Genomic DNA, 144179 nt, shown 5'->3' with positions numbered 1-144179 from the left:
AATCGAAGCGCATTAGTTTGCCACCTACGCGTGTTATAAGAAGGCAAGAAATCGACCCTTGATTGATCCAATTGGCTAAAAAAATCCCAACTAAAAATCTGGTTAAATTTGGCTTCATGACAAAAATATCTTTCACACAGTTTAATAAATTTCCGTAAAAATGCTGTCGAAAAGTCAAAAATTGGCAAAAAAAACGTTGCAACACAACAAGAATGCTCGTATATCAGGGCAACGCAACGTTTGTAATATTCTGACTGCACTCTAATATATATATATATATATTTAAAGTTTGAGTTTAGGAAAACAATTTTTATCAAATGGTGCACAAACTTACATTTACAGACATACAGAAACACACATACACACCCAAAAACACTCTTTCTCATCACACACCCACACAGTTGAAAGAACACAAACAAACACACACACACACACAACCACACACACACGCATGCACACACACCTTCGTATCGGAGTCCGTCTGTGCGTTCGCTGATGCCACAACCAGTCCTCTTGTCTCTCTGCCACTCCCCCATGTAGATCTCAGTGCAGTCGTGGGGCACATCCTCGTACATCATATCCAGGGTCCCATTAGTCGTCACCTGTTCAAGTCCAAACTATCAAACCATATTCAGAGAGATCAAGCAAAAAATTGATTAAAATGAGCACACTAAATAAGTGTTCACCATGCTCAAGGTATCCGGCGCAACTGTAGTGCCTCCGCCACTGCTCATGGTCGTCGAGTCACTTCGCAATGAGTTTGTGCTTCCGTCTCGTTTCCGTCGCACTCGGATCCGAAGACCCTCGAGAAGCGTACTTCGGGAGAGACTGATCTTCTTAAACGTCGAACTCATCGCTGATATGTTGTCGTCAGTCGGCACGTAATTCTCGTTCAGCACGAAACCCCCTCGCACTCCGAAGTTCTCCGGGATGCCGGTGGAGGATCCAGACGAAGGTAGTTTGTTGCCGCCCTCTGTTTCGGCGGCGCTCATTTGGTCCTCTGTCAGGGAAGCTAGGGAGGCGCGACGGTGTTGCGGGGCTCCGACTATAGAAGCCATTCCGTACGGTACACTCGTCCGAACTCCTAACCCATTGCGCATTCCCGCCACCCACTGTCCAGTGTACTTGCCTAAGAAAGCATAAACAAAATAATTAAATTCTTTTTTCCTGAAAAGTATTCTGCGCCAATTAACAAAATCAAATTCTCCCTCAAAAACTAATAAAATTTTAAGGCTGGATTTTCTATGTTTTCAGATCTATGCATGCTCATTTTTACGCCACCAAAAATATCCAAGCACCGCAAAATTTTGGTTGGTGTGAAAAAACACCCGAATACAATTTTTCTTCCTTTTTTGCTGGTCTGGATCATTTAATAGCTTTTTTATGAATTGCCTGCGACGCCATCACGCATCGTATACTTTTTTAAACTAAAGAAAAAGTTGTTTATTTTTACTTTAAAAAAGTCATAAATGTGTGCGAATGTTTTAGCATGATTTATATATAAATAATCAAGCCGAGTCGGAAAAGATCCATTTTTGAGATAAATTCAAGGCTTCCAGCCTCGCGACCCAAATGCACCATTCTAGATCCGAAAACTTGTAACCAATTCCTATTCGCAATAACTTTGGTCTAATATATTTCTCTTGTCGACAAAATTCATTACAGATTGCAGGTTTTATCCGTTTTTGCTGGAGAAATTATATCAAGACTTGTAATTAATCCAAAAATTGTGGGCGTTGGAAAACCCGGGAATACGAATTGAACAATTTTGAAACTTTGCTTGATCTACCATTCAGAAAATAAACATCCCCGCATGTAAGTTTAGGCGTAAATAATCGATTATAATGGATTATTATGATGATTTTTTGACAATAAGAATTGATTATAATTACCAAAATTAGGTATTTAAAGGATTTACAATTGATTATAATCCTGATATTTTCCAAGAGATTACAATATCTTATAATCAATTATAATTGATTATAGTTCTTACAAAAAACCCTCAGAATCAATTATAATCGATTATATATTCTTATTTTGCCAAAATTTTCTCAATTCAAAACTATATTCGAATTATATCTTATGGGTTATTATTTTTGTGTCAAAAAGAAAATCTCTAAAAAGGGATCTCTTGAACACTTTGGTTCATCTGAACACAAAATTTTACTACGAAACAAAAGTTTCATAGAGATCATTTCATATTATTGGAAACATTCCCGCACTAGATGAAAAATAAATCTTCCGAATCAATCATGAAACTTAATCAATTTGCTAATGTTTTGGTGGTTAAAAAGCTTAAAATATGCATCACAAAAAAAATTTAATGGGAAGAAATGAAAAAAAAAAAACTTGAAATGATTGGACAACTTTGAAAACATTTTTCTCATTCTTAATAGGGAACCAACGTCTACAAAAAGCATAAAATATAAGCAATTTGGATGCAAATTCGAAGACAAAATGGACAACAAACTGAATTATAATCAATTATAATCGATTACAATGGATTTTTGTGCAAAACTAATGAATTAAAAATTTGAATAAAATTAATGGATTATAATCAATTTTAATGTATCAAAAAGTGGACGAATAAAAAATCATTTATAATCAATTATATTTGATTATAGTTCTTACAAAAACCCCTCAAAATCATGTATGATCGATTATTATCTCTTATTTTGCCAAAATTTTCTCAATTCAAAACTATATTCGAATTATATCTTATGGGTTATTATTTTTGTGTCAATAAGAAAATCTCTAAAAAGGGATCTCTTGAACACTTTGGTTCATCTGAACACAAAATTTTACTACGAAACAAAAGTTTCATAGAAATCATTTCATATTATTGGAAACATTCCCGCACTAGATGAAAAATAAATCTTCCGAATCAATCATGAAAGTTAATCAATTTGCTAATGTTTTGGTGGTTAAAAAGCTTAAAATATGCATCACAAAAAAACTTTAATGGGAAGAAATGAAAAAAAAAACTTGAAATGATTGGACAACTTTGCAAACCTTTTTCTCATTCTTAATAGGGAACCAACGTCTACAAAAAGCATAAAATATAAGCAATTTGGATGCAAATTCGAAGACAAAATGGACAAACAAACTGAATTATAATCAATTATAATCGATTACAATGGATTTTTGTGCAAAACTAATGAATTAGAAATTTGAATAAAATTAATGGATTATAATCAATTTTAATGTATCAAAAAGTGGACGAATAAAAAATCATTTATAATCAATTATATTTGATTATATTTAATTACAGTTTGATTTTTTAAAAAAAAGAGATTTTAATCGATTATTAATTGAATAAAATCGATTGTTTCTCAATTTTAGTAAGACTGGTACTAAAATCGTAATATAATTGATTATTAATGCTTGAAACTGGATGCTGGTTTGTAATAGAGCATACCATAGTGTTAAGACAATCAATTTAAGATCAACAGATTGTGTATTCGATTCCCTGCCATGGTTGGTATAGTGTATGAGGACAAGCTTTCACTTAACCTCTGGCTTTTTGAGATCAATGTCTGCTGTAAAAGTGGTTCCACGTGAAATGTCTACACAAAAAACGGCCTGGAGTCACAAGAAAGAGCCTCGCTCAAAAAGTAACTCAACTTTTCGTATGGGGAAATAATAGAAACGGATTATACTTTGGCAGGATGGACCTTGTAGAAAACAAAATCAATGTTATGTTATAGAATTGAGCACAGTTTTACTTTTAGGTCGTAGCGTGCGCGGATGTTTTTTGAGGTGGTGGAGGGTGTTTTTTAAAAAAAAACGAGTAAGTGAAATTTTTTCGAGTCGACCATATTGCGTTTCCAAGTACTATTTTGAGATAACCATTTTTGGTGACGACAGACTAAAAGATTTCTAAGGGGAGCGCGCGCCGAAAAAGTGCGTTTTTTTGGTCAAAATTTTTCAAAAAATGCTTTTTTGGCGTTTTCAAAAATTTGTCTGTGGTGCAAAAAAAGTTGATCAAAACAGGGTCTGTTTAATGCTTTGGAAGAGCTCGGAAAATCATTTTGGTCGACCTAAAAAAAAATGTCGACAAGATTTTCAAAACTTTTTTGAAAATCCGCCCCCCCTCAAAAAAATCCTAAATCCGCCACTGCTATGAATACACTATTTAAAAAAAATGTTCATGATTTTTTCACAGTTGTAGATTCTAGCAATCAGTAATTGAAGCAATCTTTAATTTGTCAATTTAACTTTCGTTCGACTGATAAAAAAAGACGGAAATAAAAGGTCACTCTTGTTTGATTAACTGTGATGCGTTCAGTGAACCAAAGCATCAGTTGTTCAACATATCAGTAAAACAAGTTACGCTATGTATGCTTCAATTGCCTATTCAAAAACTATTCATTATAGGTTTTGATCAAAACTTTTATTTGTTAAACAAATCTGATTCTTCAATTCCTGCGTTTCTGCAACTCAATGACACAAGAATTATTCAACTTTAGTATAAAGATCTAGTTCCCCACTTTCGGTTTTTTGATACATCGTTTTACTGATTTAGCACCAATTAACTGATAGTCTCGCAGCTATTTTAAAAAATAACATTTTACAAGTTAAAGGAAAATCAGTAAATGTTTTTCTTTGTAAAAGATCACTGATGCAGTAGTGTTAAGGTAACTACACTAAAAAGAGCAATTTGAGAGAAAAGCAAAGTTAAGATGGTTGTTTGATAGTTGAAAAACAAATTAGAAAAAAAACAAGATTTGAACGCGGGTGATTTTTTAACGGATGATTATGCAATAACCTTGCAATTCATTGACTATAAACGTTAATTCCACTATTAAGACTTTAACGTTTCTATATATATATATATATATTTTTTTTTTAAGATCATTTATCCACGAGGGATAGGACCAACATACGAGCTGTACAGCTCATCACGGCGAACCGCTGTTGTGCCCCCGCTATATATCACCTAAAATTGAAACAAACTCCTCATTTTTTTATAAAAAGAAACATTCTTGGTCATAAAAAAGTGAAAAAAAAACTATAACATGGAGGTATACTTTTTCCATTAAAACATGACCTGAAACAGGTCGTTGACATTTTCCTGAAAAATAGATAAAAATTAGCACTCAATCAGTATTTCGGCCAAACTTTAAAAATAAGAAATGTGACTGATTTTCTTAGCACAAATGTCAGATTTTCATTCCCAATTGAATTTCTGCTATCAAAGATTCTTATCAAAATTCCCGAGAGTTTACTAAACACCTCTATTTCTGTCAGTCAGAGTAGTTTTTGAAAGCGCGTTTTTTAAATGATCTGAACTTATAGAGCCGAACCTGTTTGCGGATAAATTTAATTCCCTTTGAAATGTAACTTATTTAATTTTTTTGAAAAACTTTTGTTGTTCTTCAAAAATAATGAAACCAAAAAATTTGAAGACTTGGGTAATGCGGAACACGAGACAAAATTTTCTTTAAACATAAGATCACACTGAACCACATGCAACAATTGTTTCGCAAAGATACTTCAGGGACCAATTAAAAAAAGTTATAAATATCTATTCCCCAGAAAAAAGTGACTTAATCTTGAGGTAATAAACCAAAATTTATGGTCTGGTGCAATTTTACTGTTTGCGATCTGAACTCAACAGCGACGTGGCGGGATATACCAGTTGCATTGAATTTGCAGCAAAGCTGAAGTTAAAATGGTACGTTAATCAACTTGAACGGCACGAGTGAACAAGTTCTATGGTAATTTGATCACAATGTCCAGAAATTCGATCTCAAAATGTCAAATGTCTACCATAAATTAAGCAAAAGTTCACTATCTATAAGCAGAAAAATGCTATTTTAAACAATGTCTTCGATACATTTCGAAATGAGGAACATGTAATTGGGGTGGTTTAGGGTTTTGTCTGACATTTAAGATAACTGATCACATTTTCAAAGCACTTTTCAATAGCTTCAAAAGTATTAATTTTTGTTGCCTCTCAATCATTTTTCAAAGGAGTATAATCGGAATGTAAGCAACTTATTTCACTGCCCGGTCATACAAAATGGCACAAAAAGAACCTGCGAATATCCTAGTTGAGCTCTTTCAACTTTCAAGTTTTTTTATTTACCAAGATGAAGAAATGTTGTTTGAAACGCATTACATCATACACTTAGCTTGAGTTTGATTCTTATTGTTCCAATTTTCGAAACAAGCGACGGGATAATTGTGCTTGGAGTGCTTCGAGAGTCTGAAAGATATAAGTGCTTTGAGCAAAAAATCAAACAATACCTGAGTCTGCGTAGGTTTCTATGCCATATCCGTCCTGTAGGTTCTGGGCCCAGGTGCCCTCATACTTAGCACAGCTGCAATTGCTCTCCCTTAGTCCGTATCTAGAACAGATAGCAGTACGAAAAGATGTAACCTTACAAGATATAAAAATCGGCCAATTGAGTGTGACACATTTATCACTTAATCACGTATTTCTAGGACTCATGTTCAAGATGTCACTTCTTTTGTCCGAGGATGGACCGTGTGCTCTTATCTCTAATAATGTTACAACACAAGTCTTGCATTAAACTTGCAAGACGAATGGATATTTTGCAGAAAACTTTGCTAAAAAATTAGCGAGGTTCATGTAAGTATTTTGAATGCGAAGACCACTTTGGAAGTAAAAATTCAGGATAGGGGTTTATTCAACAAATCCAAGAACCGTTTATCTTAAATAACAAGAATTGTTTCTGAAAAATATTCTAGAAACCAAAGTTTCTGTTTGAGTTTTCAAGGGAGTGTTTGTCTATGCCGTACTTTGTTTTTTACATTGATAGTTATTTTTGAAGGAAGTTTTAAAAACGAAAATTCCTGTTCAAAAATGTCAACTCCAGTACAGATATTTTCCATAAAATCAGATCTAATCACCATAAAGTTTTAGATTCATAATCAACCTTGGAGGTGTCTGTTTGTGTCTTACCTGCCCTTGAGTCCCTTGTTCCACTCCCCCCTGTAGACCCAACTGCCCTTCCTCTCCACCCCCAGTCCATGTCTCAGTCCATTCTGCCACTGGCCACTGTACTTGCTGCCAGTTGGCCATCTGAATCACATATTACAAACTTAATCTACCCGAGAAAAAATAATTTCATTTTTTCAATTTTTTTTGCAAATTTGTCGAAACTATTTATTGATGTTCTATATTCAATTAAGCTCAAGTTCCGTAAATGTTTGTTTCAGATATTAAGAACTTCACTGACAAACTTGATATTGAAACTGATTTGAATTGATTTTTCTACAGTTAATAATCTGTATATAATTCCAGTTAGATATTTACAATGGATTAAATAAATTTTAACAGAAAAAAAATCGATTTTTTCCCTAAAAAAAACGATTTAAATTAATTTACAAAATTCTTGCTATGCAGTGAAATCCATCAAAATCCCAACGAAAGATTTGATGTAACTAATCCTTTCGTTTCGAAACTTGACCAAATTTTTCTACTAAAGAAAAATCTCATCGGAGCTAGAGTAAGCAGAAATTTTACAGACTAGTTATACTCAGAGTTTCTTATCAGGCCAAACATCCATACAAAATTCAAATGAAGAGCATACCTGAAAATTTTGTTTTTTATTTACTGTTCTTTGCTTTCGGAGAAAACCTGAATATAATCTGTATGAAAATTGGTATAAAATGAGTATACAAAACACTGGACAAAATTAACTTATATCAATTTAAATTAATTAAAATCGAATTTATTGTTACTCAAAATTGGTATGAAAATGAAATAAAAAAGACGACACAAATGGATTCAAAATGATTTAGAATTGAATGTAATTGATTTTTAAGCTAATTTTCGTATCAAACTAAATCGATTTTCCACCGATGCAAACCGATTTTTTAGGTCTTTGCTACCTTAATTGAATAAAATTGATTTCAACTCATTTTTGTCTGTGAGGAAATAACTTGGGTTTTTAATTTGCTTTTTGTCTATTTACTCTAAATCATCCAAATTGATGATTTTCTGCATTGTTTGTGAATAAAAAATTTAAAAAAGTTTAAAAACAGCGATGTCCTCAATGAAAGCAAACAAATGACTTTAAATTGTTTCACATCAAATTTTGTTTGACGAAACAGACCTTGAAGTTTCATTTTTTTCAAACTTAACACCATAAACCGAGAACTGGTTAAGTAGAGATTTCTCTTTCTGCTGGGATATTTATAACTTAAAATCAATCATGGAAACTCAAATAGTTGTAGTTTGTGCACAGAGGGAACTTTTTCTTTCTGTCAGCACAGATTTTGACAAAAATGACGACAAGCATAAATCAAAACGTCGCAAGTGAAACAAGAAAAGTTCAGACAGACATCTATCAGCATTTAAAAAAAATGAGCAACAATTTCGGTCAAATTCGGGTTGTTTTCTCTGAATGTAAATTTCTCTGACATTTTTTGTGTCAAATTGCAATGATTTTTTGAAGATTGAAGCACCTTGTCTAACTTTTCAGTTCAAAACAAAAAAAAACTGATATTTTTCAGTAAATTAAGACAAAATTGTCAATTATTGTGTTACAAACAAGCCAAAATTGATTTTAAAAATGGTACTTTCTTCACAAGTCGATATAACAAGATCGAATGTACACCAGAAACATGAAAATTCTAGAAATGAGATATTGATTTGAATTTGATCCAATTGTTTGGATCTTGGAATAGAAAAAAAATCAACCGTTTTTTTTTCATTGTTTTTGATTCAAAACGGTAGAATACAAACTTAACGTATAGTTTGGAAACATTAAAGTCCTCAATGAAAGCAAAAAAGTAACTGAAAAACTTGCTCTGGAAGTTTACGGCCCCTGGAAAACTAAATATTTGACGTTTGCTCACAGCAAAAAAACTTTCTCTCTGATAGCGCGGATTTTGACAAAATTGACGAGAAAGAACTCTCAAGACGTCACGAGTAGTCCATCAGGAAGTTCAGACGGACACCTATCAATTTTAAAAACAAAAAAGAGCAAAAATTTCAATCATGGCAGTGTCGTTTTCTCTGCATCTAAAATTCTCTGTTTTTTGTTTCATATTAAAGCTTTGTTGAATATTGAAGCATTTTGGAAAACAATTATTTTTATCTAATTTTGCGATCAAAATAAAAAGAAACAAGAGTAGCTGTTTGTGTGCAAGTAGCATAGGAAACTCCGGCCGAAGTCATAAGAATAAGCTATCAGTGAACTCAATTTTTTTTGCCTGATGCAATGAAAAGATACAAGAAGGAAAGGCACAAATCATTTTGGTTGTCTTAGAAAAATGAAAAACAAAACAAAATTATTCATTCTTCACGAAATTTCATAGTTGTTCATTCACTAGACAGCGCCAAGTATTTTTTTTGTAAAAATTTCACAGTAAAAAATTTTTGCGGCTTGAAAAGATTTTTTTCCCTATTATGATGCCAATTGGCTCGCTTTACTCTCTCAAACTAGACTATACAAAATTCCAGCCAATTTTTCACAACGTTGAGAAATTATTTGTTTTCTAAGCCGTCGAATCTTGAATTAAAAGCTTAGCTTTACTTTGATATGTCACTCGACCCAAAAAAATTAAGCCTAATTTGAACGAAAACAAAATTTTTCCCAGTTTTCAGTGGTCGGGACAATTAACTAAGATTTTAGAAACACAATAAAGAAATTTTTAAAAAGACGCGGAGTCGTCCTAATTGTTATTTCTTAGAGGCTTGTCGTTGAAAAACTAGATTGACTCTGGTAGAAAACTTGAATTTTCAAAAGTGAAAGCAGATATACCTAAACATCTTAGTTGACAAAGAGTTTTTTTTAAAAAATTTTGCAGGAAATTTCTCGATCTTTCGATTTTCCTTAAAAAAAATTCTGTGGGGTTTCTTAAAAACCACACAGAACTTAAAAAGTTCAAAAAACTGCCGAAAACTTTTCAATACGTTCTTATACCGCAACGAATAAAGATCAATTTTGTAATGTTCAAAATGATGCTTGTAAAAATTATTAGATTGTGATTATTAAAATGCACTTGGGACATAAAATGAAGAAAAAAAAAACGATAAATGAAAAACAACAATTTTGTAAAATTTTCTACAAAAAGTTCTTTTCTCTCAATTTTCTTGTAAGAACAGTTTTTTAAGCGAAAAAATCCCTATCTTGTATTATTCTTAGAGCCTAGTTTTGAAGGGAGTAGTAAGAGTTCGAAAAAAAAACTAAATTAGTGACCTTTGTTGAACACGTGTAAAAAAAAACACCTCCACAATGAGTGTTTCGATTAATAACCAAAAAAACTACTTTATATTGAAGACTTATAACAAAAAATTAACAAAAGATGAAAGGTATGAGAAAGAAATTTATGCATAGTAAATTATTCAAAAAATAGCGCATAGATATTTCTCAAGAGCATCTATATTTGAATAGATTTTTGGGCATAGTCTTAGCTGAGAGGGCAAAACGAAGATTAAAATGAAATCAGCGCGAATCCTTTTTCTTATTGATTTACTACCAGACTTTTACTAAAAGATTTTTGTGTTGTTTCGATTTCAGGTAATGGTAGGTCGGTTGTGGGATGTATAAGTACCTATAAAAATGTGAGCATATCAATTAGTGTTCTTGTAGTTTAAAAAAGTGACTTATTTCAGTAGTGTATTTAGGCAGACATCTTACCAAAAGTGCCATGCAATGTTACATTTTGTCCAGACATTTTTGGCACTCGGAAAACAAATTTGGTCTGTCTTAAACAATTCTCAACCCTTCCTTTAAGCAAAATATTTCTGAAATTGTTTTACTTTCAGTCACTGATTTTCGACTGTAGGGGAAGTTCTCATGCTGAATTTTGCATTCTCAATTTTCTAATAACAATCAAACCATTGGTTGCTTTGAATGGGTTTGCACAGTTGCTGGGTGAATAGGCTGCAGAATTTAATGTTTATATTAGTTTCATTGCTTTTGCAGAATCTAAATGTCAGTCTTTTTTGCAAAGTTAGCTTCATACTGAGCTTCAGATTGCAATATGGTTGAAATGAATTGATGGACTTGAAAACAGTCTGTTCTAATTTGAGTCCTGCTTGAGAACTGTACAACCATGAAAAATATATATTTTCGAATTTTAAGCTTATTTAAGTTCTCCGCTCAGCGCAAAGCTCGAAAATTTTTTAAAAGACCGAAGGAAAATTTCATTGAAAAAAAAAGTTTCTTTCATTATGGTTTTTTATCTGCCTTTTTTGATTTTTCTTTTTTGACGAAATTGTTTTAGAGTATCGAAAATTTTTGACATCCTGCTGATGCATTAAGACATTAAATGCGCACTAAAAACTCAGTTTCACTGTAATTTCATGCCTTAGCCAGTGTTTTAATCCGGACCAGAAATTATTTCAAATGTATCTTACGACAAGCTGATCCTCCCCCCAAAAATAAAACTTTTAAGCTTGCTTTTGAGTTGTTTTTAAATGTTAGAAGAGTTGTTTTATATTCGTGATTTATGACTAATTATTATGATCAATTAAGTGAACAAGATTTTTGATCCTAGTTAGCTTGTTTCTTACGCGCTGCGCGAACTAAATTCCAAAAAAAAACAGGGATAGCCGATTACTGTGCAAGTAGCACAAAACTTTCCGACATTGTTGTCTTAACAAATAAAAAATATATTTTTTTTTCAAATCAACCTAATTTATTTCTGCAATGTGTGGAAAAAGATCTGAACAAAAATGAAAACATAAGCAAATTTGACAATCATAGTAAAACAGACAAACTGGAAAACAGTTTTTTTTTGCAGAAATTTGATCATAAAAACAGAAAACTCATTGAAAAAATGAAAAAAAAAATAAAAAAATCAAATTAATTGAAAATTTTGATATGAAAATAATGTTGAAAAACTCCAAAAACTAGCTCGACTAAAAAAACTTAAATAGGCAATAGTAATCTAGAATTGCTAGAATTCCTAAATTTTCCTGCTCGCTTGCTTTGTTTGCTCGAATTTAGACCAAAAATCACGGTTTGTTCTCGACAAATTCAATTTTTTAGGTCGTTCGAATCACAATGAAGAAACCTCAGAGTAATGTAATACTCGACCCATCCCAAAAACGAAGAGTTGGGAATAAAACTATAAACTCGTAACTTCTCTCAAGTTTTCATTTATTAATACACCCCACACACCTTAAGTTATAAAAAAGGAAAAGTAAATGAACTTTTCTGAAAAAGAAGCATAAACTTTTGTCCCAGACTTTGTTGTTTTTGACAAAAATTGTTCCAAAACATTAAAAAGAACTAGATATTTATCTCTCAAAAATTGCATCGATTGTTCAAAATAGTTTCTTTGATTTCATCATGTTGTTTTTAGATATCAAATGAAAGTAGATATCATATGATATCAAGTTTGATATTTTAGACATCAACTGAAACGAAAATTTCAAAAACAATTAATTGAAGTTTAGCGCGCGTTTTATTCAGCGTTATAAAGTCAAAAAGTCTGAAAATCTTGTCGCACGCAAGAAAAAATATTTAAATGTAAAAAGCGTTTAAAAATTGAAAATGAAAACTTTAAAATTTGTAAAAAAAAAACTCAAAGGCAACGACGAAGTGGGTTAAAATGATTGAATCAAAAATAAAAAGGAATGGAGTTGTTTTATTACATCGATGATTTTGCGTTTTCGCGACGTTCTCAACTCAACTCTGAAATTTCCTCAAAAATTTTCATTTTCGGAGAAAAAATTAGTTTGAGACTGCTGCTGCGTCATTTTAAGAATTTGGTTTGTTGAAAACTTTTTTTACCGTTGGCCTAACGGTTTTTTATGAAAAAAATTTTAAAGGGTAAATTTTTTGACAGTTACAGTTTTTTTGAACCAAGTTTACCTAATTTTTCTTATAATGTAGTTTTTTGTTGAGCTTCGGAAATGATGGTCGTTCCCGAGTGTAATGAATTTGCTATTCCAATCCTCAACTGCGATTTTTGACCACTTTAGTTATCTGACATGGTAGTAATACGTTGATAGCAGTTTCGGGCGTCGATGTCAAGTCTGGGTTTTTCACGTGCTCTACTTGCCTCCGATATTATATAACTGTGATTGTCTTCAAAGTAACTACATATTTGATGAGCTATCTTTCTAGAGATCTTAAAAAGTAGTGAAAACTGCTTTAACTGGCAAGAAAGCGTAATTTACAAGCGTTTTGACATTCGCATGTTACTTTACGTTTTTAAATTGGGTTGTGTTCACAGTTAATAATTTGATTGAAAAGCAATTCTGATCGCTCTTTTAAAACCAATGGTCAATTTTTTGGGAAAATATACAACGAAAGAGATGAAAAACACAATATACACGGCTCATTCTTCGGGCATTAGACAATAAGGACTAAACTTGCTTCAAATGATGAGTTCATAGTTTTTAATTGGAAAAAAAACTGGAACATTACTAAAATGCTAACAAAGAACCCATCATAAGCACTACAAAAAAATCCAGTCCTGGAATCTATTAACTTCGCATCATCAGCCCCGGAGTGCAAATGGAGAAATATGAATGTCCTCTCTAGTCTTAAACACGTTCTGAATCATCTCCGTTAACTATGCGCTCGATCGGAAAATTGACTATTAAACAGTAGCCTTGTCTGGGAAAAAGCTCACTTGGCTATTACAATTAGATCAAACTCATCCTCATGTAATTGATTGACTGTCAAAATTTGCAGATAAAGTTTTCTTATGCATCATGAACTAACATTTCATTGTTTTTGTTTGTCATAATGATTTTCCTTGTCTGTAAGAACTGGAGAGCAATCATATTGACGCTTGTATCACTGATGTTTAAATTTGGCTTAAGCGTCAATCAAATAAAAATTGAGCGCGTAAATATCGAGTCCTGTTATATTTTTTCCTCAATTATACAATTCCGAGAAGTATGTGGGTTTTTTTTCGAGCAGTTGCATAGCCTTAGCAAGGTAATCCCTCAAAGAAAAATAAATTTTAAATCAACGGGGCAATTAATCGGACGACTTCTGGACAATTTTAGGTTAATTTTTTTCTGAGGCAAACCTCTTGGAACTTTTGGCATTATGGACAGTGTTTTCCGGGACATAAAGTTCTGGGACATAAGTTTTCAGACACGGAGTAAGTCCGTGGGGTTGCCCAAAAAGTCGCTCAAAACTGTCCATATTTGCAATTTACGTCAGTTTGACCAAATGATTCTGCATTCACACTGCGCATTGGCCTGTTTAGCAGTTTTTTGACTTTTTGTCATCCTTTTTACGATGAGTAACAAAAAAAAACTGTTTTTCTTCTTCACTTGTCAAAACTTCACCTGTAAAACATAATCATTACGAGGTCATAATGCAGATAGGGTGTTAAAATGACTTCCAGATTCTCAAACAAATACCGCACAACTTGGCGAAAAAAAATAAAGAAACAGTTCTGAGTTATAAGTAAACCAAAGAACAATTTTTAGATTTTTCTTACGTTTAAACAAAGTGGAATTACCTTACTACAAACTATTTGCGAAGAAAATTCTGATGCATGAATAAGTCTTGAAAACTCCAGATGGCGACAAAAAACTTCTCAAATAATTGATTTAAAAAATATATTTTCCAGATGGAACAGAAATTCGATAACAAGAAACGCATAAAAACCTTGATTTGGCAAAAAAAGCTCATTTCTGCCACAATTTAATCTTTTTTGCTGCAGAATATAGCATAGCATTCTCTGCAGAAAACATTCCTTATTTATCAAAAATCGATTTGTTTGAGAATAGTGCCCTGCGAATTTTGACATTCATGATAAAATCAGAAAGACCCATTTGGCTCAAATTTAGACCGTAATTACAATTTTTGACCTTTTTTGCGAAAATTTTTCGACTAAAATGATTCTCTTCAGATTTTGTGTGGCACCGATTTTCAATTCTTGTCATTATTTAAGGATTCTGAATTTTTCTGTCGTCAACTGACCTTTACTGGACTTTGAAATTCTGAACTTAAAAAAAAAGATCTCGACTGCCGGAAGTTTGTTTTCAGATTTGTTTTTAAAACTGACCAGGGTTCTTTTAGATGTATCAAATACAATCAATATTTCCCGGAAACACTTTCCTTTATTCAACTGCGTCAATTAACCGGTTAAGATTTAAGAAATTTAGAGAAATATTAAATCCGCTCGCTGTTTTTTTGGTCTGTTATTCAAATTTTCAAGGGTTGTTTTTTATAAAAGTTGCTTTGGCCATTTTTTGGCGGCAAGGGGAGCTGTTTTTCGAATACATAGAGTGCATTTTCTGAGGTCAGTTAAAACGAGCACTGCTTTGACATCTTAGCGACACACTGCACATATTTGAGCGCTGCAAAAATGCAAAAATTTCAAGCATGTAGATTTTTTATGGATACGGTGGCAATTTGTATTTTTTTGTAACGCTCAGAATCAGAGTTTTCGTTGTTTTTTTGTGTGGAATTCCTCCTAAAAACATCAACTTATGGCATCTTGGAACCTTCAACGTCTTTCGGCTGAAAAAAAAATAAAAAATTGACAAAACAATCGAAAATTTCCACTGAAATTTTTTCAACATAAAAGTGCACTGTATTTTATCCAAATTGTTCTTTAAATTCTCGATCTCTAAATGAATAACAATTAGTCTACCACTCAACAAAAAAAGCCTCCCAATTATCGACCTAGGACTAAGCTCCAAAACAATCAAAAACTATTAAATAAACTCAGTCATCTTTCGGCAAGTCACATTTCGGCAAAATTGTGAACATATGTTAAGAACATAGGTTTAGATAATTGTGCTCACCTGTATACGCCACTGACTTCGAACCCCTTGTCAAATGAACCCGCATATTCGCCCTGTCCTTTGGGCCCCGTGCAAATTCCGAACCCATGTGCTTTTCCGTCCTCCCAGCACCCGATGTAATGACCTCCATCTTCGAACTCATAAAAGCCCCCCGTAGGCGGGGAGTTGTAGTTAGGTCTCTTGCTGTAGAGCTGTGAGGCACTAGGGGGTGGGGGTTGTATAGATGGGGGGTTGGGGATGCCGCCGCCGGCAGTGCTCTGCGGAACACCGACTGAGTTCGGGAAATATTGACTCATTCATAGAATAAAATTACCCCCCTTGATACTGTCGTAAATTTCGAGTCGTGAATCTAACCGAAGTCGATAAAGCCCGTCTCGTGTTCGTTAATAATTTAATTATAATTTAAACTGAGATGAAATAAGCTGAAAAGGGGTAAAATCGTTAAGATGTTTCTTTTAATAAAAAATGAAACTCATATGAAGACCAAACATAAAAGTTAGCGAAGGGTAATAAACTAAAAATAAACCAACTCAGACTTGAGTTGAACAATTAAAACGAATTGATCATCGATTTAAAATATAAAGGTAGTTTTGAAGCAAAATCATATTTGAAAAAGTTGCAAACTCGATCGATAAGGGATTGGCGTCTCGCTTCAAACTCGGGTTGTTAATAATTAGTCCCGTAAGTCTCAGATCAGCACCGAAACACGTTTGTAAGCACTCAAGATTGTGAACACTTTCAACACGGGTAAGGGGAATTTCTGCAAAAACTCCCTAAAATACATAATACAACATAATGGTCCAACCGCAGTGCTGAACACTTTAAACGTGTTTGACGATCATAAGCAATATTTGGAAAATTATGGCGCTACCATTAGCAAAGCATGCGTTATGTTTCTAGGCAGTGTGGCGGTTTTCGAATTGATAATGGATTTTGTTGAGATTTGTAGATTCTATTTTAAGCACAGGGTTTTAAACAGATCTATATACCTTTGACGTGGGGGTTTGAGCTGTACAGTTTCATGGGCGCGTGAAACCTTCTAAAGCCAAGTAACTGCAACGGTCTGTTTAAAAGAATCAGCCAGATTAAAGGTTTGAGCTAACTAGGAAAACTGTTCACATGTTGGAATTTTGGTGGCTCTTGGATTATTCACGGGAATTTAAGTTCCTTCGACTAGCGCGCGTTCGTGGTTCAAAATCGGTGTTTCTTCGGATAGTTAGAAGTTAGTTATGTTAACTTCACAATACCGGGAAGACATTTGTCTGAAAAGCGAAAGAAGGGTTAAAATAAGAAGCCCGAGGTATTTTCAGCTCTAGTAGCTTTGATTAAGGAGAAAACAGTTTTGAGTTTTCCTGAAGTTTTCGAGAATAAAAAGCCTGGCGTATAAATTTGAAGCTGGGCGTTAAATCCGAAGATCTGAACCAACATTTTTCTCTGTTGGTTCCAAAGTTTCGTAGGTAATTTTGTGGAAATAAAGAACGTTTTCACCCAACATGTCAAGAAAGAGAGTTATAGTTTCAAGTAATATATCGTTGAGTGTCAATGTTTAAACAGAACTTCAGTGAAATGCCAATTGAGCTCTTTTGAGTTGTGTTTGGACAAATTTGGATCTGGGAGAAAAGAAAACAAGATTCAGATTTGTCGCAGAATTCAACTATGTTATGGTTGTTGTAAGTAATTGGAGTTTCCAGGTAGAAAATGTTGTCTAAGGGGGCCCTTCAACAAACAGACCAACTTGTGAACATATATTTTTGAAATTGACGCTGACAAAGACGTTAGTTTAATTTGAATTAAAAAGCAGAAATTGAGAAATTTAAAATTATCATGCGTTTTTGTCTTCATGATAAAATTAACATTCTATTTTTGATTTTAAATTAATACAGGTGCAAAACTTTTCACTAATATAAAAAAAAGTTTAATTTCAAATTTTCTAAATTTGACTTTAGGTTAATTATAATTTTAAACATTGTTTTTTTTGACAAACACACTTGTCGATATTCGTTGTTTTTCGAGTTTTTTTTCGAATTGTTCGATTTTTTCCTAGATACACTTTCCATTAAGGATACATTTTGCTGTCTGCTTTTTAAGTTGTTCTGGTTTTTACGCTGCACCCCCTGGTCCTTGACATAATTCATTCTGGGCTGAACAAACGTTGGCGCTTCTGGTTATAGATCGAGAAGGTAAAGTGTTAACCACTAGTTCTGTAAAGAGCCTGTTTATTTCTCCATACACACTCTCTCTTTCTCTCCCTTAAACTGTAATTGGAACCCCGCCTAAGCTTAAATGCAACTGAATCGGGGCTCAAATTTTGAATGGCGGGTTAAAGCAGCACTGGTCTATAGTTGCAATTCTTTTTCTGATGCAGATTTGAACGGGTTGATAAATTAGATTAAAATATCAGACTGGCACAAATTACGGAAAAAGTCCTCCTTTTCCTTCGGTCAGCTATCGTGTATCTAAAACGGAAGTAAAATTAACCCAAAAAACAGTTACTCAAAAGAGGTTATAGATCTTTCACTGCAAAAATAATTTTCTATCAATTCGCGGATCATTTTGATCATCCTTTGTTCTCAATTGGTATTTTTTTCACAACAATTCATGCCGAAATAAATTGAAAATTCCAGTAAAACATCCTGGGTTGACCTCCATAGATCAAAAATAGTAATCACAGAATTCCATAAACAAAACTAGGAAAATTTTTAGTCACATAGATAATAATTTTGCTAAAATGGTGAAATCAAATTTTCAAAAGAACTTTTCTCTTGTTTTGGCATAAAAGTAGGAGTATCGTCATAAAAACTTATGTGTACAGAAAATGTCAATCATACAGCTTCCATATATGGAATTTTTAAGTTCAGCATTTTTATGACGACAATTAAAAAATTTTAAAGTAGTTTTAAAAATGCCCCAAAATTGCTTTTTTTCAACAGCAAACAATTTCCAAATTTCTAAACGAACAAACAATTTCCAAAAAAATTTTTGAATAAAATTTTTTGTGCATACCGTATTCCTGGATGAACAAAAATTGGATTTATTTTCCGTATCGCTGGATAAGTTTGTTCAAAAACTTTCAAGACGTTCACCTCTTTTGAATGGCATGTTTATGTCTGCTTTGATCAAGTACTACTTATTAAATTTTCAAAATAAAAAAAATCATATAAATTGTTTGCCAAAAATTAAAATTTTGATAATTTTCATCATATGTTTGATTCATGGAAAAGATCTAGTCATACAAATTCCATATATGAAAAATCACAGATCATAAACTTTGGCAATTTTCTATACTTTTGATATTGCATGAAAATTTTAAGACTACCATATTTCATTCTATGAAAATTGTATGATCAGTCTTTTTGGCCAAGACGTGGGTACAAAAAATTTGCTAAATAGCTAGAATTAGCTACAAAAACTAATACGTTTTGTTTAAACATGGTGAAACCATAAAGTTTTGGATCCCTCCTCCATGAGTAAACTTTCAAACTACTTCTCTGTTTGACAACAAATATTAAGAAAAAAAACAGTCTTTTTGTAAAAAAGCAGCCTTTTTGTAATGTGAAGAAGGTGGTTAACGTGGGGTTTGAAATAGCTAAAATTAACTATACAAACTAATACATTTTGTTTAATCATGGTGAAATCATAAAGTTTTTGATCCTTCCTCCGATCCACATCCCCGTAGTTTCAACTACAAGTAAAAGTGTAAGCCACTACTCTGTTTGACATCAAAATTTTAAAAAAAGAGAACGTTTCGCCAGCAGCCTTTTTTTGTTAAGTGAAGAAGGGTTTGAAAGTTGGCATTTTGGCCAACTTGAAAGAATTAACTCGCCTTATATTTAACTCTACGTAAGTTTAACCTGCGAATTAGAAAAATTTCCTTGTGGCAATCTGTTGGTTTGATGATTTGTTATTAAGCGTATAAAGTAATTTTTTGCTAAAACTTTACAACAGTTGAATTCAAATCGTAAATTTTGGTTTTTCCCGAAAAAGGTTAGTGTTTCAAGCATTTTTAGTGCCTTTTTTGGAATCAAAAACTCGAAAATTCAAAAAAATGATTTTGTCGAAAAAGAGTTTTTTTTTAATCTAAAAACTTCTAAACAGTCTTTTGTTTGAGCCAGGTCAGTGATTGTTTGTGTTATTTTTTGAGGTTGAGAAAACTTTCAATGCTAGGAACAAATCAGTGTTACTGATTGGGTTAATTGAATCTGTACACTTATTATAATAACGTTAACTGGTTTAGATATTCTGTAAAAAGAAACTCTGAACTGTTTTGACTCATTTTATCGATTTTTACAGGCAATTTTTTTTACTAAATTTTTTATGCAGTCAAAAATTTGGCAGAAGGGCACTTTTTCTTTGCCAATATGCTCGTCACCATTTTAACGTTTCATATTGCAGGAAGCATAGAGGGTGTATCAGAAGCTGTCCATTTTATCCACATTTTGCATTTGCTCTAAAAAGTTTGGTTTGATTGCGAAAAGTGCAGCCAAAAACAGTCAGTCTGCAGCAGATCTCAACCACAAGCTTGAGTATGAGCCCGAATTAGCGCATAATGATTGCCATTTTAGGGAATCGACTATAGAATTTAAAATTTTCACAGCGAATACCCTATCTGAACTTTAAATGCTCTGGTGTTACTTCATGCAACAAAAAAGCTTTTCCTACAACTTCCTACCTGAAGTCTATAAAAAAGCTTTATTATTCACTTTAGACAAAAAAATGTCTTAGGTTCCTTCAGTCGCAAAACCTTTTCTATCCTCAACCAAAAAACTTCCGAAAAGATGTTTTGCCTTGAGCAAATTAGTTTTTTTTTTCATTTTGCTTATAACGTAGTCCAGAAATTTTAGAAAAAATATTGAAATGGCTTGCCAAAAGTTAATAGTTTGATACTTTTTTATCAACTGTTTGGTTTACGAAAAAGATCTAGTCATACAATTTCCTTATATGAAAAATCACTTTTCGAAAATTTTAGCAATTTTCTATACTTTTGATAACGCATGAAAAATTTAAGACCGCAACTTTTCCCTAATGAAAATTGTATGGTTAGCTTTTTTTGTCAACACATGGGTAGAAAAGGTTTGCTGAATAGCTAAAACTAAAAAAAATATTTTTTGTTTAAACTTGGTGAAATCGTTAAGATTTTTCATCCCTCCTCTGATCCACATACCCCTAGATTCAACCAAGAAAATTTGTTATTAAGCGTAAAAAGTAATTTGTTACAATGTGGTTAACGTGCAACTAGCGTGTGTAATGATAAATTGAATTATAAAAAGAAAACAGTGTTCGATTGATGCCGGTAAGTGAGACTTTTTTCACTCTTGCTTTTTTTCCACGTAATTTTTTTCATCATTTAAGTCCAATTAAACTTCACATTGCGCATGGAAAGACGGTTTAAAAAAAAATTAAAAGAAAAACATTGTTTCTTTTGGAATTGTGCATCAGTTTTTCAATTCAATTCGAAAATTTGCTGAATAATTTTTCAAAAATTTGCACAAATACATCGGCAAAACCAGCTTTTTTTTTAAACGCAAGATTTTAATTAGCAAAACAAACAAATTAAATAAAAAACGACATTTTTCGTTATCTTTTTTCAAATGTTTGATGGACGCTTTTTTATCCAGAGTGCAAATTGAACAAGAATAATTAATTAGCAGTTCAACTCGGCTCAATAACTACCTCAAACTAATTAATCAATTACCTGCCTAATTTGCCTACGAATCACAACAATTGTATGAGTTTCATTTCGTGGTTAAATAAAGCATCAACCTAAGTTCCTCTCATTCTAGGTTCAACTCGAAAAATTCGTAAATGTATCTGACTAAATGACTGTTGTCCCTCCCGAAATTTTTATCAAAATTAAGGTTTCGTGTAGTCTTTGTAATTTTAGAATATTATTACGCAAAAAAATTACGCAACAAAATGAGCGTGTAAATTTTAACATTGTTATACTTTTGCTTTTTTTCCGGCTAAAATCCTTAGCCTTAAGCTACTTAGCGTACCATAAAGAAAAATTGCGTTATCTACGTTGTTCTAACCATTTGAAAAATAGTAAGAAATTTAAAATTCTGGTTTTTTCTTTGTTTTTCCACATAAATTCAGCTACCAAAAATTTTACAGGAGAAAATTGAGTGGAATATCATAGTTAAGCCTTTACAGTCGTGATTCAAACAAAATTTAAAAAAAATTTTTTTCCGAGTGTCGAAGAACCCGGCTTGAAATTTTTGGTTTTCCGTCTTAAATTGAAAAAATAAACCCATCAAGCGGGCTTACAAAAGCATATTTTAATCGTTTAAAAGTTTTCATTTATAGCTGAATTTAAATCTTAACGTTTTTTTTCTTGAGAAAAGTTAGTGTTTTTAAGTTTTTTATTGTCTTTTTGGAATCAAAAATTCAAAAAATTTCAAAAAAAAAGTTTTCGAAGAAAAAAGTTCATTTTTTTCGTTTTAGTCCAAAAAAACTTCTAAGCAGTTTATTGTTTGACCCAGATCAGTGTTATTTTGTGTTATCTTTTGTGGTTTAGAAAATTTTCAGTGCTAAGAACAAATCAAAAAATGTGTTATTGGTTGATTTTTTTTTGAATCTGTACCCTTATTATAATAACGTTAACTGTCTCAGATATTGGGTAAAAAAATTCAGAACTGTTTTGACTAATTTTATCTTTTTCTACAGGCTTTTTATGGTACTAAATTGTTTAGGAAATCAAAATTTTGGCAGCAGAATTTTTTCCTTCGCCAATATACTCGTCAACATTTTCACGTTTCATATTGCACGAAGCGCAGAGGGTGTATCAAAATCTGTCCATTTTATCCACAGATTGTCCGTCCCCCTAATTCAGGCTCTTAGTTTGCAGAGCGACTGAGATCCGTTTTTTTTGCATCTGAAAAATTTGGTTTGGTTACCAAAACTGCAGCCAGAAACAGTCATTCTGGAGCAGATCTAAAGCACAAGCTTAAGTATGAGCCCGACTTCACACATTATGATTGCCATATAAGGGAATCGACTATACATTTTTACAATTTCACAGAGATTGCCCTACCGGAACTTTGAATGCTCTGGTGTTACTTCATACAACAAAAAAGTTTTCGTACAATTTCATACCTGAAGTCTACAAAAAAAACGTTTTATAATTCACTTTCGATTGAAAAAAGTGCGGCAAAAAATTTCTTAGCTTCTTTCAGTCGCAAAACTAGTTCTATGCTCAACCAAAAAATATCCCAAAAAACTGTTTTGCCTTTTGCAAAAAAGTTTTTTTTTTTACTAATTTTTGCCTTTAACGCAGTCCAAAATGAAATTTTCAACTCAAATAAAACTAAAATATAATGAGTGTTTTGCTTGCAGTCAGAATTCTTAGTTTTTTAGATTTTATATGCCAAAATAAATTTTTTTAAAACAAAAAATAGGCCAGGGTTTCATTACGAGGCCAAACTGCGCATTTTGTGATTTGTATTGGGATTCCGCAACGAGGACGCTCACTTCGTTCTTTTTTGTTCTTTCAAATTTTTTTTTATTTCCGACATAACTTAACATGTTTAAAGACTTTTCTCTGGAATCCAGGAACATAGAGACTGAAAAATAAGCGCCTATCCTGTGCACAGTTTGGCGTCGTAATGTTTTGTCCAATAGTTTTTTTAAAGTAAAAGGTTTCTAGCCGTATACAAAAAAATATGTTTATTCTAATACTGTGTAAATTCAGAATTTAGAGCAAGACCGTGCATGGCGATTGCAATTTGTCTGTGCGACTTCTGAGACTTACTCAATGGGTTTCGTTTTTATCGGAAAACCCCTAGTTTTTGTGTTATTGAATACAATACAAAAAAAATAAAGCAAAACTGGCAGCCATAAAACTTTCATTAATGGAGTTTTGCTTGTCAAAAATGTTCAGACAAAGAAAAATGCTTATCATAGGTTAATTTTACGTTTTTCTGCACGTTTGCAGTTTATTGAAGCTATACAATAAGCATTATTTGATTTGATAAGTACAAGATAAATTTGTTCGATCAACACGGGTGCCTACAAAAGCTCTGCTAAGCGGTCTGTCCAAGCAGGGTTGTTTACGCGGTCTGACCGAATTAGGCGTAAGTAACCGATTATAACGGATTATTATGATGATTTTTTGAATATTATAATTGATTATAATTTTCAAAATTAGGCTTTTAAAGGATTTATAATTGATTATAATCGCGATATTTTCCAAGAGATTACAATATCTTACAATCGATTATAATTGATTATAGTTCTTACAAAAACCTCTTAAAATCATTTATAATCGATTATTATCTCTTACTTAGCTAAAACTTTGTCAATTCAAAACTATATTCGAATTATATTTTATGGGTTATTATTTTTGTGTCAATAAGAAAATCTCTAAAAGAGAGATCTCTTGAACACTTTGGTTCATGTTTTACCACGAAACAAAAGTTTTACCACGAAAGTGAAGTTTCATAGAGATCCTTTCATTAGTCGAAAAATTCCCGCGGTAGATGAAAAATAAATTTTCCGAATCAATCATGAAATTAAATCAATTTGCTGATGTTTTGGTGGTTAAAAAAGCTTAAAATATTTATCACAAAACAACCCTAATGGAGAAGAAATGAAAAAAAAACCTTATAAATTGGAATTTATTGGAAAAATTCAAAAACGTTTTTCTCATTTTTCATAGGAATCAACATCTTCAAAAAGCATAAAATATACGCAAATAAGATGCAACTTTGAAGACAAAATAGACAAACATAAGGGACTATAATCAATTATAATCTATTATAATGGATTTTTGTGCAAAACTAATGAATTAGAAATTTGAATAAAAATAATGGATTATAATCAATTATAATTGATAATAACTGTGTCAAAAAAAGAAGAATAAATAATCGATTTAATCAATCAAAATGGATTAAAATTAATCATAGTTTGGTTTTAAAAAGAGAGATAATAATCGATTATTAATTAACTTAAATCGATTTTTTTCTCAATTTCAGTAAAACTGATACTTAAACCGTAATATAATTGATTATTATTGCTTGAAACTGGATGCGGGAACCTAAACGTAAAATTTTTTTGAAATGAAATAATTGAAACGAAATCTTTGAAATCTAATAAGACTTTTATATCTTGTAAGAATGAATTCGAAACTCTACGAAATTCTTTCTTGATGCATGCACCAATTCAGAAACTTATTAGAATCATGCTGATGAAAAAAAACTCTCAGGTAGTTTGAAAAATTCTAAAATCTTATGGAACTGCTGCGTCGGGTAGAAAAGCAATAGTAAGATAGGATTGGTTAAATTGTTAAGGAACAAACTTTTCCAGTCATAAATAGAGCCTTGAAAAAATTCACTGAGCTGCGGAGTAATTCTGTCTGAAATTGAAAGAGTTTTCTAAGCGATATTTTATTGGAACAAAACAGATCGAAAACACAATAAAACCTACAAGTTAAAAGAAAAAATTGCAAACTCACCCTGTTGCTAAACCGATGTATTGAAAAATTCTCATTAGAATTTGCAGTTTTTGTGTATAATGAATGCATATAATCAATACCCAAAGGGTCAATTCTTTATAAAATCAGATACACACCAAAATGTTTAGAAGGTCATAATGATATGAACTAGATGGAATTTCAAGAATATAGTTTGATGAACTCAGAGGGTTCTGCGGGCAAAGGAAAAGTTACTTTCAAATAAACTGCCCGCTCGTCGATTTGTCAGTTAAGATGGACTTATAGGGCTAAAATTGAAACGCTGACTAAGTTTCAATGTTTATGTCGATTGCAAACGGAATTTTGCGTATAGCTGCGTCGATTATGGAGGAAAAGAAACCAACGAAAAGAGGAAACGAGAAAACGTAGAGAAGTACTCAACTAAAATGCGATGAAAGGGCATTGATGGTATGAAGGAACCTGCGCAGACCTACCAACTGTCCGAAATATCAAATAACATACAAAACAGTAAGTTAAGGCGAAAACAAACCAATGAAATACACACAAGTGTTAATATACAAACAAAAAAATCGCGCTTTTTCTTTTAAAAAAATGGTGTTTAGAAAAACATGATCAAACCATTTTCACTCTTTTGATGATGATTAGTTTTATAATTACAATTATGTTCAGCACAAATTTCATTGCCGCTTCAAATATAAGACTAAATTGCTCAATGCAAAATAGTTTCAGGGGTTTGACATTTAAACAAAAATAACGCTAAAGCGAATAGAAACTTTTTTGTACTGCCAATGTATTATAGTTGTACAAATTTTATCAGCAGAATTTGACCAAGTACCTGTCAGTCAGTTATTTAGGACACGTTTCTGATTATATGTTTGTCATCAAAGTCCATTTACTAGTTTTAATCTTTAAATGAAAACAAATACCAACTTTTTCCACCCATTTTTCATTTTTTTTCAGAAAAAAAAACAACTGAGTCAGATGAAATAGGGGCTTCTTTTCAGATATTTTTGAGGTATTTTCGGTTAATTGGGATTTATGTCAAAAGGAACACCGGTAATCGGTTAATGGACCATGGTAGGGAATGAAAATAAGGAAGGAAAACTGAGGAATTAAGACGGTATAAATGAGGAAAATTTACATTATACCGACCAAACTAAACGACGTCTAGTATACCATCGCATAGTTTAACGCAGACTGCTACTTACTATCAAAATGAAACAACAAAAATGTAGCGAAACTATGAAATGGCAGGAAACGTGAACAAAAAGAGCAGCAACAGCTCTGTGGCGAAAATTGAACTTCATATGCGGAACTTCATGCTTCAGCGACTTTTCTCAAGATATAGCAAGCACTGATATTTTGGCAACCGTTTTTTGGGAAGTCTTGGCAAAAGTTAAACTAAAATAGTTTTCATCATATTTACTTTTTGGTAGCTCCGTATCATTGGCGTGCGAGGGGATTCATTAGTCGGAACAAAAGTAAAGTAAATGGCAGTCGGGCTGTGTTTTCGTCTTGAAAAAATTTTCAGTCATAAAAATTTACGCATAAAAATTTATCAAATCACTATCCGAAAGGCTATTTTTTCAAATTGAATTTCACTTAGAATCAGTTATGGTAAAAATTGAAATTTGAAAAAAGACAGTTTGCCTTCCATGGTCCAATTATAATACCTTTTGCACAAATAATTCTAATTAACGGTGCCTAAGTTGCTACATAATCAAAATTCCCAGTATTTTATTCACAAATAATTGCTAAAACGTTGAAATAGTTTTTTTACTGGAAATCCTAAAATTTCAGGTCTTGAATAAAAGTTTCGCGGTTTATCCTTCTCTAATAAGTCTGCTCGCTGTTTTCACTTGCTTGCAACTGAACGAAAAATTCTATCTTTGTAAGCCAGTTTTTCTCTACACCTGGACGACTGAAAGGGCAGTGATTTGCTATATTACTCGACCCATTCCGATTATTACTTGTGTTTCTTGATTTTCCGTAGAAAAATCTAAAACACACCACAACACAAATTTCTTTCCCATCTTCACTGGTCAAAACAATAAACCTGAAAAACACACGAATAAAAAGTTATTTTCCATTTTCAATAGTCGGAACAACAAGAAGCTATAAATGCGCCCAAAATTGGGCTATTTAACGCAGACGTAACAACCGAATACTTGTCACTCAAAAATTACAAAATTTTAGAATCGAACTTCAAAACTTGAGAAAAAAATGTGAATGAAATTAAAAAATTGTTTTCCACTGATCTGTACCCCCGAAGCCAATTTGTTAATTTGATTTTTAAAAAAATGAAGTAATAATTGCGATTAAGATGTTTTTTCTACGACCAAATTTTGGCCTGTTAACTAGTCTCTTTCAAACAGAATTTAGAATAAAAACTGAAAATTTTTAAAAACTTTTAATAAGTCTAGTTTGGAACTAGTATCTGGCTTACAACACGTAAGCGGTGAGCTAAAAATCTGCAAGTTCAGTTGAGGAAGCAGTTTTTTTTTATTATTTGGCTACGAGACGAAAATTAATCAAATTGAATTTGTGGGCGACAAAATTTTATAGAAAATATGTTGATAAACGTTTATAAGTTTTTCATCAGTTTTTGTAACCATAATTAATATAATTTTGCTGTTAACAACACAATTTTATGACAAACCCATTTTCAAGGCTTACCAACGCAAAACTAAGGTATTTTTGGTGCCTTACGATTTTTGCAAAAAGTTTTGAATTCAAGAAGTGTCTGTCAACGAAAAACTAGAAATAGAAAAAATAGCAATATAATAATAATAGTCATAATGCAATTTACTGTTATTAAATTAGTTAGTTCGGCATGAGTGCAAAGATTTGCTGAAAATAGCCCTACCGATGTTTTTTTTTTCAAAATTTCCTTGTTGTTTTGAAAATTCACTGATTGACTGAGAACGATATATAGCTCAAAAAGTAGTTTAATGCAGATAGTTTTTGCACTTCTTTGTCTCATCGATGGCCAAATTCCACTCACGCTAAAAACTACCCATAGCCAATCTTGTTCGTCAAAATACAATTTGATTGTACCAGTCCTGACAAAAAAAATTAAAATTTTGAGTTTGATAGTCGTCAAAGTTTTAAAATAGTTATACTTTGCTGCAAAGATGTGTTCGACTACAAAGTTTTGACTCTGAACTGAACTTATTTTTACCATTATGGGTTCGATGTTACAATTTTTATTTTTATTCGAGTTTTAAGCTAAGCATTTTTGATTTTGACTTGAGATTTCCAAATACAAAATTTTGTCATTTTTCCAGTCAGGTTGCAAGCATTTCTAGGCGGACAAAGGTTTTCGGCCGAGTATTGAAGTCGCGTTTGACCTTGATTTATCGATTTGTTGTTGTTCCGATCCACGCCCTAACAGCGGGGAAGCACTGTCGCCGATGGCGGAATTCCTTCTCTCAAAGCATTTACAACCTTTTTTGGCAGGTGATCCGAAACTTAATTTACTACTTGCGTCATGAAAGTATAGGAGTCTTTTTGATTCCACCCTATCTCATTTTTTCAGATCATTTGTTTTTAAATAATTCTACGTATCAATATGGCTAAATGCGCGACTTCACAATTTAGAGTACTGAGAATAAATCAGTTCACAATAGTTAATTTGTTCACTATGTGAAATTTCATTGCATGATGGCAAGGTGAAAATAGTTTTCAATATCGAATCTGAAAGATGACTTGGAGGGTGGGGGTGGTTGAAAAAAGCTTTCTGATGGTATGTTACATTCTGGTAGGATGAAGTGAGTAGCATCTCTGCTGGAGTGATTTTAATTTGACTTCTACCATCGAGACCGAATTGAGTAGAATCGGGTGGATCGAATAGAGCAGACGGGCACAGCAGAATTAAAACTAAATTGCTTCCCAATACTCTTTGGGCCCCCAGGGTGTGTTATTTATCTGCCTTGAATTGAAAAAGAAACAAGCGTTTTTTACTACAAGGGTTTTCTAAGGTAGAATGTATCTCGAAAATGCCTACAACTAAAAAAAAACAGATCCAAAAGTATTGAATAGCTGAGATTGCCATCAATAACGCAATCGCGTCCTATCGCCAAAGAAGCTATAAATCATAAATTATTTGATTGGAATGCAAAATGGGTGAATTTTTGAGTTGAAAAAATTTAAACAATAGTTTAATCGCTTTGGATTAAAAAGTGGCGCTTAATTTCGGCTAGCGAGTAAGTGTTGTAATAGATAATGCTCTCAATTAAGCCGTGAAATTTTAGTTGTTCTCCAGCCAAATTAATTTTTGAAGCTCCAGTTAGCGATTTCTTGGTAGTGAAAAGTTTCAAAAATTTGAATAAGTTCTACAAAGAAAAACGTAAGAAATTTTGTTGCAAATTTTTTCGATTTTGTTTTGTTTCGTTTTTCATTTTTTGAAGGCAACTATAGTAATATATATATTTTTTCTAATAATGTTTTTAGCTCTCAATGTCGCTTTAGTCGCACTCTAGGCCAAAAATATGGCACAAAAGGCGTCAGGGCGCGTACAAAATACAGCAAAAATACGTCACTCGATCAAGTTCTCGTTTTTCTTCTCATTTCACTACGCAAAAAATACGGAAAAATACTTATCTGAAAGTGAGATTGCTCGAATATCAGAACAAAATCTTGAATGTTCCGGCTGCACTTAAAGGCCAACTTAAAAAATTTTTGGTTGAAATTTTAAAGAAAAGATCAAAAAAAAGAAAATTACCCACCCACACGCTTAAACTTTTTTCATTTATTCTCTCGCTAATTTAAGCTACAAATGAATGTATTTAGCTTCTTGTATTCGAATAATACGACCCATTTTTGCCTCAATTTAATTTGGAACGCATTGTATCGAACGTTAATTATCCCCAAGTGGCCAAACTAGCAATTTTTAAATCAAATTAATTTTACCAAAAATGATAACAGGGGAAGTATAAGTTTTAAAATTTGAGCTCAAAACAACAATATTTATCAGATGATTTTAAAAAAAAAACAGAAAATACTTGGCTAAAATTTGAAAAAATGACTGAATAATAAAAAACTACCCTATGCATTTATAATTCACATTTTCTAAGAAAGTCGGAACAAAATCTATGAAATTGTTAATTTTTTTTTTCAAAATTCAGAACCCATACTGTGCCTAAAGATGAATTACTCCAGCTGTTTTACAAAGTGTTTGTGTAAAAGTATAGCATTTGATTGATAGCTAAAAAAGTCACGTTTACTTGAAAAAACTCAAAATCTTGATTGGCTTCAGAAAAAATCTTAAACGTTTTGCGCAAGTTTTGAAAGCATCACCCAAGTAAAACTTTGTTGGGCTGTGTAAGAGACTTCTTTTGTACTGAAATTAGCAAAAAAAACTTAATCAATAACGCAAAAATATCTCAGACAGGATTCAAGTGATGTTTTTTACTGAAACTATTTCAATTACTATTTTCAAAACCTTTTCAATGTGCCAGGAAAACCAAATACGAGAAGCTGCGGCTGCTTTTTGTTAATATTCATTCAAAAACCTTTAGTAATTGTTCCGATTAAATATCCCTTTGCTAATTTTTTTTCTAATATCATTCAATATTATTCAAAAGGTAAGGTTGTCCTGAACTTATATCACAACTTATAACACGTTTGATTTTTTTCGTAAGATTTCGAGACAATTTGAGAAAATTAACGCTCGATAAACTCCGCGCTATTAACGATGTATTCCCCGATATATTAAAGTAAGATTTAAGACAATTAACGCGCGATGTATTCCGCGCTATTAACGCGTCAGTGGAGATTTATTCCGTCTTCGAAATCGTTCAAAATTGGTTGAAGGATGCTAAATTGCCATAATTGATTTGTTACTAGAATCAAATTATTTCACTTTGAACTTAATATGGTGTGGGGGTGATGATTTTCACTAAAAATCTCATTTTAAAAAAATAGCTTTATTTAATTACTACTTCATAGAACAGTTCGAAAATTCAGGGCTTTGCCCTGATACGGGCAGCCTTGTTTGTATTAAAAATTGCCAGTGACTACAAAATTGAAATCAGAATTGGTTGATCTATGTTTTCGCTTTTCTTATAATTATTTTTTTGACTAACTTTAGACTATTTTTCTACCTATGTTTTGATTATCGTTGTTCTATGGGTCAAATTTTTCGACTACCAAACTGAAGCATCTATGATTTTTAGGAAAAAACGAATGTTATCATTTCTCTCAAGTTGAGTTGTTGTGCTGAAATCTGAATTGAAAAAAGTTTCAAATATATATGCTAATTAATATGGTATCTAGAAGATTTTTTTACTTAGCAAATTCATATCTGAAATTTATAACAGAAGAAACTTCACTTTAACTCAAGTTTTTTTTTACCGCAGGTAGCCTAAGGTCACATAATTTTTAGATAAGCACTTCTCCGTACGGCAATAAATATTTTGTTGCAATACGGATGTTTTTTGAGCTGAATTTTTTGATCGATTTAAGTTATTCAAAAAATTTCGACGGGTAAAACAACATCAGGGGTGATTGATTGGTTTCCATTGTGCTCGTCCTATATTTAGTTTGTGCCAAGCATATATTTCAATTTTAGTGGCCAAAATAGCTTTTAGATAGATTTCGACGTATGTTTCAATTTTCCTGGCCAGGATTGCCCACGTTTTGACTTTATGCTTGACACAAACTTGCGTCTCAACTGCTTTTCTTGCAAAAAACTGAGCTCTTTTGAATTTGAAAGAGAGAAACAAAGGTTAGGAACATCGACCCGGGTGCATAAAACGCATAATACCCAGTAACTCAGGCTTGCTTCAGCTGGAAAATATGTTTTCGAGAGACAGAGTAATTTACCTCCAGTATGTTTATGTTTTAAAATGAAGCTTTCAATGCTCAGTGAAAGTTGACGCTCTAGCCATCCTGGACGACGTTCTCGACTCATATTTTGACCACACGTACCTAGTAAATGTTATAATTTAGATCTGAAATAATCTTTTTCAGATCTAAAATTCAGATCTGAAAAGGGTTGTGAAGTGTTAAAATAAAACTTAGATACTTAAGAATGGGTTATTTTCGATCTGAAATTTTGTTTTCCTGATTACCTAAGATCTGAAAAAATCTATTTCCGATCTGAAATTTAGTTTTTCTTGGTTATTTCAGATCTGAAAAATCAAGGTTTCTGATACAACTTTTGCTATTTTTGAAATTTTGTATTTGATAGCTTCTGCTAGTTACTAGCAGGCACTCAGCAAAATCTCAAGTTGGAGACTGCCAAAATATGTTTTCCCAAGCATGAGGTAAACATTGGAAACGCATGAGTAGAGCATGAACATCAAAAATTTGACCGATCTTTAACACAGTCTTAACACAGTTTTTTTACCGCTAGTTTGTTTTTATTTCAATCTAAACATAATTGTGTATTGCAGAAATATCAAAAAACAAAAATTAAGTTTTTGCTTGAAATGCATAAATTATAATTCAACAAAGGATTTCTCAGATCTGATATCAGCTCTGAAATTTTGTTTTTCAAGGATATTTAAGATTTTAAATTTTCTAAATCAGATCTGAAAATACAAACTTTTATCAAAATCGGAAATAAAGAATTTCAGATCTGACAACCAACATGTGTAAAAAATAAAGAGTTTCAGATAATGCAAATTCTCTGGGTACGGGCAGAACGGTCGAATGATGTCCGGTTTTTTACCCAAAATAGGATGTTCGAAAGAAAGCTTTGGTCGAACAAAGTCGAATCTCGGGTCAAGCAGGGTTTAACCATGAGTAAAACAGGGTTGATGTAGTCAAACAAGGTCGAACTATGGCTCCAACAATCTTGTACCCAGTAAGTTTTCTAAAACAGATCTGAAATAATCTTTTCAGATCTAAATTTCAGATCTGAAATAGGTTGTGAAATGTTTAAATAACCTTTGGATACTTTAAGGATTGGTTATTTCAGATCTAATTTCAGGTCTGGAATTTGCTTTTTCTTGGTTATTTCAGACCTGAAACAATCTATTTCAGATCTAATTTCAGATCTGAATTTAAGTTTTTCTTGGTTATTTCAGATCTGAACAATCAATGATTCGGACTCATTTTTTGCTATTTTTGATTTTTTAAGCTTCTGCTAGCTACTAGCAGATACTCAGCAAAGTCTCAGTTGGAGACTGCCGAAGTATGATTCACCAAGCATCAGATAAACATTGGAAACGCATAAATAGCGCATGAAAATCAAAAATGTTACAGGTCCTCTAACAGTTTTTGAAAACTTTTAAAACAGTTGATCAAGAAATTTAGTTCAAAAAAAAAATAAAAACTCCATGTTTTGCTCGAAATTCATAAATTATATTTTAACAAAGGTTTTCTCAGATCTGATTTCAGATCTGAAATTTTGTTTTTTTTCAAGGTTATTTCACATCTGAAATTTTCAGTTTCAGATCCAAATTTCAGATCTGAAATTTGTAAATTCTTATCAAGATATGAAATAAAGAATTTCAGATCTGAGAATCGACTTATGTAAGAAATAAAGATTTTCAGATCTTGCGCAGAAAATCCCCTGGGTACGGGATGTCAATTACATGCGTTAGCGTTAGTTTGAGTTGCGAGCGTTTAAATTTTGCTTTAAAACTCATTTTGCAGTAATTTAAAACAAAAGCAAAAAATTCAAAAAATTACGACTTGCTTCGGATTTCTTAATTATCCCTTATATAGTTCCGTATTACCTCTAGTAAGAAATTTTAACCTCTTTAAAGGAATAACTCAACGGTTAGGCATACAGTTTTTGACCAACTGCTGAAAAGATTATACCAACTGTACCAAATCTGTTTTTTTTTCTGTTTATAAAGGATCCTTTTATTAAGTTATCTGTGAGGTTGAAACTTCTAAAAAAAATTGTAGATTTGATCAAAGATCTTAACTAACCGTTTTGCTGTCAAGAAGCAATACAAATGTGTATAAACAATCCACTAATATCTCAAGAATTCTCAGTTAAAAAGTGAAAATAAAGTGCGGACAATTAGCGACAAAATATCAGAAGGTGGTGTCTAAATCAAACTTAAAATGTCGGGTTCAGTTTGGGGCTCTTTTATTCGAATAATTGTAGCTAGACTTCCTTTTTCTAAAGTGATGGTTTGGAAGCAAATTAAGTGAAATAACTTTGTGGGGAAATTAGATGTTCAGTTAGAGATTGCGTCTTTTGTAGAACGACGTTAGAATAAAAACGATAAATGCTGCAACAAGGCGTACTGTTTCTAATTCATATTCTTTCTTTTGCAATTTTGACATTTTTTCACCATTTTTATCAAGTCGCGTCTGAAATAAATGAAGCGAAAAAAGAATCGAGTTTTTTTTAAACGCCATTCATTGAATTCAATTACTCAATCTATTACTTTCATTTTCTTAACACTTAGTTAAGATGGCATATTAGGATGATAGGAAACTGAGGAGCTTGCTACATTTAAATGGTAACATATATAAAAAGTAAAAGTATATTGTACCATCGAAGCGAGGGAGTGAGCCAAATGGAACAGAGCTAGTACGAGCTGGAGAAAAATTGACGCTAAAAGACTGCTGCTGCAAACTGAACGACCCTAAGGGCAAAAAGCAGGGTAAAAAACAATTCATAGTCCTACTGCTTTTTTATTCAGCTACAACCCGTGCCTTTTAAATGGTAACCCTTAATCCGAAAGAAAATAATTTGGGCTCAAAATTCCTCCAATACCAACGCCGTCTAATGAGCTCAGAAAAAACGCACGAGCCGATAAGCTTCATAGCAGACAAATACACAAAATGAAACCTCGATGAATTATGATTTGATCAAAAAACTCATCTTTTGATGATATTGTCTCATCTGAATGTTCTTGTTTTCTGCAACAAAAAACAACTAAAATTGTCACAACTCGATATTTTTTATTCATACTTGGGCTAATTGTATCGATTGTTTTATTTTTTTTTCATTGACGATTCGATTATCATTTGTTTATTTTTCTAAAATAAGAAACGAAAAGAAACGGAGAAAAAATTAGAGAAGGTACTGCGCTGTGTAATTACGATGTTTGTTTACTGAAGTTGCTTAACTAGCTAAGATCCACTTTTTATCTTAGAAATGATACGTCGTTGAGATTGTAAATTTCATTGAATTGTGGTCAACTCTGTAGCAAAATGGGAACTTGAAAAGTTTGTAGTTAGAAAGCTAACAAAGAGAAAAAAAGATCAGGCATTTCAAATACCCCTTGGAGCCCAATTGAATTAGATCGACTAAGACTACCTCACTCTAAAATGCAACTCAAAAAAAAAATCGCAGTAATTGAAGTGGTCAACAAGCAAAGACTGTTCTGTCTAATTTAGGAAAGCAAAAAAGCGAAAAAAAAACGATTTCTGTTTATTTTTTTCAGATTATTTTGCCTTTTTTCTGGCTCACCACTACTACACTATTTGGATTTTTGTAATGAAAAAGAATGAGAAATAATGAAACACAGGACACACACACACGACACACACAAAAGAAAACAGTTTTTATTCTTCAGTTTGATCGGACCTTCAAAGAAATTGAGGAATTTTTATAATCACGGAGGTTTTTTCTTACTTCAGACAATTATTTATCAGAATTTTTCTCTCGTTGGATGAATCCCTGGATCGTTGTAGACCCTCTGAATTTTCACACCACGATATTAACCTGACAAAAATTCAGCTAAACTGCCCTTTTATAGTTTGATGCTGAAAAAATAACTCGATTTACTTTCGCCTGGCCAGTTTAGCCGTGCTACGAATAGTTCCAAATTAAATTGAGGCAAGCTAATTAATCTTAAGATTTCGATACCGTCTCCAAATTTAACACATAAAACTCAAGGTTATCAGCCTATTATTTTTAGTTTGATATTATTTCATAAGGCAAAAACTGTTTGATTCAATTATTGGCCATTCTGAACAATCGGGCTTCTGCCTTTATACGAGCACAATTGTTTTTATTTAGGTTTTTTTTATAATTTGCCTTTAAGCTATGTGCCAAAGCTGAGACTATTTAACATCTGCCTATTTACACGCCGCAAATAAACAATATAAGTGCTTAGCATCGTCATTATTAATGTTTTTGTTTATTTTAAAGTTTTGGTTTTCATTTGAAAATTTATGAAAAAACAGGACTTGATAAAACTATTAAAAAATTATGGAACTAATAAAAAACTAGCTCCCCAATTTTTCAATCTAATCCAATAAAAATTATTCATCAAAATAATATCAAATAGCTTAAAATTGTAACTTGTATTAATGTTTTATAAATCTACCAAAAAGTCTTTCTGCTAAAAAAAATCCAAGCTGTTTTTCTATTCATTTATCAATTTATCTCTTGAATTGCAATTAAAGCTGAACCTTTTGTTCTTCGAACAAATAACTATTGGTAGATTTGTCGCTTAAACAGTTTTGGAGAACTTTCGCAAACTTGGAGACAACCAATTTTTTTTAGCAAATTGAAACTTGCAGCTTAATTTTGAGATAGTCGAGCTGTAATTTTGTTTCTTAAGGAACCATTATTTTATTTTTTACTGAAGTTGATATATGATTCACGAAAAATTTTATTTTTTTAATGAAGTTGATTTATGATTCACGATAAATTGCACTCAGAAATTTTACTCAACGCTTTAGAACTTTGAACTCACAAAGGAGCAAAATTTTTCAATTCGTTTTCGCCGTCCTACAAAATTATCATCTTAGATAATTTAACGTTCCTAAAATTTTACTTTTTGAGTTTAGTTGCAAAAACATAAATCGAAAGTGAAAAAAAAGTGTATGAAATTGAAGTTTTTGTTCTGATTGTTTCGTTTGAACCATTTTTATGTGAAAGCAGAATTTTTTCCAGGAAATTAATTTATCGATCAATCATCATTTTTACATTACGATTCCAGTCTGTGCACTGGATAGGCGCACAATTTTGGGTCTGTTTGTTCCTAGATTCCGGAGACAAATCTTTAAACATGTTCCAAAATGTAAGTGGATTCCACTAAGAAAAGTTGATTAGATTCTGCGTACAAATACCTGTAAAGTAAATTTTGTGGGCATATTTGTTTTGTTGCGGATTCCGCAACAAGCAAAAATAGCTAGTTGTTTGGGACTCCCAACTGTAATAGGATGCCGCAAAAAGTAAGAGGAATCTGCAAAAAGTAAATGCAATCCGCAGAAATAAGTAGAGTCCGCAAACAAAATGCGGATTCCATTTACAATTGGCGGATTTCACTTACAGTTTGCGGATTCCACTTTCAATTTGCGGATTTAGCTTACAGTTGCGGATTCTGCAACAGCTCTATGTAACTATACACATGACTTTTTAATTGCTTGTGGATTCCAGAAACTGTTCTGGATTCCACAAATACAATTACGGATTCCGCAAATTTGCCTACTTTGAAGCAATTTTGAGCGGTATAATGTTCTAAGTAATTCTTTGTGGAATCAAAAACAACAAAGAATATCAAAGAAAAGTAGCAATGCTGCCGATTTTGGGCTGTTGCGGAAGTTTGACCTCGTAATGTAAACTTGTTTTTTTTATTTCAGTTACTGCTTTTTCCATAGGTATATATTATCTTCGTGCTTATTCGCATCACAAGCAAACAAAAAAAAATTTTGAGAGTGTTGATTTCTTTCAGAAAGATCGTTATTTAAATCAAAATTTAGGCAACTAGTGGTTCCTGCGAGATTTTTCCATGTTTTTTAATGTTTGGCAGCGCGCCATAATGTCAAACAAACAATTTTCTATGACGGGATTAGGACTATAAGACAGTCAGTGAACTCGAATGATCTCTGCATCTCAAAACAAACAATATGAAGATTGATTTGTTTTTATTTATACCGATATTAATGTTTCCGAAAACATCTATCATAAAGTCAACTGGTTACTGCGGATATCACAAAAACATTATGACAGATTTTCTGATTAACTTTGTTTGTGTTCCGTCAAATGCTTAACATAGCAATAACACTCATAATTTTTCCCCTGCGTTCATTGAGTAACAACTTTCAAACAGATGGATAGCTAAGAGGCGAATAAAGAGGTGAATAAGTTTTTCAGATCCTTTCTGTTTTGAATGACTAACAATATACATGTTGTAACATAAACAAACATCACAGTGAAACCAAATAAGATTCAGAAAAGACTTCTCGTATATCAGGGCAAAGCCCTGAATGCTCCGACTGTCCCTTAATTCATATAGAGGAAAATATAGTTTTTGGGGAAAAAGATTGAATAACTATAGTTTTTGGACAAAAACGAAGTGTAAAAATTTGAGTCGTTCGAAATTACTACGACTTATTAGCTAGCCTCAATTCAATTTGGAACGATTTTGTTGCGCGGGATAATTCGCCACTCATAAATAATTCGCGTTACGCTCTCAGCATTATGATTTAACTCTTCAAAGCGCGCATAATTTAGACCAGATCATGGCCAATTCGGCAATTTTCAAAACCCCAGAACTTTACAAAAAGTAATCGAAGTTAAAATATCTTTTTAAGTTTGAACTCAAGAAGTCGATATCTTCAACGGGGAATAACTTTTTTTGAAAAATATTATTTCGAATGTTGAAATTTGACTGAATAAAAAAACCACACCGAGCATAAATATTCCGTTTTTTCCAAGAAATGTTTCGGCTCCAGTCATCGAAATGTGTCTTTAATCAAGAAAGTCTCCGATTTGAACTGCTGCTCTTCCAGAAATTTTTAATTTTTAATCGAGAAATTCTATAAAACTGCTTAATCGAATGTTTCTTAAATTTTCTAATGCAAAATCTGAGTGGCTGTTTTTTTCTGTAAAAAAAAATCCGTAGAGATTCTTCAGGAGTTTGAAAATTAGGCTTCAATTCACTTAAAACAATTTTGCTGGTAAATCAGGGCAAAGCCCTAAGAATTACGACTGTCCCTTAATTAATATAGAATAGTTTTTGGTAAAAGAAAATATTGAAAACCTATAAATTTTGGACACTATCAAAGAGTGAAATGTTGAGTCGTATGAAATTATTACGACCAATCCGATTAACTAGCCTCAATTCAATTTGCAACGATTTTTTGTGCAGGTTGATTCGCCACGCATAAATAAATTGCGTTACGTTCTCGGAAGTATGAACAAATTCTTCAAAGCGTGTATAATTTACACCAGAACATGTCTAATTTTGCACTTTTCTTTTTTTTAATTCAAGATTTTTTTGTAAAATTCATCACCCTACATGCCGTATAATTAACATAAAGATAGATTTCACTCCTAGTAACAAATTAATTGCGCGTTAATTGTCCTAAATTGGCCAAAATGGCAATATTGAAACCACCATAACTTAAAAAAATTAATCACAGGTAAAATTTTTTAGGACAACAATAATTTTTGAATGATAAAAAAGTTTTTGTCAAAAAATGCTAGTAAAAAAGTCGAAATTTGTCTGAAAATAAAGCCACCCCGAGCACAAATATTCCGTTACTTTCTTTACGAATTTCGGAACAAAAATTGTATTCCATTCTCAATGAATCAAATTTAAACCGCCCTCAAAATTCTCAAAACATTTTTACGAAGTACATATTCAAATCATGATCAGAATCGAACAGATATTTTGTGAGATGTCTTATATAAAATATCTAGTTCGAAATATTTATTTGGTTCAAATTTTGATAATTCCAGGTTTAGAAAAAAATAAAGTGAGATTTTGACTGACTGAATATTGGTAAATTGACCTCGACTTATTATAATTAAAAAGAGAGGTTCAATTTCACTGAATTCCCCATAGTTTTCAATCAAATTTATTCTTAACTTACTTCAATTTCACGTTTTTCTCATTGCCGTAATGTTTGGAAGGAAATTATTTGTATCGGCTCGCTCGATCGCCGTTTAAACCAATCCGTTGTTCCATGCCCGAGTCGAAGCGCGGCTTTTTTCATACTCTCAAAGTCGCGCCTACCTTATTTCCGCGATCTAAAGTTCATAGTCAGGACCAAGGGCTCAGTTCTTCTCTAAACGCCCATAACTTGACAAAAACTGATCACAGGCGAAATATCTTTTCAAGTTTAAGCTCAGGTCTACAAAAATTTTTTGAATGGTATTAAAAAAATTCCGCCAAAAATGGCTAGTTAAAAATTCGAAATTTTTCTGAAGAAAAAAACCCACCCCGAGCACAAATATTCCGTCATTTTCGTTACGAAAGTCGGAACAAAAACTAAATGAATTTATAAATCAAGTTTCTTAAACTTCAAGGACGGGTTGCTTTACAGTATAGCACAAACCGACAGTCAAGAAAAACTTAAATTTGATCGCGATAGTTCCCGATTGTTTTATCACAGATTCGCAACCTCGGCCCGAGTGACCTCGAAAAGCATTGAAAAAAGTTAAGCATATGGAATAGATCTACCGCATTGATGGATGGGTTTTCTGCAGTGTCTGCAATTTTTTGTTTTTTGGATATTTTCTGGAGTCCATAATTTGTTCTGCAAAACTTGAATTGACTTGCAGATGAAACGTAATGAAAATGTTAACTAATAAGGAATAATAAAAAATAGTTGAAGTTTTCTGCCCACATTTTGGAGTGTACAGGTATGCAATTAGTGTTCCATAGATGAAAGACAAACAAAGTTTAAAAAAACGCTGAAAAATATAACCAAAAAACGGTAAATTTCAAGTAATTTTGAAAAAAAAAATTATTTTTTTTTTCGCTTTTGGATGATTTTTTGCTCAAAAGGGTTTGCAAATTACTTCAATAGGCTTTCATATGTAAACAAGACTGCTCGTATCAAGGCTGTTCCGATTGCCTTTTAAGGTTTATGGAGCAGTAATAACATCAAAAATTTAAAAGTAATAAAATTAAAGTTTAAAATTAAAAAAAATTTCAGATAGATTGGAAAAAACTTTTCCCCACACGTCATTACAAGTAAAAAGTGATAAATTTTGCTTCTATTAACATATCAATTGTGGCATTTAAGCGTTCTTTAACCAATTTGGAACGATTTCGAAGACGGGTTAAGTCTCCGCTTACGCGTTAATAGTGCGAAATATGTCGCGCGTTAATTATCACAAACTAGCCAAAATGGCAAATTTTAAACGTTCATAACTTTACTAAAAAGGATCACAGGTGAAATATTGTTTCAAATTTAAGCTCAGATCAATATTAGCTTCTGAATAATTTTTAAAAACTTCCTTCTGGAAGGTCTAGATAAAAAGCCGAAATTTGTCTGCAGAAAAAATTCCACCCGAGCACAAAAAATCCGTTACTTTCGTTACAAATGTCGGAACAATAACAAGGGCGTCCTGGAGTTTTGTTGAGACTTTTTGTTGAGAAAATGAGTTAAGTGACTTTCAGTGGCAGAAAGACCACTTGCTCTAAACTGGCTTAGCTAGCAAAAAATTGGAAGAAAATTATAAAAGCTACACAAATTTTGCTAACGTCATCGTAAATTTCCAAAACTGACTCGAAAGTTTCTTTTTTTAATCATCAAATAAGTGAATCGACATACATTTATGATTTCTGAAAATTCCTGGAAAAAAAAACAAAACCGAAAAAGCAGCACCGTCTCTCATTTAGTCGTCGTAACGAAAACTATCTTATTGCAGCTGCTAAAATCACTAAATTCAGGTATTGAAGTGAATATTTCACAAAAACTATCAAATGCTAGTATAGAAAACGAAAATGTAATCGTTTCTAATTTACACGATGTACTTGAGTCTTTCTTGCTTTGAACTTTGATTTGATTATAAATTAGTTGGTTGCACGTGTTTGGTAATTCAGTTTTGTATTTTTTTTGAGTTTTGGTTTTCAATTTCTTTCCCGGAGTTTTCCTGATTACATGTGAAAAGTTGAAGTCATCTAAGATGGTTGTCAATTGTCAAGTTGGCATATAACACTCGGCCTCATTTTGCACTTGCAAAATAAATTAAGAAAAAAGGGGTGGGGTAGTTCCTACTTATAAAACTTAAAACGCTGGCTTAACGGTCGTTTAAGTGTCAGTTGAAGTTATCGGCTATGGTTGTCGGCGCAAGGCTGCTTTGGGGTGAGGCTCTCATTGTCGTGAATCTTCGTTTGCTGGTTGATTGCAATAATCCGGACTAACAGGTGCTAGTCTAATGGCTGGTATTGACGCAATTTTGTCTCTTATTTTGACGAAGTAAACGCGGATCTGATCATCATCGGTTGGTTCGTTTCCTGTGATCCTTCCAATTGGCCAGAGTCCTCGTGGCGTCATATCCTGAAGAATCCAGACCTTTTCTCCTATTTTGATAGGCGGCGTCTTCTTTGTCCATCGTTGTCTTGGCAGTAGTGTTGGGATAAACTCCTTCATCAAGCGTTTCCAAATATAGGTTGCGAGTTGTTGGGCGAATTTCCATTGTCGACTGAGTGTTGAGGGTTGTTGGGTTTGTAGAGGTGGCATAGTGGCATGCGCTCTCCCGAGAAGAAAATGATTTGGGGTGAGGGCTTCAACATCATCGGGCAATGATGAAACTGTAGTGATGGGTCTTGCGTTCATGAAGTGTTCAACTTCGCAATGAACGCTGTTGAATATGTCGTCTTTTAGAATCTGGCTTCCTATGATGGCATAGAACGAGTCTTTGACTGATCTTATGAGTCGCTCCCATACACCTCCGAAATGAGGAGCATAGGCAGGGTTGAAGGTCCATTCAATCTGATGGTTGACGTAGAATTGTCGTGTAACATCGGCGTCGAAGTTTCTGTTGAGTTCTTTTTCGGCTGCGGTGAAATTTGTACCATTATCAGAAACAATTTTGGCTAGTTGTCCTCTGCGAGCGAAGAATCGTCGTAAGGTATTGATGAAGGCGTCGGCTGACTGGTCCTGGCACATCGCAAGATGTACGGCTCGTGTTGTTAGGCAAGTCATTATAACGCCGTAGCGTTTGTTGTAGTTTCCTGCGGTTTTCGAAGCAAACGGTCCAAAGAGATCTAATCTTGTTTGTTGAAACGGAAAGGGTTTTTTTTCTGGAAATCTGAAGACGGGTAGGGGCGCAAGTTCCGGCTGTAGTCCAGTTGCCTGTTGTCGTCGGCAGTCGTAACAGTTTTTTATGATCTTGTCAATGTGTGCGCGAACACAGAGTATCCAATACTCGTTTTGAAGAATATTTTTCAAGTGCTGGCGTGGCACATGCTGGTTGTCTTTGTGGGTTTGTCCTATAAAGAGGTGAACTGCTGGGTGGTTTCCATAAAGGATAATCGGGTGTTTTATGCAATAGTCCAATTGAGATTTCTCGAGGCGTCCACGTGCTCGCAAGAGTCCGTCTTCGTCTAGGAATGGTGATAGGTGTCGAAGTCTGCTAGTTGTGTTGATTCGTTTATTTTGTGTCAATGCGTTGATCTCTGGTTTGAAGCAGTCGCGTTGCGTCTGCTTGAAGATAAAATTCTTTGCGGCAATCATGTTGTTGCTTGTCAGTTCGGTGGTCGGGCTTTCGTTGCGGGACTGTAGTCCTTTATCTTTAAAAATCCTGGCGGCACGCATCACGTATGCAGTTGTTCTGAGAATTCTTGTCCATTTGGAGAATCTGCTGTAATCGATGAAGCTTTGTTCTGTCTTTTCGGTGGAAGCTTGAAAAGCTAGCATTGGGGTTGTTGCTATTTCATCCATTTGTCCAGTTTGATCGTTGAGTTGCAAGGTATCCGTATTGGCGGCGATTAACTGTAGCTTAGGCCAGTTGCATTCTGGTTCACATATGAATTTTGGTCCGGTGAACCATCTTGACTTGTTACTGAATTCTGATAGGGGTATTCCACGGGTTCCGTCGTCTGCTGGGTTTAGGGGTCCTGGGCAATGATTCCATTGACTCGCTCGGGTGCTTTCTAAAATTTCTGCAACTCTGTGAGCCATAATAATTTGTTGTCGTTTATCAGATCCCTGTATCCATTGAAGAGCTGTTGTGCTCTCTGTCCACATATGCGTAGAGTTGATGTCAATCCTTTGTTCTCTGCGAATGAACTTTGCGAGGCGAGCACCAAAAACTGCGGCTTGTAGTTCCAATTTAGTTATTGTGTGTTGTTTTAGAGGAGCCACTCGAGCTTTTCCTAGAACAAAGGCGCTGCAGATTTCCCGATGTTGTCGTAGCTGTATCCAAAACAGTGTCGGGGTATTTCGACTGTCTGTAGATCGTTTCTCTCGTCGAGAAGCTCGAACAGTTCAGGTATCATTTCTCGTGTAATTTGGTCGTCCCACTTCATTCCTTTTCTCCAAATTGCTTGCTGGATTATTCGTAGTCGAATCGTAATAGGTGCTGCTATTCCAATTGGGTCAAAGATTGAGGAAGCTGCGCGAAGTAGGTTCCGCTGTGTAGGTTTCTTCTGGGCGAGTTCGTGTAGTTTGTCAGTAGTGAAGCTGAGTGTATCGTTACTTACTCTCCATCGTATTCCGAGAATTCGCTTGAAGATTTTGGGGTCCTTGATTTCGTCTATAGTGATGGATCTATGTTCCTCTGGTATTGTTTGCAGAATTTTATTATCCGTAGTGATCCACTTCGTCAGGTTGAAGCTTCCTTGTTGTAGTACGTGTCGATGGTCTTCTATGATTTTCACTGCGGTGTCGATGTCGTCGGTGGCTTCGAAGAAGTCGTCCAATGAGAAGTTCTCGTAGACAAGTTTTTTGATGTGGGGATGGCTTTCAGCATTGTCGTCTGCGCAAGTTCTTAATGCGTAAATTGCACAAGTAGGAGAACATTTGGCTCCAAAGACGAATCGAGTGTACTCAAAAAATTCGGGTTCTTCCGCTCCCCAGAGGAAACGAAGAAATTTTCTGTCTTCAGGGTTAACAGAAACCTGCATATACATCCCTTCAATGTCGGCAATGATGGGTTGCTTTCCCCACGCAAAATCGGGTAATTACTCCTAGTAGATTGCAGATCAAGTCAGGTCGAGTGAGAAGCATATCATTCAGACAAACTCCTTTAAATTTGGATTTGGCATTGGAAACACGGCGAAGTTTCCCTGGCTTGTTTGGGTTGATTACGCCATGTTCAGGTAAAATCCATACTGTCGAAGGTATTTCGTCTGGCTCTAATTTCCATATGTAGTGCTTGCTGAGATTCTGGTCAATTGTATTCTGATAGAGAGCCAACTTTTCTGAATTCTTGTTAAGTTGTATTTTCATCCGGTTGTATTGGGCAATTGCTGCTTTATAGTTGTTGGGAAGATTTGCATTTGGTTTCCACAGAAGTCCAAGTTGATAGCGGTTGTCGTATAATGATATGGTTTTCCGAAGTGTTTTCATAGCGTGTCTTTCGTCCGATGACATCGTTATTTCAGGTGATGTGGCATAGGTTTTCATTCGCCAGAATGAGGCGAGAAGATCCGAGATTTGTGTGTCGTCAGTTGATATCTGTATTGGGGTGGCTGTTGCTTGGTGGCTTGAGAAGTATCCAATGTCGTTGTTCGGTCCTGCTATTGTCCATCCTAGGGCTGTAAGGACTGCTCGAGGAACATTTTGATTTCCTTTGATGATGGTCTTCGGGCTGATGATGTCAATATTGTCCGTTCCAATCACTAGGGCTACGTCGTTGTTGCTGAAGTCCGGAAAACATATATCCTTAAGGTGGTCGTATTGGCTGCAGATGTCGTTCAATTTTTCGGGCTCGGCTGCATTCAAGTTGATGTTCTCTTTGATTAAAACATTAGTTAGTTCAAACGCTAAAGTGTTATTTCCAAATGAATGAACTGTAATATCCACTGTCTTAGCCTCTATCGTTTGCGAGTTGAAGAAACCTCCAATGAGCAGTTGTTCCTGATGGTTAGTTTCCTCCAGTTGAAGATATGCTGCTGTCGGTTGCGATATGTAGCTATTTGTACTTCCTGTATCAAGAAAAGCGTATACATTAAGGTATATGTTGCGGTATCGTAATGTTACTGGTAAAAGTAGCAGCAGTGAGCTGTTGATTCTTGATATCTTCTTTTGGCTGGCAAGATGGTTGACTTGATTCGGTCGCTGGTTTGGATTAAACTTCGCTGTTCTTTGTGTTCGTTGTTCGTCGTGTAGAGTTGTGTGATGATGCTGATTGCATTTGCTGCATGTGTGCTTTGATGGGCAGTCTTTTACTTGATGTTGGCCAAGGCAGTTGAAACAAAGTTTCTTTACAGAAACGAGTCTCTTATTCTCTTCCAAAGGTGAATTCTGATACATTCTGCAGTATGCTGGGTGGTGAGTTTGTCCGTCGAAAGGACATGGGGGTCGGGTATTCGCACTCCAATTTTGAGAAGTCTTCTGTGAAGGCTGGTTGCTTGATGGTCGAGATCCGTTGGCGTGTCGAATTCTTGGGGCTATTTGTTGTCGATCGTTCAAGTCCAGTGTCATTTGCTGCGGTTGCATAGGTGGTAAGTGATTGCATGCTATTGTAAACTGTCTGATCCAGTCGTTGAAGGCGATAAGATTAGGCTGGTCGATGTTCTGGGCGGTGATGTACTGTGTCCACTGAAGCTGCTGATGGTGTTGCAATTTGCTGACGGCAAATTGAACGTATATTGTAGAGTTTAAATCGTCTTTGAACCCAAGCGTCCGAAATGTTTCCACCAGGTTACTGATGAATGTGGAAAATTCCATATACGAATCCCTGCGATGAGTTGATGGTTGCTTGAAGCTCTGTAGTCTGTTGACGAAGTCATTGATGATGATGTCGGGTCGTCCATATTGTCGTCTTAGTTCGTGGAGGGCAGCGTTGTACATAGTGCTATTGCAGGAGTAGCCACAAATAGCTTGATTTGCTTTTCCAGTCGTTAAAGTCTGCAGATGAGTCATCTTTTCGGCGTCCGAGATGGCTTTATTGTGGAATGTTGCTTCAAAGAGTCCGAACCACATGCTCCACTTCCTAGGGTTTCCGTCGAAAGGCTCGATTTTTACTTTTGGGGCCTAGTCATAAGACTGTAGTTTGCTCGTGACTGTCCGATACTTGATGTCTGAGATACTGCTGCTGGAATGAACTGCTGTTCTGTAACTATGTTGAAGCTGAGGTTTGCGTTGGTCGTGTCGTGTTCTGTTCGTTGAAGTGGTGGTCTGTCCATTTCGAAACCTGTCTGGGGGGCTTGCTGCGGAGTATCTCGGCTATCTGAAAAGTTTTGGTCCTCTACTGTTTGCTGAACTCATGATTCGGGCTGATGGCTGCTGTTGGATAATGTTGACGTCTGGCTAGAGTCCCGATCTAGTATTGTCTGTTGTTGCACTGAATCAACTGTGTGGGGGGCTTGAACTGTGGTGGCATTAGTGTTCTGCTGTTGTGGAGTTGTCTCTGCTGTATTTTTTTGTAGCATCTGTCTAAATTCATCCATGATGTCGTCGTGTTTGTCTTGTATATCAGTGAAGCGGTTGATGAGATGCTCCGCAGTGGCGTGCTCAGTCGGGTGGTCTACAAGGTACGTAGTGGCGTCTTCCAAATTGCTGAGAATTTTCTTCATCTCGGTTTCTGAGTCAGCTATGTTGTAGTTTGTATTGATGTCATTGATGGCTTTTCGTACTCGTCTGAAGAGGCGCTCTAGTTGGGCGATGAGACGATTTTTCTGGGGAGAGTGGTTTTGTTGGACATGGCTAGTTTGTCGTAGTTGATCGTTGCAGTTGTTATAGATGTTTTATCCAGTCGTAGTTTTGACCTACTTTGTTAGTTCCTGTCCTAGGTAGCTAGACCTAAACTTTAAAAGGAACGAAGCAAAAGAACAATGGTGCGGTAAAAATATTTTCAAATAAGTATAACGAAATAAAATAAGCAATTAAAAGTTACAAATGCTTGATAGTAAATCGTTCTGATACCTAAACAGGCGGAAAGTAATATAAACCAAACGTAAAGTTAACGTCCCTATACCAAAGTTCAGCTATGGGGGTCCAAATTGTTAAACCAATTTTTTTTAATCTTAAGCAACTGCAAAACGAGTAATCCTTGGTTGGCACTAAAGACAAACTGTGCTTCCAGCCTGGTCAGGGGGTAGAGCAAGGGTGTGGTTTCTGGCAATTTAGATGAGTGCCATATAGAAAACGAAAATGTAATCGTTTCTAATTTACACGATGTACTTGAGTCTTTCTTGCTTTGAATTTTGATTTGATTATAAATTAGTTGGTTGCACGTGTTTGGTAATTCAGTTTTGTAATTTTTTGAGTTTTGGTTTTCAATTTCTTTCCCGGAGTTTTCCTGATTGCATGTGAAAAGTTGAAGTCATCTAAGATGGTTGTCAATTGTCAAATTGGCATATAACAGCTAGTTTTCTCACAGCGAAAGAAGATAAATCATTTAAGATGTTTCACTGCTTTAGTACATTAAAATTGATAAATAAAACAGCAAAAATATCGCCATTATGGATAACAGGATGTTCCTCGTTAGTAGTGAGTAATTGATTCATTGATCAAATTCGAGAAAACAAAAATAAGAACGAACAGCAGGTAATCATTAAAAGCATTACAAGGCCAAACTGCGTGCGCGGTTTGTGATTTGTAAGCGGATTCCGCAAAAGAACGTTCTCTTTGATCTTCTTTAGTTGTATCATTTTCTTTGAAAATTATTGTTTCGATCGGCAAAAATTGACTGAATAAAAAAACCACTCCGAGAAAATATATGCCGTTTTCTTCGAAAGTTGGAACAAAAAGTCATTACGCCCCGATCTTTTATTCGATTGTGCTCGAACTCAGCTTCGGCTGCGCGCGACTTGATTCGGCCTAGAATAAAAATGCACTTTCCTCAGGGTAATTTATTTTGAAGGTGATTTTCGCCTCAAAAAATTTAAAAAAATTACTGATGTGCGACAAAAAAAATAAGGTAGATTTGCTGATCAACAAAATGATATTTAAAAAATGCTTGATTTCAGATTTATTCTTGATAACAAAAAATAATGTATCCTCTTGTAGCTCGTAGATCACAATATCTTCACAAGTCTAACTGAGCCCTCTAGTTTGCGGCAAACAACTATTCTCAAATGAGTGCGGCTGAAATTTTTTGCCGAGGTTTTTTCTCCAAAGTTTTCAATTCAAAATTTGATCAATAGAAAAAAAAAAGAAGGACAAAAAACAGGCTGCACACAATTTAGGTTTCTTCTGTGCTCTGCTCGACTTTTGTTTCGACTTTCTCGAAAAAAAATTGAGTAATTTTCACGACTGCAAATTTTTGACTGCAAAAATTCAACTTGTCGACTGTAAAAACAGAATTTGAAAGGCTTGATTCTAGTAATTAGACAAACTGAAATAACCAAATTAACCTGATCGTAGCAATACCAGCTGTTTAGTTCCAAAAGCTATCATATGAAGTATAATGTTCCTATCAGTTATCGCAACCAACTTATAGAGTAAGTCGATAAGTAGTTGTGGTTAGCAACACAATTGAATTCATAGAAAGTTATGTTAATGAAGTAAATTGCTTCCTGCATCTATTGAAGAAGAATAAGCGGCCTTAATTTGACGATTGAAGCCTAAGAGGCTTTAAATTGCAACCTCACTACTAAGTTTGTTATTGGAAAAATGTTCAATTAAACTGAAACTAAGTTGTATTGTTTCAAAAAAGACACCAAAATCTTCCTTTGTAACATTGGACAGTTGAAGTTGTTCTGGAAAAATTGTTGAGGTTCAAAGACTCTTAATTGAGTTCGTGATATAGCCCTCTTGAAAAAGTTTTAGGCATGTTTTAGCTTTAAACTTAGAAAAAAGCTCTCAATAACTAACTAATTTTTTGCTATCCAGACTCATCTTTGTCAGCTTTCTGATTTTTTTGTTATCAGTAGCGGATTTAGAGAGTAGCGGCCAGGGCGAACGACACCTCCATCAGGGGTTCGACACCCTGACGACCAAAAGTGTCCCCCTCACGACCAAAAGGGTCCCCCCTTTTTGGCATTCTTTGAAGATATTTATATTTGGCTGACCGCGATATTAAGTTGTTATAAAAGTACCTCTGGCCTCAATATATAAAAAGTTGAGGTCAAAGCGTGCGGCAAAAAATTGCGCCGCTCAAAAACGTGCTCAAAAAGATTTTCTGGTTTGTTTTTGTTTTCAAAATATTGCCTGTGGCTCGAACAGTATGGTCAAAACAGTGTTCTAATAGTGATTCGGAAGAACTGGGAAAATCAATTTGAATGAACTAAAAAATTTTGACACATTTATCATGCATTACGTGGCCAAACGTGCATTTCGTGAATTGTAAGCAGTATCCGCAACATGCCAAAAACATAATTTAAACTACCGTGGAATCCGCAACTGTAAGTGGAATCTGCAAATTGTAAGCTGATTCCTCAAATTGTTAGCGGAATCCACTTACATTTGCGGAATCCTCTTACTTTTGAGGAGTCCGGAACAACAAACTTTATTTGCTCGTCGCGGACTCCGCAGCAAATCTAAAAAAGCTGACAAAATTTACGTTACAATTATTTGTACGCGGAATCCACGGTAACTTTTGTAAATGGAACCCACTCATATGTGGAACATATTTAAAGGCTTGTCTCTGGAAACCAGAATCATTCAGATACAAAATTGTGAGCCTATCCAGAGCACAGTTATGCTTCGTAATGTGTTTTTTAAGGCATCCGCCCCTTGATAAGTTACTAGATCTGCTTTTGTACGGAATTCTGATTTTCTCGAGTTTTGAACAAATATCAAGCAAGTCCGAGCTCGCTCGAACTAATGCGGTGAATTTTTGAATACAACTGCATTTGACTCAGAGCCTGGTTTAATTTTCTTGGCATTTTTCACCGATTTCTTTTTATGACTTTGGTCTGCGAGTTATATTGACAAAAATACCATTGCTTGGAGCTGAAATTAGGCCATGTTTTGTATAATGTAACAAAAACTTGGGTTGTTTTATGTTCAGTTTTTTTGTAGTCAGTTTTCGCCGAACAAAGTTATAAATTTCAACAAAAAATTTTATACGCCATTGAAAATATCGACCCTCTGAAGTCAAATGCAAAAGAATATTTGCCTCCAAAAATTTTTTTCAAAGTTCTCATAGTTCGAAAATAGCCAATTTGACCATGCTCTGGACTCATTTATGCGCTCTTTAAAGATCGCATTCATAATGCTAGAAACGTAACTAATTTATTCCAAATTGAAGTAAGGCTTGCTAGTCGGTCGTATTAACTTCGTACGACTCAAATTTTTTCACTTTATTTTTGATATTGTCCAAAATTTATACTTTTTTAGGATTTTCATTTCCGAAAAAAAACTATTCGATTTTCATCAAGGGGCAGTCGGAATTTTCAGGGCTTTCAATTTTCAGGCCTGATATACGAGCCAACTTGATTTTGTTCACTCAATTTTTTGGCGATCCGAAGAATAGTTTTTTTTAAAATAATTGCCATTGAAGATATTGAATACTTAAATCAAAATTTGAAAACTTTTTTAACCTCCGATCGTTTCATGCAAAGTTCTGGGATTGTGAAGATAAGCCAGATTGGCTTTGCTCTGAACTAAATTATGCGCGAAGGGAAAATCTTCATGCCGAAATTTTTATGCGATTTATTTATGCGCGGCGAACTATCCCGCTTAACCATTTTGTTCCAAAATGAATTGAGGCAACCTAATCCGTCGCATTAAATAAATGAACTATTTTTTCCAAATCCTTTTTGCTTTTGAAAAATTTGATTTGGGGATAACTATTTGATAACAATTGCGGGGCAGCCCAGACATTCAAAATTTTGCCCCAGTTTTTTGGCGCCTTAAAAACTGAAACTTGTATTTTCGAGTATTGCTTCTTCTCTTATTTTTTCAGACCAGTTGCAGATTTTTGGCAAGCTTTACAAAATTGGAACAAACATTTTTTGTTGTGACTTCTTGTTCAATTTTTAAAGTCTCTATATGGAGGCAATCCCGATATAATGTTTGCATCCATATTTGGTATTTTGACCATTTTTGGCAACTTATACTTGAGCAATCATAGGTTTTGACTTATTCAACAGTATGTAGTTGTTCACGACCAAAATTTAATATTTTTAAACAATAAAGAATTTTTCAGCCTACCCTTTACTAGATTTTATGTTCAGAATTTCACAAGGAAGAGCGTGGTTGTGACTATGATTTTCGAGAATGGAATAGACAGCGTTGCGGCTTTCAAAGTCCCTACAAAATCTGGAAAATTTTAAAAAGAAAACTAACTTCTTATTTGAAAATCAAACACATTGGTAAAATTATGGTTAAATTATGTTCTAATTGTTTTTAGTGAAATTCTTTTAATTATAAAAATTGATTAATGAGGAAAGATGTTTTGAAGTTGAAGTAGGTACAAAAAATGGTTTTCACTTGTAATCAAGAAAACAATCTGACAGAAATTCGAGGAAGGTTGATATACACGCATTTCAGCAGGATGCTGAAAAACCTTAAGTTTTGGCAAAATCTAGTCCAATTAAATTTTATGGCTAAGAAAATTAAATTTTAGGGCCATGAAGTCAATTTCAAATAAATAGAATCTTTTTTTTGCCTTCCGGAACAGAGAGTAATTGAAGCTTGACATCTGGGAGAACTAAAAGTTTTTCATTTTGTTTATCAGTACCTTTTAAAAATGCACCTAAGAATCTTATTTAAAGCTCAAGTTATGAAAAAATTTATGAAATGATTGAAATAAATTAGATTTAGAGCACAACATTTTTGCCAGAAACTTCTGAAGTTATTTCAGAGCAAAAAATAAACATTGATTTAAAAATATCAGTTTTTAAATCAGATTTTGAAAAAAGTTTGACTAATTGAAGGATGAAACTTTCAGTGTAAGAGAGACATCAGAAAAAAATAATATGGAATTGTATAACGAACCTGCTTAAATCTACATTGAGCACAATTTTGTGCGACTGATGATTTTAGGTTTCTTATTTATGCTGGACAGCAGTTAAAAAACAAAACAATGAAACCCTTTTGTCCATATTTTTTAATAATTTCAAACAAAACAAGTATAGCCGGTTACTGTGGAAATAGCCCAGAATATTCCGAACGTAGTCCTAACAAAATCCAACATATTTTCAAAAACTATTATCACTTTTTTTGTGAGGTGTAATAGAAAGATCTGAATGAATATATATATATATATATATATATATATATATATATATATATATATATATATATATATATATTCGACAGTCATAGCGATTAAGTCAATTGAAAAATAGTTTTTGTAGAACAAGATTGAAAAAAAACAATTGTAACGAAAAATTAAAATTTTCATAATTTTTTTTTCTAATTTTTGCAGAAGTTTTTAAAGTTTTGAAAGTTTTGATTGCCAAAATGCCCTAAAAACTCCAAAAACTAACTTTGTTATTTTAAAATTACGCTTTCACGGAGTTCAAAAAAGCCTGTTCGCTGACCTTATTAGCTAGATATTGAATCAAAAATCAGAAAATTCAAACCGATTTTTCTTATTACAGAAAAATTTGTAAGTTTTTTTTGTCGTTTGAATCAGAAATGAAAGGGTTTTTATATGAAATATAACTTGGTCCACTCCGATGGTTGTTTATCATACCTGATTTTGCGTGGAACACACGTATACAAAAATCAAATAGCAGCGTCTTTCAAATAGTCGGAACAATAAAAATTACATTATGCAAATGCTAAAGTTGAATCAATTTTTGGTCGAATGCTAAGGATAAAGTTAAAATAAGATGAATAAAAATCTAATTTTGAGACGTTATTGCTTGAAAAGTTCATAAAAGTTTCTAATTCGAAAATCAAATTTTGAGCGCGAAATTATGTAAAAGGATTTTAATTTGTGAATATCGTTTAATCAAACTCTGCAACTGACCAATACCAATCTGGTTTTGGCCGCAATATTGTTATACCAGGCCGCGAAAACGATTTAAGCAATACAAACAGAAAATTGAGCTAGAAATTTATCATTAGTTCACCAAAAATATTCTATCCATATCCAAATGATGAATTGGGCACAATTTAATTTAGTAAACAAAAAAAATAGTCAATTCAAATCAGATAATTAAGCCTAGCGTTATTTTGTAAAATTTTCAATAGTCAACAAAAAAGTTTTATTTCTGATTTTTTTTCTAACCAAATGTTTTTCGAAGAACCATAATGCATTAGAGTAGAGAAAATTATTAGGAGATCAAGCTTAGTAGTCGTCATTAACACACTTTGCATCTGCAAAAAAATGCTCTGGTCGAAAAAATAATTTGAAGGCTTTTAAAAAAATTTTTGATCTATTTGGCATCAATTATAACCAATTTTATAAAAGATTTAAATATTTGCATAAACTTTAAGTGATTTTTTTTCGAATGAAATTTGTTTGCTTTGATTGTTGAGTGATGAAAGACAAGCTAATGTAATCCACTCGTTATCAATTTTTATAATGATTTTTCTAGCCACATTTTCAACATCTACGTAAAATCGATCCCACAAAGTGATGGCAAACTTAGGGTCAAAAATACTCTTTGCTTTCCCTCTTTTATAAACCTTAACTACTAACAATAATCAGGAAAAATATGCTATAACAAAGGAAAATTGCTTTTGTTAGAAAGTTGGGCTCATTCATTATTTTGAATCCGGTACCAAAAAATGCTTTATATCTGACCTCAAATGTTTTATATTTTATTTGAATTTGTGGTCAAATGTTCTTTATGAAAAGTTTGAATATAGTAAGGATTTTCTTAAAATGCCTGTAGCAATACAATTCAAATTAGCTCTAGTTATAACAAGTGTTGCCTTGCATTATAATGCTAAAAGTAATTGAACCTATGAGGTCACGTGTCCGAGTGGTTAGCAGAACCGTCTATCTCCGATTTCTGACCAGAAATTAGTTAAATCTAGGCTATTTCTAGCTTGAAAATTTTTTTTTCGGATGGGCTCCAATCCCCGTTAATTTGCAATGTTTTGCTCCGGCTATTGTGTATACTCGAAGAGTCTTTATCTCGTTGCAGTTGAGCAGTGAACTTTTTTCTGGTTATCTATTTCCAGAAATTGTTTATTTCTAAGCAAAGAAAAGAAATAGATCATTTCTGCACAGAAAAAAAAACGAGAAAGTTTGGCTAGATAATTATAAACTTTTCTATTTAAAAAAAAACAGCTGTTGCGCACGAGATGGAGAAACTGAGGCTAATCCTATAGACATTTTTTTGTAAACAGGAGGACCAACATTGGAAAGCCAACTTGATTTTGTATTTTAAAAAATGAAAAAGTTATGTTTTTGGGGCTCTGAGTTTCTATTAGAAATATTGAGTTTTTTAACAGGCTATTGTGAATGAAATTTATAACAAATTACGTCCTCACAAAAGACAGCTGTTTTTGTTTCACTGACAACCAGAGAAAAACAACAAACAACAGTTATGTTTTCACGCCTCATGATCAATTTTTTGTTGCTGGAATTTGACCTTCTCAAATCCAAAGAATTTTCAAGAAGTTTCTAATTCACTGCAAACTATCCGATCCAGATTTTGAACTGATCGGACCTAAATGAACTGAGCTTTTTGTCGTAATGCGCAAGAATAACCTCCTGTTATTGATGGTCTTATTTCAGTTTTAACCTTTTCAGTTAATTTTTTTTTTGACTTTTTTTTACTCAAGAAACATTGAAATTGGAAAAAAGTTTAAAACATGAAATATTCAACTTGCTTCTACAGCAGCTGATTTAATTTTCAATGAAAAAAAAAAGAATTGAGGAAAATCAGAATTGAATTTCAGTTTTCAGTCTGACTTTTTGACGATCCTTCAAAAAATTGAAAAAGTTCTCCTGAGTTTCCATTTTTTCAGTATTCAGCAAAAAAACCATTCATATCATTTTCATCAGTCTTAAACTAGCTTTTCGGCGAATTATTTCAACCTCTCTTGCCCCACAAAGCGACTCTGTCATAGCATTTGTGCATCTCAGTTAGAGACCCCGCTTTCATCACGCATGACTGCAACTTAGCCGCCATTAGTTGCCTCATATTATTTTCCTGCATCAATTTTCTCTCTGGCTCGTTTTGCAGAAGGGACAAAAACCGGTGCTTTTTGTTCTCGGGAGCATCAACTCTCTCGGATCCTTCGAAGTGATGTTCTGGACAGTCGTATTGGTCAATTGGAACCATGTCTAGATCCAACTTGAAAGACTTCAGCTTTCGTTCCATGATTTCAACATCCGAAATCCGCGGGTGTCGAGTCCTTGATAGGATCCAAGCAACTTGGATTTTAAGGTTTGCAAACTCTTCGCAAAAATAGACGATGGAAAATTCCCGGTCAAGGTACAGGACGATGAAATTTGGCGGCGAATTTTTAGTGCGCGTCGGGATTTTGTGGTCGATGGAAAAAGATCCGACGTTGGATCTTCTGGCAACTTTTTGAGGCGCCTCGACTACGTTGCTCGTAAACTGCTGGCCGTCAAAACCAGTACTGTTGATGTGCAATGTCCACCCTGGAAAAAAGTTTCGCAATTTATACATTATCAGAAAAAAAAATCAATTGAAAAACCAAACAGAATACAAGTGAAAAAGCAAACATAATACAATATGCGAAAAGACAATTTCTCAATCACGGTGTTTCACAACACCAGAGCTTTAACTTTGAACCTTTTTCCAATTTTCATCTACCAATTTTGTGACGTGGACTTCTTTAGTTTTGTCGACCAACTAAAAAAAAACTTTTGTACATTATTTTTTTCGTTTTGTTGAAAAAGTATATATAGCAACTTCTGCCGAAAGCACAATTCTTATGGCTAAAAACGACCATTGTAAAAAACTTTCAAAAAAGCTATTAAATTAGCAACTGAAAAATTAAAGTTTTTATACTCTCACTGCTGCTCTTGTAAGTGGTGAAGGAAAACTCTTCGACTGTGCAAGTAGTGGGTATTTCGTTGTATTTGACATCAGCCCGTGATCTCAGCAACTCAAACCAGCGGCCTGAAAACATCTCTTCAGTCACGTGCACGGCAGCCAATCGGGGACATTTTCCCTCCATCACCACTGCAAAGGAGACGTGAACAATGTATGTCATTAGCATCACTAATGATAAAATCAATTGTCCTCTCATTGTTACAATTTTTTTCTGTATTTTTACAAAAATCTGCAAAAAGAAATGACAAAAAGAACCAGAGCTAATTTGACCCGAAATTTATTTTCAATTTCAGATCTGCCGATCAGCATCAAAATAAAAAGTAAACGGTTTAGTTTTGTATTTGGTTGATGAAAGTATTTGAGGATAAATAGCAGAAATTTGTTATATTTACTTGACAAACTTGGTTTGCACTTTAATTTAAAGAATTCTGAAGGTCACGTAGTTGCCGTAAATATGTTCAGATATGAAATTGAGACAGGAATTGATGTATTTGCTTTTAAAATCTTGACCGTTTTTGATCTTTTAGGATAAACACAAACTTTTCCATAAACTAACAAAAAATTTAATGGAAAAACGCTAGTCATAATTTCTTATATAGAAAAAAAAGATAATCACATCATTCCAGTGAAAGAAAAAGCTACCAAGCTATTTTCATTTTTCTTTTATGCACATTAAAGAAATTTCAAGCTAGACTTTTTCCATACTTGGAAATTTTATGACCAGCATTCTTTGAACCAAACATATATCTGTCAATTAGCGCAAAACGTGAAGGTTATTTTTTACTTACGATATTAATTTATCAGTAAAAATTAACAATTGTAAATATTCCTAATGAAACGAACAATAAAACCTCAATAAAAACTTTGTTCGTCCCATTTACGAGCAACGTAGTCAGAGTTAAATTTTTTTACATCGATTTTTATCTAAACAGTCAGCCTTAACCTCAACTATTAGGTAACAACCGATGTGAGAAAAATCCATCCACGTTTCTTTCTAATACAGAAAAACATTTTGGGTTAACACAGGGGCAGATCAGGGATTTTCTCGAGGTGGGGGGCAGATTTTCAGAAGTTTTCGAAACTTTTGTCGACTTTTTTTAAGGTCGACCAAATGGGTTTTTCGAGCTCTCCCAAAGCACTAAAAAAGTCCCTTTTCGCATTTTTTCGGCGCGCGCTTCGCCCTGAAAATTAGTATATTGGAAAATTTTTAGGGTCCGACACCAAAAATGGGTATCTCAAAATAGTACAACGGGTCCGTCCCTCTAAATCTGCTACTGGGTTAACCAATTAGGTGTTTAGAATATTGGTACTAGAAAAAGAAGAATTCGTAAAAATGCATACCATACAATTTCATTCAATTTTGTTCACAAATTAATGTAGCGTGGTAGCATTTTTCCATCAATGGATTGGTATGATCAACTTTTTTCTAAGCGAAACATTATATCTCAAGAAAAAACTAAAAATGCCAAGTAAACGTGAAATTTTTTCCCCTTAATCAACGGAACTTGTTTTTTAGGTTTGGAATCCGTGGTTATTTGTTTTATGACAAAACACAAAATTATTTAGCAATGTGCAAAAAAAACTTCGATTTAATGAAAAATTGGCAATCATAGAAAATTCATGATCGAAAGATTTTTTTTAGAGAATTCATGTAATATTTTGTGGGGATGTAAAATGTAGAACTGTATGACAAGAAGTTTTTCTTACATGGATTTTGTATGATAAGACGTTCTATTCAAGCGTGTAAAATGTTATTCTAAAAATGGTAATTCAGAAATGAGTTTTGCATTTATTGCACATTTCAATTGATTATTTCGATTGGCATAAAGGTAAATGTCTTGGTTTTCAATATTGCACTCGAACTGATTTATTTTTGTATTCGTTTTTCTGAAACATTCCTCTAAACTTCAATCATAGCGAAGTTTTCGGAGTATGTTTGCTAAATGGAAATGAATAAAAAAAGCAGTGACAGTGTGGGTATTTAACATAAATAAATAAACTTTGCCTTTTGCCCAATTTTTTCTTTTGGACTTTTATGTTCCGGACAAAAGCTTTTGGTGGCATTGCCGACAGTTGCATCAGCAGCAATTTGATTAATTTCAGACCAAAGATATTTGTTTGGCTTGTAGATCATTAATGCTTTGCTTACCAGCTTTCTTTTTTTGGAATGTAAATTTGCGTGCAATGAATTCTTGTTTGATAAAAGTTTGATAAAACTCGGGAATTACTTTAAGTGGTGCTTTTGATTCAGCAAAACTTGATAGAAGTAAGCTTTTTCTGTGCAAGTTTGTAACAAGAGCCATTAAGCTAGGCTAGTCAGAAGTTCACACTCGATGTGAAAAGAAAAAAATCAATTTAAATGACAGCATCAAGCAGTCAAGCAGTACAAGGTAGGTGTTTCTCGGACCAACTCACAAAATAATCAGCTGAGTCTATTATTACTGAAATTTCAATTTTTTTTTGGGTTAAATGTCTCACAATTTGACTTTGAACATTACTAACGTTACTTCAAATAATTTTGATATTACCTCTTGATTTTCGATTTTTTTAAAAACTCAATTCACTTTAAAAAAAGAATAACAATTTCTAAAATAAAAGGTTTTTTTAAACTTTTTTCAAATTTCTTGATTGTTTCTCTGAATTTTTTTTCACTTAAATAACCTATGAATCCAAAAAGTAACATTACCTATTTAACCAGCCAGACTTGGAACTCCATCTGCAAATGTGGTTTTAAATTTTGATAGCTGAAATGTTGGACTCAGAAGGATGTATTATTTCCTTAAATAAAGTATAACCACTTCACGATGTCATTTTTTTCGACTAGCAACTGTAAATCTCGAAAAATTTGTATATTTTTTTACATTTTTTATTGAAACTTTTCTAACCGTAAAATGGGATCCAAAGTGTTCACTAGATCGAAACTTAATTTAGCACTTTCGCCTTAATTATCTCCCGTCAAGTTTTCATTTCATAGAAAAAAAATGATATTTTTGGCAGTTTTGCCGAAAAACAGAGTATCATGATTTTCTTATTTCAAACAAGAGAAATTTGGCCTACAGTTAATTATTGATCCTCTTAAGAGTTCCGTTACTTATAAAAAAATTAAGGGATTTGAAATAACTCGAGTGTAATTGGGTTATAAGCGTCATGTTCGTCGAGTTTCCTTATCCAATTCAATTCACCTTTATTTAGAAAAAAAACGATAACAATGGTAAGAACAAATGCTTTGATTACACTTTTTATTCAGTTTCTTCAGTTTTTTGAGTTTTCTCACTTAGATCAAGAAAAAATTCCGAATTGTAACAATTATCATTCAACCAACCAGATTTGGATTTTCAGCTGCAGATATGGTTTTGAAATTTAATAGCAGAGAATCAGAAGAACGAAAAATTTGCTTAGATATTGTATCAACCACTCCATGAAATGATTTTTTTGTCTAGATTTTTTTGTATCCCGAAAATAAATTTGTTTGTTCGGACCATTTGGGAACTCGGATGTCTTCTGATTATTTTTTTTCACGCAAAATCAGCTACCACAAATAATCTTCGGAGCGAGTTGAGTGACATGAATTCTAAATGAATTCCGTGTCGAGACAAACCGGTTTGAAATTTTTGATTTTTTGTCAAGTTTCAAGCGAGTAAAGCGAGCAAGCAGGCTCATAATAGTTTATTTTTATAGGTTAAAAGCTGAAACGGTTAAAAGCTTATAAGTAAAATTAGTTTTTTTTGAGTTTTTTATTGCTTTTTTCTTTAAAAAATCAGACGTTCAAACAAAACAACACAAAACTTCAATAAAAAAGAGAATTTTTAGTCATTTTTCTGCATTTCTTTTTTCTAAATTGCTTATTTTATTATGACTGTCGAATATTTCTAAGCTCTAGTTTTTTGTTCCGATTCTATCAGCACACCACGCAGAAAACACAACTAATTTGAAAAACTTTTTTTATTAGTATGGTCGGAAAAATCTGTGCTATTTGCATATTTTTATTTATTTAACTTTTAATTTGTAACAAATTTTTCTAACCCTAAATTTGGGATTCAAAAAGTTGAAAATTTTTGTTCTGAGTGAAGTTTGCCGTCTTAATACGAAGCACGCTACTGATTGAATTGCTGTTACAATATTATTTATATAATTTTCGACTAGACGAGGCACGTGTCCGAGAAAAGGCCAAAACCTGATTGTTTTCAGAGGCCCAAACAAATTATTCATGTGCACAACGAACTTTTGCTTTATTATTTGCCTTGAAAACTGAATAAAATCTAGTTGTAAACATCAAAAAGACATTTAGATTTAATTGAAATGAACTGATTGCAATGATATTGAAAAGTTTTTTTATAAAACAAAAAAATGGCGGTTGATGTCAATTTGGTTCAGTTTATTAACTATCTGTAATTCTAGTTTCAGCGTCGATTAATTCATTGATGGTTGTCGGGTATGTTGTCGATCGCTCGATTCCTTTTGTTAAAATCTCCTGTAATTCCTCGTCGTCGTAGCAACCGTTTTCCTCGTAATAAATTTCATCGTAATCGTTAATCGATATGATAGACTGAGCATTTGGACAAGGCGCCGATTTCTGAATCATCAAGGAATTTTCCGGAACATTCGAGAATTTTCCATTGTCCGCAATTGGTTGAAATTTATCGGGCTCACGTGAAATTAAATTTGATTTGGAAAACTGTTCTAGATTTTTTGAGCTGAAAACATCGGCAGTTGATTGGTAGTTTTTGATAATCGGTGCTAATTTGATTGAAGATGATTCGCTAGAATTTTGACTACTGTTCGACCCGATAAAACTTTGAAACTTTTCGTTCTCTGCCAACTGCGGCAACGAAATTGAAGCTGACATATCAAGTGACGCATTCAGATAGTCCAAAGTGCTCTGATTTTTAGAAATGCCCCATAAGTTAAGAGGTTTGATCAGACTGTCAGGAGGCTGCGGTTTAATCCCAGCCCCTCGTTTTTTCCCGACTGCACTCGTAAAAGCCGAAGTTGACGAATCTCGGTTTACGAGTGATGAGGGAATAGCAGTCCCGTTTTGTTCTTCTTTGTTCTCAGATTTGTATTTCGAATTACAATTATTTGAAATGGATTCAGGATCCATTTGCATTTTTGAAGTATATGAATTGTTGGAGATTGAACAAGCAGCTTCTGAAGCTTGGCGATTGTTTTCAGTTTGGCTGGTCTTAGAAATTGTTGGTTCGTTGTAGATACCAGTAAAATAAAGGTCGGAGCAGAAGTTTTTGAAGTTATTGCTCAAGTTCCCATTTTTGTTATTCACGCCTTTTGTTTGCTGAAAAGACAAATAATTACCACAAAGTTACAATTTGCGCCAAGTCAAATCTAAACAATAGTGTGGGAATTATGAAAAGAAGGCTTAAAACAGGCCGGAAAAATAGGGAAAACTGAATGAAATTTCGAACATTTCCCAGTTGATAAAGTTTATCTGCGAAAAGTTTCCTGAAAGGTTGCAGAGTTGTTCCGAAGTTGTAAGCTATCTGAAGTTATTGGTTTGAAGAAAATATTTTACATGTGTTCGCCGCTGAGAAAATTGCAGTCAGATTTCCGTAATTTTGATAAAACAAGATCCCCTGAAAGATCCAGGGCTAATTTGAACCGTATGACTCTAGACAGGGTCAAATTTAAACTTGAAACAAGGATAGCCTGTTACTCTTGCGAGTAGCATTTTCTCAACATCCATACTGAAAGCAATATAATCCACCCAAGATTTCCATGCCTACCAACTCATCATCCACGATGCTTTTTTTGCAATATAATATTGCTAAAATATTTTTTATTGAATTCATTTTTTTTGTTTTTTTTCTGAAACAAGTATAAAAAGGAAATTGGATCAAAAAGTTCTACTATTTTAGAAATTCTTATTAGATTTGTGAGAAATTTCTGCTATCTTACAGCTTTCTTTTTAAAAAAACTCTAAAATTATTTTCTTAAAATTCAGAAAAATTGCCTTAACACTTTGACAGATAAAAACAGATAAAAACCAACTTAGTAAAACTTTCATTTTTTTCAAGTTTAAATGACCTGATCTTAACAAAAAAAATCAAATATCAAACCGCGAAAAAAAAGAACTTAAAGCAAAAAGCGAAAAAACAAAAAAGTAGCAAAAAATCATCACTACCTATAAAAGAGTCTGAACTAAGTTGAAAAAAAAAAAAACGTTTGGATAGATTTGTTTCGAACTGAATTTTTAACAAGCAGTATCAACAATAATGTTTAAGTTTGAAATTTCCGTAAATTTTGAAGGTAATGTCGAGAGACAAGAAAAATAATCAAAGTTTGTTGACCGGAAAGTAAAACTGAATTTCAGCAAGATCGAAGAGGCTCCAATCTCTGATGAATTCAATTTCAAAATTAAATTAACTACAAAAGTAAACCCTTTATGATAATGGGATTTCAGTTGATTGAACAAATGGATTTTGCGAAACAAACAGCTGTTTTTTTATTCCTGATAGCTGAAATTTAATTTCGGTAAAAAAAGGATATTACTAGAGGCTCTGGCTTTGAAGGGAAAAAAGCGGATTGATCTTCAGTGGCAAAAATAACAAATCTAATTATTGAAAAGACTTTATAACTTCAGTTCAATAACCTCATTTTGGTGATTTTGTTTTTAAATGTTGCTTCCCAAAATTAGAAGGTATCCGGAAATAATTTTTCGATTCTGTCTTTTTGATTGTAAAATGGTCGTCTTATTGGGTCGAGTCATCTCGCCAACTAAATCATAGAAACTTGCTTTAGATGTTGTATTGTGTTTAAATCGATATTTGCTTTCCAATGGAGCTATAGTAAAGTTTATACTAGCGGGTTGCTTGCTTACTTTGACACTTTTTTAAACCAAAAATGGATATGAAACAAGAGCAAAAATGGGTACAAACCAACTTTACAAAATTAAGTCCCCAAGGTTCAAAAATCGACATCAACCCAGCAGATTTGAGTTTTTTGGCACATATATCATTTGATCCATTCCGCTAATTGTTTATGCTGTTTGATTTTGCGAGGAAAACAAAAGTAAAACACACCCGTATACAATGTTCTTCCCCATTTTTCAAATGGTCGTAACAAAAAAACAACTTATGCTCGGTTATTACATGATTTTGAAATTGTATCAGAATTAGGTAAATTAGACGCAGACTGCCGAGTAAAAATCAACTTTTACCGATGTAAAAGTTCTATAAAATTTAGAGTAGCTTTTTTAATTTCACAAATGGATTCACGCTAATTAAAGTCAATTGAAATGGTTTGTTTTAGCTACCTTTTGATATTAGAAATTAACATAAGCACCAAGCCGTTGATAAAGGTTCATTGAACGCTGTTGAAGAAAAAAAACAGATGGGCTTAAAGCTCTTTGAATTTCATAGAATAATCTATAATTGGCCCCTTTTTTGATGAAACTAATCAAATTTGAGGAAACTGGCTCAATAGACAAACTTTGGTTTTCACTGGGCAATCTGAAAATTGAATTCATTTTCGAAACTAAAAATTGATCTAATTTTTCTGCTTTTTACACTTTTGCTGTTCAATAGAGAACTTTGCTTTCCCTTTAACGGAGAATATGAATTGAACTAAAAAAAAATCAAAATCAAATCGTGAAAAAATCAAGCCGAGCTTCCCGATTAAAATAACGGGAAAAAATCCTCACGACCTATACAATAGTCTGAACTATGTTCATTGATTCTTAATGTTGAAGGAGAATTGGTGGCTGAAACAAAATCAATTATAAAGATTTGGCATTGTGAAAAACAAATCTTCGGAACAATCATCCTAGCGCTTCTAAAGCACTAGGAATTGCAAAAACTCAAAAAAAAAGAACAATTTTTATTTCCCATGTTTGGCTATAGTTTTGAAGAAAGACTGTAGTTGATAAGTTTTTCACTAGGATTACTGAAGTCATTGATACTGTCTGCTCCAAACAGTCATATAAATTTAGAAGTATCCTATATTCTAAGAAAAAAAGGGTAGCCGGTTACTGTGCAAGTAGCACAGAAGATTCCGACCATGTTCTTAAATAAAAACTTAAATAAAAAAAATATTCAAGTTTTTATTTAAGTTAGTTTTCTTTACCGCGGCGTGATGAAAAGATCCCAAGAAAGCCTGAAAAATAGATTTTTCCGACAAGCGCAAAAAAGTAGTGCAAAGGTTTTTTGTCAAAAAAAGACACACAAGAAAACTTAGATTCTTTTGCAGAAAATTTCTTAATTGTTTGAAATTCTTTATTTAAAAAAAATGGCGCTCGAAATATCTCAAAAAAAATTTACTAAGGTGTCCTGGCCAATCCTCTATGACAAGTCTGTTTGCTTGCTTTCTTTGATCGAAATTAGACTTAAAACTGAAAAAAAAAATCAAACCTGTTTTTCTCGACACTCGGACAATTTTTAAAAAGTTTTTTTTTAATTTCATTCAAATCAGGATTGAAAGGAATTTAGTATGACATAATATTCTCTGACTTTTGTTGTGAATTGTTTCATTATGAAACACAATAGTCCTGCTCGCTTACTTTAATTGCGCAAAATTAGACCAGAAAATAAAAATTTCAAAATTTTTTTCTCGATAATGAGAAAAATTGTTCAAAATATTTTAATTTCGTTCGAATCACGACTGAAAAGGCAAATAAACATAAAAATTAAATTCCACATTCGAAACTAGAAATCACTCATGTTTTTTTGCGTCTTTTCCACGTTCGTATTTGGAGAGTGCTATTTGGCTATTTACATCACTTTCGGCTGATGACTTTCAATTAAACTCAAAAAGTGCATACATATCTAAGTGCATCAATATTTAAGATTTTTTCCTTAAAAAATCAGCAAAACCTATATATGAGTCTTCACCACGTTCTTTACTTTTCAAAACACACACAAATTTGAACCCCCCCCCCCCCCATTTTTCAATTGGTCGGATCAAAAAAAAAACATTCGAAAAGTAAAAATTTAGTTTCCAAATTGTTGTCGAAAATGTAGTTCTATTTATAAAGCAGATGGCATTTTTTCTTTCTTTTCAACTGTTTCTTTTTCAGGGAAAACTAGAAAAACTAGACTCACCAATGGATTTCAGATGCATGCAAGTGATAACATTAGAGCATTTTCAATTGTGATTTAATTGATTTTTAAATTGTTCTTTATCTTTTCTTAGTTTCGAGAAAACTTTGCAGGGAAAATTTTGTTTTTCAATAACTTTTTAAAGCAAGTAAAGCAAGTATTTTCTTTTGGAGGCTTGGAAAAAAATTGGCATGAAAACAAATTTTTTGAAACTTTACTCAGCATTTCTGGCTCGAAATCTCCACAAATAAAAAAACATAAAAAATTTCACATAAATTCAGTTACGCTTTTGTTCAGAGCTATGCCAGGATAGTTGTAGATAAATGATACCAGGATGACATTTTCCAAGGTTAGTTTGTTTTTATTTCGCTCAATTTTTCATACGCGCAAAAACACAGCACAAATTTAAAAAGTTAGAATAAAATTTTTTCATCTAAATAATTTTCAGTGGTCAGAACCTTCTGATTAACTTGCAATTAAACCAGCTACACTCATTTTTGTATTAAATTTTGTTTTATTTTAGAAAAGGGAAATCAAATTATTTTAACTGCAAGAATAGGAGGAAACTGTAGCTCATATGGTATTGGAATTAAATTACCCGGGTTGACCTCCATAGACCGAAAATGCTAATCATACAATTTCATACACTTAGTCTATGGAAAAATGCTAGTCATACAAATTTCATAACTTTTTGCTAATTGAGTTTAATCGAACTTCAAAAGTATTTAATAGTTGTTTTGGTATCGAAATTAGTATCTCTTCATAAACAAAGGAAAAAAATGGTATGAAAAAAATGCTAATCATACAATTTCCTTATATATGGAAATAGTATGATTAGCATTTGTTTTTGAATTTTTTGTGAAAAAAAGCTTTGAACAATCAATTCAACTGCTGGCAAAAAATTTAAGCGTTTTTTGGGTTGCTACAACCGAAAGCTTTGTTTTTTTTATTTTTGTTTTCTGAAAAAAAAACACTAGTCATACAATTTCCATATATTTTTTTGATTTTTTTGACTAGTATTTTTAAAATTGCCCCCAAAAACTTTTTTTTTTTGGTTTTTTCAACCGCAATATGATTTTCGTGTTCAAACAAACTTTTTTGAAAAAAAAATATTGCATGCAAAATTTAATTTTTTGTGTGTATAACGTAATCCTGGATATACTAATATTGGATTTTTTTTTCCTTTTCGGTTCATAACTTTTTTCAAAAACGCTTAAAACTCCTCTTTCTTTTGTATGACATGTTTTTGTATGCCTTGATCAATGTCTTGTAATTTAAAAAATCAATTTTTAGAAATAATCATCTTTGAAAATTATTGCCAAAATTTAAAAGTTCATTACTATCTCTATACTATTTGTGTAAGACATAAGTAACACATATCAGGCTGTTTCCAATGCATTATTAATGCAAGACGGCCAAACCTTTGGTTACTACGTTTGAGTAATCAAGGTTTATGTCATTTGTGTTCAGTTACGAACAAAACCAAAAAATTTTGAGAAATTAAAATGTAAAAAATCAATATTTTTGGTGTATGGAAAAATGCTAGACATACAATTTCCATTATGAAAAAATACTAATCATAGACCTTTCATGCAATTTTCTGTACGTATGGAACTGCATGGAAAGTGTATGACTAGCATTTTTCCATATATGGAAATTGTTTGACTAGTATTTTTGGTCATCCCGGGTACCGTTTTGTTCTCTCATCAAACGTAACGTAGTTAGGTCAGAAAAACTAAAAAGTTCAAACCATTTTTTTCAATCTGAAACAAAATTTTGTTTTTTGTATTTTTGAATCACCATTGAGATTGTTTTAATATGATAGCTCAATTTACCGCCTGTTATTTGATAAGGGTTTTCTTCGACGTAGTCATGATCGGTTGAAAAAGCTACCCTCTGCCACAGGACTTTTGCCTTTTTTAAGTGTTTTCTGAAAAATGCGCCAACACTGAAACTTACTCAATGTTTTTGAAAACAAAATACCTTGCATAATAAAAATAATTTTTAGACTTTTTCAATCGAAAGCTCAACTGACGCAAAATGATAACCGGCAAAAAGTGTTGTTGAATTCAAAGCATAAATTCCATCTAATTGTTATGAAAAATGGTAGAATTTTAATCAGAAACTTCTCGTATGACAGACTAAGTTTTTTTTCAAATAACAAATTTAGAATAGAAAGAGGAATGATTAACTCACTGATAAGTGTGACGATTTGTTTCCGTTATCTGTTGTCTGATGACTTAATTTGTCTTCATAAACACCAATCAATCTTTTTTCCACGTTTACTTTTCGCAATTTTGGAATATTGAGTTTGACGTGAGTATGGTCCGGAAGGTGATGCTTTGATTGATGTGTTTTGATTGCTAAAATTGGTGGATTCTGATCAAACAAGTCATCACTTTCACTCTGAAGGTGTCTTAAAGCTGGGTTGAAGGAACTTTCCTCTTTTTTGATAGTGGTTAATTCCACATCCAAAGGGATTGAATTCTTTTCCTTTTCAAGCGACGCGTGTGGTACAATTCTACAGCTCTCGCTGGAGCTTAAAACTGTAATGGGGCTATTTTCTCCGGCCTCTGCTGGTTTATAGCTGTGAGATGTAATTGAATTTGCGCCCCGGTAAATTTTCTTTTCATCAAAAGCGACGTCTGGGCTAATTTGCAGCAGCGGGGATCTCAAGGAAGGGCTTACTTCATCTGAAAAATTATCCACTTTTAGAAACAAACTCCATCAAAAGTAGTCCAGCCCATGTGGAGCACTTTTTAGAAGTAAACAATATATTTTTTATTTATACCAAAGTTTGTCAAAGTAACAGTGCACTTTAGGTTAAAAATAAATACTATTGAATAATAAATGACTTTGCCCAGTTTTTGACGAAAAGATTGAGGGAATCAATAAATTCACAAACAAATTGACACATATGAACTTTTAATGCAAACAAACTACCAAAAATAGTTCTGGTAAAAAATAAAGTGGTTGACTTTAAATAATCTTACCAAGTAGTTTGCAGTGGGCAGAAAAGTCCTTGAAATCCGAGGAAACTATTGATTTACCAATTTCTGATAAATCTTTGCGCAGGCTCTCAGACTTAATATGCTCCTGTGGGCTTTGATTTAAATCCCCCTCCTTCTTTTGAAAGGAGCCCCGGTCAAATTCTATGCTATTCAAATCTGGTCCCAATTCTGACTTTTCCTTCAAGAATGCAGCTGATTTTTCCAATTCACTGCAACGTTTTTCACCGCAGCCATGAATTTGTTCACGCGTGTTTTCGGTATTTTTCACCTCCAGGTCGCAATTTTGTTCACATTTTTCCGCTGTGTTGCTTTCAAACTGATCACGTTGAATACCTTCACTGATTGGTAAGTTAGGTGAAAGTGAAGTTTTCACGCTGTCATGTCTATTATGGTTGCTATCTTCGCGTTGCAAAAGAGGCTCCAAGCATCTTGCCGCAGCCAAGCTGAAATTTAGAGAAAAAATGCAGCTTAAAGAATGCCAATAAATCCCGAGGGATAACAGAAACAAAAAGAGGAAAAACGGCCACTTTGTTTAATGTAATTTGTATGATAAACGAAACGTGCGTGATTGCAACATAAAGTTGACGATTTCTCTCTACCGAAAAGTAATTTTCAAAACCCGATTGGACGAATAAAAACAAAATTAGTATTTAAAAACAAGGATATTTTGTTTTATTTTTAGTTTTCAGGTTTTATGGCATTAAAAAAGAGTGCATTTAACCAGGGGCGGATCAAAGATTTACCCGAAGGGGGCGGATTTTAAAAACAAAGTTCGAACTTTTTTAGGCCGACCAAATTGATTTTCTGAGCTCTCCCAAATCACTATAAAGACGCTATTTTGACAAAATTTCCAAAAAAAGCGTTTTGAAGCACTTTCTAGAAAATGTCCAAAACACAAAAATCTCGTTTTTTTCGGCGCGCGCTCTCCCTCAAAATTAGAATATTTTGGCGCCGAAGACGCTTTTGGAGAAATTTTAGTCAGCCAAAAATGAATATCTCAAAATAGTACAAACGGAGGACCATTTGGGTCGGCAGGGGGTCCAATTCCTGAGGGGGGGAGGGCTGTGCGTCAGACCCTCCTCCTCCTTCCCCCTAATTCCGCCCCTGCTTTTAACTACAAACTATTTCTGTGAATTTTCATAACAGATTTGGAATCGAGTCAAGGAAAAGAAGACAAAAGTTTTTCCGCTCGAATCCATTAATCAATGAGCAGATTGCTCAGAAGTTTTTTAAGACCCTTAATGCATAGATAAATTTGAAATTATAATAAGTTTGAGCCCTTTTAAAGTGATTAAAGCAAGAAGAAGATTCTCAACAAGATTCTCTGCATTTATTCGATCATTTTTTGATAAAACATAATCCCATTCCAAAGTCCGTCCAGGTTTTTATGTTAATACTTCAGAAAAGTACTAATTTAAAAGTTATCAAACATAGCCAATCGAAGATTGGAAAAGAGCAATGAACGCATTTAATCATAAAAAAAACACTGGCTTTCTGAAAAAAAATCTCTCAAAGAAAAAAAAATAGATGCCTTTCAAGCTCTTTGAATTTCTATAACAATTTATGATTGGCCCTTTTGAGAAACTGGATCAATAGGTAAAGTTTTATTCCGCTGAGAAATCTTTAAAATAAAATCCGCTTTCGAAACTAGAAATCGTTCACGTTTTTTCGCGCAATTTCCGCCTTCGAATTTGGAGAGTGCTATTTAGGTCACTTTCAGCAGATGAATTTCAATTGAACTCAAAAAGTGCATTATATCTAAGCGCATCAACATTTAAATTCAAGTTTTTAAATCCTCGATTCAAAATTGTAAATTTTTTTGACGTTCGTTGGAAAAAAAAACCGGTATCATACTCAATTCCTGAGCTATAGCGGCGAGGGTCTGAAAGAACGACGTCACCCATTGCATTTAATTCAACAAGGACAGCACGTCTCACAAAAATGGATATTGACCTGCAATCAGAAGCACATATAATTGATTAATTAGCGACCAAGAAACTTAATTTTTGATGATAACTGGGATTATTTAGTTGTAGGAGGAAGCATAAAAGAGAGCCATTTGGGTAGCCTAAAAGACCATTTGTTTTTTCTTTCAAGATAGCATTCCTACGATGTCAACTCGACCAACAAGCGATTAAAAAAAAATGATGCTTAAGCGTTATTTATAGTTCGATTTTTCTCTGAAGAAGGGTTACTTTCCTGTAGTTTTAAACATAGAAAAAATTTGCTGCTGTCTTTTCGTGTGCAAAACGATGTGAACTTTAAAATTCACAAAATAAACCATCAGTTTGAATGCATATGCGTTTCAAAAAGAATAAAATTTTCAGGGTTGATATTACTATATTTTACAAACTCCCCGCAGAATCACATTGAATTTTTTTAAAACCACGAGGAGCATCTCTTTCATACGAATGAACCTGAATCTGATTTCCTAAACTGATGGGGTTTCAATATCGGCACTTTAGAGTCCAAGCAAGCTTCAAGATCAAAATTGACCCTTTAAACAGCTTCTGCGCAAATTTTGTGAACACTGACCCGAACACATATTTTCCATTCTAAAATTTTCGCCTGAGTGATTGCAAGCTTGAATAAAAATCACATGCTACACTCAACTATTTCAGATCACTTTTTTTTACATCAAGTTGTGATTAGTTTAATTTTCTTGAAACTCCGGAGAACAACTTTTGAAATCTTTAAAAACTTTCACGCAAAAACAACAAATTAAGTTTTTTATTCTTAAATTTAAATTGTCCGCACTTCATACTTTTGAAAAAAATTGATAAAACTTTGTGTTTTCTAGTAGAAGCTCCTACTCGATTTCTGGTTAGTTTTTGTGCCCTTGGATAATTTGTCAAAAAAGCAACCTTGTGTTACGCATGCCAAAAAAATGTTCGAAAAAGCTTTCATTAAGTTCTTCAGATAATGGGTCCGAGTTTCTACTGAAGCGAATGAATTAGATCATTTAATTGCTTAATTGCTAATTAGATCATTTAAAGCAACATTGAATAACAGAAAAAAATCCGAAGAAAAAAATGGAAAAGGTTAGAACTCCGAGATACTGTTCCGAGTTTTTAGTATATTTTGAAGAAAAACTTTACAAAACATCAAAGTTTTTGATGCTGATGGTGTTTTGAATCAATACTTTGCTTTATTAGGTGGTAAATAGCAATATCCGTATTATGATCATGAAAAAATGACAAAATAAAGACTAAAGGAACATTTGAATTTTCGAAATTTACTGAACAAAAAAAAGCCTCAAAAAAGCATTCAGCGTTTTGTTCAAATTTAGAACAAAAAAAACTTACTTACAATTAATGACGTTGAGCAGGAAAAGTCATCAAAAGACAAGCCGTGATAAATCAAATTAGAAAGTGAGTTTTTTATGTTTTTTTACTAACACAAATTTCAAAAAAAATCACAAGCTGATAAGGTGTTCTCTTAACGGTCATTGATAGTTGATGCTTTCTTGAGCTTTTTGATCTTTCTTCAAATACCGAAGAAATTAAAAGTAATATTATTTTTCGGATGTTTTGTTTGAGGCAGTTGTTAGTTATATAAAAAAAAACAAGTTTTGCGGCCCAAAAAGCAGATAAGCAGTCCCTCATTTCAAATGTAAAACATTGCTAATCTCAAACTTGAAAGCTAAGAAAACCTTAAAAATAAAAATATGTGACTTTGGCATTAGCTGTACTGATTCATGTGAGTTTTTTTTTCAATTTGTGTCACTTCAGACCTGGTGTCTAGAATAAGAAGATTTCATTGAACATCTGTAATAATATTATTAAAACAGTACCGCAAGTTACTTCGTTGAATCAAAAAAAGTTTCAAAGAAGAAAAAAGCTGAAAAAGCAAAATAAATCACGTCTTGGCAATTTTTTTCAAAATTCCCAAAAAGGCGCTGAATCAATTCGAAAATTAAATAAAAAGGGTTAAAAGTCATTTTTCATGGCAAAATTTTTTAAAGACTACTATAATTGACTAAATATAAACCATCTATAAGTCTTTCAATGGTAGGAACAACAAAGATACTCGTATAAAAACACAAACCTGATTGATCGAACTAAACTTTATGTTGGCCTATGTAGTTTTTTCTCCGCAGTTTTTTCAAAATTTGAAAAAAGAAAGAAATTCTGATGATTTTTTTAAGCTTTCAACCATCGCATTTCAGGTTACAACGAATCGTTTGAAGCACCTTTTGCATCCATTAAGCGTGCTTCATTTCAAACTTGAATGATTTCTGAGCTGGGTAATTTAGCAGCACTTAACACACGTATGGAAAAACGAGAAAAATCTTGAGCGCTTTAATCTTAAATTTTTCAAATTCCCAGCCTATTCACTCCTAAAAGCTCACCTTTTAAATAGTATTTTAATTATGAGCTTGAGCTAATTATTTTCAGAAAAAACAATTTAAATGCAAACCTGTAAAAAAAATTGAGGTAGTCCAGGCTTATTTTTTAACGCAATTAATTGTTTTTTTTTGTACAGCTACACTTAGAGCTTTTCTTTTTCAACGTTAACTTAAACTTAATTCTGTTTATAAAAGCGTTTTTTTAACCAGTGAATTTTTCAAGGTAGAAGGTTTGTATTCTTGAAAATAATATAAAATTTTTTGTATCGTTTGTGTGAACCTGAAAACAACCAAAAACATGGCCAAACAACAAATGCAATTGAAGTGTGCAATTTTGTCGGACTTAACCTCTGAGATTTTGGGTTTTTGTTGAAAAAGTGTTGATGCTTTTCAGAAAAAAAACAAAGTTTTAAAAACTCAAAATATTTTTTAAAACTTTTTCTTTTAGAAAACTGCTATTGACATATGAAAAACTGCCAATTCTATAAATAGAATGTATTAAAGAAGAGGTTTCATAGAGTTTTCATAACTTTTTCTGTTTGCACGAAATTGAAGAAAATTGTAAAATCAAAAACTTTTCTTGTTTGAAAATTGTATGACTAGAAGTCAGATTAGAAGTCGAATGTTGAATCTTTTCGAGTAAAAAGTCCGGCTAAAATTATAGCAAAAAACTAGAGCTTTGTCAGAAGAAGAAAAAGAACGATTCTGTCATTTTTTAATGGGTCAGAGGAATTAGGTCAAATGCCATATAGAGCTGTATCTTAGATAAGAAAAAATGCAGTTTCCGAAAAAAAATAAACTGTGTACCTTTTCTCTGCTAATTCTTTGTGTTTAAATGCGGATCTCTCGTCGGGGTCAAATCTCGACTTCTCGAAGGAATCCGAAATGTCAATTGCCGACTCGCGTTTGAAGAAATCTCGTCTCGGCGATCGAACTCTGTTTGTTTTATTTTCTTGCTCTCCCTCGCCGCTTTCCTCCTTCTGATTTTTCACAATTCGTGATCTCTTAGTTCCAATTATCGAATCATCAATTCGAAGTTCATTCGAGGGTACAGTTTTGTTCACGTATATCTTACTACTCGTGCTTCCATCCGAAGGGCTTATCGCGCCGTTTCCGCCCGCGTAGAAACGGATTCGTGGCTTCAAAGACAGCTCAGAGACACTTTTCAAAGTCTTTTGAAGCTGTTCTGTTGAATTCATAATTGATGTCTTCGATCGTATAGCACTGGTGCTAGATGACAAAACGCAGTTTGCGAGACCGTCTAAGATGGTGTCCAAGTCCTCTTCGTGGCAAACAGAAGCCGACAAGCCTAGTTTTTGTTTGTTGTTGGACCAAATATCTAAATGATTGCATTGAAAAAATAAGGCGAGAGCTGATTATAAAAAAGAATTTTTTAATGAAATCAAAAAGGTAAATTTAAATATCAAGTTTTCATCAAACTGAGAAATTATCATTTTTTTAACCGAAAATGCGTTTTTTGGCACGGTTTTTTCCTTCAAAATTGTTTTATTTCGTTTTGCTACGATATCTTGGAACTGTTAAAATTATATATTTTTTGCAGAGGCGCTGGTTACGAAATACTACGCCGTTAATACCAAAAGGTCTCCCTTTGGAATTACTCGAAGGCGGCTTTGAAACGGGCATTATTTAGTTTTTTTTTTTCAAGATCAGATATCCATATTTCATATATACAGTTCTATTAAGTTTCAGATGAGCTTCCCCAATGTTGAAAGTTTGTACATTGAAATTAAATAAATATTTCGGCCTACCTCGAACTGTTCCCTTGACGTCGTAATTTGTTCTGAAAAGTCGTTGTTCCGATTGTTCCGATTGTTCCGATTGTTCCGAGCGTCCGTTGTCTAAATTGATCTCTTTACGATGGCGCCAAGACAATTCACAGAATCCGGGAGGCAACGATTTGCGTTTCCCATTAGTGTCTGAACAAAACTAAAGTAGGGTGAAATAATTGTGAAATTTTTAAATGACCGATCCAAAACAAACGCGAGGAAAAAATGTGAAATCTAAGAGCTTCTAATTGCGCGGTTGATTAATCAAAGTAAAAATGAATACTTCTAAAAGGAAAAGCGTCTCTCTATCTAATTTTTTTCATTTTTATTTTATTTTGAAGGGTTGTTGGAATGAATAAGAATATTTTCAATTTAGGTTGGCAAAAATCAGACCCAAAACATAATTTTGCAAAAAAAAACATAAAAAATACAGGAAGTTGTTAAAGAGAAAATTTTCCGACTGTGCGAGCACAAAGAGATTAATAAAACGGACGTTTTCCTAATTTACCGGCTTTGCTGACGCCTTATGACAGACTACAAAAGGAAATGATAATTACAATTTTACTTCAACAAAGCCTGTTTATGCAAAACCTGAAGCTCCTAAAACGGTATTAAGAAGATGTTAATGGAAGTATATGCTCCTCAAAACGCTCCTAAATAGTCTTGAAACAAAGTGTTTCTTTTTGTAGAAAAATTTCAAATCAATGCGTCATAAAATCATTCAGGCAGAAATTTTTTCTGTCTAAAATTCATTCAAAAAAAAGCAATTCCGACAGGTAATTAATAAAATGCTTTTCAGACCAAAAGCTAAGTGTGCTTTGTTTTTTTTGCAAAAAAACTTGAGTTAGAAATTCAAAAAACTCACCGTTAAGATTAGCGACGTGCGTCATTGCATCTGAAAATTTTGCCAAATCTATTTTTGCATCCTAGAAAGTGACTGCCATCCGTTGATTCGACGTGAACAATTTGGAAGCTTTTAAACCGCTGAATGCACTCTTTGTCTTATGAATATTTATGTCAATTACTGTAAAAATGTGACAGCACTGCTGTTCACTGAAGTTGACAACTTATGCCAGGAATTGTTTTAAAGTGTTTTTTGAAAAAAAAAATCCGCTGCTATTTTTTTTTGTCGTAGATGCTGAATTTGTCAAACGCCATAAAAAAGCACAGTGAAACTCAAAAAGTAAATTAACTTAAGTTTATTACGGCTAATCCAATTAGTTTTGAAGCAGAAGAGCCCAAAACGAACCCAAATGTTGCCAAATTAAAGATGATGAATTTCTAAAAAGTCTCGATTTTTAGTTGATTTGATTACCTTTGCAGGTTGCATTGCAATTAGAAGCATTGTAAAGTTTGTTGTTGGTTTGATCACTTTTGCAAGTTGAATTGCAAATTTCGATATGTCTTTGATGCTCTTTCAGTTCAGGGCTTAGGTATAAAAACTATTTTAAAATAAGATAAAAAAACTTTTAAGTTAAAAAAACTTTGAAAATCAAAAACTGAATTAAAAATATTTGGAGCACAAGAAACGATTTTAAACCAAAATGATTATTTTTTACTTTTCCATTTTTGTTTTGTTTAGCTTTTATATTGATTTTTGTCAAAAACATTGTTTTGTGACACAGTTGATATCAAAATAGAAAAGTTTGACGCATAGCTTGGAACGGACCAATGTACCAAAAATAGGGATGGAATAACTAGCTGCTAACACAGTTTTTTCCCATTTTTTTGTTTTTTTTAATGAAAAAAAGAACTACTCAGACAGACATTTTAAGCAAATGGCTGTCCTGGAATACTCAATTTTTGCTCTGACAATAGCGTTCCGGTTTTTAGTTGAGCTGTAGTCTGAAAAAACTTGGCGGTCGTCATTAAATCCCTAATTCAAAAAAAATTGACCGAAAATCAAATTTTCACATTTTAGCACAAAAAATCTACTAGAAACTTGTTTTTTTTAAATATTTTTGAAAATTCATACATAAAAATTCCCGCCATTAAAAAATTAGTTTTTAAATAGTGAACTATTTTGAACAAATGTCCACTAAAAATTAACAGAAAAAGAACGGCGATCTTTTGATGGATTAATTGTTGCACCATGTACTCTTATTAACTATGCAAATTTTTGTTTCTAGTTTTTTTTGCGTTTACCTAAAACCAGTTTTGTTGAAAAATTCCACAATATTTTCAATAAGTTTTTTGAACAGCTTTGAAGGGGTCTTTTTTGGAACACTGTTTATTGGAACAATTTGAGAAAAAGAGACATTGTAAAACCATTGGAGGAAACCGTACTTTTGAGAAATCATCACAAAACTAAAAAATGGAACAATAAATCCTTAGCACTTCAAAAACGCGTGCATCAAAATGGAACTCTGGAAACTTTAATGTTGAATATCCTGTCTGAAACTGCATTTTAAACAAAGAAAATATTTCTTTTTTTTTTTTCAAAATCAAAATAAAAAAATAAAAACTGTACAAATTTGTTTATACCTCACATTGCAAGCAAGTGGAGATTACATGTTTCCGACTCAAATCTCTGCTTTATGGTTTTTTTCAAAGTTTTTTAACGGAACTAATCACTGTTAAACTTTTGGTTTTCATCAAACGCCTATCAAATTATTTATGATTCAACCAAAATTTTTAAGATATTTTCAAGAAGTAATAGGATGTGATATTAATTTATAAAAAAGTTTAATAGAATTTTTCTGTATTAGCTTGTTGCTGTTAACGTGGATCGCAAAGCCTCTGAGATCAAATTGACCTAATTTCATTCAAATTTCTTTCGTCTTTAGAATACGTCACGTTTGAACTTTTTGAAATTACTGAACCATTTCTGCGGTTACATATCAGTATTTAGACAACTGTGTATTCAGACTGGTCAGTATTTAGACAAATATTGTTTCAACCAATCAGAATCGAGACAAAGAAGAAATTAATAAATAATTATTTTTTATTTTGGATTATTTATGTCTTTTCTCGATTCTGATTGGTTCATACAGTATTTGTCGAAATACTGACGAGTATGAATACGCGGCTGTCTAAATACTGGCTGCACTCCCATTTCTACTCTTCAGACATCTTTTTTTTTCATGGCCAGAAATTGCATTATGAGGGAGCGTTTAATATGTTAATATGATCTCCATTTAGCAACAAATTTTGAAAAAAAAAATCGGATATCGAAGGCAAACAGCGAAAAATGTAGAAAACGCAAAACGCGACCACTGTTTTAGCAAAGCACACTTTGAAGTGTTAAAGCAAATTGGTTAGAAAACCTTTATCCTGTTTTCTTTTCTTCTTTTCATACTTTTCCCTTGTTTGTAAACCTTTTTTTATTTTTTTGCACTTTTTTCAACATTTATTTTTCCATTTAAGTATCTCTTCCGCATGTATCTCCTCAAAAATTTGGCCTCGAAGCCGTTTTTAAAAAATCGAAACGCTCTAAAAAAATCAGACAAATTTATTTTTGGGCAACGAGCGCCCACTGATCATTATTGATTATATTGTCTTTTATAATCAGTATCTATAGAATTACAAAATAATTGATTATAACCAACAATCAGTCGCCAAACCTCTCCAGCTCATATTCAAGTCAGACTTACCCCAACCCCCACTCAACACATGAGGAGTATAAATTAGTGGGGAGAGGGGTTGGGGTGGTGGAGTGAGGGGGGGTTGGGGAGGGGTGGGAGTTAGGGTAGGTGGGGGTGTTGTGGAAGGGAGTGGGGCTTTTGTGGCCACGTGCTTGTATTTGACAACCAAATTTATTCTACAAAGTTTTGTAAAATTATGCAATGTACATGCTCAGTAGAAAATTTGGTAAGGTTAGTTTTTTGTAGAATCAGATTATTATAAAAAGTCTTATAGGGTAAGAATTTCACTTCGGCTGCAGAAGTCAAATATGGATTACAGGTCAAACATGTCATTCTGATCTGAATTGTTTTGTAGGGTTATTTAGAGAGTGAATATTTATCTAAAGAAAAAAAACATACTGAGAGATTTGGCAAATCATTTGAAACGTATGACAAAACATATAAAATTAACATGATATAATTCAATGAAAAAAAAATTTCTACACACCTGCAAAGAATCTAGAAGGTGCTGCTTGGTGGCTTCTTTGTTGTCCTTTTCCCAAACTTTTCAAGCACAGTGTGCTCTCATTTAGCGCCAGTTCTTCAAAGCTGACAACAATCTGATTTCCAATTCCGTTGTTATTGCTGTCAAACTCAGCTATATCCTCAAACTCTAGCTCAAGGTCGCTGAAATTCGAACCTTTGTGCTTGAAGTGTCGTCTCTCGTTTCGGCTAACTTCACCTCCATTGTCAGAAAAATATTGATTATAGCTCTGATAGGCGGACTTTCGGCCAACTGCACCATTGTAAGCGCCACTTTGGTTATGTTTCATTCCAGAATGTTCTGGACTGTTCTTGAGTTGAGAGTTAAGAGATGGAAACTTGGAGAATTGTTGGTCCAGGTTTACGAAGACGCCCAAGGAGTGTCGGTTTTTGCTGTCGAGGTTGTAGGGAGCCGAATTCTGTGTACACGGCGAAGTGTTTGTCGTTCCTAGGAGAAAAAAAATGTTTGGTGTTATTGCAATTTTAATGCTTTCCAAAACCCATTTTAGAAGAGAAAAGTTTTTCGGATCTACTGTACAATTCCACCCCCCCCCCTCCAAGAAGGGGGTGGGGTATGTGTAAAGTAGATTAAATTAGTCAAATTTTCGACCAACCAGAACGCAGCAAAACTCGACTTATAAAAAGACGGCTTTAGTGTTAATTTACTGCATTTATTTGGAGGTGTGGTAATTCTCGTATAGATACCATAGGGGTAGCAATTGTTAAGTTGACCCAATTTTTTTTGTGGTGGGATGATTTTATCTTAATATACTTTCGCTTAGAGTCATATCCTATGAAAGAAAGCCGCTGAAGCTCTGTTATGAAAATGAAATGGAGTTTGTTTTTTTCACGCCATTTAAAAATGGCTTAGAACCTGGCAATTTAGAATATTAGATATTGAAATTTAGTTTATATTAAAATTATACTTAAGTTTTAAGAATCAAAGCATAGAGAATTGATTTGAGGGAGTACTCGCTTTTTCGTGCAGCCATTTTGGAACTTCTGTAATTCTTTGAATAGTTTTTTCTGTGGTTCAATCCCTCGAGGGTGTTGTTCAATCTTGTCTCGTAATCCGCATCCTTTTCAAAGAAGTCTTCAGAATCGGATTCTCTCTCTGATTTGTCGTATTTAGTTGACAGTGATGTTTTTTGAGATCTGAATCGGTTGCTGTATCTGTCTGACGAAGTGGTGATGAATGAGCTAAAATGAGGATTAATTAGACTTGATTCTTGACCTTAAGTGCAAGTATTGAGAAAAAAACTTCATTTTTTACTCTTCAATTAGTCCAACATAAGTTAGTAAATGCTACATCTTTGAATCTATAGTTAGACTGTTTGAATATAACACTAAAATATGAAATAAAAATATTAACGGGAGTTGAAATACTATAACAATATGGCTGCTTAATTGCGGAATTAAAACTGAAAAATTTTGCATTTAATTAGATGATCCGGAAATCACAGTTATGGGTTTTTTCCCCAAGTGATTCCCTGATTATATAAGGAGGAAACTTCAATACAGGAGCAATTGAACACTGCTGGTAAATATAATGTAGCCCATGTAAGTTAAATATAAACAAGCCTTAGGCAAAGAATTAGTCAATTTACACCTGACTTGGCTGGAAAGTTAAATACGAAGCTGAAAAAAAAAGAATAATGTAGACATTTATTTCTGCAATTTGATTCCTTGTTTTATTGAATCATAAGAAACATGAATAGCCGGTTGCTGTGTATTTAGCAAAAAAATGTTTCGCCGACAACTTTTGTTTGAACATCCAACCCAAAATGGTTTTTAAAAGAAACTTGAAATTATCTCTCTACATTGGATTGATATTATCAACTATTGAAAATAAAATTGTGGGGGCACAAAAGAAGCAGTGTTGTCCGAAATAGTAGCTAAGTTTACGCTGGTAACATTCTTGTATTGTGGATTCCGCGACAAAACTAGTACGTCAACAAGTCTTACGCTAAAACTATTTTCGTGTGTAAACTGTAGAAATTTGGTAATTTGATTCCACATAAATTTTTGAAAGGGTTTTAAGGCTGATCTCCCGGTTACGGGGTCCGACACGCAAGAACGGTGCGGATATCTAGAACACAGCCCATCTTCGTAAAGCGCAGCGTTTTTAAATCTTGTCTATTTGTCACTCTTCGTTTGAATTTAGTGTTAAGCCAAAAACTCGATATTTTTGTGTTTCCGAACGTCTAAAATCTCTATCTAATCTCATTATTTTGTCTCACTTTTTTTAATTGACAAGAAAAATTGAAGATAAAAAATGTAACATGAGAGCTTGTAGATCATGATATGGTAAAATCTGGGTGGAAGCTTTTAGTTTCTTTTTGTTTTTTCTAAAAATTGTAAGATACTTTTTTCTCAAAAATCATTTGTATATTCAATTTTAGTAATTTGCAATTTTTTCTTCAGTTTTTTTTGAAAAATGGTATTGGTGTCTTTTTTGCATCCCCTTTGTATTGAATTATCCGATGATGATCGTCGAAAATACAAATTTATCCATTTGCAATCGAAACAAAAATAGCCGGTTGCGATGCCTATTGCACCAAATAATTTATCGAAGAAAATCCAAAATAAAAATTCATACCTTTAATGGAAAAATAAGGTAAATTTTAAACAGAATTTGACATTGAACTTAATAGTTTTTTTCCTGTTTAGAAAGTGCAATAGGATTAGGTTAAAATGCAAGAAATGAAATAGAAAAAAAAAACTTCTTAAAACTTTTAAAAAACTCAGTTAATCAAATTACGTATAATTTAGTTTGAAAAACAAAAAAACCCATTTTTTCCCAAATATTAGACAGCTTTTTTCGAGTTTTTCATAATCCCGAAAAAATAGCAGGGCTTCAAACTGACACAACGCTTGAACCCTGCTAGGTTTCTTTGAAGTGGCTAAAGTTTTTGAGAAAAAAAAAACAGACCCTATGCCATAGATCTTCAGTATATTTTTTAGTGTGAGCGTGATAACCAATTCCATGAGTATTGTGCCACTAATAAAAACTGATAAACAACCATGAAAATATTCGACGCTTCTTTCCTACTATGACTTTTTCTCACCGCTTTTTAAAAAGTTTCACGTTGAAGAAGTTTGATTGTTTGATTGACATGGAAGCATTTTAATGCTATCAAAATACTTTTAGAGCTTCCCGGATTGTTAAATTTGAGATTGAAATCGATTTGAATCGAATTTTTTACAGTTATTATACTGTATGAAAATCAATTTTTAACGAATTAAATGGATTTTATGATAGAAAAAATAATCAATTTTTTGTTTGAAAAAAAAAACGATTTCAATCAATTCAGATTGAGTGTTGCTTTTCCAAGGCAGTGAAATTCATCAAAATCTGATCAAAATATTTTTAATATAATAAAACTGTTCTTTTTGTTTTGAAACTTGAGCAAAAATTTGTGCTCAAGAAAAATCTCCATCGCAGCTACAAAGAGCAATAGGAGACTTTTTTACCACAAATTTATGAAATGAAGACAATGCAAGATTTTATGCAATGTTTTGCAAATCTAAGGGTTCCCAGGGTATGAAAAAAAAATATCAAATTTCTGCAAATTTCTTTTTCTTCACCAACTTTCTAGGCGCAAATTTGTTAGGCAAATGACAAAAAATTGAAAATTTCAATTCAAAACAATTCTTTTTTGGTGCAGAAAACGTATAGATTAGTTTTAGTCAGTGTTTTTTTAAGTCAATTATCAACACGAAGGTCAGCTGAAAAGTCTTCCTTTATAAACTTATATTCAATTTATACAATTTAGATGAATAGTAACTATGTGATTAGCATTTTTACTATACAATATTTCCTAATTCAATGATATAACACCAAATTTTTTTTCCAAAACAACAGACAAGTATATTTAATATTAAAACTAAGCCAAACGACAGTTGATAAAGAATAATGAACACAGGAAACGGGAAAAGCTGACTTGTTTTTTTTTTAAATAAACTTTTCAAAACTTCGTTACAAAACTTGATAAAAAATATCAGGCTTTAAAACTTTTTGAATTTTATGAAAACTTTACGATGAACATTTTTCGATGCAAAAACAATACAAACATAATTTGAAAAAACTGGATCAATAGGTGAACTTTAAAATTCCGCTCGGAAATCTGACCACTAAAATCCACTTTCGAAATTAGAAATTCGTCACGGTTTTTGTGACCTTTACACTTTTGCTGTTTGATAGTGGAATTTGCCTTCTTTTGAACAATGACGTTAAAATAATTTTGAAAAAAAAAATAAAATCAAATTGCAAAAAATAAAATTGACCTCGAGCAAAATTTAGGATTTTTTCCTTAAAAAAAAAGAAATTCACCAAGAATCAATTAAGTGTCCTCGCTATGTTCATTACTCCTAATTACCCTAATTTTGAAAAAAAAAATTCGAACTTTGTATGACTAGCTTTTATACTACTTATATTTGTAATTGTTCAATTTAATTTTTCAGTCTATGGTCGTCAACCTGGGTTAATTGTTGTTTTTATCAAATTTGAAATTTCAACTGTTTCGCGACTCTCGAGATAAGTAGACTGCATAATCGAGCATGATTTCCTCTTATGCTTTTGTCCGTGATCATTATTAATGGAAACGAAGTCTTTGATTCATAATACTTATACTTCTTATTTCAGTACTCTTGGTTTTCTTAACTTGGTTTTTATCTTATGTTAGATTGAATTCAATGTTTGCCGTGGCTTTTAGCCGGTGGTTTCATTGCATCTTTCTCCCGCAGTTGCCAAAAATTGGAACCCTCGTCGTCGGAGTCGGCCTTGTTGGGATCAATCCTCACCTGTCGTCATTTTTAAAGGGGCTGGATTCGTAATGAAGTACAAAATTTACCAAAGAGGCCTTAACAATTACCAAAAGAAGACCATTTGGGTAGTAAGGGGGTCGAAACTCCCTTCTGGGTAGAAAAGCTTAATAATGACTAAACGTCTCTAGACAAAAAGCTAAAGAAAAAGTACAACGTGTTTTTGCCAAACTAACAAAAGATCGTCAGCGCAAAGACGCGGGCTACGCATTTACTCGATGAAAGGTATGAGACAAAAGTTCTGATAATTTTTACCAGGAACTGTAACCAACTTTAACACCCGCCCCGCAACTGGAAGCGGAAAAGTTTCTTCAAAATTTTTAATTAAAAAATCAGATCATCGTTTCAAAGATATTTTACCCAGCTCTATTTAAAATTTTTAGCTTGTTCACCAAAAAATTGGACAAAAAACGCCAGAATCCATTTTTTGTAGCAGCGTAATTGAATGTACTTTGCTTTTTCGAGTCAAACAAATCTGGCGCTAAAATTCTGACTGATCCCAACTTTGTTCCTGGGGTCGTAATGAGTCTCCCACGTGATCATCTGTCCTTGTGAGTCACGTGACGAGGGCGGCAGGAAACTGTCGTCGTCGTTTACTGGGACTTGAACTCGGTTCGCCGCATTCGGATTGTTCGGATCTTTCACGTGGACTACTTTAAAGACGTTCAATTTTCACTCTTATATTTGCTTTCAAGTTCGATATAAAAAAAATTTTGCCCGCACTGAAGTTTCATGGATAATAATCGATTATATTGGATTTTCATTGTCAGTCTCCAAAAAAAAATATTTCGATTATAATCGATTGAAAATGGATTATAATGATACTATTTTTTAAGCAATAAAATCCCAATATAATAGATTATAATCAATTATAATCGATTGATTTCAATTTATTTTCAGAAAAATTTATCAACAATTTTAATCAATTAGCAATTAGAATGGATTAAAAATCCATTACGTTGTCTAATTTTGCCACTATAGTCGATTATATAGACAACATAATTCTACAAATATCCATTATAATTAATTTTTATCCGTGAAACTTCGGTGCGGGTGGTCTATTTTCCACTGCAACGCCCCAACTTTTCAACTCCAATTTTGAAAAATACTCAGGGTTTTAAAAATGCACTTAAAGAATCTTTGGCATTGAGAACAAACTACTTATTGTGAACAGATTTTCTCTTCATACTCTAAATTGTATTATCACGGTTTTAACTATAAGTATTCATGAAACAATTATTCAAAAAATCTTGAAACGTGAGGAGCGAATGTGGAAAAAAGAGCCGATTTTTATTGTTCACTTATTGTACTGCATTTAGCAGGATGATGTCAAACAAAAAACCTGATTATGATAAATCTGAGCAGAAAATTATGGAGGATTTTAAGGCGTTTTTTGATTTTTTGGTGAATTGATACCAACGGCCTATTTTTTAGTGGCGAGTGTGTCAAAAGACGTAATTTGTTCGGAATTTCTGACTGACTACTGATTTCTTGAATGAAAATTAAAATATTTTTTATGTCCTTGGCAGATTTTTTGCCTCGACTAAAACAAAAAATATAACAAGGATCGCCGGTTACTTTGCAGTAGCACAGAATGTTCCGTCCATAGTCTTATTAAAAAAAACTTTTTTTCTCAAATAGGGTTAGTTTTTTCTGTGTGGTATAATAGAAAAATCTGAACCAAATTAGGAAATCAGGCAAATTCGACATTCATAGGGAATTAGACGAATTGGGAAAAAACGTTCAGAAAAACAAAAAAAAATTAAAAGAAAACGAATTACACAGATTTTAAAATTTTGCTGAACTTTTGCAGAATTTTTTGAATTTTTTAATTCACAAATTGGCACTAAAAACTCCAACAACCAATTTTAATTAAGTTTTCTCGGCATAATTTAGGTTCATAACCTTTTGTAAGCCTGCACGATAACCTTATTAGCTCAAAATCAGACCAAAAATTAAAACTTCCAAACCGGTTTTTGAAAACTGAGAAAAAAGTTCAAACAATTTTAATATCAATTTAATCACGACTGAAAGGGCTTTTATATGATATATTATTTATTTAACTCACTAATTATGATTTATGTGTGAGCTGATTTCTCGTAGAAAACAAAAAATAAAAAGTTCGTAGAAAACAAAGTGAATACAAAGTTCATCCACAATTTTCAAATGGTCGGAGCAAAAATGAGACAGATTGGCTCGAGGCAAAAGAACAGCAAAGATTGCCGAAGTAGTGCGAACTCTGGTTTGAAGAACGGAATTTCCTAACAAAAAACTCAAAAATCCGATTTGTCCAAAAAAAGCATTTCGAATAATGTAGTCTGAAAATTGATAAAATCCAGATCAGTTTGTCTTGGCACTGAGAAAACTATTCTATAAAAAACAGAGTTGAGAAAGAATTGAAGTTCCTTTGATATCGATGCCGGAGGACACGCTTGATCCTTGCAAGTTAGAGATGGCCAAATCAGCTTTGTCTTCCAGATCAGCAACAGTTACGGCACTGATAACATGGTTCTCAAAGTTAACAAAATTAAAAATTATTTCATTTTTTTAGCCTTAAAGCAGAAAACTGGAAAAATAAATTAAGCGAGCGCACAAGGGAAAAAAGAAAACAAAATTTGGCGTTTTACTCTCTTAAGTTCTTTTTTGAGGATTAGTTTCGACTACAATTTCAACAAAGTTTTTACAGATACTAAGAGCAAAATATTAGTGCTTTCGTTAACAAGTTATCAAAAATGATGAGAAGGACTTGAAAATGCCAGTTTTACTAGCTGCACTAAATTTTGCATCAGAGTGAGCTCTTTTTTTTCTAATGAGCGGAAAAAAACATTCAGTTTGTGTAATTTTATCGCGACAATAATTAACTGTTGGTGAACTGTTAAGCTCATCGACAAGAAAGAACAAGAGTGCAAACTTTAACAAAAATCTGCGGTAAAGTACAATTTCACGTTGCTTTTTATCTCAAGCGGAGATAGTGAAAAGTTGCTTTTTTTCCAACCCAGAGTTATATGGCGAGTCTTTCCAACCAAATTTCGATATGTTCATTAAGGAAAGCTCTGATTTTTTGCTCTCGGTCCATATAAAATCTTGGGTTAAATTTGAAGTTAATGGTTATATCTAACACAATTCTCGAGAAAAAAACAGCTAAAGTAACTTCCTGAAGTTACGCTCAATTTTGTCCACTGGTGCATAATATCAACAGGGTAATTTTTCAAAATTTGAAAAGATTAGTTACATGGTTAGAAGTACAATCCAGTCATATTTAGGGAGTCCTGTTCAAACGCGTGTTTAGATATATGGTCCCACCAGACCACTTGAAATATACTTCAAGAGGATGAAAACAAAAAACAGTACTTTAAATTGATAAAAACAAAACAATTTAAAAATAATTATAAAATTTATAATTTTTTGGTGGTTTCAAAAAACGGAACAGTAAAAGCACTTTTTGAAAAAAAAAATCTGTTAAAATATTTTTTGAACCCAAAAAATTGCCATAGTAGTTTGCGGCAGGCATTTTTGGACATTTTAAATTAAAATTCGATTTGAATATTTTCTATTAACAACCATAAGTTTACTGTTTATTTACGAATTTCCTCCTAAGTTATAAAAAAAATTTGAATCATGCTACCTGATAATTTTTAGAACCCGATTATACTTTTAAACGGCTATCAAAAGTTTTTTTTCAAAATAAAAAAAATTCAATAATGATGAATCAGTTTTGATAACCAAAAACTGGGCGGATCTGATTTCTGGTCTGCGTCCTTGGACGCTGAAGTCATGATAGGCTTAGGTTTTTGATTTTCTTTTTCGTCTTTGTTGCCTTTGGGCTTCTTTACTGTTTTCTTGTTTTCCATAGTCAGAGAGAAGTCGAACACTATTTTAATTAGCTTTAGTAAAGAGTCATTAGGTTTATTAGCTATCGACGTAGTCATCTTGGCATGATTCAAGTAACATCAGTCAGGTAATCCACTTCAAGCGTTTTTTCTAATCATTAATGAGAACAAGTTTTGGCCAACTGGTTCATTAAGCAGAGAACATTATGGTGTAAATGTATAAATAAAAACAAGCGTGTTCAGTATCTTTCGGTGCATTAATTGAAAACCCAGCGCATGTTTTGAAACAGTAGTGCAATATTTAAAAAATTATTGCAAAAGTTTATGCACTAGTGCACTTATTGAAACTAAAGTGCAATATCTTCCCAAAAGCAATCAACCCAACAAATTAGAAAGCAAAATTGCCTGTTATCGTGTAAATTTTTCCAAATTTGTGTGTTTTGATCAGTTTTTTCACATGTATTTTGTATCTAACAGATAAGAAACAGCTGATATTTCATTTCGAAAATAGTTGAAACTTCGACACTAAGTGTCCCGATTTATTCACAAAGCTTCTCGATTCAATACATAGCTGTTGCTTACGAAAAACACTTGATGACGTGAAAATTCCCTGCCATTCTTTAGAAGCTAGTTTAAAGTTTAAAAAACTAGTGTCATTTTGAAACACTAGTCAATTATTTGAAACTTAAGTGCAATTTATCAATTAAAAAATTAAAATATTTAATAGATTAAAAAATTAATAGATGAAAATATTTTGCCTCTCCAATTAAACAAAACAAGCTGAAAAGAAATAACACACATGTGCTCAATATCGTGCTTTAATTGACAAATAAAACGCTTGTATGCAATATGTTCCTGCATTTTTTTATCAAAAAAAAACAATAAAAAAACTATGTGTCGGCTCAAAACGATTCTCAGATGAAAGAATTTTGTTAGTGTTTTCCATATGCCTTTTGTACCAGATATGCAACAGTTTATATTGCATCTCGAAGCTTGTTCACATCTGACACTGCGTGTCTCGATTTTTTCACAAAATTTCTCGGTGATTTTTCAGCTGCTATTGATCTTCTAAAAAACTCCGGTAAAACGTTTTCGAGGTGTGTGTTTAATGTTTTGTTTTTACATGTGTTTCACCAGCTTGTTTTTGGCACCAGCTTGTTTTGCTCGAAATTAGTTATCTCAAAATTAGTTACTATAAAAGCTTTATTCAAAAAGTTGGTTGCTGCAAAATAGCCGTTGCTTATCTGCAGCAGTTTTTACTCTAGCGTTTCAATTTTTTTCAAACAGTTTTTGCACTGGCGCACTCAACGTAAAGCCAATTTAGGTCGTTGCAAACAGTTTCTATTCACTTGATATCATAAAATGTAATTTCCGCCAGTGAACTTAACTGTTCTCAATAAGTTTTAGTGTTCAAAGATTCTCCAAAACTACAAATGTCTCTCCAAGTATTGCGGAATGCATCAATCCGCAACTAATGGATGATGAAGATCAGAATACTTCAAGATCTCGTCGACACGTTGGCCCATCTAAAGCAACATAGAAGACACAGCTTTCAGTTTCCCGGACAATCAAATAATCATGAGCAGCAAGGAAAACACCGGAAACTTAATTTCGAAAAACAACGAGCTCCCCATCAAATCCTTGTTAAATTGTAAATTCAGCGCACCTTCAGACAATCCGTCACAATCTCCTCTGAATTCGGCCACAATCCCGAAAATGACTTTTATTACGAGGCCAAACTGTGTACTGGATAGGTGCACAGTTTTGTGTCTGTATGTTCCTGGATTCCAGAAAAAAGCCTTTAAACATATTAAATTTTTTTCGGAACATTCAAAGAGAATGAAAGAACAAAAGAAGAACAAAAGTGAGCGTCCTTATCGTGGAATCCGCCGACAATTTACAAAACGAAGAGTTTACCTCGCAATGTTTTTTTCTGAAAGCGAAGTGCAAAAGTGCCTTATTTCTTGCCACTTCAAGAAGCCGGAACAGACAAAAATTGTAAATAGATTCAAACAACCGTGTTTTTTATGATTCGAACAGCACTAGGGATAAATCAAAATCAAATGTGTCTAACTTCCAATAATTGGTTGATAACGCAATCTCTCAATAACTTTAAACAACCAGTGGAAAAATTGATTTGCAAATCAGTATCTAAAAATTATACTCAATCATTCATGTTTGAGTAAACAGTGCAAATTTAGTATAATGAGTGAAACATAACTAGCAAATGTCTTTTGTTAATATTTTGATAGGGTTAGTGGGTAGGCCAAACAAGTTTCTAAAATTATGAGCCCAAAAACTGAAAATTTTGTTTTTATAAACTTTTTTATAGACCGAAATTTAAATTTGAAGGACGGTTCAAAGGCAATGAAGATAATTTTGAAAGCTATAGTTTTAAAATAAAATGTCCAAGTGCGAAACATTCTATTTAGAAATTGAAAAAGTTGGATTCAAAATCGATTCTGAAAAAAAAATGAGTTTGTTAGTTGAAAAAAGTTAACGGGTTTCTAATTCAAGGAAAAGTGCAGAGAACAAATTGACCCTTCTCACAGAAAAAAAATTCAGAACAATTTTTTCAAGGTGATTAGAAATAGTTTTCCCTGAGCAGATTCTTAGTTGTACTCATAGCAGTTTATTCAACAAACTATTCAGAAACTTTGGGGTTCCTTGGGTAATGGAAGTATTTTTGTTTCGGTTTTTTGGTTACAACTGAATACAATGAAATTTCATCGGCCCTTCTCTGTAACCACGGAAACAAAAGTTATCCAACCGCACAACCAGTTAGGTAGCAGAAGTTTACTCTATAACTTCACCAAAGCCATTTAGCTGGCAACAATATAAATTTGAACAATTAGTTTCAAATACAAGCTGTCAAACTAATACTTTTTTCTCACTATGACAAAGAAGTTGTAGAGGCTAAAATTTCAATCATTTATTACTCCAAATTGTTCTCTCCTGAATCATTTTTTAACCAATTCTATTTTTTTCTTTTTAAAAGCCAAATTTGAAATTTTTTGTTTGTATAGTTGCAGACCATCGATCAAACTGATAAAAAGAAAAGTTTCTTCTTATAGTGAAATCCAAACTTCGATCTTTGTCCAGAAAAAAAAACGAAACGCTCTTCAAACGTAATTGCTTCAAAGAAAATTGAATTTTTAGGAGCGCAATTCAATCACAAACAGTTGCACACGTACAAAAAACACTTCAATAGAAAACCTAATACCCTCTATAAAATTTTAGTCTGTCAAAAATATATTATCCTTAAAGACAACGGAAAATTGAATGATCCGGTGCCCTAAATCTTTATTCCGTATGTTTCGGTCAAAGGCATTACACTGGGCTGCAGTTGAAAAAATAGATTACGGACATCTGCAAACTTTTTTTTGACCAATTGTTTTTAGCAAACTGAAAAGGAAGAACTCAACTAACAGAAAAAACAAGGAACCCTATTACAGACCTTTGGGTACAAAACCGTTCACTCTTCCGAAACAACAGCTAATTTATCCTTTGGGAAAATTTTACCAAATTTCAAAATAGCAGACCTAGATAATAGAAACAAAAAATTCGAATTTTTTTGAGTGGGACCTAAAACACAAAAAGAGGTGGCAATGATGATGTCGTTGGATAACTTAAGCCGCCAGAGAGGTAGCAAAAATGGCAAAAATGATGTCAGAAAGAGGTGGCAATAATATTGACGGACTAAAACTAGAGTCTCGCAAAAGTCTAGAGATCTGCAAAACCCAAAGGAAACGAAAATAAAAACAACCAACTTTTGCACTTTGATATTGTCCAAAAATGTATAGGGTTTCATTATTTTCTTTTCCCAAAAACTATTCGATATGAATTAAGGGACGGTCAGAACTCTCAGGGGTTTGCCTTGATTTACGAGCAGTCTTGTTATACTCAGCTAGCTTTTTCGAATAAATGAGTTAGAAACTTATTAATTTTTTGTTTTATCCGGTATCCGGTTGCGTTGAATCAACATTTTTTCACCTCGTGATTTTTATAATCAAATTTTATAATCAAAATAGAGTTTTTGAAACAACCTGTGAGGGCTTTATAATCAAAATAGAGTTTTTGAAACAACCTGTGAGGGCTTTTTTAAACAATTGTTTGTTAAGGAAATAATTGTTTGTTAGGGAAACAATTGTTTAAAAAAACCTAACAGATTTTTCGAAAAGATTTTGTATGAAAAATCCCACAATTTATTGGTGTTTTTTTTTTGTAGAAAACATTCTGTTTGAAATACACCTTTTTATGAAAAATGCCTCAGCTTACTGGTGTTTTTTTTTGTAAAAAACAGGTTGATTCAAAAACACTGTTTTATGACAAATTTCTCAATTTACTGGTGTTTTTATGCAAGCAACAGGTTGTTTCAAAAGACTTTCTTTAAATGAAAACTCCCTATATTTACTCTTGTTGTTTTTTGTTTCCTGACGTTGTGTCATAAATGTATTTGTTCTATATTTTTTCTCATTGGCCATGATCGTTTTTACATGGTTTACTTTTCGATGAGATTTTTTCAACAAAGTTGTCCTAAGAACTAGTTTGTAGTTGCTCTAAGAAATTGCATACAATCAAACTAACTTCAAACAGTGTGTGTGCGTGTACACATTTTGAGTTTTAAAAAAAATCATTTTCTTTTTGACAATTTCACTTGAACGAACTGTTGATTAAAGTGTGTTCATCGAAATCAAAACACTATTTGAACAGCTTGTTGTTTGATGCAAACTTCTTACCTTTTTTCTCAGAGTTTGGTCACACTCGATATAACCAGATCGATTAATCTAACTTCTTTCTGAATAATCTCCATAAATTCTCTACTTTAATATCCTTGATTGAAAGGGATCAATTTTTGTAGAAAGGGAATTAACAAACCTAAAAGCACGCAGAAAAAAAGTTGCAGGAGAATAGATTAAGGAAAATGAGCATTAAGATCTCATTTCTCCGTGTACATGTAGTTATTTGCGGGTTAGTAATTAGCTGCTAGCCTACGATTCGGCTTTGTTTTCAATTCTCTCCTGGTAAGAAAAGGATATCGATGACCATTTTAATACTTTAACAAGAGGAAAAAAGCAAATTGGTTTTATGTATTTGTAACAGACACCGCAGAGCTAAAAGGTCAACTAATAAATCTTGTTCGCCAGTTAAACTTGGATCCTTTCAAAGCCAGGAAAGCGAAGGATAAAGAAAACTCCCTACTGACAGTTAAAATAAATTTCATTTGGCAGCTATAAAAACCTCCGTTTTTTTCCTCGGCTAATGGTCAATTTTCTGGTTGATAAAATGTAATTTGCGATTTTCACATCGAATTTGAGAAGGCTCTTTAGACTTCTTTGTCCGGTTCTAATTAGAGCGTTAGAGGGTAGATTAACAGATAAATTGTATGGATAATGCCAAAAAAGACAGTGTCTTACCGGCTAACAATTTTAAAAAGACCACATAGAAAGAGCTAGTTTTCAACGCATAACAGCAACTTTAAATTTCCAGGACTAGTTTTTATCAGTACACTTTTTTTTCTACGTGTCGCGTACCGTTTAAAATTTCAAAAAATCATGACCGGTGCAAGTTGGGAAAATTAACCATGGATAGTGTTAAATTTTAATGAATCCCAAATTGTCCCGGCGTACCAGCGTCTCCAAAATCAGCAGTCAGTTAAACTGATTGCAAATGTGTCTAAACCAAAAAACTCAATAGCACTTGATGGCCGAAGGAAAAATCGTTTCCATTAAAATTTGAAAAGCTTGACTAAAATAGTTATTTCAGCTTTAGTTAAAGTGAATTCAAGTGACAAGAGCATTCAAAAAAGCAATGTCAGCATTTTGATCGGAATAAAATCCGGTAATTGCAAAAATGCCCTCGAAAAGCTGTATAAAGCGTGAAAATTTGATTGATTTCTTGTCGGTTGAAGTTACATCTCAGGTCGTGGACTTGATAAGGAAGTGATTGCAGAACGTTAATTTCGGTTGAAGATGAGAAAAATATTGTTGGCACTACAATGGTAAATGTTGAACTTGATAGTTGGACTCAAGCTTGAAAGAAATTGGCTCCGGGGAAAATTCGATGAGCTTTCCGTTGAGAACCAAAATACAAGCACTGGCGTTGAAGATTGCTCAATTTAGCTGAGACAATGCGAAAATAGTAAAAATGCACATCAGTGGCAGAAAACATGTTAGCTACTTAAAAGTGGTTCTAATCTATGTTGCCGTTTGCTTAAATGGAAAAAAAACTTATACAATATTTATTGGTCTTTGGTGTTTTTTTAGTCTAATAGCCAAAAGGAAGAAAAAAAAGAAATACAATTTTGTTCCACCGCGTCATAAAATGTCTGGGCTTACTGGCCAAAGGGTTGATGTGATAGTCTAATATAGACAGACGTAGGGGAGTGACTGGCCCTGAATTAGTCCGAAGTTAATCTTTCTTCTATCGAAAATAATCCAGGCTTTTTATGGATTAAAATAATGATATAGTCTAGCTATACAAACCATCATGAAAATTACAAAGCATTTTTTCGTTTATTTTGTGAAAATCAAGTTTAATGACAATTTAAACCATTTTTAAGAAGAACTAGAATTTTTAGGCGAAGATGTTTCAAGCAAAAAAAGCCAGTTTTGATATTTTTTTTGAAGTTTTAATCACAGAGCTTGTTTTGTATCTGTAGAACAGAGCTTTAATAAAAATTTAATTAAAATTTTCATAAAGAGTTCGTTGTGTTTTCATTGTTTGTGAACAAAGAATGGTACAGCCCATTTCTATTCACATCCGTCAGTCAATTCACGTGTTGTTTACAACATCTGCTCAAAATTATTATTTTATTTGACCGTATCAGTGTTTAGATACGTTTACTAAAAAATCGAATTTATCTGCTTAATAACTTGAGACCTCCCGGGGTGACAATACGATTCCCGGGTGATCATACGATCCCATGCTATGGAAAACGAAAACGCTTCTCAAACGATTCCATGCAATTCAATTATTAAAAAAATTGTGCAAAAAGAGAATGATAAGTGTTTTTTTTTCATACTATGCACTTTTATGGTTGACATTTTTTTCATTTTTTAGAATTAAATGACAAAAATGTTTTCCCTATAAGTTCGGTTTTGCTTGCCCTGAAACGAAACAATTAAAATTTTTGTTCAACGAGAAAAATAATTGATTAAGTGTGCTAAAATTGCAGGTTTAACTAAGGATTGATAAATTCCAAGTAAATTTACTCATGAATTTCTGTATTACTTTCTTTTTGTATCAAACAAGGTATTTTTTGTGTAGGGTTTGAGGCCACAAAAACTCAGAGGTTGAAAAAAGCGGCTCATTATTATCTAAAAACAAAAATTAAAATTCTGGAGTCACAGAAAATTCTCCGGAATTTTTAAAGCCAACTCCAACAGAATGAACACCAAAACTAAAATCCTCAGCTTTTCTTTATTATCCCCCACATAATTTTTAGCGAAAACAGAACTCGGAAATTTGACTTGAGATTGAAAATAATTTCCAAATTGCTGGTCAGAAAACTGTATCAGCATCCAGACTTTTTTTTTAAAAGGAGTCAATATTCCTTGCAATTGTTTTTATAGATTTACTGCAATCGGCTGAAACTTATGATTGACTACTTAAAATAATTGAAAAAATTACTCGATACCCAATGACAAAAGTACTAGTTCTCTGTCTTGGCAAATATAGTATGAGATGACGAGCTAATTCAGCTGTAATTGTTGTATCACCTGAAAGTGTTAGACGCAAAATTAGCTTTGAGTCTCAAAAAAGAGCTCTGCGTAACAAAGTAGCTCATTCAAGAATGTCGGAAAATAATAGAAACAGACAATTTTTTTCTGCCACAGATGAAAGAATTTTCAAAGTAGATAACTAAACCAAACTCTTAGAAAACTTAACCAAAGTAAATGCTTGCATTATAAAGTAACGAAAAAAAAAAACAATTAGCCATTGACGAATTTTTTTCATACTTTTTAAAACGTATTGTTGTCTTGAGCTTAAATTTGAAAAGATATTTCACCTGTGATAATTTTTTGTAAAGTTATGGGGGTTTAAAGACTGCTATTTTGGCTAATTTGGAACAATTAACGCGCGATATATTCCGCGCTATTAACGCGTGAGCGGGGATTTATTCCGTCTTAGAAATCGTTCCAAATTGGTTGAAGGAAACTTTTTTTACCGTAATTTATTTGTTACTAGGAGCAACATCTATCACTTTGTACTCTATATGGAGCGCAGGGGTATGATTTTCACAGAAAAAAAGCTCCAATGTTATTTTTTTATTTGGTGCTTCAGATTTAATTTTTTCATGTTACTACTGCTCATTGAACCTTTAAAGCAGTCGGAACATTCCCTGAGTTTTTCCCTGATACGAGCAGCCTCGTTTTGTTTTAAGCTCGTTTTGCTTTAAATCGATTTAGTCTAATAAAACCTTTAAATATCACTCTATCCAAATCAATAAAACTTTTTACTTCTCACAAACCCATTACAACTTCAAGCTTATGATTCCCCTTACCTTTGCACAATTTGAAATTTAATTCTTTAAACGCAATAATTTGATGTTTGCGATAAAAAAACTTTCCTCGCGTGACTTTTGCTCTCTGTGCTCTGATGGAGGAGTTTTTGTGTACACAAAACTGCTCAAGCTTCAAAACAAAAAGAATAATAAAGTTAAATCAGTTTTGTTCAGATTTTGGTGATTTTCAGTATTTTTAAAAATCCTTTTGTATCAATTTAAGTCTAGTCTTCATGCAACAAAATCGTCTATTTTGTCTGTTCTAAGTCGATTTTCGTATCTAATTGTTCATCGTTAACCGATTTTTTTAACGTTAAAAAATCAGTTTGAAAATCAATTCATATTAATTTCAATCTCGAGTTTGTCAGTGAGGTGAGTCACTGCAATAAGCATGGAAGTTAGTATAAGCTTATTCACCCCAAAAATTAATTCAAGTTGATTTTTTGGACAAAAAAAATTTTTTTTTGAACCGTAAAAATTCGCTAAAAACCATTGCTAATCAAATTATTTAGAAAATGGGCCGTTTTAATCAATTTTTTCGGATAATTTCTTTGTGAAAGTCACATTAAATCAATTCTTATCTCCACTTTGCCAGCTTGGATTCCGAACTGTTTTTATAAAATGAATTTCGGAACTGTATCTCGAAAGTCATCTGCCTGAAAAAAAGAAAAGAAAAAATCAAACCCTTACATTTTTAAAAAAAATTTCCATTTAATCTGCTATTACAAAAAAAATTAAATAAGAAGCAAGTTTACCTTTGATATTTCATCCACCAAACTGAAAGTGGGGTGTAATTGAATTAAAATTAGCTCTTCTCTGTCTCGACACTCGACTGCTTAATGTGCTGATATCCGGACCGTGCATCCTTGCGCTAATATAAACGTGTTTTTGTTCAAGATAGGACTACCCAATGCGTTTATTTAAATCTGGCTGTTCAATAAGCAGAAAATAGCTTCTGAATACTTAATAATTTTTTTTCAAAAAAACTTTCATTTTAATAGGGACAGGCGATTTATGTGTACTTATCAGTTAATGTTCCGAACATCATGACCATTCAATCATTTGATCTTTTGAAATTGGGTAATCATTTACTACTGCGAAAACTTTGAGGCTACTAAGGACCCCAAAAAAATCACATTTAATCAATTTCTTTCTTATGACTACTTAGTGTCTTGCAAAAAACTATTTAAATCGATTCAAAATGTTTTTTTTTTTCAAAAAAAAAACATTTAATTTAATTGTAAATCGATTTTGATTTTGGAGAATTTTAATGTGAAATCCAATTAAAATTTTATATCTATTACAGCCCCGAGTACAATTTCAAAAAAAAAATACGAGAGAAGGTTGTTAAATAGATTTTGATTAACTGCTTTTTTGGTTTTCAAACAAAATTAGATTTGGTTTTGTTTCTCACATTATATCAAAATCCTTCTATAGAGATATTTTACAAGTGCCATAACAACATATGCTCTTGTAGGAATTACAAATTACGCATATTAATTACGCTTACTAATCTTCACTTGGCTTTTAAAAACACATGAAAACATCGCATCCGTTTATCAAAAAAAAAGTTTCCAGTTAGTATGCTGAATGTCAGTCAGAATGTTAAAAAGAAACAAATTTACTTTAGACATTTGTTTCAACAAACTGAAAGCAGGGTGTTCTGTTAGTAAATAACTATTAGTTCTTCTGGCTCGGCTGCTTGGTAAATTTTAACGGAATTTTGAAACAGTTGATAAACAGCTGAATAAATATAAAAAAAATTCCAACTCTATTACATTTTTTTAAAACCCGAATCAATTGATACCTAATTTGAATCTAATTTGAATGTGGGCGAATTCAACTTTGCGCAAATTGGACTGAACGTAATACAGATTTTTGAAAAAGAAAACTCTTGAAATTCAGTTTTATTTCAAAAAAGTTCAATGTGCTATCGGTCATTATTTTGAAAAAAAAATTGAAGAAAATGTTTTTTATTTGATAGCATTGATTTTTCTTTCATCATTTTTGCGTTTGCGCTGAGGAAAAAATATTTTCAAAATGTTCATCCGACATAGCATTTAAAAAGCTTGAGAAAACACCATATATCCGGACAACGCGTCCTTGCACAACTACAAGCATGTTTTTGTAAAAGATAGAGATATAAAATCAGAGACTAAGCTGCCACATTTTTTTTCAGATTTGAAAAATTTGTCTCACTAAAAACCAATTGGATTGCTTCATTGTAAGCGTCTCTAGAGTCGCATAACATTAAGTCGTTGTTTTCGAGCTGGCGGCTGATGAGGATAAATAACATGAGAGCTGAGGCCAATATGCGAAAATTTGAAATAGTTACGTTGGTGGGGGGCGGGGGGGGGGGGTTCAACGCGGTGGTTGTGGGGACGGAGGAGTTAAAGAGGGGGGTGGTTGGATGAGCGTAACAGGTAAGGTAAGAGGATAGAGTGGAGGTTGAGTAATGCATTAATTAATGCAAATTTTGCAAAAAAATTTTAAAAATTGCTTAGAGATTATATTCCATTATAACCAAGTTAAAAAACTGAACAAAAAAGATTTTGAAGGATTGTGTTTTAACAGAAAAACTAGATTAAATGGTCTAAACTTGAAACAATAAAACATTGCAATGTCAAAATTTTAAAAAATATTGCTCCATTACAGTCCTTTTTTATCCATAAGTTTTGTTCTTAAAAATGAAAAAACTCCGGCCAATATTTCTCAATGGCAAAAAACAATTTTAGTCTTCGAAGAAAAAATCAAGGCTGTAAGGGTTCGAACTTGAAACGAATTCAAAATGGCGAACAACAATACATCTAACGCCCTAGTTCCAGTCCTTCAGTCCTTCAAGAAATTATACATATAATTCAAAGATGATCAGCAGCTAACTTTGGCACTAACCTGATTGAGTTTCCTTAAGAGTTCAAAAATATATATATTTTGGAATATAATTTATCAAAGCTTAGAGATTTCAAATGAGCTTTTTTGAAATAATTCAAATTCGCTAATTGGCAACATTAGAGACTTTTCGGTTTTATAACTTTTTCAGACTTGTTGCTTACTTCTCAGCATGAACTCAAAAAAAAAGAACAGCAGTTATTTTGTGCAAAATGGTATCAAATTTGGTCAAAACGCGATGATGAGATGAATATTTTACGGACAAAGTTCTGATCTTGCCGTTAACGAAGTCTTAATGAAAACTTTATCTCTAAATTTTTGCATTGCTTGTGCGTATTAGGCATTTAATTATCAGTGTAAAAATGTCTATCAAAAGTGAGTGCGCTCATTAAAAATGTAATAAGTACTCGTGAGAATTTTCGACGACTGTTTTTTTTTATTTGTATTTGAAGATAAAAAAACTCATGAAAATCAAAAGTACAAGGGCGGATTAAGGTAGGGGGATTTGACCCCCTGTCGACCCAAAAGGCCCCCTTTATGCCTTTTGAGATCTGCTTTTTTGGCTGACTGACCTTAAATCTTTCTAAACACGCCTTTGGTGCCAATATAAGCTAGTTTTGAGGGGGAAGCGTGGGCCAAAAAGAAAACGCAAAAAAGCCTTTTTGGCCGGTTTTTTTTTCCATGAATCGCCTGTGGCGCAGAAATTTTAGTCAAAATAGGGTCCCTATAGTGATTTGTGACTGCTCGGAAAGCCAGTTTGGTTGACCTAGGAAAAAAGGTCGACAAATTACGGAAAACTTTTGAAAACCTCTCATCAAGAAAATCCTAGATCCGCCCCTGATTCGACCCCTGCCGACGCAAAAGGTACCCCTTTTGTACTACTTTAAGATTTTTTTTCTGTGTGCGGTACCCTAAAGGTTTTTTAAAAGCGCCTTTGGCGCCAATATCATCTTTTTTTTAGGAGGGAGCATGTTAAAAACATTCTAAAAATGGCCTAAAATTGCCTTTATTGACTTGTTTTTTGCAATAATTTGCCTGCGGAGATAATTTAGTCGAAGAAAAAAATTGCTGTTATAGTGACTTGGGTGAGCTCAAAACATCTACTTGGTCGACCTATAAAAAACTCTTTTCATACTTTTTGAACAACCTCCTCGAGAAAGTTTTAGATCCGCCCCTGCGCTAGTAGATAGTTTTTTAAGATACCTTTTTTTGTTGTTGGCTGCTTCTGAGGTCATTTAGATATGCTTTACGACAAAAAAAAATTACGGCAAAAAATATTAACATTTTGAGAAAAAAAAGAAACATTCCTATATTATTAGCACGAAAAGACTTCCAACTTTATTAGCACGAAAAGAAGTCAATAACCAAAATCCCGAAGTTTAAATTGTCGAAACTGCAGAAAACTTTTTGTATGCTGAGGCTCAGAACGATTGACAGGGATTTTAAGGTAATGAGCATCTTCATGCAGGAAAAAAATTAGTATTCTTTTTAAATTTCACATTACACATCCTTTGACTAATGTAAGCAAAAGGCAGATTTAAGCAGCAAAACAGCCAACCCAGAGTTGTAAGATATAGACAGAATTTCACGAGCGACAATGTTTTAGCAATTGAAAGATTGCAGCCAATCAGGTCAACAATACTCTTGGTAATCTTTCGACATAGCGAAACAATTCAGAAATTCGACAAAATAACTGATCACAAAAATTTATGATATTTCTAACTCCGCAAATTGAAAAATATTTATCAGTAAGCTCTAAATAAGTAACGTCTTTTTAGGAAAAAAATGCTTCACAAAAGAAATTACTCATCCCATCTGAACGCGCACTTGAACGAATCCTTCTGCGTTGCCAAAAAGTTTATCAAGCTTACGAAAAATCTATAATCAGAAAAATAAATTTAGCATTTCGATTTTTTTTTATATGGATGACGTTTTTTATGCTCCTAGCATCGTGAGGCAATTTAATTTCTGTAACTATTAAGCAATCTCCGCGAATTAACCAAATACATTTTGATAAGAATTGATAGGCTGCAAGGCAATTTGAACAATATTTGACTTGTTAAGTCCAAGTGTTGTAATTTTGAAATTCATAAATCCAGTTTTTATTGATCGTTAAACATATTCAAACTTTTCTTCATTTTTGTCTTTGGTCAAGAAAATTGTTACTAAAACGATTAAATTTCTATGTTGCACAAACTTTTAAAGCATACCAGTCTTTTGAAAGTTTTTTGAAAAAACTATCTCGCCAAAATGCAGAAAAAGTCAAAGGCGCAAAGTCTTTTTCAAAAAATAAAATAAACTCAGCTTATGACAAAAACCCCCATTTTTGTTTCAGTAATTTGGCTTTAAGCCTGATGCAAAACAAAAACATACCTTTGATCGTCTGAATAATGAGAACTGTCGTCAGCAACTCCCTCGAGCAAAACTCCTTTCCTTGAAAATCTGCTAATGCTACTGGAACTGCTGCAAAACCCACTCCCACAGTCCCTGTCGGGATTCGAACCGCCTCCCCTGTATCTACCAGATGAAATCTTTTCTTTTTTGCCAAATTGTGTTTCACTCTGAGATAACTGAGTCAGTCGTTTTTGCAAACGTTGTTTTCTTTTTTCGTCGAGTTGTTTACAAAGCTGATTTTGTTTCGAAGGAGTCACTTCTTGAGTGTAGTACCGAATTCCAGTTGAAGTGTCGTCAAATTTAAATTGTAAGGTGGAGCTTTGACTCTGATTATTTGGAGATCGATCTGGGATAAATTTGGCCGCATTACCAGAAGTGACGTTTTTAAACCTCTGGTCTCGTTGTCCCGGCACTAGAAAAACATTAGGTTGGTTAGAACTAGATTAAACACTTCATAAGTAATCCAACATGCTTAATTCACCTTCCGTGCAAATAACAAAATGTCTGAGCTAAAGTGTTAATTGCTTCCCAGCCGGCCTTCGTAAATTTACGTTTTTACCTTTTTCGCTGTTTTGATGGTTTAAGAGGATTTCAAATTTCACACTCTAAATCAACAGCTCCCCAATATCCCATAAATTTAAAATTAGTGCCAGATTTTGCGAAGTGGGCAACCTTTTAAATCGCTTTATAATTTCATGTTTTCAATTGAGCGCCCGCTGTAGTTTTCAGATTTGGTCTTGTTGATGGTTAGATAACAATCTGATTACATGCCAATCACTAAAATGATCCCTAAATTAAAGTGAAAACCTTGTTTCTAGAAATAAGGTATTTTCAGGTGCAAATTGGATCCAATTACGAAACACGAAAATGAGATTGTAATTTTTTTGCACATGCAAACTTAAATAGTAATCTTGTTAATTTTTTCATCTGAAAAAAAAAGATTTTGATTTTGAAATTTTTCTTTAATTTTTTGATTTGAAATAACTCGTTTTTGATTTTGAATTTTTTCAAATTTTTTGCAGCGCCATAATAAAGCCATATAACGCCATTTGTATTTTACGGAGTAACTTTTCGAAAAAACAATCATTAAAAAGGTATTTTTTTTAACCTGTGAGTTTTTGATTTCTCTAGAAGTTTTGAAAACTTCAAAACTGGTTCAAAAAATTTGAAAGTTAAATTGGATCATTCAAATTAGTGGTTCAAAAAATTTCAAAGATTTGTCAATTTCTTTAATTATCCGCGCAGATTTTTTTTCCAAAAAAATCTTCTTATTGCGGCCAAGCAAAAACCTTGTTTTTGACATTAGGCAAAAACCACGTTCACTTTTTTGTATCTATTTACCTGGGAAGCTGTAGTTTTGGGCTGGCATTCTTTGGCTCATGTGTTTGGAGACCATTTTGCAATTTGTACTTTTCTCCAATAATTATCTCTAAAAATGGAGATAGAAATGCTCTGTAAAAATCAGACCGTATGAAGTCAAAGACACTGTAATTCAAATCAGAAGCACATCAAACAATTGGCTGGGATATGGATTTCGTTGGCCAGTTATCGTTCGTAGATTGTATGAAACGTCTCTTAAGGTAAAATAGAATTAGTAGTCTGAAAGTTGGTCGAAAGTTTCTTCTGAAATCAAAGGAAAATATTTAAGACTCGCTCTCTGATTACAGAAATTGAAGACGTTAAGTAGTTAAGTGGTATGGGTGAAAATTATTAAAGCTGACTAAACTTTATATTGGGAATAAATAACCTTGAATGGCAATGGACTGCATAAAAGGTAATCATATGCATAAGATTTCTCTATATTTAAATTTGTTACTTCTAATTGTAAAACTTCGATAACAAATTGAGGTTGACCTCTTAGAGTCATGAAATTACATGAATTTTCGGAATGAAAAGCTTTTCAAAAATCATCAGAGAAGAGTTTTTTTTCCTTTACTACGCAAAAAGCATCTATAATGGGGAGCTGTGCTATTAGAGATGACGACCAAAAAACTTCTCAAACGACTCTACAAAATCAAGAGCAGTAACTGTCAAATTGAATTTATTTGAGTAATATTAACAAATTTTGATCAATAACTTCTGAAGTTGTCTTAGTGAAAGAAAATAGCATGCGATAATTCGAGTATGCTATTGAAAATAATAAAAGTTCTTTCTTCTGTTATGTTTTTGTCTTTTGTTTTGACAGTTGGACATTTTAAGTTAAGAAAAACGAATAAGATCTGTCAGAGTTTTAAAATAGCAAAAACATTTTTAAATTTTTTTAAAAATTCTATTTATGCGCACATGTTTGTAGTTTTTTTCGTTGTTTTTCTGTGATCTCAAAATAGATATTAGAATTAGTGTGAAATGATATATTGACCTTTACAGGCGTTCTCATATACCATACCAACACAAAATCTTGTCCGATTCTTTTTTTAACAGCTTCTTTGTTTTAAGCTTGAGCAAACATGAAAAAAAGACAGCTAAGTCTAAAAACAAGTAGTGTATTATCCAATCAATTAATCCAAAATGCTCAAAGTTTGGGTGGTAACTCATACGGTAACCCGGGTTGACCTCACCATAACAAACTACTGGTCGTACAACATCGTATTTGGAATCTGTGAAAAATTACTTGTGTACAATTGCAGACAATATATATAGTTTGAACAGTTTTTCAAAAGTAGCATTTTCATCTATTACAGCAAAAAAATAAAATAAATTTGGGTTGGTTCATAGTTCACCCGCTACATTTTTGAAACTACAGAAAAACTGAAGAATTTTTTTTTGTACGCTAACCGAAAAGTTGATGAAACTTTATTCGTAAAAAATGGTTGGCCATACATTTCCATTTTTAAGTTTTTTTTCTTGTGGCAACAACAATTCTATGCATAAACAGTCATTTTCCATAAAAAAAATTGAATGCAAATTTATTTTTTCCGATAACGTAGTCCAGACAGTTTTTTCACACAAAGGAAATAAAAATCAAAATGAATATTTTGTTGTGAGCTAGAACTTTTTTTTCTCAATAGAAGGAAACTTTTTGAAAATACAGGCCAAAAAAGGCGTGCTCCCCCCCCCCCCCCCCCCTTAGAATTAAGAAACATTAGCGCCAATGGCGCCTGAGAAAATGTTTAGGGTCAGTCAGCCAAAAATGGATTTCTCAAAATAGTTCAAAGGGGGACCCTTTGAGTCAGCAGGGGGTCTAATACCGCTGGTGACTGTGGAGGTTCAAGTTTTCAGGTTTTCTCATATGAACAAAATTTTGGTTATTATTTCTAAAACTGAACGCAAAAACATTTAAGCAAACCTAAAAAAAAACGTCTATTTTCACTTAAGGAGAAAGGATAGTTGCACATTTTTTCAGTTTGGACAAAAAATTAGTCACACAATTTTGTGTATCGAAAAAACCGAGTCGTAGAATTAAACGGCAATTTCATACACGGGCGAATTGTTCGCCCCACTAGTGCGAAGCTATATGACTATAAATTTTTGTCTACAGGGGAATTCCTTTTTGTGAAATCCTGCAAACAGTTTGTCATTTAAGTTCATTTATAAGTCTAAAATAGCTGAGCTGATTGCAGCGAAGTTCCATGAACAATAATTGTTTACGTTACGAAATCATTGTTTGTCTTCAAAAAATATTAAAAGAAGATTTTAATCAACTAGGTATGGATTAGAATGCAAAATATTTTACAGTCAATTAAATCTGTTTTGAATGAACGTGAAATGTAATTGCTTATATAATTGCTTATTCTCGGCCAACCTCCTGAAATTGCTCAGGAAAATTGACCAATTTTTTTAAAAATAAGATTGAACAAATCAATTATTGGTGCAAATTTCAAAAATCAAGTGCTTGTTTACTATATTTTGCTTGATTATTGCTCCGACCATTGAAAATGGGCCGGAACTTCGTATTCGAGTGTGTCTTCGTTTTTTTTTTCGTTTTCCACAATAAATCAGGTACCACAAACAATCAATGGACTGGGTTGAATGATATAACATATTGAAACCTGTACAGTCGTGATTCGAACCATATTAAAAAGCTCAAAAAACTTTCCCCGGCTCGAGAAAAACCAAATAAAAGTTTTGATTTTTCTTCTTTTTTCGAGCGAAAAAAGCGAGCGAGCAGTCATTTTTAACTCTTTAAAAGCAAAAAAGAAGACACTCAATAAAAAAACTATGTTTTTCAAAAGTTCTCATTTAATATGCTAATTTTCTATGACTGTCAAATATACTCATTCCCCAGTGTTTTATTCAGCTCCTTTTATCACACCACGCCAAAAAAGGCAAAAATTAAAAAAAAAACTGTGTTTTATTTTTTAAGACTATGGTCGGAACGTTCTGGGCACCTTGAGCACTAACCGGCTATCCTTGTTTTTCTTATAAAATTATTTCAGAATTATGATAGTTTTTACCTCAAGAGTATTTTGTTTTTATCACCAACATAAAACCACAAAATTCAAATTTTATTTCCGCTAAAATCAATTTCCAATCGAGTAATTTTCAGGTCGAACTTGCGCACTTGATCTTGCCTTAATTTTTTTCTTGCAGCTCGAAGTTTCAATAGTTTCGCAAAATCTTCTCTCATAAAGATTGGATTACAAAACTAAAAAATCCTTGACGGAATTTGGGCGCGGATAGAGCACCCGGTAGAAGACTCCTACAGGGGAATTCCTTTTTGTGAAATCCTGCAAACAGTTTGTCATTTAAGTTCATTTAAAAGTCTGAAATAGCTGATCTGATTGCAGCGAAGTTCCATGAACAATAATTGTTTACGTTACGAAATCATTGTTTGTCTTCTAAAAATATTAAAAGAAGATTTTAATCAACTAGGTATGGATTACAATGCTAAAAAATTTAGATTCAATTAAGTCTGTTTTGAATGAACGTGAAATGTAATTGCTTATTCTCTGCCAACCTCCTAAAATTGCTCAGGAAAATTGACAAATTTTTTTTAATAATCAGGAATAATTTGACAAAAAAATCAATTATCGGTGCAAATTTCAAAAATCAAGTGCTTGTTTACTGCATTTTTATGATTATTGCTCCGAACATTGAAAATGGGCCGGAACTTCGTATTTGAGTGTGTCTTAGTTTTTTTCGTTTTCCACAATAAATCAGGTATCACAAACAATGATCGGACTGGGTTGAATGATATAACATATCGAAACCTGTACAGTCGTGATTCGAACCATATTAAAAAGCTCAAAAAACTTTACCCGACTCGAGAAAAACCAAATAAAAATTTTGATTTTTCTTCTTTTTTCGAGCAAAAAAAGCAAGCGAGCAGTCATTTTTAACTCTTTAAAATCAAAAAAGAAAACACTCAATAAAAAAAACTATGTTTTAATTTTTAAAAATATGTTAGGTACATTCGGTGCCACTTGAACAGTAACCGGCTATTCTTGTTTGTTTTTAATTATTTCAGCAGTATAATATTTTTTAACTTAATATTCTATATTTTTCTCAACATGAAAGTACAAAATTAAAATTTTTCTCGAACAAAACTATTTTCCTATCGAGTGTTCATCTGGTCTAAATTGAGCACCTGATCTTGCATTTTGTTTTTTTTTAAAAAACGGGGCAAAAAATTTTTTCAAAAAAAATTGCGCTAGATATGAAATAAAATTTCAAGAGGGGCAGATACTCAAAAATTTGCGGATAATTATCACATTCGATTAACTTGATTTATCAGTCTTTTCATAAACACTGTGAGCCACTTTTCTTCCAAAGTTTTGTTCATGCAAGAGCATTGGTGGATTTTTTTCCAATCATAGTTCGACCTCATAGCAACATTAAAATAATTCCGTTTTGTACGACCATTTGTTGTTGTTTTTTTTTTCAATTATAATTTTTTTTGGAATACAATGCTAAAGTTTGCTACAGCAAAAAAAATCTGTTTTGATTGAACAAGAACTGTAATTGCTTATCAAACAATTTCTCAAATGTTTTTTGAAAACTATCCAGTGGTGATTTATCTGGCCACCCGCCCAGGTATTACTCAGAAAAATTGATATAAACTTTTTTGAATTAAAAAGCAAACAAGACAAAAAGTTTAATTATCGTTGCAAAATTCAAAAATCAAGGGCGTTTTTACTATATTTTAATTGATTATTGCTTCGACCATTCAAAAGGGGGAAGAACTTTGTATTCGGATTTGTTTTACTTTGTTTTTTTTTGTTTTCCTCGCCAAATCAGGCACCACGAATAATCATCGGACTGGATTGAGTGATATATTATATTCAAACCCTTACATTCGTGATTCGAGCCTCAATAAAAATTTTCAACAATTTTTTCCCGTGTAGAGAAAAAACCGGATTCAAATGATTGATTTTTCGTCTTAAAAGCTTATATTAGCTTAATTTACCTTGAGTAACTTTAGTTTACTTTGAGTATTTTAGCGTCTTTTTCGTTTTTCATTTAATTTTTCTTCAAAAGTTCTCTGGGTTAGCAAAAAATGTGGTGAATGGTTTTGACTTAAGTGATAGAGCTTTTCAAAACGATGCAAAGCTAGATAAAATGAAATGAAAAACCCTTTTAATATTGACTCTCTACCAATTATTATCCACTGTAATGAAAGAAAGTGAAAAGACTTTTGTTTTTAAAAAATTGAATTAGACACAAAAGAAAATAAATGAAAGTGAAAAGACTTTTGTTTTTAAAAAATTGAATTAGACACAAAAGAAAATAAATGAAAAATATTTTGTTTCTTGGAAACTGAATTACATTCCAATTTGTTTCTACTTAGTTTTCGAGGCCGATACGGTGGCTACTCAAATATAGAGCTTTAGTGATAGAGCTTTTCAAAACGATGCAAAGCTAGATAAAATGAAATGAAAAACCCTTTTAATATTGACTCTCTACCAATTATTATCCACTGTAATGAAAGAAAGTGAAAAGACTTTTGTTTTTAAAAAATTGAATTAGACACAAAAGAAAATAAATGAAAGTGAAAAGACTTTTGTTTTTAAAAAATTGAATTAGACACAAAAGAAAATAAATGAAAAATATTTTGTTTCTTGGAAACTGAATTACATTCCATTTTGTTTCTACTTAGTTTTCGAGGCCGATACGGTGGCTACTCAAATATAGAGCTTTAAGTGATAGAGCTTTTCAAAACGATGCAAAGCTAGATAAAATGAAATGAAAAACCCTTTTAATATTGACTCTCTACCAATTATTATCCACTGTAATGAAAGAAAGTGAAAAGACTTTTGTTTTTAAAAAATTGAATTAGACACAAAAGAAAATAAATGAAAGTGAAAAGACTTTTGTTTTTAAAAAATTGAATTAGACACAAAAGAAAATAAATGAAAAATATTTTGTTTCTTGGAAACTGAATTACATTCCATTTTGTTTCTACTTAGTTTTTGAGGCCGATACGGTGGCTACTCAAATATAGAGCTTTAAGTGATAGAGCTTTTCAAAACGATGCAAAGCTAGATAAAATGAAATGAAAAACCCTTTTAATATTGACTCTCTACCAATTATTATCCACTGTAATGAAAGAAAGTGAAAAGACTTTTGTTTTTAAAAAATTGAATTAGACACAAAAGAAAATAAATGAAAGTGAAAAGACTTTTGTTTTTAAAAAATTGAATTAGACACAAAAGAAAATAAATGAAAAATATTTTGTTTCTTGGAAACTGAATTACATTCCATTTTGTTTCTACTTAGTTTTCGAGGCCGATACGGTGGCTACTCAAATATAGAGCTTTAGTGATAGAGCTTTTCAAAACGATGCAAAGCTAGATAAAATGAAATGAAAAACCCTTTTAATATTGACTCTCTACCAATTATTATCCACTGTAATGAAAGAAAGTGAAAAAATTTTTGTTTTTAAAAAATTGAATTAGACACAAAAGAAAATAAATGAAAGTGAAAAGACTTTTGTTTTTAAAAAATTGAATTAGACACAAAAGAAAATAAATGAAAAATATTTTGTTTCTTGGAAACTGAATTACATTCCATTTTGTTTCTACTTAGTTTTCGAGGCCGATACGGTGGCTACTCAAATATAGAGCTTTAAGTGATAGAGCTTTTCAAAACGATGCAAAGCTAGATAAAATGAAATGAAAAACCCTTTTAATATTGACTCTCTACCAATTATTATCCACTGTAATGAAAGAAAGTGAAAAGACTTTTGTTTTTAAAAAATTGAATTAGACACAAAAGAAAATAAATGAAAGTGAAAAGACTTTTGTTTTTAAAAAATTGAATTAGACACAAAAGAAAATAAATGAAAAATATTTTGTTTCTTGGAAACTGAATTACATTCCATTTTGTTTCTACTTAGTTTTCGAGGCCGATACGGTGGCTACTCAAATATAGAGCTTTAAGTGATAGAGCTTTTCAAAACGATGCAAAGCTAGATAAAATGAAATGAAAAACCCTTTTAATATTGACTCTCTACCAATTATTATCCACTGTAATGAAAGAAAGTGAAAAAACTTTTGTTTTTAAAAAATTGAATTAGACACAAAAGAAAATAAATGAAAGTGAAAAGACTTTTGTTTTTAAAAAATTGAATTAGACACAAAAGAAAATAAATGAAAAATATTTTGTTTCTTGGAAACTGAATTACATTCCATTTTGTTTCTACTTAGTTTTCGAGGCCGATACGGTGGCTACTCAAATATAGAGCTTTAGTGATAGAGCTTTTCAAAACGATGCAAAGCTAGATAAAATGAAATGAAAAACCCTTTTAATATTGACTCTCTACCAATTATTATCCACTGTAATGAAAGAAAGTGAAAAAATTTTTGTTTTTAAAAAATTGAATTAGACACAAAAGAAAATAAATGAAAGTGAAAAGACTTTTGTTTTTAAAAAATTGAATTAGACACAAAAGAAAATAAATGAAAAATATTTTGTTTCTTGGAAACTGAATTACATTCCATTTTGTTTCTACTTAGTTTTCGAGGCCGATACGGTGGCTACTCAAATATAGAGCTTTAGTGATAGAGCTTTTCAAAACGATGCAAAGCTAGATAAAATGAAATGAAAAACCCTTTTAATATTGACTCTCTACCAATTATTATCCACTGTAATGAAAGAAAGTGAAAAAACTTTTGTTTTTAAAAAATTGAATTAGACACAAAAGAAAATAAATGAAAGTGAAAAGACTTTTGTTTTTAAAAAATTGAATTAGACACAAAAGAAAATAAATGAAAAATATTTTGTTTCTTGGAAACTGAATTACATTCCATTTTGTTTCTACTTAGTTTTCGAGGCCGATACGGTGGCTACTCAAATATAGAGCTTTAAGTGATAGAGCTTTTCAAAACGATGCAAAGCTAGATAAAATGAAATGAAAAACCCTTTTAATATTGACTCTCTACCAATTATTATCCACTGTAATGAAAGAAAGTGAAAAGACTTTTGTTTTTAAAAAATTGAATTAGACACAAAAGAAAATAAATGAAAGTGAAAAGACTTTTGTTTTTAAAAAATTGAATTAGACACAAAAGAAAATAAATGAAAAATATTTTGTTTCTTGGAAACTGAATTACATTCCATTTTGTTTCTACTTAGTTTTCGAGGCCGATACGGTGGCTACTCAAATATAGAGCTTTAAGTGATAGAGCTTTTCAAAACGATGCAAAGCTAGATAAAATGAAATGAAAAACCCTTTTAATATTGACTCTCTACCAATTATTATCCACTGTAATGAAAGAAAGTGAAAAGACTTTTGTTTTTAAAAAATTGAATTAGACACAAAAGAAAATAAATGAAAGTGAAAAGACTTTTGTTTTTAAAAAATTGAATTAGACACAAAAGAAAATAAATGAAAAATATTTTGTTTCTTGGAAACTGAATTACATTCCATTTTGTTTCTACTTAGTTTTCGAGGCCGATACGGTGGCTACTCAAATAAATGCAACGAATATGCAAGAACTGTAATCATATAACTTTTTTTCATAATTATATTAGCTTAATTTACCTTGAGTAACTTTAGTTTACTTTGAGTATTTTAGCGTCTTTTTCAATTTAAAAGCAAAAAAGAAGACACTCAATAAAAAAACTATGTTTTTCAAAAGTTCTCATTTAATATGCTAATTTTCTATGACTGTCAAATATACTCATTCCCCAGTGTTTTATTCAGCTCCTTTTATCACACCACGCCAAAAAAGGCAAAAATTTAAAAAAAAAAACTGTGTTTTATTTTTTAAGACTATGGTCGGAACGTTCTGTGCACCTTGAGCACTAACCGGCTATCCTTGTTTTTCTTATAAAATTATTTCAGAATTATGATAGTTTTTACCTCAAGAGTATTTTGTTTTTATCACCAACATAAGACCACAAAATTCAAATTTTATTTCCGCTAAAATCAATTTCCAATCGAGTAATTTTCAGGTCGAACTTGCGCACTTGATCTTGCCTTAATTTTTTTCTTGCAGCTCGAAGTTTCAATAGTTTCGCAAAATCTTCTCTCATAAAGATTGGATTACAAAACTAAAAAATCCTTGACGGAATTTGGGCGCGGATAGAGCACCCGGTAGAAGACTCCTACAGGGGAATTCCTTTTTGTGAAATCCTGCAAACAGTTTGTCATTTAAGTTCATTTAAAAGTCTGAAATAGCTGATCTGATTGCAGCGAAGTTCCATGAACAATAATTGTTTACGTTACGAAATCATTGTTTGTCTTCAAAAAATATTAAAAAAAGATTTTAATCAACTAGGTATGGATTAAAATGCAAAATATTTTACAGTCAATTAAATCTGTTTTGAATGAACGTGAAATGTAATTGCTTATATAATTGCTTATTCTCGGCCAGCCTCCTGAAATTGATCAGGAAAATTGACCAATTTTTTTAAAAATAAGATTGAACAAATCAATTATTGGTGCAAATTTCAAAAATCAAGTGCTTGTTTACTATATTTTGCTTGATTATTGCTCCGACCATTGAAAATGGGCCGGAACTTCGTATTCGAGTGTGTCTTCGTTTTTTTTTTCGTTTTCCACAATAAATCAGGTACCACAAACAATCAATGGACTGGGTTGAATGATATAACATATTGAAACCTGTACAGTCGTGATTCGAACCATATTAAAAAGCTCAAAAAACTTTCCCCGACTCGAGAAAAACCAAATAAAAGTTTTGATTTTTCTTCTTTTTTCGAGCGAAAAAAGCGAGCGAGCAGTCATTTTTAACTCTTTAAAAGCAAAAAAGAAGACACTCAATAAAAAAACTATGTTTTTCAAAAGTTCTCATTTAATATGCTAATTTTCTATGACTGTCAAATATACTCATTCCCCAGTGTTTTATTCAGCTCCTTTTATCACACCACGCCAAAAAAGGCAAAAATTTAAAAAAAAAACTGTGTTTTATTTTTTAAGACTACGGTCGGAACGTTCTGGGCACCTTGAGCACTAACCCGCTATCCTTGTTTTTCTTATAAAATTATTTCAGAATTATGATAGTTTTTACCTCAAGAGTATTTTGTTTTTATCACCAACATAAGACCACAAAATTCAAATTTTATTTCCGCTAAAATCAATTTCCAATCGAGTAATTTTCAGGTCGAACTTGCGCACTTGATCTTGCCTTAATTTTTTTCTTGCAGCTCGAAGTTTCAATAGTTTCGCAAAATCTTCTCTCATAAAGAGTGGATTACAAAACTAAAAAATCCTTGACGGAATTTGGGCGCGGATAGAGCACCCGGTAGAAGACTCCTACAGGGGAATTCCTTTTTTTGAAATCCTGCAAACAGTTTGTCATTTAAGTTCATTTAAAAGTCTGAAATAGCTGATCTGATTGCAGCGAAGTTCCATGAACAATAATTGTTTACGTTACGAAATAATTGTTTGTCTTCTAAAAATATTAAAAGAAGGTTTTAATCAACTAGGTATGGATTACAATGCTAAAAAATTTAGAGTCAATTAAATCTGTTTTGAATGAACGTGAAATGTAATTGCTTATTCTCTGCCAACCTCCTAAAATTGCTCAGGAAAATTGACAAATTTTTTTTAATAATAAGGAATAATTTGACAAAAAAATCAATTATCGGTGCAAATTTCAAAAATCAAGTGCTTGTTTACTGCATTTTTATGATTATTGCTCCGAACATTGAAAATGGGCCGGAACTTCGTATTTGAGTGTGTCTTAGTTTTTTTCGTTTTCCACGATAAATCAGGTATCACAAACAATGATCGGACTGGGTTGAATGATATAACATATCGAAACCTGTACAGTCGTGATTCGAACCTTATTAAAAAGCTCAAAAAACTTTACCCGACTCGAGAAAAACCAAATAAAAATTTTGATTTTTCTTCTTTTTTCGAGCAAAAAAAGCAAGCGAGCAGTCATTTTTAACTCTTTAAAATCAAAAAAGAAAACACTCAATAAAAAAAACTATGTTTTAATTTTTAAAAATATGTTAGGTACATTCGGTGCCACTTGAACAGTAACCGGCTATTCTTGTTTGTTTTTAATTATTTCAGCAGTATAATATTTTTTAACTTAATATTCTATATTTTTCTCAACATGAAAGTACAAAATTAAAATTTTTCTCGAACAAAACTATTTTCCTATCGAGTGTTCATCTGGTCTAAATTGAGCACCTGATCTTGCATTTTGTTTTTTTAAAAAAACGGGGCAAAAAATTTTTTCAAAAAAAATTGCGCTAGATATGAAATAAAATTTCAAGAGGGGCAGATACTCAAAAATTTGCGGATAATTATCACATTCGATTAACTTGATTTATCAGTCTTTTCATAAACACTGTGAGCCACTTTTCTTCCAAAGTTTTGTTCATGCAAGAGCATTGGTGGATTTTTTTCCAATCATAGTTCGACCTCATAGCAACCTTAAAATAATTCCGTTTGTACTGTTTTGTACGACCATTTGTTGTTGTTTTTTTTTTCAATTATAATTTTTTTTGGAATACAATGCTAAAGTTTGCTACAGCAAAAAAAATCTGTTTTGATTGAACAAGAACTGTAATTGCTTATCAAACAATTTCTCAAATGTTTTTTGAAAACTATCCAGTGGTGATTTATCTGGCCACCCGCCCAGGTATTACTCAGAAAAATTGATATAAACTTTTTTGAATGAAAAAGCAAACAAGACAAAAAGTTTAATTATCGTTGCAAAATTCAAAAATCAAGGGCGTTTTTACTATATTTTAATTGATTATTGCTTCGACCATTCAAAAGGGGGAGGAACTTTGTATTCGGATTTGTTTTACTTTGTTTTTTTTTGTTTTCCTCGCCAAATCAGGCACCACGAATAATCATCGGACTGGATTGAGTGATATATTATATTCAAACCCTTACATTCGTGATTCGAGCCTCAATAAAAATTTTCAACAATTTTTTCCCGTGTAGAGAAAAAACCGGATTCAAATGATTGATTTTTCGTCTTAAAAGCTTATATTAGCTTAATTTACCTTGAGTAACTTTAGTTTACTTTGAGTATTTTAGCGTCTTTTTCGTTTTTCATTTAATTTTTCTTCAAAAGTTCTCTGGGTTAGCAAAAAATGTGGTGAATGGTTTTGGCTTAAGTGATAGAGCTTTTCAAAACGATGCAAAGCTAGATAAAATGAAATGAAAAACCCTTTTAATATTGACTCTCTACCAATTATTATCCACTGTAATGAAAGAAAGTGAAAAGACTTTTGTTTTTAAAAAATTGAATTAGACACAAAAGAAAATAAATGAAAGTGAAAAGACTTTTGTTTTTAAAAAATTGAATTAGACACAAAAGAAAATAAATGAAAAATATTTTGTTTCTTGGAAACTGAATTACATTCCATTTTGTTTCTACTTAGTTTTCGAGGCCGATACGGTGGCTACTCAAATATAGAGCTTTAAGTGATAGAGCTTTTCAAAACGATGCAAAGCTAGATAAAATGAAATGAAAAACCCTTTTAATATTGACTCTCTACCAATTATTATCCACTGTAATGAAAAAAATTGAAAAGACTTTTGTTTTTAAAAAATTGAATTAGACACAAAAGAAAATAAATGAAAGTGAAAAGACTTTTGTTTTTAAAAAATTGAATTAGACACAAAAGAAAATAAATGAAAAATATTTTGTTTCTTGGAAACTGAATTACATTCCATTTTGTTTCTACTTAGTTTTCGAGGCCGATACGGTGGCTACTCAAATATAGAGCTTTAGTGATAGAGCTTTTCAAAACGATGCAAAGCTAGATAAAATGAAATGAAAAACCCTTTTAATATTGACTCTCTACCAATTATTATCCACTGTAATGAAAGAAAGTGAAAAGACTTTTGTTTTTAAAAAATTGAATTAGACACAAAAGAAAATAAATGAAAGTGAAAAGACATTTGTTTTTAAAAAATTGAATTAGACACAAAAGAAAATAAATGAAAAATATTTTGTTTCTTGGAAACTGAATTACATTCCATTTTGTTTCTACTTAGTTTTCGAGGCCGATACGGTGGCTATCAAATATAGAGCTTTAAGTGATAGAGCTTTTCAAAACGATGCAAAGCTAGATAAAATGAAATGAAAAACCCTTTTAATATTGACTCTCTCCCAATTATTATCCACTGTAATGAAAGAAAGTGAAAAGACTTTTGTTTTTAAAAAATTGAATTAGACACAAAAGAAAATAAATGAAAGTGAAAAGACTTTTGTTTTTAAAAAATTGAATTAGACACAAAAGAAAATAAATGAAAAATATTTTGTTTCTTGGAAACTGAATTACATTCCATTTTGTTTCTACTTAGTTTTCGAGGCCGATACGGTGGCTACTCAAATAAATGCAACGAATATGCAAGAACTGTAATCATATTACTTTTTTTCATAATTAAAACTTGAAATTCGATTTGATTATAGAAGCTATTTTTTCATTGAAAATATGCAAAAACGTGTACATTTTTTTCCATTCATGCTCTTTTATCACGGAGGCTATGATCGGTCTGAATAAAAATTTAATCAACAGTAAATATTGAACCATCATCGCTGAAAACTAAATGAAAACAACAAAGATAGCTGGTTGCTGTTCAAGTATCACAAAAACTCTGACCATTATATAAAAAACACAGTTTCTTTCATATTGCGTCCTTTTGTGGTAGTTTTTTTAAGTCGTATTGAATGTGAACAAAAATTTAGATCTAACACGCTTTTACGAATACCTTTTTAAGTTTTTTCGACTTAAATTGATTTTTCGGACGTTTTAAATGAGTTTTTAAAGTTTTTGACTTTTAACGGCTCAACTTCATTTTTCAGATTTGATTTCAAGTCATTTCATACAATTTATAAGCTCATTATAAGTTTTTATGTTCATTTCATTCGCAAAAACTTTCAAATTTTTGAATCACGAGTGAAAAGAATTTGATATGTTGATTTAATCGACTAAATCCGATGGCTGTTTGAGGCAATTGATTAAGCGTGGAAGACAAATTAAAGAAACAACTGAAACACACTAAACACAAACTTCCTCCCTTTATTTCAATGGTCGGAACAAAAATTCTATTAAGACGAGATTATAGTATTGGGTCCTGTAAAAAGAAACAACCCGTGCGCAAGAAAAGCGTTAACCACAAACTTTTTACTGCAAGCACCTTCAACTTCAGATCTATTGAGTAAAAAATCGAAAAATAGCTCTATGATAGTCTGAGAGCTTCAAAAAAATGAATGAAGATTTCACAGATATAAAACTTTTTTTGTTTTCAATGATCAGCAGTGAAAAATAGTTTTGATGGGTAAAAGTAAGCTATCAATTCTGTTAGACGGCCTAAAAATTCCAAAATGCTTGAAAACTTTATAAATAGCATTCTCCCAATTTAAAAACGGTAGAATTAGCATTCTGTCATACATGGTAAATGTGAGGCTAGTAATTTTTCATAGTTTTTGAATCTGCAACTTTCTTCTTTGCTTCAATTCTATTTATGGGTGTGTATGTTTAAAACCTCAAAAACCCTGACTAAAAGATACCCATAGTTAACAACAAGATTTGAAATCTGATAGATTTACCGCAATATCAGGTAGCGTCGAAGAGAAACGGATACATTTGAGAAAATTAAATAACAAAATTGTTTTTTTTTACAGCTAGGCGTAAAGAAACTCAGTTAGTTTTATTCGCCGTTATAATTTTGTGCAATTGTTAACTATCTGATATGTTTGGTAAAAATCAACCAAAAAAGTAGAATTCAGCTGAATACATGAAAGCAAATTTTGATAAAAAGAACTCGTGTTGAAATTTTCAAGCAATTGGTCTACTGCCTTATAGATTTAAAAAGTTATTTGAAAACTCAATCTTTCGTAGAGAACAGAAAAGAGAGCCAAACAAAAAAATTAAAAAATTTCAAGTCAAGGTTAAATTTTTAACGTCGTACAAGATTTATATATTACGCAATAAAATATGCAAGTTATACAATTTCCACATATGATAATGAAATTGTATGATTTAAAATTAATCATAAGTTCCCTATATAGAATTGTATGACTAGCATTTTCAGTGTAGGGTGGTCAACCCTTTTTGTTAATGACTCGTAAAAATTATTAGCATTACATTTCAATTACCAGTTTTATTGCAAAAGTCCCCTGAAAAATTATGCCCACTCTCTATGGGAAGACTGTTGAGAAAAAATATAGAGGCCATCAACGGCAATTTTAAGGGAATTCTCATATCTACGTTTGTGTTCGATCAACTTGATTTATCAGTCTTTTCATAAACACTGTGAGCCACTTTTCTTCCACATTTTGTTCATGCAAGAGCATTGGTGGATTTTTTTTCCAATCAGAGTTCGACCTCATAGCAAACTTAAAATAATTCCGTTTGTACTGTTTTGTACGACCATTTGTTGTTGTATTTTTTCAATTATAATTTTTTTTGGAATACAATGCTAAAGTTTGCTACAGCAAAAAAAATCTGTTTTGATTGAACAAGAACTGTAATTGCTTATCAAACAATTTCTCAAATGTTTTTTGAAAACTATCCAGTGCTGATTTATCTGGCCACCCGCCCAGGTATTACTCAGAAAAATTGATATAAACTTTTTTGAATTAAAAAGCAAACAAGACAAAAAGTTTAATTATCGTTGCAAAATTCAAAAATCAAGGGCGTTTTTACTATATTTTAATTGATTATTGCTTCGACCATTCAAAAGGGGGAGGAACTTTGTATTCGGATTTGTTTTACTTTGTTTTTTTTTGTTTTCCTCGCCAAATCAGGCACCACGAATAATCATCGGACTGGATTGAGTGATATATTATATTCAAACCCTTACATTCGTGATTCGAGCCTCAATAAAAATTTTCAACAATTTTTTCCCGTGTAGAGAAAAAACCGGATTCAAATGATTGATTTTTCGTCTTAAAAGCTTATATTAGCTTAATTTACCTTGAGTAACTTTAGTTTACTTTGAGTATTTTACGGTCTTTTTCGTTTTTCATTTAATTTTTCTTCAAAAGTTCTCTTTTAATATGCGAATTTTTTATGACTGTCAAAAATACTCATTCCCCAGTGTTTTATTCAGCTCCTTTTATCACACCACGCCAAAAAAGGCAAAAATTTAAAAAAACTGTGTTTTATTATTTAAGACTATGGTCGGAACGTTCTGTGCAACTTTAGCACTAACCGGCTATCCTCCTTGTTTTTCTTATAAAATTATTTCAGAATTATGATAGTTTTTACCTCAAGAGTATTTTGTTTTTATCACCATTTTTATACCACAAAATTCAATTTTTTTTTCCACCAAAATCAATTTCCAATCGGGTAATTTTCTGGTCGAACTTGCGCACTTGATCTTGCCTTAATTTTTTTTTGCAGCTCGAAGTTTCAATAGTTTCGCAAAATCTTCTCTCATAAGGATTGGATTACAAAACTAAAAAATCCTTGACGGAATTTGGGCGCGGTTAGAGCACCCGGTAGAAGACTCTGAATGAATGGAGGATATTTGGTAACTTGTAGCCTATCGGTTCCTACGCTTGCTACCCTGTAGAATCTTTTCGCAAGTTTCATGTTCAAGTTAAACCCACTGGGTTAGCAAAAAATGTGGTGAATGGTTTTGGCTTAAGTGATAGAGCTTTTCAAAACGATGCAAAGCTAGATAAATTGAAATAAAAAACCCTTTTAATATTGACTCTCTACCAATTATTATCCACTGTAATGAAAGAAAGTGAAAATAAAAAGACTTTTGTTTTTAAAAAATTGAATTGGACACAAAAGAAAATAAATGAAAAATATTTTGTTTCTTGGAAACTGAATTACATTCCATTTTGTTTCTACTTAGTTTTCGAGGCCGATATGGTGGCTACTCAAATAAATGCAACGAATATGCATGAACTGTAATCATATTACTTTTTTTCATAATTAAAACTTGAAATTCAATTTGATTATAGAAGCTATTTTTTCATTGAAAATATGCAAAAACGTGTACATTTTTTTCCATTCATGATCTTTTAGCACGGAGGCTATAATCGGTCTGAATAAAAATTTAATCAACAGTAAATATTGAACCATCATCGCTGAAAACTAAATGAAAACAACAAAAATAGCTGGAAAACAAAAAAACCATGACTAAAAGATACCCATAGTTAACAACGAGATTTGAAATCTGATAGATTTACCGCATTATCAGGTAGCGTCGAAGAGAAACGGATACATTTGAGAAAATTAAATAACAAAATTGTTTTTTTTTACAGCTAGGCGCAAAGAAACTCAGTTAGTTTTATTCGCCGTTATAATTTTGTGCAATTTTTAATTATCTGATATGTTTGGTAAAAATCAACCAAAAAAGTAGAATTCAGCTGAATACATGAAAGCAAATTTTGATAAAAAGAACTCGTGTTGAAATTTTCAAGCAATTGGTCTACTGCCTTATAGATTTAAAAAGTTATTTGATAACTCAATCTTTCGTAGAGAACAGAAAAGAGAGCCAAACAAAAAAAATTAGAAAATTTCAAGTCAAGGTTAAATTTTTAACGTCGTACAAGATTTATATATTACGCAAAAAATATGCAAGTTATACAATTTCCACATATGATAATGATAATTGTATGATTTAAAATTAATCATAAGTTCCCTATATGAAATTGTATGACTAGCATTTTCAGTGTAGGGTGGTCAACCCTTTTTGTTGATGACTTGTAAAAATTATTAGCATTACATTTCAATTACCAGTTTTATTGCAAAAGTCCCCTGAAAAACTATGCCCACTCTCTATGGGAAGACTGTTGAGAAAAAATATAGAGGCCATAAACGGCAATTTTAAGGGATTTCTCATATCTACGTTTGTGGGAGTTGTGGTTTTTAAGAATCACTTTTGTTTTACCTTTTTGATGCAGGGCACTTTTTTGTCATCCCTAATGCTGACCCTATATTTGTACTTACATTTTATGCCGAAATTGAAATTTTTTTGCAGCTCACTTATGTGACCAATTTCGCATAATAAGATAAGATGATCTTAGAGATAATTTTGATAATTGGATGGCAAAAAAAGTAAACAGCATTTGGTTGAAATGAACATAGTTCCTTATAAAAACAACATCGCTCTCAATGATCAAAATTTTTCAAAATCAACTGAAACGTTTCAAAGTATAATTTGAGCGTTAGTTCTCTGACAATAAAAGAAAAATATTCGGAAATTCTTTTGCTGCAGTCAGTTTGTTGATTCCACTTCTTTTTTCATTTTTTTGTCTAAATTGTGTGATTAGCGATTTCTACTAGCAACTCTCCAAACAATATTGATATTATGTTGATTCAGAGAGATACAAGTAGCTAATTACTTCACTTTGCAATGGAGTTGAAAATAAACATAAACACACATTTGCCCATATTGAACTTTCTGACTGCCCTTTAACGTCTCTCTAGTAGAGAACGATTTAAAAAAGGATGAAATTTTCAAAAAATAAGGAAAATTAATTCAAAAATTTTCTGATGATTTAAATCATCTCCCATACACTATTTATAGAGCATAATGATCTGTTTAGCAAATGTTGGCTGCTAATTAGAACCAAAATTAAGCCCCAATTTAGTTTTCAACGATTTTAAGTCGGATTACTGTGCCGTTTTACCAGTAAAAGCAAGAAGTATAGCGAGCGTTTATTATCCCAATTATCAATCTGATATAGCTCCAAGAAAAACTAAAGATTAAAGGTAAAATATCAGTTTAAGACTGAGCACAAGACGTCCATAGTTTTCCGACATCATAAATAAACGTCAAGAAAGTGATAAAGTCGAAGTTTGTCTGGAGAAAAAAGTTAAAGTATTAACACTTACACAATTATCTATGCAAGACAACTGTAAAACGGAATAATCAGTTTTGTCTAATTAGTCGTTCAATTTCTAGGTTACGCTTATTTTTGATTCTGAAAAATTCACACAAAAAATTGCCTTAAGCCTCCGTTTCTAAAATTCCTTTGCAGAGCGGAACAAAAACAGAAAGCAACACCACATTTGTTTTTCTGAGCTCTGAGCAGAAGGAGGGGACGTTGTTCATGCTTTGGTTGTTTTTTTTTTTGAAAAAAAAATTAGTTTCGGCTTTTTGAGATAGTTTTGATTCAAACCAATGGTATAAAATTAATACGTTAACTTAAGATCAGTTGTGATGTAGAAAACTGAAACACCGTGAAGATGTCTGAAGTCTTTTGAAGTTAATTCGGTTCTGCGGGGTGACTCTTTGCTTATTGATAAAATTTGTCCGAAGGTTTTTACCACGGTCTAGCAAAAATCCGTAATATTAACGAGGAAATATTGGCAAGAAAAAAGGGGTTTTTCTCACAAACGGTTTAATTCAAATTCGAAATGACAAATTTAAAAAATTGGTAATCGTTTCTTTGCACAATGTAATAATTTTAAAAAGCTAATCAAGGAAAATCTATAAAACAACTCCTGATTTCAAAAATCTATTAAAACATTGTAGTAAAATAGATGGAACTGAAATTTTGCTGAGCAAGTGCAAATTTTTTTTTCATGATAATTTTTTATGAAAATTAAAAATTGTATGACGAAAAACAACAATAGGTTTCGAAATCTCAAGATTATAACATTTTAGAAGAGATAATGAATACAACTAACAAAAACTTAGCGAACACTTTTGACAATTATTCTATCTTAAAAAAACAGTACTATAAAGGAAGTGCTACGGTTCTGATATTTTGATTGACTTATCTAAGATCAAATCTCGAAAAAACTCTGAGTAAAACATCTTATTTTTTTAAACTCTAAACAGCGTGAAAGTTTCAGCACAAAGAATCAAACATTCAAATAAATTCTCTTTTTTGTTTTGGGGAAATGATATGAATTTTTTTCTAGTGTTTTTTTTTGATTTTTGCAGAGTGAAAGTTTAATTTGAGTATATAAGTAACTCACGCTAACAAGATTTTTTCCACGTAAGATGTTTCCAATATCTCTGTTTTTTGTAAATTATAGTGCGTAAATAGATCTCATAAACTTTTCAGTCAGTCTAAATACCCCAAACCGAACCCCAAGGCAAAAAAAGTTGACTGCGAGTGTATTTTGTCCCAGGTGCAGAAATAGGTGATTGGTGAGGGGGGTATGGTTGAAATTTTGTTTCAGTTTTTGAGAATGAGAAGGAACTTTCGCTTAGGCTACATTTTTTTTCAATAGAGATTAAAGTTGAAGTTTTATCATAAATAAATTTCTTGATTAGCAATTTAGAAGATTGTAATGATTTTTGGCTCAGTATGGCCTATTTCTGAAAGTTTATCATTACGAGGCCAAAATTAAAGTTGTGGAATTCAGAACAACTAGCTATGTTTGCTCGTTGCGGAATTCGCGTCAAAAAAACGTGCCGACAAAATTTACGTTACAAGTATTTGTACGCGGAGTCGACTTCAATTTTGTTGGAACAAATTTAAAGATTTGTCTTTGGAATTCATCGACATATAGGCACCAATTTGTGCACCTATCCAGGGCACAAGTTGGCGTCGTAATAATGAACGTTGAAATGTAATCGTTTTTTTAATTTAGCCTCCTAGTTTTTTAGATTTTTAAAATAGTAAAACGTGAAAATTTTTCTCACCATGCTGCCAATAGGTGCTTCAGAAACTTCAGATATTTAAGAAAAACTGTCCTGAGGAATTCACTGTGGATCTGAAGGAAAAAATAATTAACATGATTTCCGCTTGTTATTTGAAATCGCCGTAGGTCGTAATTTTTCAGCTATAATGGAAATATGAAAGGTCTCGGGCGAGAAATAGGAAAAATAAGTATAGAAGTGAATAATAATGGGCATTTTTGAGGGAATCAACCCGCAAAAAAATAGCAGAACTTATCTGTTAGCAGAAATGGACCATAGAGCAGAAGTGGACCATAGAGCAGAAGTGGACCATAGATCAGAAGTGGACCATAGAGCAGAAGTGGACCATAGATCAGAAGTGGACCATAGAGCAGAAGTGGACCATAGAGCAGAAGTGGACCATAGAGCAGAAGTTTTTGCTAGGACCTGATATCTTTCAAAAAACTAAAAATCTTTGAATAAAGGCTTTTTATTGTCCAAATATAAAATGCGATTTTGTTTTTGACAACTCTTTATGATGAAACTAGCCTTGAAAACTGGAAACTAGATTTTAAAATGTCAAATTCTTGTCACATTCGAAGCTCAGTGAAGTTCATTACTTGCCGTTTGAAGCTTTTTTTCACAGGGTTTTCTTGTAACAAAAATACAATTGAAACACATGCAATGATTTCTGCTTGTCAACTGATCTGTTAAATGAATGGCGTCGACTACGGCTGGAAATTTAGGAAGTTGAATTTTAGTATCAGTCATTGTAGAGATCAAGTATAAGAAAAGATATAAAACACCAGTCAAAAAATGCACCTCTTTTGTTTCAATTTTATCAGCCTTATATAAAAGGACAGAAAAGCTAAATTGCGTGACAAAAATATTAATTAATTTGAGAGTGAATTTCATTTTGGTCGGTCAATTTTTAATTTTTCTTTTCTGAGTTTCATCTCATTCTTTTATGATTTATTTGGCCAAAACTTTTAAGCACTGCCTAAAAAAAGGTCATAAAAAGTTTTAAAAAGGTCATCTTGCAAGAAATTTGAAAATCCTACTTCAAGGAGATCATAGATCCGCCCCTGTCAGAATCACACTTTCTTTCAAATACTTTCAGAAAATTCGCTAGAAGTCAAAATTTGACTCAATAAAAAAATCACATGAAGCATTAATAATCCGTCTTTTTCTACGAATGTCGGAAAAAAGTTTTGAAGCTGATATATTCTTCAAAGATTAGCATTTAATTAGAAAACTACATTTTACTAGAAAAAATAATAAAACTAAGCAAAAGCGGATTCGACCCCCTGCCTAGATCCACGCCTGAAACTAAGTCCTTTTACAAGACTAGATGAACAACATTGGGTCGCTTATTTGATTAATTAACTTTAACAGAATTAACTTGAGCTTTCTCTGCCAAATACTTCGTTTAACCATTTCAATTGCCAAATCACGTTGGTAATTAGCGTTTTCCTATTTTAATTCTTGTGTAGTGTGATAAGAGCCCGGGTTGAAAAGATACTATCATACAACCAATTTCCCTAATTGGAAAAAACAGCTAGTCAAACAATTTTGTGAGTACAGATTTTTATAAGTGCAGAAAATTAGATGAAACTTTGTCGACTACTAAGGTTTCATATGTGAAAGTTGTATGACTAAATTTTTTCCATAAACCACAAAGTTTGAGTCACGAAAAGGCATGAGTCACCAAAGTGCGTGAGTCATTAAAGGGCATGGGTCACCAAAAGGCATGCGTCACCAAAGGGCATGAGTCACCAAAGGGCATGAATGCACCAAGCTTGAGTCACCGAAAGGCATGAGCCACCAAGGTGCATGCGTCACCAAATTGAACGAAATTGAAGTAATTATTATTCCGCCTTTCGATACGAAAGCAGCGGAATATTTTTGCTCGGTTTTTTTTCTTCAGACACATTTTGACTTTTTAACTAGCCATTTTTGACGAAGTTTTTTTTATAATTCAAAAGGTAATGTTGTTGAGCTCAATTTCGAAAAAATATTTCACCTGTGATCGTTTTTCGTAAGGTTATGGGGAATTCATGATTGCCATTTAAGCCAATTTGAGACAATTAACGCGCAATAAATTTTGCGCTATAAACGCGTAAACGGAGATTTAATCCGTCATAGAAATCGTTCCAAATTGGTTGAAGGATGCTTATTTTCCATAATTGTTTTGTTACAAGGAGTGAAATCTATTCTTTTGTACTTGATATGGCGGGTGGCGGGATTGATTATAGCGAAAACGGCAAATTGTGTGTATCCAGGACCTTTGTGTACCTTTGTGTATCCAGGACTAAGTTAGGCGAACAAGAAAAAAAATTATAATTGTTTTTCTTGAGTACGAAAAAGATTAAAAATGCAATTGGGGCATTTTAAAAATACTCTTTTGTTTATTGGTGTCGCCATCAAAAAAATGCTAGCCATACAATTTGTATTTATGGAAATTGTGTGATTAGCTTGTTTTTGCCAAAAAAAAGTTCTTTTCATGTATAATGCACCGACTTATTACGTATAATACACTGAACTCCCTGCCAAAACCACGGAAAGCTTTTTTAGTAATTCTTTTGCGTCAACTTTGCATTAAAAGGATATGAAAATTAACCGGCATCCAGTTTCAAGCGTTAATAATTGACTATATTACAATTTTAGTACCAGTCTTACTAAAAATGAGAAACAATCGATTTTAATCAATTATTAATTGAATATTATCTCTCTTTTTAAAATCGAATTATAAATAATTATAATCAATTATAATCAATTATAATCAATTATAATCAATTATAATCGATTAATTATTCGTCTATTTTTTGATACAATTATAATCCATTATAATTGATTATAATCCATTTTTTTTAATTCAAATTTCTAGTTCATTAGTTTTGCTCAAAGATCCATTGTAATCGATTATAATTGATTATAATCCCTTTTGTTTGTCCATTTTGTCTTCGAAATTGCATCTAAATTGCTTATATTTTATGCTTTTTGTAGATGTTGGTTTCTATGAAAATAAAGGAAAATATATTTAAAGTTTTCCAATTAATTCAAATTTATAAGTTTTTTTTTCATTTCTTCCCAATTAGAGTTGTTTTGTGATGCATATTTTAAGCTTTTTTAAACAACAAAACATCAGCCAATTAATTTAGTTTCATGATTTATTTTCATTTACCGCTGGAACCTTTCCACTCATATGAAAGGATCTCTATGAAACTTTTGTTTCGTGGTAAAACTTTGTGTTCAGATGAACCAAAGTATTCTATAGATCTCTCTTTTAGTTTGAGTCACGAAAAGGCATGAGTCACCAAAGTGCGTGAGTCATTAAAGGGCATGGGTCACCAAAAGGCATGCGTCACCAAAGGGCATGAGTCACCAAAGGGCATGAATGCACCAAGCTTGAGTCACCGAAAGGCATGAGCCACCAAAGTGCATGCGTCACCAAATTGAACGAAATTGAAGTAATTATTATTCCGCCTTTCGATACGAAAGCAGCGGAATATTTTTGCTCGGTTTTTTTTCTTCAGACACATTTTGACTTTTTAACTAGCCATTTTTGACGAAGTTTTTTATATAATTCAAAAGGTAATGTTGTTCAGCTCAATTTCGAAAAAATATTTCACCTGTGATCGTTTTTCGTAAGGTTATGGGGAATTCATGATTGCCATTTAAGCCAATTTGAGACAATTAACGCGCAATATATTTTGCGCTATAAACGCGTAAACGGAGATTTAATCCGTCATAGAAATCGTTCCAAATTGGTTGAAGGATGCTTATTTTCCATAATTGTTTTGTTACAAGGAGTGAAATCTATTCTTTTGTACTTGATATGGCGGGTGGCGGGATTGATTATAGCGAAAACGGCAAATTGTGTGTATCCAGGACCTTTGTGTACCTTTGTGTATCCAGGACTAAGTTAGGCGAACAAGAAAAAAAATTTTAATTGTTTTTCTTGAGTACGAAAAAGATTAAAAATGCAATTGGGGCATTTTAAAAATACTCTTTTGTTTATTGGTGTCGCCATCAAAAAAATGCTAGCCATACAGTTTGTATTTATGGAAATTGTGTGATTAGCTTGTTTTTGCCAAAAAAAAGTTCTTTTCATGTATAATGCACCGACTTATTACGTATAATACACTGAACTCCCTGCCAAAACCACGGAAAGCTTTTTTAGTAATTCTTTTGCGTCAACTTTGCATTAAAAGGATATGAAAATTAACCGGCATCCAGTTTCAAGCGTTAATAATTGACTATATTACAATTTTAGTACCAGTCTTACTAAAAATGAGAAACAATCGATTTTAATCAATTATTAATTGAATATTATCTCTCTTTTTAAAATCGAATTATAAATAATTATAATCAATTATAATCAATTATAATCGATTAATTATTCGTCTATTTTTTGATACAATTATAATCCATTATAATTGATTATAATCCATTTTTTTTTAATTCAAATTTCTAGTTCATTAGTTTTGCTCAAAGATCCATTGTAATCGATTATAATTGATTATAATCCCTTTTGTTTGTCCATTTTGTCTTCGAAATTGCATCTAAATTGCTTATATTTTATGCTTTTTGTAGATGTTGGTTTCTATGAAAATAAAGAAAAATATATTTAAAGTTTTCCAATTAATTCAAATTTATAAGTTTTTTTTCATTTCTTCCCAATTAGAGTTGTTTTGTGATGCATATTTTAAGCTTTTTTAAACAACAAAACATCAGCCAATTAATTTAGTTTCATGATTTATTTTCATTTACCGCTGGAACCTTTCCACTCATATGAAAGGATCTCTATGAAACTTTTGTTTCGTGGTAAAACTTTGTGTTCAGATGAACCAAAGTATTCTATAGATCTCTCTTTTAGAGATGTTCTTATTGACACAAAATCATTAACCAATAAGATAGAATTCGCATATTGTTTTGGTTTGACAAAATTTTGGCAAAATAAGAAATTATAATCGATTATAATCGATTATAATTGATTTTAAGGGTTTTTTGTAACAACTATAATCAATTATAATCGATTATAAGAGATTATAGTCTCTTGGAAAATATCACGATTATAATCAATTATAAATCCTTTAACCACCTAATTTTGGTAATTATAATCGATTATAATCGTCAAAAAATCATCATAATAATCCGTTATAATCGATTACTTACGCCTAAACTTGGATGCGGGAAATTACTAGTAGTTCAGGGTCTATGGAGGTCAACGCAAGATGTTGGTTTGATACCAAGACTTACTCTCCTTGTGACCAAATGCATATTTTTGCCTGCTGCATTAATGAACAGTGAGATTAATATGAAATGACATTCAATAATATAACTGTATAAGCTCCTGTAAAATCTGAAACCCGATAATCTCGTTAGAATCAGAAATACAGGCTGTGGAAAAATGTCACTTAAATTGACTTAAAACAAAAGAAAAAAAATAAGTTGGAAGTAAAACCTTGAAAAAGTTTTGCAAGATGTTCAAAATTAATTACCAATCGAAAGCTCTCCAATTAACTTAAATCACCTTTCTTAACAAAAAATGTCAGCAAAATTATAATTTTTTTACATTTTTTTTGAACACCTAAATCACCATTTTTTATAACAAAATGACAGCAAAATTATAAATTTTTTTAGAATTTTTTTTTTAAAATATTGACTTGCATTTTTAACGCAGCACCCCATCAAATGAAGCAAAAATTGATAGACCAGTTGCGTCTCGAGAAACTCTACAATTAAATGGCTAAACCTAACCGCCAATTTTGAAGTAAATACTTACAGAAGAGGCCAAGTGTTGCGTAATAAAACAAAAACGATATTAGAGGTTGTCTAATTCGACTTCCTCGATATTTGTTAGCAGAGCTGCATTCAATTAGTTGCAACCTCAAGTTTAATAATAATAGTAATATAGTAATATAGAACTGGTTTCGTATAATACCTTTTTCATTGTAGCTCTAATGAAATTTGAGATTAAATTAGAAAGCTCCTTGTTTTACTAAAATTGGTATAATGCAGTCAAAAGGCGCCAAAAAAGGAAACGTCGACTGAAGTTGAGATTTCTGATTCAGACAGGAAAACATGAAAGGTGAACAAATTTGAACCACTTAGCCCAACTAAAAGGCGCCCCAAAATTCCTACCTTTGACTTTTGTCAATAGAAAAATCAACCAGTAAATGGGAAAGAATCACTTCAAATGACATGTAATTACGTAATCGCTGGAAAATTTGAAAAAACAGAAGAAAAAACGCCCAAAGATATTTGTAATTACCCGTGAAAGAAAAATTGAATGATCTTAATGACATAAAGATTGGCAGCAAAATTGATAGATTTTCAGAAACTTATGGCAGAATTGATAAATGAGCTGAACTCTAAAAAGTAATATAAGTTTTTTGTAGGAATCAGTTTGAACTTATTAGATAGATACTATCAACGTGAACTTTTTTGCCATAGTTCACGTTTATGTATATAGTTCTGATAACTGAAAAAAAAAACTCCGGTAAATCAGTTTTTTTTTGTTCACAAAAAAATACTGCCCACTTTTTTGTTCACAAAAAAATACTGCACCATTTTTTTGTTTCATAGCAAAAAGTCGGGTTCAATCGATTATCTCCATTAGTAAATTTAATTTTGAAAATCAGGATAAATTTAATGAAAGTTCCTTTCCAATCAACAGACAAGGACATGAAAAGAATTTCCAAATTTAATTCCGGTTTATTCAATTTAGAAGGCTCGAAGCGTTAATTTGATGCCATTGTAGCAATTCGAGGTAAAGTTTAAATCTTTCTGACAACATCTGTGACGAAATAGGAAATTTGTCGCAAAACTGAAATATGTGGTTATTGTTATGTAAACGCTGCTCTGGGCTTAACTCAAGGCTGGTGCGAGATCATTTTGAATTAATTTCGTAATAAAACTTCATTAACAGGGTCATAAAGCTCAAGGGTAAGTGTGACGAAACAAAAGTTCAACCGTCACTGAATCATTTTACGGTCGATTAAAAACGGCATTTGAAAACGAAAATTGGCCGAAGAAGAAAAACTAATGAGCAGATTTATGAGACAAGCTATTATGTGCACCAAAAAAGATGTTCTAAATTGAATTTTCAATTAAAGGTCTATGACTCGCATTTTTTTGATGGCCGCAGCAAAAATTTCTCCAAGTAATATCGAAGCTGCACCAAAAAAAGCTGCTTTTTTTTCAATCGCCAAACGAATTTTGTACTTTTGTACTCGAGAAATCATTTTTCTAAAAAAAAATTTCTTGCATGCAAAATATAGTTTTTTTTGTGTGCATAACATAATCATGGATGCACAAAAGTTGTTTTTTAGTTCCATTTCTCAAGATGTTTCAAAATACTGATATCAGAAAGTTTTGAGATGAGAAATTTAAAAGATAATAATATACTAATATATTTTCCATATAATATATAGTTTCCATATATTAAAAATCAGAAATGAAAAATCTTCCATGCATTTTTTTGTACTTATGGAGTTGCATGAAAAGTTAATGATTACCACTTTTCCATGTATATGAAAGTTGTAAGATGACAGTTTCGGATTTTCGGTCAATCCGGGCTAGGTTTATCCCGCCATAGAAAAAAAAACACAAAAAGTCATTCCAGTGCTTGTTTTAATTAAGAGAGAAAATTGAATCTGGACTAACTTATAATCTTAATTACAAATTTGGATGCGTATTTTCCGGTTTCTTTTTGAGAATGAAACATTTTTTCGATAAAAAGACCACCGAAAAATTTTATTTTTAGTTTTAACTTTTTTCGTTATGCTACTATAGTTTAAATATAGTTTAAATATTTAAAAAATAGATTGAGTGGTTTTTTTCATTAAAAAAACCATCTTGTTTACAGTAAAGTGCTTTCAATCAACAAACACTCTGTAAAACACGTTTCAAAATATGTAACTCCGATGAATCTTAAGGACATACAGCTTATCTCTTTTTTTCTCATGTGTACAAACTGTATAGTAAGCTTCCGTTTTGTTGTCGAAAAAGCTGTGATATCATAATTTTAAACAAAAATGGTTTAAAAAACGCTACAAGAAACCGTCTGAAAATTACATTCGGAAGCATGTTTTCATAAATTTTTTGCCTGATTTACTTTTGTTTTTTTTTTGTATATGGAGTTTCAAATAGAAACATTAGCTTTTAAAAAAAAACAACATCGAAAGGTTGTTAGGTTCATGCAAAACAACAGTGGCAAAGTTTCATTCAATAACAGTTTGATTAGAACTACCTCTTCCAATAATATTTTACGCAGATAGTTTTTGTCTTCTAAGATCGAATAATTTTTTAAAGAAAAATTTAATAAAACTCTTAGGGGCAATTTGAAAAATCGTTTTTTATTCAAATTTGTCAGCGAAAACAAATAAGGCAGACTTTGAAATGAAAATTGATTTTACGAGTTCTGTGTACATCCTTTTCTTTCAAAATTTCAATTTTTAAAAGTTTGGGCCTGCATTTCAACAATTTTGTGTTTATCTCGCCATATATAAGGTAAAAGCAAATTTTACATCACACAAAAACGACCACACAAAAAATTTAGCACTCGAATTTGATTTTTTGACTTTGTTTGTTTTTCCTTCTCAATTTTTTTTTTCATTAATTTTTTTTTTGACAAAACTAAGTTAAACACGTTCAGACCACAAAATTTCCGTTTCTAGTGAGTTTTTCAAAAAAGGGTTAAAAGGTTAATTTAAAATTTAGAAAAAATTTAACGATTTTTTCGTTTTTGAACTTTTGAAGATGACTTTTTATTAACTAGATAACAAAATTTTTGTTAATAACTTTTTTCATCCCAAAAAAAAAATCATTTTTTTACGAGGAAGCTTCAGTGATGACGACAACAAAAAAAAGCTAATTTAAATATTTAAAACAATTTTACACACTTTTTAAGCATTCTTCCTAAATTTCATTACACAAAACTCTATGATAAATGTTTATATTGCATGATATTCAACCTGAATTTGAATTTTTCTATGTGTTTTTGAAAAAAAAAAGATTAGAAGTATTTTAAACAAATGCAAGAAAAAACTGTTATCCTTGAAAATTTGTTTGCAAGAGCGGCTTACTTTTCCTCATCGAAAATACTTTGTTCAAAAGTACCTGATCCAAAAGTGGGTCGGCCATTTAGAGTATTGACATTCTCAATCATTTAACAAATTGTTTTTAAGGGGATGAAAAATGCCTTACGAATGTTGTTTAAACAAATTCAAAATGATCTTGATTTTATGAAGCACATTCAGTTCAGTGAAAACTGAGGTTGAGTTTTGATTATCTTTTCCAAAAGTGTTTTTTTGCAACCAAAGCTATATTGGATGCTATTTAATTTTACGCGGTTCCATTTTAAAAAAATACGAGGAAAATACCTGATATCATCAACCTTTCAAAAAAATTTTCAAGTTAGTTAAGCTAAAGCGTGTAGCCAAGTTTTGCTTTCAGCCTGTTCAAACTTTGAAAATTAGAAGTTTTTCTCAAAAAATCTTATCTGAACAAAACTGTTCCAAAATTGTTTGTAATAGACATGATGCACAAACTATCGGCGCTCTTCCCTCAAATTTATTCATATTGGCGCCAAATGTGCCTTTAGAATTTTTTTAAGGTTTGTTAGCAAAATTAGATGTCGTAAAGTTATACCAAAGGGGAGGTGCGGATCTAGGATTTTCAAACATCGCGTTTTTTTGGCGCGCGCTCCCCCTCAAAAATCGCATAAAGGCGCCTTTAGAAACTTTTTTAGGGTCCGTCACCAATTCTGATTATCTCAAAATAGTACAAAAGGAGGACCCTTTGGGTCGGCAGGGGGTCGAGTCCTTGAGGGGGAGGGGAAAGGAAAAGTCCAAACCCCACCCCCCCCCCCCCCTAAATCCGCCCCTGCCACAATGGGTACCCTGAGGAAAATTCTGGCAGCCAGAATTGAAGAAGCGAGCGGTCGCTGTGCACAAAGTAGTTATTCAATTTATGATGAAAAAGAACACTTACTTTCATGCGATTCTTGATAACTGATGATACTGAAATAAATCTGAAAAGAGTTTTTGCGAGTGCTCAAGTTGTAAATTTAGTTTGAAAAAGTAACTTCTCGCTCCCCGAAGACAGCAGGTATCTCTTAACTCTTTTTGGCATCAACTGCTCTGAATTATTGATTACTATTGTGACAGTTACTTTTACAATGTTGCGTTATCAATAAAACTCAGATCAATTTACATTAAAGTCCGTCGCCATCTGACAGAATAAATTAAAATCTGTGTTTCTCTCTCTCTCTCTCTCTCTCTCTTTCAAATGACGCGACCTACTTTGAACGAACAAGAAAAGAAATTTTCAGAAGAGCTCTTAATATGCTGCAAAAATGGCCGCAGGGTAAAATACAGAATCAAAGGACTCGACTGTTTCGATTAAAGTACTGTCTGAGAATAGTCAAACCAGGCAATTTTTGGGATCTTTTTGGAACCAGGCTACCAGAAATTGAGTGCATTTTTCTGATGCCGAGGGTCGCGCAATTTTCAATTCCAGAGAAGTAGTTCAAATTGAGAACTTTGGTCGACCCCAATTTAAATTCCAATTTCTGCTGTCAAATTTCAATCAAAGAATCCTTGTAAACCTATCCGCAATTCTTGGATCAATTTCTTGTGTCCTTGCAAAACCTATTCAAATATATTGCCTGCCTATATTTAGCATAAAGTATAAAAACCTAATCAAAATCAGTCTTGGAACCAAAAAAAAACAAAATTACAAGCTGAAGAGGTATTAATATTAGGGAAGGAAAACTAATTCGGAGACTTAATAAGTCTAAGTCAAGGTATGAAAAAAAAATAATTCATTGAGTTTCAATGGTATGAACAAAATAAACATTTCAGAAATCTTCTCCTCAAAATTCATAGTAGCAATTTAATTCCCAATAAATTGATCTCACTTCGAAACAGCAGGGTTTAATTTAGGTTTGGGCGCCTTTGTCAAACTGTAGAATAGTGTGACATTTATGAAATTATTAATCTTCAAGATAAAATTAAGAATCAGCGGCTTCAAAGTTAGCTCTTGAGCCAAAATTGAACGAGCGCACAGACTTTTATCTTTTGGATGTTGGGAATTCTGTCAGATTTTATGTCATAATTTGTCATAAACTGGTTAATTTTTGAAGGGCTCGCCCGTCAATTCTGTATGGTAAAGTATAAGCATATGGTTCGATAGATTCCCATAAAATGTCATGTATATTGACTAGTCAAGTATTTCTATAATTCCTCCGTGTACCTTAGAAGTTAATATTTTTGTTGGATTGTCCAAATTTCGCAAAGCAGATAAATTAATTAACGATTTGATTTTACCAGAATAAACATTAAAAAAATTTGAAAAAAAAAACAGAAATATTTTAACGTATATGCAACAAAAAAAAGGGCAGATAAAATAAAAATACGTTTATAAAAGAATTGCGATGAAGTAACAGTAGCCCAATAGCTTAGACAAACAATAAAAAAGCGACTATAAATCCGTACCCGTCATCGGAACCCCCCTCCCCCTTTAAAAAAAGTTTTTTTTTTAGTGTTAGGCTCAGTAGCAGATTTAGGGAGGGGGGCTGGGGGCAAACGCTTTTTCTTCAGGTATTCGACCCCCTGGTGACCCAAAGGGTCCCCCCTTTGTAATTCTCTGTGATATCTAATTGTGGCTGACTGACCATTTGGCACCAATATACACTATTTTGCGCGCGCCGGCAAATGGCAATTTTTTGGTCAAACTTTTCCAGAAAAAGTGCTGAAAGCGCTTTTTTTGACCTGTTTGTTTCAAAATTAGCTTGCGGCGCAGAAAATAGAAATAAGGTTTTTATAAAGATTTGCGAGTGCTCAGAAAAAAATTTGGTCGACTTAAAAAAAGGTCGACAAAATTTCCAAATTTCTTTTGAAAACACGCCCACCCCCTTGAGAAACTCCTAGATCTGCGCCTAGTTTAGCTGAATAAGTTCAAAAATAGTCTTTGTTAGCTGTGATTAGCAAAAAAGTCTGTGATTAGCAGTTTTGGAAATAAAATTTAGGGATTGAAACGTTCTTTTGGGATATCTTAATGTTTTCGTAAGCAGTTTCTTCCAAAAGATATGTGGATGCTTAAATCTAAACCAAAATGGGGTTGTAATTTGATTCTTTTCCCAGTTCTTTTGAATTTTTGGCTGAACACAAAATCAAAAAAAAAACAGAAAACTACAAATTTTTTTGTTTTATTTCAAAACTCAGCTTGCATGCATCTCAATAATCGAAAAGATTCAAACATTTGATTCTGAAAACTTGTAAATACAAACATAGCAAGGATGCATTTTTTTATCATTAGAACAATTTCAAGACAAAAAAATCAGAAGAATTTTTTTTTCATTGGAATTTTTTATACAGACTGATCCAAAAATTGAACCAATGATAGCCGGTTAGGGTGCAAATAGCACCTGACTAGTCTTTAAAAAGTTTTTTCAAAACTTTGCAAATGATTGTGGTTTTTTCTGCGTAGTGTGATGAAAAGATCTGAAAAAAACTAAAACTTAGGCAAAATCAGAAGTAATTGTAAAAAAAAAACAATTGGACAAAAGTTTTGTTTTCAAAAACAAAGCGAGAAAAGCCAAAAAAATGCAAATAGAAAAATCAATAACTTTTTTTTGCTGGAATTTTTTGATTTTTCAAAACTTTTGATTCCCAAATTGGCGCCAAAAACTTTGCATACAACAATATTACTTTTGAAAAACTAGGTTGTTACGTCTCAAATTAAGTATAAATAAGCCATTGTAAGCCTAATCGCTCGCTTTACTCGCTCGACAATAGAAGATTAATCCAAAATTGCAGAACGGTTTTTCTCGCCTGTAAAAATGCTTAAGTAATACGTCACTCAACTCACTCTGTTATTTTTTTGTGGTTGCTGATTTTGCAGAGAACACAAGAAAAAAGAAAAAAAGGAAAAAAATAATACACGCCTGAATACAAAGTTCCTCCACATTACCAATGGTTGGAACAAGTTAGTTGTTAAGGGTGAACTAATATTGGCGTTTTATGTTGCTTAGTAATGGAAAAAAAGTAGCTTTTATATACTAATAAAAATATCGAAAGCAGAAAAAAATTTGAGAAATTTGCTATGTGTTTTTCTGAAGATAAAAAGCCTTCCCAAAATTTCGAGAAAAAAATGTGTCTTTTGGAAATTGAAAAATAGCGACAGTTTTCCTTGCTGATTATGAACACCTACCTACTCGCCGGAGAATGACTTTTGCATGATTATGAACAAATAAACACAAAAATGGGCAATTATTTGGGAGGTAAATTAGCACTAAAAACAATTTTTCAATAACTCCCAAACAGGCTGGTAATTTTTTCTCTTTGTTGCAATAAATACTTTACTTTTTTATTATGCTTTCAGATAATTTTTAGGCTGCAACCATATCAAATTAACTCAGATCAAATTACATAAAATATGTCTCTGTCTGCGAGAACAAATTTAAACCTATGACTGCATTTAACGAATGAATTGACTTACTTTTAACGGAAGAAGAACAAAAAAAATGACAGAGAGCTCTTTTGTGTAGTTGTTTGCCAAAAATGACCAAAAGGCAAACACATCAAAGAAAAAGACTTTTTCTGGTTGAAAACTGTCCATGAAAAGTAATGGCGGGTTCTTTTTTATTTATAAATAGATTGTACTCGCGTTGAAAAAGGCGGCTGGTATGCTTTATAAAACTGACTAAAATGTCTTTCCCCAGAAAATGTTTTAGAAAAAAAAATGGGTTGTATTGAAAAAAATTTCAGGTTTTTTTTTTCGACTACAGCTTTGAGATAGATTTATCCAACAAGTTAGTGGAATATTAATTGTTGCTTAAGGGCTGCTATGTTTGTAAAGTTTGACCGGGAAATTTGTTCAAGAGACTGACGAATACTGGAATTATTGATATTCGCTAGGAAGAGAAATTTAGGGTAATTTAACATTAAAGAAAGTTTTTTTTTCAAAAAGAACAGCCAAGCTTTTTTCAACCATTTTTTTGCGCGGGAGAGTTGAATTTAAATATTTCACAGCTTTTTTGTGAAAGTCATTTAAATCAATAGCACTGAAAACAATCAACTGTCTTCAAAACAGTCTCCAGAAACTGGAGTATTTGTCGAACTCAATATGTTGTTTTAAGATATTTCTATCTTTGGGATGCTGTGAATGCTGTCAGATTTTAGGTCACAATTTGTCAAAAATTGTAAGTTTTTGGCAACTTAATTAACTCAGCCTTCAATTCAATCTGCAAAGGTAGAAAAAAACTCTGAAGCTCTGAAGATGAAAGCTCTGAAAATTTCATAAAATTGATTTATTCGCCAAGAATTTTTGTAGCGTCCACGGGCACTGTAACAAATTTCTGCATAATAAAACAAAAAAGATTAATTTCAAATCTCAGTTTCTGTTCAATTTTTTTTCATGAGCTCAAAAATCTATTTCTTGTGATTTTCTACTCATCAATGATAATTTATTCCGTCGTAATTTGTAATTTTAGTTCTGAACGTTCGTTAAATAACCAGAAAAAAATGGTTTCTCGAATTGTTCTTAGTGATTTGCTTTGATCCGAAAACTTAGAATTAGGAAGTTTGGATTGCCTGTGGCTCAGTTTAATAGCCTCCTCAATTTGGTTGTCCTCCGGTTGAAATGTTGAAATGATTAATCCATCCACAGGGGGAAATACCAAAAAACGAGCTTTATAACTAATAAAGAACAAGTGCTGCTGTGCCCTTGGGTTATACCTTCATATTTTTTGTGAGCAATCTCTGGGCTGAGCATTTTTGCTTGATACTTTTTTACCCAGCCCGGATCTTAATTGGCCTCAAACCACCAACCTTTTGATTCAAAACCGAACAAGCCATTGAATCACATCTTTTCTAAACGTAGTTTTTGGCAAAGTTTAGCTTTTGGCAAAATCCGATAAAACCTAATCCGTTTTCATTATATACAGTTTTTCCAACAGACCTATATACAAAACCTTATAAAAGTCGGTCATTTGTTTTCACAACCGAGGATGTCTATTCGTGAATCACTCGCGCGATACGGTTTTGTCTCAGGAATCGTGTATTTTTCATGTAAATCGTAAAAGTCATCCGAGGTGCACTTAAATGAGAAACTAAGTAATAAAACAATGCTCAAATTATAACGAAGCCCTTGAAACTGCAATTTTCTTTAATTTCCAATGAACAGTTTTTTGAAATTGTCAAAATAGACAAAAAACTATTTTCAAAATTATTTTATTTTCCCTCCCATGAAAACAAAATGATTTATTCCGACCGTTTTATTAGATTGAAAAAGTAAAATAACTGCCCCTTTTAAGTTTGGACAATTGAAAGAACGAAACAGATTTTCAACGACTTTTCAACTTTTTCAAAAGATTTTTGTGGACCAATTTGCATCGGATTTATGATAAGTTTTGAAGCTTCCTTTTGATAAGACAATTTGGACTGGAAGCTCTTTAGTATGATATATCAAAAGGCCGCACTCAGACCCATCAGATTTATAATTTTTTCGTTACATAACTTTCGGCGGATAGTTACAAATTAAGATCTGGCGTGGTTGTGAAAAAGTAGTTTAAATTACCTTAAGGTTATGCAATCATTTCAGTTCATGCAATTTCAGGCTCAACAAAGAAAAAATCTAGATCGAGTACACGTTCGAATTAGATTTGACCTTGGAGATTGGACCTTGGAGACCATAAAAAATGATATGAGTGTCGATAAACAATCTTGTTTTCCAGAGGCAATTTGGCTCTTTTCCAATTTCTCCACCCCTTTCAAATTCAATTTTGAAAAGTCTATTTAACGTTGTCATAATGCAATGAAATTTGGCGTGGTGATCAAATCGACAATTGTGAACATATTTGTTCTTCATACTTTACAGCGTAACATAACGCGTTTAACCGTAATAACACGTAAAACAAGCATAAAACTTGGTATTCTGAAAGGGGGACTGAAAAAGAGCCGGCAATTTGAAGCAAGTGTGGTGATGGAGCCTTAGAAAACTAAATTTTTCAGGCATCATGTGTGTATTCTTGGTATATTGAACAAAATCTCTCCCCGGCATAGCTCACGAGAACATTAAGACTTTTCTGCCAAAATTCAAAAAAATGTGAGATCTCCAGGAGCCTGATTTAATTTCATTACTTTCAATTTCAGCTTAGCTTTTGAGTACACTAACTAATTTTGGTGCTCGCTTGGTAGGCTAACTCACCTTTTCAGTTTGATGTGTAGACCTAACACTAAAATGTTTCAAAAGGTTATCATCCATTTTTTTTTTACTTTTTTGCAATTAATTGTTCAGCTGTTTTGGTTTTTCAAAACGATGCAAAATTTTTCGTGTCAATTTATGTTTATTTGATCCAATCATTTTGGTTTTTTATTTATTCCGAGGTCGAATAAAACAATCTAGACAACATCATAGCTCGAGTTTTTAAAATGTTTAAACTAATTTTGAGCCCTCTTGTAAAAACTAACGCCTAATTTTTTCCAATCTCAATGACGCCAAAACTATAAATGAAAATCAGAAATTGAAATTCAAAAATATCCAAAAAATCAACACTCATAACGAAAGTTTTCAGAGATTCTGTTACTGAATGAGATGAAAAAAATTACCTGCAAGTTGCTTGTTTTGTCATTTTTTTTCATGTTATCGATTTTTGACTTCTTCGGTTTTTCATACAGTTACCAGAAAACCTAACGGAACAAGCCTTGAATGCCCTGCAAACTGTTTAGTTCTTTATCAAGTACTTCTGCGATCAGTTTATGATTGTAAAAAAGTTCAAATTCTTGGTTCAAAGCGTTTTTTATTGTTTGATTCGATAAACAAGAGCCAATCGAAGTTCAGTTGGCAATAATTTGATCGCTCCAAATGATTGAACTTGCGCGGAAAAAAATGAGTTATTTTCCATGGATTTTTCAGGTTACAATAAATTGAACATATCAGATAATTTTTAGCGGAAAAACCTCTTGTTAGATGAACAAAAAATTTATAAAAAGTTTTTTTTTGCTCCTGAATATATTTTCTTATTCCAAAAAATTAAATTGCTTGTGAGAAGAAAAAAGCAGTTTGAGAAAAAGAGAAACACTAACGACCATTTTCCTGCTGATAGTGAGCAATTACTCGTTTAAAGACAATTGTTGAAAGATTATCACAAAATTAACAAAAAAAAGAAAAGAAAATCTTTAGCAACTATTCAAAGTATCACTGAGCTTTGAGAGATTGTTTTTCACTCGCTTCAACAATAGCATGTTTTTTGCTCTCTTTGATTCTAATTGTTTCCAGTTTTCAATTAGAATAGTGAAAATAGTTTTTACAAAGCTATGTTCTCAATAACAATCCAACCAATTTTTTAATTCTTTCGTATCTGGTTCGTTTACTGAAATCTGTTAGTCTTTTCTGAGCTACACGGCCCGTTTTGGCCAAAACACGAAAAAAAAATTATTATAGAATGTTTTTGAATGTGCTGTAGAAAAAGACAAGAAAGTACAAAAAGCAAAGAACAAATTTGTTTGAGTTAAGTACTCTCTGGAAAATGCCAAGCAAAGCTAATTTTTACCGTATCTGTTTTAGGGCCGATATTCACGTTAGCTGTAGGTCTAGCAAAAAACCAGTTAAAATCTTTGACTCATCTCAGCTTCAGATTCAAAAACAAATTATATAAATCCTAATTCAATTGATTTGTAAATCTATTATGAATATTTGAGTGAAAGAAATTTGCGAGTTTTCATCTGCAAGAACCTACTGAAATTAAAACCAAAACCAGAAAAAATCATTTCTATCTCTCATAGTAATAAAATCAATAATGCAAACTTTTTTCAGGAAAAAATCAGAAATATCTCCTCAAGTTTGACCTCAAGTTTTTTCACAAAAAAATAGGAGTCGGTTTACCATTGCGTAGATTTTCAAGCTTTTAGTTTTTTTTTATAGTATACAACAAACCACTGTTATCAACAGAGCTCCTTGGCACAATTCTAGAGTAGGTAGCGAATGAAGTAGCAAACGTTTATCTTTATGATGCCGTGAATCCTGTCAGAATTTATAGTGAGCATTCTCATAATTGATAAATTTTTGATCGTCAATTTGACCTGCATCGTTGCAAAAAATGGCACCTATAATTCATAAATGTTTGATTTGCTAGCCAAATAAATAAGAAAATTTTCAAGTCTTCTTATTGAAAAAAGTCTAGGTCTATTTTAAAACTCTGGCCGAAATTTGTTTCATAATTTCAAGAAGAAAAAAGACTGTTTAATGATTAGCGCGAGAAATGATTTGTGATCCAAACTCCATCAAATCATAGCTGCTTTTGATCCTTTAAACCTTAACTTCAGTAATTGTGGACAAACAGCCCAATTTTTTAATTGATACTAACTCTGATCAACCAAACTTCAAAGCTCTGACTATTTCTGACCCTCATTTTAAATTGTATTTTGGTTTAGCTAGTTTTTTATCAACTGCGCAAACTGTAAGAGCATTTCCTTGTGGATAATTGCCTTCAAATGTTTCAAACCATTTGTGTAAAATAGGCTTGAGATCTGCGGTCAACGAAGCGAATATCAAAATAACATAAAACTGTAAGATCCAGTTTTGGCAATCGGTCACATCCTGGATCAACGAATGGAGTTCATAAGATTGATGATATCTTTTTTTTTAAATTCAAGGCTGCACTCAACTGTGTCAACAGAAGCTGCATCTAGAAGTTTTGCAAAAACCTTGCATTTCCCCGAAAATTCCTGAACGTATTAATAATTTTATGCTTGGAAACCAACAGTAAAGTCTGAGCTTACAACTCCATGTCCTGCAAATTCAGCATTTTAAGGGGAGCGAAACAAGGCTCTATTCTAACCTTTTTCTTTTCAATCATTCCATTGTTTGTATGAGGGGTTAACACTCCGATTGAAATGATAGAGTTGCACTAAATGACATGACCATTGAAGCCATGGATTTTGCAGACGATCTGAGCCTGATCGACGACAATGGAATCGACACTCAAGGACTCCTAGGCAAAGTTGCTGGTAAGGCAGAGTTTGTTTTTCTACAATTCAATGTTGACAACACCAAGTTCTGTGCACCCAAACCCTCCCCCCCCCCCCCCCCCTTCCCCCCAAAAAAAAAACATTGTCTATGAAAAATATTTAAGGAGAGTTGACAACTTCCGCGATTTCGGAAGTAAGACTCAGTTAGACGGAAACGAAGTATGGGGAAACCATAATCCTCTGCGGTTGCGAGAGCTGGCCACTCACTTCAGTAGAGGATCCAAGCCTGTGAAAACCACTGCCTCCTACAAATTCTTCACAAGAGACAAAATCTTTCAACTACCAACATCATATCTCTAGCAAAAGGTGACTCGTTGGATAAAAAAATCAATAGCGATGATTGAAGTCGCTTGGACACGTACAACGAATGAAACAGACAGATATCACCAAGTCATCTCCGAATTCAAAAAACTGGAAAAGACCACCTGATTGAGTCCAAAAACCCGGGGAAGAAATGTCTCCGATAAACTCAAGAAACATGTAAAGCTCCCTAAATTGACCTGGCTGAAGATCTGGCTGATACCATTTTTTGATTGGTGCAAAGAAGCCGCCCATAATAGAAGCCAATAGAGAGCAATTAATGGAAACCTGAAAGTAGAGGGCGAAGTGCAGCCTTGTTTGTAAAAGCCTTACCTGGACCTGGAACAACTCAATAGAATCCATATTTTGATTTTTCTCTGGATGACATGTTGAAACGATTGACTCACAAAATAAGGGACCATCATGCAATGTATTCCTCTTTTTATATGAAAGCGCTGTTAAGAAACAGCTGTTGAGTACCGCTGTTAGGAAACAGCAAGCTTTTTTTGATTTTGTCCAAACGGAATGTTTGTACTGTCTCAAATCCTGACATTTTTAAAAACAATGATGTCGCAAACTTGCCTTTTCAAAAAATATCCTATTTGTCGTCAAAAATATTACCCAAAATTGTAGAGTGTGTTTCAACACTAAAAAAGAATTGAAAATTGATTTACATTGATTTGAATTGAAAATATGAAATTAATTTGTCTGTTATACCATTTGGTGCGAAAAACCGCTATATTCCAGATTCTAGCCTCAAAACATGCTCTTACTGTAGAAATGCATTAGCATTGGATTCCAGATTGCTTTGGCCTTTTCGCGCACAGTACTGACCTTATACCAGAAAAACAGGAAGGTTCTGCAAAAAGTCGCTTTGTAGAAATTGAAAATTTCGATTTATAATTTGGTCCATGGAGAAGGTTTATTTGATACTTGATTTCACGTAAGCAAAACAATGATTTCACGTAAGATTTAACTTTCAAGCTGACTTAACTTCTGAAGTCTCAAAAATGAATTATTTTGAAATTTTTAAATTTTTTCTGCATATGACTAGAATCAACCTAAAAGGCAAAACTGTTTACTAAGCGTTCATTGCTGGTTGAATGCTTAGTAATTTTATCCTAAGTTATAAGTCTCACCTTAGATCGTCAAGTTGTCTTGACAAAAGTTAGAGTAGAAACAATATTTAGAAAAGGTGTGAATTAATTAGTTGGTTGAATACAAAGCACGGGGTTATTAGATTTTATAAACGAATCGAACAGCTTAAAGAAATATACCTATGAGGGGAGGTTGAGTTAATCTTATTTTGTTCATCAATATTTTATCTTCTTACTAAGGTCGATGGCTGATTAGTATTCTTGAGTCGCCCTTGATTGTGTCCACTTCC

At 32.5% G+C, this 144179-nt stretch overlaps 5 protein-coding genes across 8 annotated transcripts in view; all 5 read right to left on the bottom strand.

Annotated features, from left to right (window-relative positions):
* LOC134838900 (junctophilin-1-like) overlaps window positions 1–34680 on the bottom strand; it is a gene marked incomplete in the record, with an annotated part of 55298 nt that extends 20618 nt beyond the window's left edge. Inside the window, 7 exon segments of the mRNA XM_063854204.1 lie at window positions 464–602; window positions 687–1129; window positions 6253–6353; window positions 6932–7051; window positions 15710–17425; window positions 17814–18165; window positions 34023–34680. Of these exon segments, the coding sequence (XP_063710274.1) occupies window positions 464–602; window positions 687–1129; window positions 6253–6353; window positions 6932–7051; window positions 15710–16005 (1099 nt within the window).
* Window positions 34681–42113: 7433 nt separating this feature from the next.
* LOC134838940 (uncharacterized) lies at window positions 42114–43925 on the bottom strand. Its single transcript, XM_063854303.1, has one exon. The coding sequence runs from the start codon at window positions 43923–43925 to the stop codon at window positions 42114–42116; it is 1812 nt and encodes a 603-aa protein (XP_063710373.1).
* A 954-nt stretch (window positions 43926–44879) lies between these two features.
* Window positions 44880–46892, bottom strand: LOC134838938 (uncharacterized). The gene has a single exon (XM_063854298.1). It carries the CDS (start codon window positions 46890–46892, stop codon window positions 44880–44882), a length of 2013 nt encoding a protein of 670 aa, XP_063710368.1.
* An 8784-nt stretch (window positions 46893–55676) lies between these two features.
* Window positions 55677–57154, bottom strand: LOC134840151 (uncharacterized). 2 transcript variants are annotated; one of them, XM_063855856.1, is made up of 2 exons: window positions 56747–57154; window positions 55677–56373 (listed from the first exon to the last, which is right to left on the bottom strand). In XM_063855856.1, the coding sequence occupies exons 1-2, from the start codon at window positions 56985–56987 to the stop codon at window positions 55799–55801; spliced, it is 816 nt and encodes a 271-aa protein (XP_063711926.1). In that variant the 5' UTR covers window positions 56988–57154; the 3' UTR covers window positions 55677–55798. The 2 variants fall into 2 exon arrangements, with proteins under 2 accessions (XP_063711926.1, XP_063711927.1); XM_063855857.1 differs by having other exon boundaries at window positions 56753–57154.
* A 3944-nt stretch (window positions 57155–61098) lies between these two features.
* LOC134839579 (uncharacterized) lies at window positions 61099–133573 on the bottom strand. Of its 3 annotated transcripts, none has more exons than XM_063855180.1 (10): window positions 133452–133573; window positions 102875–102962; window positions 101513–101945; window positions 80067–80290; window positions 79056–79538; window positions 74967–75134; window positions 74005–74536; window positions 68832–69292; window positions 68035–68531; window positions 61099–62081 (listed from the first exon to the last, which is right to left on the bottom strand). In XM_063855180.1, the coding sequence occupies exons 2-10, from the start codon at window positions 102927–102929 to the stop codon at window positions 61170–61172; spliced, it is 3765 nt and encodes a 1254-aa protein (XP_063711250.1). In that variant the 5' UTR covers window positions 102930–102962; window positions 133452–133573; the 3' UTR covers window positions 61099–61169. The 3 variants fall into 3 exon arrangements, with proteins under 3 accessions (XP_063711250.1, XP_063711249.1, XP_063711248.1); XM_063855179.1 differs by lacking the exon at window positions 133452–133573 and adding an exon at window positions 129241–129388 and having other exon boundaries at window positions 102875–103156; XM_063855178.1 differs by lacking the exon at window positions 133452–133573 and adding an exon at window positions 123477–123559 and having other exon boundaries at window positions 102875–103156.
* Between the last annotated feature and the right edge of the window lie 10606 nt (window positions 133574–144179).

The sequence above is a fragment of the Symsagittifera roscoffensis genome, chromosome 2 (assembly GCF_963678635.1).
Source record: "Symsagittifera roscoffensis chromosome 2, txSymRosc1.1, whole genome shotgun sequence".
NCBI classification, from domain to species: domain Eukaryota; kingdom Metazoa; phylum Xenacoelomorpha; order Acoela; family Convolutidae; genus Symsagittifera; species Symsagittifera roscoffensis.
The sequence above is the reverse complement of the archived record's forward strand: the minus strand, read 5'-3'. Positions and strand labels throughout refer to the sequence as shown.

Coding starts and splice junctions, on each gene's coding strand:
- LOC134839579 (XM_063855180.1), bottom strand. CDS start 102,929: ATGGTCTCCAAACACATGAGCCAAAGAATGCCAGCCCAAAACTACAGC. Junction 80,291..101,512: donor CATTATTCAGACGATCAAAG/GTATGTTTTTGT, acceptor TCCTCATTTTAG/CTCATTCATCACCACTTCGT. Junction 69,293..74,004: donor AAAGAATTAGCAGAGAAAAG/GTACACAGTTTA, acceptor TCTAAATTTCAG/CTTGGCTGCGGCAAGATGCT.
- LOC134838938 (XM_063854298.1), bottom strand. CDS start 46,892: ATGTGGTTCGGACTCTTTGAAGCAACATTCCACAATAAAGCCATCTCG.
- LOC134838940 (XM_063854303.1), bottom strand. CDS start 43,925: ATGGCTCACAGAGTTGCAGAAATTTTAGAAAGCACCCGAGCGAGTCAA.
- LOC134840151 (XM_063855856.1), bottom strand. CDS start 56,987: ATGAGAGGACAATTGATTTTATCATTAGTGATGCTAATGACATACATT. Junction 56,374..56,746: donor TTACAAGAGCAGCAGTGAGA/GTATAAAAACTT, acceptor ACTTTTTTCCAG/GGTGGACATTGCACATCAAC.